Genomic DNA, 126479 nt, shown 5'->3' on the forward strand with positions numbered 1-126479 from the left:
CCTGTGGCATTCAGGTTTTCTCCCCGTGAAATAACGGTGCAGCCTCCCAGGTCTTTAAGGTCGTGTCCTGTCACTCCTCTGCTCAAAAGCCTTCAGTGGCCTCCCTCTTCCAGATCAGGCCCAAACTCCTTGGGCCCCCAGCTTCCAAACTGTGCTTATCCCAACCCCGCACCTCCTTCTAGGCCTTTTCTTACAACCCGCCCCATTGCCACCCTCCTCCGAGCACCCAGCCTTCTTACTGGGGCCACAAACAGTCTGCACCCACGCCTGCTGTCCCCCTCCGCTCCTGCCCCTCTGCCTGCAGCGGTGCCCTCCCTTCAAAGCCCTGCTCCACTTCCGCCGCCTGGATCACGGAGCCCTTCCTACCCTCCTCTGAAACGCTAGAACGTCTACACAGACAACTCACCAAGCCCTTAGGAGTCACCACCTGGGCATCCTGTGGGATGAGCCGCTGCGGGCACGTAAGGAATCCCCCACGTGGTCGATGCGCTCTTCGTCCGCGAACATCTGACGTGGCAAAGGCTGGCCAGGGTACAAAAAACAGTTGTCACCTGCATGGTACTTGACAGGTTACAAAGGATTTCACACCCATCACCTCAGTTAACCCTCAAGCCCCTGTGAGAGGCAGCCGTGAGCAGGGGGACGCTCAGTGATCTGCGTAAGGCCAATCTGTGTGTGCTCACCTGTGGCAGCACCAGGTCCTGGCTCTCCTGCCCCCAGGGCACTCTGCTCCCTCTCAGAACCTGGCTGGGCGAGGGGAGAAAGGCCCGCACATTAAGAAAGACCAAGCTGAGCAGAGCCATCACCACCACCCAAAAGAAGGGATTGGACACTTGCCTCTTATTGTTGCCCTCAGTTTGTATTGGGCTGATTGCATCCCTGTGGGTCCCCTTTACACACGCGTCCATCCCCTGTATTTCTTGGGAGTTGGTAATTGAAACTACAGCATCTATAGACTCAAGTTTGATTTTTTTTGCAAGGTGGAGCATATGATTCTACCAAGAGTTACAGAAAAGTAAGACTTTTCTTATTTGCTTGTTTCTTATTACCAAATGAATATTCAACCTAAGCACTAAAAATAATTACAAAGAAGAAAAAAATTCAATAGCATATGTCCTTCCAGATAGTTGGCTGTCTATATTTGTTGTATTTTTATCTTGTATTTTTTCCATAAAATGGGATCATACTACACATTTTAAAAAAAACAACATGACTGGAGTTCAGCCCCTGTTGGAGATGGTCTCTGCCCTGCTCCCCTGCAGTTTCCTCATCTGAAAAATGGGGCTTCCCTCGTGGACGTGTGAGAGTTCCACGAGCCAGCGTCCCATGTGCTCGGGGTCTGTGGGAGCCAGAGCAGCATCCCTCATGGAGAGCAGCGAGCGCAGGGGCAGGACAAGCTCCTGAGTTCGAGTGAGGAAACCTCGTTCTATCCCGGAAGGAAGGGAGTGGCAGAAGGGCCAGTAAGCCAAGGCCGCAGAGCAGCAAAGCCAGACCAGACCCAGGGCCACTCTCCTCCCTCCCACCTAAACCAGGGCCAGGCACGCTTGCAGAGAGGAGCAGCAGATGGCCACCTCATGTGGCTGTCCCAGGCCACCCAGCCATCTCTCAGGGCGTTTGCCCACCGCTGTTGATTTCTACCCCGAGGACAACGTGCGTAGTATTTTTAGTTCCCAAGGAATGTCAATCAGCCCCCGGATACTGGGCTGCCCTGAGGTGGGGCTGCTGGTTTAAAACAAACACAGGCTGCCTATATAATGACCAGACAGCCACCAGGCACCACCTCCACCAGGAATCCCAGGTAGGCACTCTGGCCACACTCTTCTGTGTGGGAGGGTCTGTTTATGGGTTAATTCACCTCCACTGCCGGGCATCCGCAGGCCCATCTGAACTCGGGGAGGTGGCATGACCTGGGGCAGCCTGGTTGCTCAGAGCTGGGCTTGGGAGCCGCCCCAGGACCCCCATGTCTCCTGGGACCTTGCCAGTTCAGCTTCCTCAAACATCCTCGAGAAACTTGGCACAAGGTCCTCGGGGCCTGGGATAAAGAACATGGGGAGTCCCACTGCCAAACATTCTGCCCCCAGATGAACAGTCTTGGAAAAGAGCACCCACATCCTTCCATCGGTCCTACCTGGGGGAGGCGGGCAGAGAGGGCGCTAAGAGCCGCTCTACTCAGCAATCATGGCCCCAGGTCCAGGTCAGAGCCCTTCAGCCTGTCTGCTGGGCTCAGAGGCACAGGGAGGGAAGCGGGGGGAAAAGAGGGGATGGAATGGGGGCGCATGCTGCCCAGAGATGCTCTCTCCGCCAGGCCCATCTGTCCCCAGCCGGCCGAGGCCATGCCCTCCCCAGGGGCCGTCTGCAGCCTGCTGCTCTTCAGTGTGCTCTGGGTGGACTTGGCCATGGCGGGCTCCAGCTTCCTGAGCCCCGAACACCAGAAAGTGCAGGTGAGACGTCCCCCCACGAGGCCTGCGCTCTGACTGGGGAATCTCACTGCAGCCCTGCCGTGAGCTGCGTGAGTTGGGCAGTGGCTCACCCTCTCTGCGCTTCAGCCTTCTTCTCCCAGAGCACAAAGGAGGACTCTGGGTCTGACCGTGGGCCCACACCTCACTCTGCTTCTGGAAGGACAGGGGGGCTTAGGGCCCTAAGGAGAACACCTCCTCTTTCCAGCAGAGAAAGGAATCCAAGAAGCCGTCAGCCAAACCGAAGCCCCGGGCCCTGGAAGGCTGGCTTGACGCAGACGTCAGAAGTCAGGCGGAAGGCGCAGGGGACGAGCTGGAAATCCAGGTGGGTCCCTCTGCAGCTTTATGCTTTCAGCAGTGGAGGGGATGGGGCGGGGGAGGGCGTGGAGAGGCAGCCATCCACAGGGACTCACTTACCAGCCACTCAAGGAACATTAAACAGCACAAAAACAGTGGACTCTGCACCACTGGGCTCTGTTGAGATGGGCTTTGCCGATCAACAGGCAAACATCTAAGCAACTTTGCTGTATTAGGATGAGCCTCAAGCAGAGCGGAGAAGGGGCGCCAGCAGATGCCAGGTGATCTCAGAGGGGAGCCAGCAAATAGACACTCAGGAAGGAAGAGCTGGTCACAGACTGGAGGCGTTTCCTGCAGAAAACTTTCTGATCGACTCAGGGGCCCCTCGGACCTTACCTTACCCAATCTTACCAGGCGGCGGCCTGGACAGTGAGCGGTGAGCCCAGCTCTCACCAAACCCCACCTGTAGACGAGGATGGGGCTCATCAGGCTTGCTTGAGCTTTGATGAATAGTTCACAGGGCAGGGGAGCCATTTAGAGAGAAACGGAGGACTAGGAGAGAGAAGGCGTGAAGGCGTTTTATAGTTACCCCTGCCGGGCAGCCGCGGTCCGGGGAATGGTTCTGACAGGAGTTTAGGTGAGGACAGATCCCCGCACGCAGGGAAACCAGAATCCCCGGGTGGTGCCTAGTAACTACTGCTAGTAACTGCGGTCTCACTCTCCGGCTGCTTTAGCCTCCTGCTTCGCACTTAACCTCGACAACCACCTGTGAAGTCAGTGGGGCTGGTTTCTGCGCCCTCATTTAGAGATGAGGAACCGAGGTTCAGCCGGGGGAGCTCACTGGGCTGAGGGCCCACAGCCCTGCATGGGGAAGAAGTGGGACCCACAGTCTGGGGGACTCCAGTCCCCAAGCCCTGTGTCCCCATCACCGGTCTGGCAGAGAGCGAGCAGGTGGCCCAGGAAGTCTCCTCTGCCCTGCCTTGGCCTCCCTCCACCTACCCCCAGCCTCTCCTCCCCTCAGGGGTCAAATCCCCAACCCTCGCCCTCTGACCCTCGCCAGGCGCCTCCTCCACCACGTGTGGGACCCCACCCGCCACGTTCCCACTCATCAGCCTGCAAATCCTTAGACTAAAACCAGGGAACTTTCCCGGTGAGACTGCCAGGTCCAGTGGGGCCAGAGACGCCCTAAGTTAGCCCAGGCGGGGAAGAGGTTCCAGTGGCTGATGACTCACGGCTGGACGTTTCCAGTTTCCACAGAGCAAACGGCAGGCCCTGCCTCCGCTAGAACCAGGAGTCTGAAATGTCGGAGGTGGTGAGACGCCAGAGGCAGGTGGGAGGCCTGTGACACAGGTCGCAGAGCTCTGGCTGTGCCCACCGAACCCCTCCAGGGCCGGGGTCCCACCTCACTCATCCCAGGCCCCTACAGCCCCTCCAAAAGTTTTCCTGAAATCAGTCAAGTTTCAGAGCTGGAAGCTTTTGAGGCCAAGTTCCACCCATCCCCCACTGATCACATGAGACACTAAGGCACCTTTTCAAGTCGCTCAAAGCCGCACCCCTATCCAACAGCTGCTGCGCCTCCCGTCAGTTGCCCGTCGCCGGTTCCAGGGTGCAAACCAGCCCAGCAGGTCCCCAGCTTGGTGCTCGTGGTGCTGCAAAGTCCGCTGGGGTCATCCAACCACCCGCATGAGCCACAGGGGTGGAGGCGAAATGAGCATTTACTGAAGGGAGGGAACAGAGGGGCCTCAGTTCCCCCAAAATCACTCATATCATCTCCACTTGCTCCACCTTCACGGTGGAGACAAGAGGTGGAGGTAAATTTTAAAAAGGGGACCAACAGGTATCTGTTGTTTTAATAACATCTCTGAGCATCTCTGCTCATCTGTGAAATGGGAGCAACAGTGGCTCCTGCCCAGAGGGAAAGGGGCTCAGCCTGGGCCTGACCAGGGCAAGGGCTGCACGCAGGGCAGGGCAGGGGCTCTGGGGCTCAAAGAGGCTCCAGAGCTGGTGGACTCGGGCCTGCAGTCTGGCCCTTGCCTCCACCTCCCTCTGTGGCCCCAGGCAAGTCGCGGCCTCAGCTCCTTCATCTGAAAAATGTGACTGACGTGTCCTGTCTGGAGGGCAAGGAGGCAGGAGGACCAAGGACCGAGGGCTCCCTTTCAGACCCAAGATCCCTGCGTCAACTCATCCAGAATCTCAGTGACCAACAGGGCCAGGCTCCCAGGCAGTTACTGGATGAACGGAGCTAGATAGTCTCCGCTCCCCAGGTGAGAAACGATGATGTGGCCGAAAACAGAGCTCCTCCCTATTCACCCAAAACTGAGCTCCAGTAAATCATCTCATAGGCTGCCAAGAAAGCAGGGGAAATGGGGTGCTCTCCCTGTAGAAGGAATGAGACGGAGGCACAGAAGGAAGAACAAACTTGGCTCAGAGCATCGTTCTAGGGAAAGGTCAGCTTCCTGTCCAACTTCCCACAGAACAAGGAGAGGCCTGTGCAAATGAGAGGAAGACCACCTGGGAAGGGAGGAAGGTGGGGGGCAGAGACCATCCCCCAGGCTAGTGCTGTGTACACCAGGGAGAACCCTGCTCCCCAGATCACCCTGCCAGGGCCTGAAGCTCTACCACTGGCCATTCAACCTTATGTCTTCCTAAGCTGCAAGGAGCAGGGAACCTTGATCTAGGGGACTTCACAGCTTTTATCAGTAACCTTCTCAGAGGTAAGGAAAGAGGGTACAAGGTAAGCCTCCTAAAGATGGTGCGGATGGTAAGACTAGGCCTGGGCAGGAGGGTAACCTGGCTGAGCTGTCCCCTCAGTGGTGCCTGCTGGACCCCAGGCCCCCTCTCTCCCTCTCCTGAGAGCCCAGGGCCTCCACTGGGATGGGGCGGGGGGGGGGGGGGGGGCGGGGCACGCACGGGAGGGTGTGACCTCTGACAATTCCTGGGTCCTCCTAGTTCAGCGCCCCCTTTGACGTTGGGATCAAGCTGTCAGGGGCTCAGTCCCACCAGCACGGCCAGACCCTGGGGAAGTTTCTTCAGGACGTCCTTTGGGAAGACGCCAGCGGTAAGTCCTTTCTCCAGTTTCCTCGGAGTCCCAATGTGAGTCCGCCTATGGGTGACAAAACAGAAGTTTTCTTCCCCATCCCTGCCTCTCAAAAGAGCTCCTAATTCCTCTTTCCCAAACACAGTCATCCCTCAGTACCTGCGGGGGATTGGTTCCAGGGCCCCCAGCTTTTAGAGGATGTGCCCAAATCACACGGTCCATATTCTGAGGCCAGCGCTCCCCCCATTACAACACACCACCTCCGTCACCTTGTGGAAGAAAAGCCAACTTTGACGGCACTGGCAGAATGGCGGACACAGCACTATTTTTTTGGTGGTTTTTTTTTTGGCTGTACTGCATGGTATGCGGGATCTTAGTTCCCTAAGCAGGGATCGAACCCGTGCCCCCCGCAGTGGAAGCACGGAGTCTTAACCGCTGGACCCCCAAGGAAGTCCCAGACACAGCACTTTGACTTGACCTCTTGCTTTTCAGAAACCCCAGCCCACAAGTGACCGGCCCTGAGTCCAGCCACCTCTCCGTTTTCCCACCCTCAGAAGCATTCACCTGGCTTCCAGAACGCTTCCGAGACCACCCCCAGCTCTGAGGGGTAACAGTCTAGGAGGTGAATAAATGCTCAAACTGGATGGTGAAGGTTCAAAATGTTTATTTCAGGAAAGAAGAAAATTTCACATTTCACTGAAAAACACCCCCTGCCCCATTCTTGGTCTATGGTTAAAGGGAAGAGAAAAGAAGAACATGTAGCAACGAGGTGTCAATGCTTAGAAAACCAAATTAGACCCATTTCTACAAGCAGATAAGGCTACTGGGGGAATGGAGGTGGGGGAGAGAAGGTGGACAGAAAGGGGGAAGGAGGGGCGAGACAGAGGAGAAAAAGGAGAAGACAAAGTTCCTTTAAGTATCAGAGCTTCCCGATGCAAAGCTGCACAGAAAGCTTATTAACAACCAGCAAGGCCTGTGTGGACAGGAAAACTTCAGGTGACACTATCAGAGCCAATAGCCGTTGCACTGACATCCATGGGCAGAAAAGGATGCTGAGAATGTGAGAGCCTGAGTTTGAAGTTAGATTGAGTGGGCCGCTAACAATGGCTAGAGCCACTGCTGGACACGGCTGACCTAACTCCTCCTCCTTCCTCCTCGTCCACTGAAAAGACCTGGCACAGCAGACGCCACCTCACGTGGCCAAGGCTGGCCATTACCTTGGTTCCTTCACTGATTTGGAACACCAGGTTGATGTCCAAAACCACTTCCAACTCCAGCTCACACCTGAAGTGAGCCTTGGTCCTTAAGTTCCACAACTGAATTCCAGTGAAGACCCAGTCTTCCTGGGAGGAATGTCACTTATCAGTCACTTGCTCTTTGGTATAAACACGTGAACTGACTTGAGAGCTATTGACGATGGATGCGTCACGAGGGGAGGAGCACCGCCCATCCCGACAGGTGCGCACCCATCGGAAACACGCAGGATGCCCCTCTGCAAAGCTGGGGTAACATCCATATTCTGGAGAAACCTCTGTAACAAAGGGCTCCCTCTAGGAGCCAAGTATCTTCTCGAGTGAAATTCTGGCCATCTGGCACTCAAGGCACAGCCCTACAGCACTAACCACTGATCACACTAAGTGGGCACCCCGAAACTCCACCACCATGCCTCACACCATGTGTGAGGAGCCACACATGGTCCACGGAATGTCACATGATCAGAGACCCTCTTAGAAATGCAGAGTCTCAGGCCCCGCCCCCGCCCTAGTAGGTCAGGATCTGCATTTTAACAAGACCCCCAGGCGCATATATAAAGTGGCTTAGAGGCCACGGGGTCCTATTCAGGCAGCAGAGCCAGGTCGGCCCACCTGGCTTAGAGCGGGTGTGGACTCTTACATAACTTAGGAAAATGCAGACTTGGCCAGGGTGCCCTCAACAAAGCTGAGAGCGCATGAAAAAGCTGTCCTGTTCCCTCTTTCACTTATCTCCCCGCCCAACTCTCTAAGCCCCAGCTCTGCTGTCAACTCCATGCCCATGCATTGGGCACACAACACACACACACACACTCTTCCATCTCTCAGGGAACCACACACTGGCCGCGCAGTGACGTAGCTCACCAAGCCCTTCCTTCTGAGAGCATCTGCCTCTAAGTGGTAATCACATTTTGAAAGGATTATCCCCACTAGAGGAATCTAAGGTATTGGAGAGCAGGTGAACTACTTGGGTGGAGGGAGAGAGGAAGCAGAAGTCCGCCTCCATGAGCCAGCCACTCGCTCTGATGCAGAGACCCACACGCGCGCCTGGAGCTGAGGCACGTCCCAGCTCTAAAGCTTAGTAGGGGTGCAACCCTGATCATCACTAGCCAGGCCCACCGCCCTCTTCTCAACACCCAGCGGAGGCACCAAGACTCAAACATGGTCAAAGGGCCCAAGAAACCAGCTCCCAACCTGCTGGAGAAGCAGCCAGACGGGGCTCCGGGGAGGATGGGGGCCGGGCCCTGGGGGGAATGCTGGTCACCTGATGCTCGCCCACAAAGACAAGGCCTTACTCCTTTCTCAAGGGACACACAAGCCTTCTCTCCCACTTGCCTAGGTCATTCACTCCAGAAACAGAGGTTAAGCGCCCACTCTGGTCGGGCTCTCTCACCTGCCCCAGGCAGCATGGTGGGGTGGAAAGCTGAGGGCTTCAGGCTCAGACCTGAATCTGAACACCTGCTGTCTGGTCCAGCCCACGACACTGAACTTCTCAGGCTCCTCCCATGTAAAACACCCACCTCCCCAGGTCACTATCAAGATTGAACACGGTATGTCCCACCAGGACACCTGCACATAGGAGACATTCAATTATCCTGATAGCCACCATTTACAGCATTCTTGCTGTGCACCAGTACTGTTCTAAATACTTCTTACATGAACTTAATGTAATTTCAGTGAATTTTCACAACAGACACACTTCAGAGGGGGAAAACTGAAGTTCAGAGGAATTTAGTGACTTCCCAAGGTTACATATCAAACACGTTTCCGACTCACCCAGAGCTGTGGGCTCAGGCCCCCACTCCCCCACGTTCGGCTGCTTCTCTACCAATGTCACCCTCTTGCCCTGCTGCTTGGGGTCCTAGGGATTCCTTCTGTTTCTGTTTTTCATTTTCTTTCATAATACACGGGGTCAACTTGGAGTGGGCTGAGGACAATTTCAAGTCAACAACCAGCAGAAATAAAAGTGATCACAGGAAACAGGCAACACACTTGAGAAAACGTAGCATTTCAAACCTGGTCCCACATCGGCCTTCTCGGACCTGTTCCTGCACGTGTCACTTCCCGACACCACTAACTTCCGGTTCTCTGAAGCAGCTGTATATACCCCTGGGCTGAGCAAGATATTTGCTGCAGAAATAAAAAACCCTCCTTATAAAAAACTTTATTTTATAATATACCCAGTACATTAGTATAACAGCTCATGTATTTAACTTTTGTTTAATTAATTTATGTTTTAATTTTTGGCTGTGTTGGGTCTTCGTTGCTGTGCGTGGGCTTTCTCTAGTTGTGGCGAGCGGGGTCTACTCTTCGTTGCTGTGCGAGGGCTTCTCATTGTCGTGGCTTCTCTTGTTGCAGAGCACGGGCTCTAGGCACACAGGCTTCAGCAGTTGTGGCACTCAGGCTCCATAGTTGTGGCTCGCAGGCTGATTAGTTGTGGAGCGCGGGCTTAGTTGCTCCGTGGCATGTGGTATCTTCCCAGGCCAGGGATCAAACCCATGTCCCCTGCATTGGCAGGCGGATTCTTAACCACTGTGCCACCAGGGAAGCCCGTGTTTAACATCTTACACACTTACAGAGGGGTAAGAAATTCTCTTACGACGGTGTACAGACAGAAGAATAGAGATCCACGCTTGGCTACCTTCCTTTAGTCTGAATCCACTTCCAAACATTGTTGACAAATGAGCATTTTCAGGGAGCACAGGGCTGCCTGGCCACTGACTGACAGTTCTGCTGCCATCCTGGACACTTTATTCAAGCACCGTACACTTCAGTGGCCCTTTGCTCTGATCTTACAGAAATGCCTGAGGCAAAAATGAAAGTGTTCGCGGTAAATGATTACTATTGGTCCCAAACTTAATACAGAGAGATGTAAAACACCAGAAAAGCCAAGAGCAGATTTCCAGCCACAAAGAGACTATCACTGTGTCCAGTGGACATAGCTGCCATATGTCCAGCTGGGACAGAGCTGAGACAGTGAGTAATGTGCTGGAAATACGCAAACCAACGACTGTGCATCTGACATGAGGCATCAACAGATTCCAAATTTCTTTACCATTCTTGGAACAGAGCCTCCCTTTTGACGGGTTTACTTTGGGCTTGAGCACTTACTTGTGTTCAAGGATACCTTAGGACAAAACTGGAAGACTGACTGCAAGCAGTGAAACAGAATTTCCTCCAAAGTTTACCCAGCAGCATCAGAGTTCACAGTCCAAAGCCCACAGTACAACCGAGTCATCAACAACACCCTCGTGTACTCAATTTTTCTTCCTCCTACTGCGTTGCTCTGGAACAAAGAAGGTGTCTATGTATTTTTCACTGCTAAGAAGCAGCAGTGTATCTGGGTGTTTCCAGGCAGTAAAATGAGAGTTAATGCTCAAAGGCAGAACTTTTAAGAAGGTACCACGGATTCTTCTTTTCAGTTGAATTTTAATTCTTTTTAGCAAATCTTTTTTTTTTTTTAATTTATTTTTGGCCACACTGGGTCTTCGTTGCTGCGCACAGGCTTTCTCTAGTTGCAGCGAGCGGGGGCTACTCTTCGTTGCGGTGCACAGGCTTCTCATTGTGGTGGCTTCTCTTGTTGCAGAGCAGGGCTCTAGGTGCACGGGCTTCAGTAGTTGTGGCACACGGGCTCAGCAGTTGTGGCTTGCAGGCTCTAGAGCAAAGGCTTCAGTAGTTGTGGTGCACGGGCTTAGTTGCTCTGTGGCATGTGGGATCTTCCCAGACCAGGGTTCAAACCCGTGTCTCCTGCATTGGCAGGCGGATTCTTAACCACTGCGCCACCAGGGAAGCCCTTTCCAGTTGAATTTTGCTGAGGCACAAGTACATTTTTGAAAGTCTCCAGACCTTTGGATTCTTAGGTTACAAAGCTAGTCAACAACTAAACCATCGTTAACACTCTGAGAAATATAAACGAACATGGAGACCATGGGAGTTGGCTGAAGATCCATCACTTTATTTTCAGAAAGAGATGGTCAAAGGGAGCGAGGGGGCAGAGATACAGAGGCATTCCGGCAACACAGCAAAAACAATCAAGTCAGCCATCCAAAAACAATGCCAACCAGCTTTCACTCCCACACAGGTAATGTTTCACTGTGTAACAGAAATGATAATCCTAAATCCTGGAGATAAAAGTATATAGCACCTTGTGCTTTACTTTGGCAGGGAGACTGCAATGGCTCAGAGACATCCACTGAGTTATCACTCTTAGTCCTTGAACACAGGCCCGGTTGGTTTCCTTCGGAGGCAGTTGTGATGTACAGGCCTTGCTGTGAAAGAGATGGATAAGGGACAGTTCATTGGGTGACAACAAAGCACTGTGAAATCCTTAGTCCTCCAAATCTTCCAAGCAGGAGAACAAGGCCCCGGATTTGCCAAATCTGCGGCACAGATGACACACAGCTGATCCACGGAAGGTCGACACTGAATTAAGGCCTACTTCCCAGGCCAGCAACTTGGGTACCGGGGCAAGAGGGAAATACCACATATGAAATGCAAAGTCCATTCCCTTGCAGGTTACGAGGTTCAAAAGCACCTTCCACAAACACCTAGAGGCATCCAACATAAGCACTGGATCTTACGATTTCAGCTATTGGCCTCCAAGAAACAGACAAGGGACTCAGAGTGGCCTGTCGCACTGAGGAAGGTTGGAATAAAGGATCCTTCTGTCCCAAATGCAGAGCATCCTCACTCTTAACTCTTGACCGTCATAACCTTCCAGGGCCTGTAATGAACACACCTTTACAAGGCACCAGCAGGGAGCAGAGCACAGCTCAGAACTTGAGATGACCTGGCTGTTCAAAGTCCAAGGAGTGGCTCTCACTTTCACCACGGAGAAAGGACGCATCAGAGGCCAAGGCAAGGGAGAGCCCCAGGACAGGGAACGGGAGATCCATGGACACCAGGCCTCTTGTTCTGCATAGGCAATAGAACAGGGCTGGGCAGTGCCAGCAGAGCTTTGGAAAATTAAATTGGTTTACCTCTCGACCTGGATGGGGCACACAAGGGGCTGTTACATGAGATGAAACAGAAGTATTTTTGGTCCAGTGCTCCAGGAGAAGGGGGCAGAGTGGAGCACAGGGCAGCTGGAACCCCCTGACAGCAGACTAGCAGACAGCATCTGCTGCAGACTAGACCCTGTCAGTTTAACACAACTGAGCTGCAGCCCTGGGGACCTCGGTAAGTGGGATCACCTTCCTCGGGGTCGTCTTCCTCAAGCAGGCTTCCTCCTCCTCAAGTCCCCCAGTCTGTCCAGATGTTCCTCGGCCAGGACTTTCCCTGGACCATGAGCACCCCTTTGGCCCCTCCATACTGATGGCAGTGGAACCAGTGAGACCAGCAGCCAAGGTCCTTCCACCAGGGCCAACTCAGAGCTGACGCAGCAACAGTGAGAGCCAGACTGAAGAGTCACGCAGGGAAGGGAGGGGCTGCCTTCTCTGGCCGCAGGAGCATCAGCCTCTAACACAGGTCTCTGGCAAATGTCCCCCAGAGGAGATCTCCCACTGGGGGTTCGTGTTGACAGTGGAGAACCAGGAACCAAGCTACATGCCTACGTGCACTTAGCTGAGGAGCAGTGTGACTTTATTCACAGACTGCTCGCACCACAAGCTGCGGAGGCAGGCACTGGGCGGGCAAGCTCGCTGTGCCCTCACATCAGCCTCCTCTTCTTCCCAGGCTGCCCTGGAGCACTGCAGCCGGGAGGCCAGCCCGAACCCCTCGCCAGCCCCCCGCACGCCGGCCCCACCCCCAACCAGCCTGAAGCGGAAGCCTCCGACGAGGTCTCAGGAAACGTCCTGTCCGGGTGTCCTCCATCCCAGCGGGCTCTCAAACATCCTCGAGCAGGGACACACAGGCAGAGCTCACACGGCCTTTCTCCTGTCAGGCCGCTGGTCATCCTGGAGGGTGGGGAAGAGAAAAGGATGAAGGTTACACCTGAGTTCACTCAAGACAGACCAGGTTCATTGCTCACCCTATGTCTACATGCTCTACATTTAAAAAATATAGCCAAAGTCATTTTTGTCCTGGTTTTTAAAAACTATGTAATGTGATTTTTATCACCTTTTCTGGGAGACTCCTGACGGCACCCTCTCTGCTTAAAGACTGTAGAGGCGGCAGGTGTTCTCACGCAGGGTGGCCAAGGTGCGGGCGAGTGGCAGGTCTTTGACCCTGGCAATCTCTCGAACCGTGTGCAAGGCCAGGCCTGGGTGGGCGTACTGGCAAAGGCTCTTGGGAACCTGGAAGACACCAAGCATTCTGGATATCGTTGTGCCTTCTGTGCAGAGTTGTCACGCACAACTCCCTCCCCGGCCCTTCCCCAGCAGGGCCTCTTTGGAGCTGTGTAGAGACCCCTTTACCTGCAGGTGCAGGGAGAGTCCCAGTCAGGGGGGCTCTGGGTGAGCAGGGTCCCATGCTTCCTTGGACTACCCTCTACAGGGTAGGGCTTTGCACTGCCTGGAAGAGAGTGGTTACCCTTCAGCTTCTCAGCCCCCTAGACTTTGGTTCTGCAAAGCAACAGAGAGGAGACATCTACACAGCCAAGGGTGGGACCTAGAAAGGTACTGTGGCTCTGTTCCTGCCAACCTTGCAAGGGGGACTGCACACCTCCCACCCTCTCTCCTCAGTGCCTCAACTCGGCTTGAAGACACCCTTACCTGTCGAGGCAGGAAATAGGGAGCATCAGTTTCCACGATGATCCTCTCCAGCGGGATCTGTTTCAGAGAGTCACGGGCCTCCCAGGCAGAGGAGTACGTCAGGACCGCTGTGAAGCCCACGGACATGTTGGGAAAGTACTTCAACAGGGGCTCAATGACTGGGTAGCTCCCGGTGAAGCAATGCCTGCAAGGAAGAGAATTCCAGATCAGGGTTCTCATAATCCCCTCTGCAGAAGCTCCCAACTCCCTCTGGACATTTCACCTCTTTTAAGTTATTTTTGGTGGGTAAGTTCTCAGAAATGCAAAGACTGCATCCAAGGGAAGGACTCACAGCCAACAGAGTCAGGAGCAGAATTAAAAACTGCAGCCCATCTGGATGACAACTAGGTAAAAACTACGTCCATGTAATCAAATGAACCAGAAGGAAACAAAAACTAAAAACACTGGGGAGTGGCCTACAGGTGAATTTTCTTCTCTTAACCTTGTGTCTGTTCATGTTCTTAGTACAGCACACGTTAGTCCAGAAGGGCTGGGTGACTGTGCCTCATCTCGTCTCTGGTGGCGGCTCCACTCAGAGGCATCACTCTCTCTGCCTGGGCGCCTGGAAGGCAATGCTCTAGAGGCCTAACAACCTGACCCCTTCGGCCACCTGGCACCACCTGGCTCGCGTTCTAGACTCCCTGTTTTTTCCAGTTAACCCATCTTACCCATCATGAAAGTGCCAGTGGGCATCACCTCCTGACCTCTTTGTAGCCAGACGCAGCTAAGGGCCTCTCCTCTGGTTCCCAGGGCACCCTGTGCCCACCTCAGCCCCACGCCCTCTGCAGAGCCGCCAGCTGACTGTCTCCCACTGCTCCCCAGGGCCCCCCAAGCCAAGCCCATGCCCAGGACAGACACACCAGGGCAGGCTGGTGAGTTTACCAAACTGGAGAACCCCTAGATACCATTTAGAGAAAATACATCTTGGACTTTAACTGCGGGTGGGGGAAGTGGGGAGGGATGAGCTTTCAAATTCGAAGTAGGAGAGAAAATTTCTTTTCAGGTGCCCTGGAATGTTCTCTGTGTGCTCAGTCACTGGACCCACAGCAGCCTCTCCCAAGACCAACAGCTCTCAGTTCTGCGAACCGAGCCTCCACTACAGCCTGCTTCATGCAATGGGGGTCACAGTGATTTAGGGTATTAGCTCAAACCATATGAAGTTGCCGTTTTTTAGGTTAAAAAATGGTCAAATATCAGAAATTTCACATGGGTCAACCTGATAGTTAATCTTGAGAAAAGATTCTATGTAAAGACGTAACATCATCAATCCACTCCTCACTGAATTTGTTTTCCCACGAACGTCCTAGACAGAGAAACATGTTCACTTCATCTGCCCACTGAAGTCCTCGACTCTCACCTGTGAACCTTGTAGTCCGGAGGCACAAATTTTTTCATGATTTTCAGCAGATCGTCATCAGCTTCTCTGCAATGGATCACCAAGGGTTTCCTGAGAGACACGGCCAGCTGCAGCTGCCTCTCAAACACCTGGGAGGAGACAGAGTGGCAACACCTGTGGGTTAGGGCCACTCTGGATGTCTGTTACCCCCAGAACAGCCGGTCCACTGCACAACCCCCACTGTCTTCTTCAATTTTCTTTACTTTTAAACTCTATAATGCATAATAAAAGCTAACACTTACCGAGTGTTTACTAGGTAGTATTATTATTTAGGTGTATTGTAACATGTAAGCCTCACAAGCACCCTAAGATAGGTACTGCTGTTAGCCCATCATGCAGTCAAAGAAACTGAGGCTCCAAATGAGGTCAAGTAACTTGCAGCTGGTAAACCGTAGCACCACAATGCAAATCTGAACCCAGGCTGTCCACACAGCCACCACTAGGCAATGCTCACGTGGGGCTGCAGGGCTGGGCTCAAGAGCACCACTACAAGTGTCCTCCCCTTCACTGCCCCCGCCTCCACTCCCACTCCCAAGAGGTAATCCATCACCTTGCACACCTTTTCCTATGCAAAAAGTTGCCATGTATACGTCTGTAAAATGCCTGACTCTCAGAAGGTGCTCAAGTATTTGTGGAAAGAATAAGTACTATACATATTTCCTGCAGCTTGCTTTCTTTACTTAACCAAAATCAGATCTCCTTCTAGGTGAATATCTACAGATATACTATTTTTTTTTTTAAACTCTAGCTACTTTAAAAGTCTTCAGTAGTAAAATATACCAGTTGCTAATAATTTTAAAGAAAAAAGTAGAGCTAGAACTTATTCTTTCCTCTTATTCTTTCCTTATTCTTATTCTTTCTAAGTTCAGGTTTAGAAAAAAAGAACAAAAATACTAATTCATTATAAAGAAATTACCTTAACTTAAACTTTATGATTTCACGAGTAGTTTTTTCAATTGTGCAATATCATTTGTGTTTGAATTTTTAACATCAAATAAGAAGACGCTTTTGGTAATTTGAGTCAGGTGGTATTCACTTGAGAATGACATTTTCAAGTCCAACACTTACACTGCCTCTTCTCAAAATAGTGGCACTGCACCAATACCAGTTCTGATATAACTCATTTTTAACCAGTGTTTTCAACTAAAGCAAAGTGACCCTTGGAACCAACAGCATAGAATGCTTGCCAAGGACTTTAAAGATGAGCTAGTTCCAGTACTTACAGCCAGCGGTATCCCTCCCCAACACATCAACCCTCCTTGAACTCCTCCAGAGGCAAGAGGTTGAAAGGGATTCTGATTCCAACATTTAATTTTTGCTTCTAAAAAATTCTTCTTTGAGTACTCAACACTATTATACTCAAACTATTGAATACTCAAACTATTATAGCCTTGAGTACGCAAGTACTCAAACTATTATACTCAAACTATTGAGTACTCAAACTATTATAGCCTTGGGATGGAATACAACATAGCTGTTAAAAAGCCTATTTTTCAAAGCACGTTCAATGAAGCAGGAACATTTTTACAGTGGAAAAAACATTCAAATCTGTAACTTTCTCTTTTTAACTTTCCTAAATTCATTTTTAAAAAGCACACGCATACAACACACATTTCCTTGATTCCATGACAGGTGCTTGTAAGACATACCACCAATTGTCCCTTGCAATTCTCCAAGGGACAGCAACATTAAAAATATGAATTTCGGGCTTCCCTGGTTGGCGCAGTGGTCGAGGGTCCGCCTGCCCATGGAGGGGACGCGGGTTCGTACCCCGGTCCGCGAGGATCCCACATGCCGCGGAGCGGCTAGACCCGTGAGCCATGGCCGCTGAGCCTGCGGTCCACAACGGGAGAGGCCACAACAGTGAGAGGCCCGCAAACAGCAAAAAAAAAAAAAAAAAAAAATAGAAGTTCAAAACACATCTGAATTTCAAAAACGTTAAGAAGAACTGTTAGGGGACAGGAACTGTGCCTGGGTTGGAGCATCTGTCCTCCCTGGGAAGCCAGGTGAAGCACAAGAGTAAATGCAGCCCGCTGGGAGGGAAAAGTCTTATGATGGTAATGGTCACTGTCTCTGATGGAATGGGAAATGATCTTCTTTACACATTTGTGTATTTTTCAAATATTCTGAAATGGGCACACTAACTTTAAAATTAGAATAAAAATATATTGTTTAATTAAACAAACAAAACGTGTTGCTTCCCAAGAAGGGACAGAAGTTTTGACATCTGTATCATTAGCTGTAAAAGTCACTCAGCACCTAAGCCCCTCCTCTTGCTTAATGAAGCTGAAAGGTAAGAAACAGTTTGTGAAGCATTTGACCAATGACATCTACAGGGTCTGGCTAAGAGCAATCACATTTTTAGAGACTCTAAACTCTTTAGTTCCAAAAGCAGAGCAACCCTTGTGTTTCAACAACTAAAAGAGGAACTAAATAAATAATAGATTGTCAGCAAACTAAGGACGACATTACCTTGTGCTGCTCCGGGACAGGCGTGGTGCACTTGTGAGAGTAATCCAAGCCCATCTCCCCAAATGCCACGGCCTTGGGGTGCCTTAAGGCCTGCAGAAGATTTCTTTCTTGACTCTCATTGTAGTAACGTGCAAAATGGGGGTGACAGCCAAAGGCCCCCCACACCAGATCCTCTTTCAACAGATCCTCCCAGAGGCCATCTGTCAGTGTGCGAGGATCGCAGAAGTCGGAGATGCAGCCCTGAAACTCCTTAGGGAAGGAGCTGCTGTAAATTTTCCTGAACTTTGTGAAGCTCCCTTTGAACGACAGCTTGGAATAGAGCATGTCCAAGTGACAATGGGTGTCGATGAAACCCTCCAACCTGGGCTCCCGACGGCTCCTGGGCAGGGAGCTAGATGCGGGTCCTCCACACGGACGTGGTGGCATGTCCTCCCGGAATGTTCTTTTCTCCTTCACCTCTTCTTCTTCCGAGCTTCTGGAGAAACGAGATGAACGCGACTTGCGGGATCTGCCTTCCTCAGCGGCCTGGGGCTCTCTGGAGTTGTGCTGGGGGCTCACCGTTGAGTGGGGGGAAGAGCCCTGGCCGCTCCTCTCCACCTGCACCGTGTCGCTGCCGCCACTGCCCACGGAGTGGTAGCCGGGGGTCTTGGGACCGCTGGTCCAATAGCTGGCGTAATCACACCAGGGACTGCTGTACAAGTGAGCCGGGTACATGACGTAATCCGTGGGGAAGGGAGAAGGCTCTGGAACCGCTGAGGGTTTCAGGGATATGGGCTCCTCCTGAGAGAATCTGACTGTGGAAATCTCGTCCACGTCGGACCAGTCACTTCCTGAAGAGGTGCGCTCCATCACCACCTCCCGGTCTTTAGGCTGCAGAAAAGAAAAGAAACAGGTTAGCCTTCTTCCTATGTGAAGACAGCCTCCTGTGCTCAGTCACCTCCAGAACAGAAGTCCTGGCTGCTTTTCTGGCCGTGATGATGGCTTTGCATTGGCTCCTTTGCTCACTCTGTCACCTGTCTTCCTTATTATTCCCAGAAAGCGAGCCAGCTTACAACTAGGAACAGTCCTGTCAGCTTCAGGGAATAAACTTGTGCCCATGGTCTCATATGCCATCTCTGAAAGGGAAGCTGTGCCTACATTCCCTTTCTGAAGACCCCTCTTGGGAAAAACTGCTCTCTAGAACACACAGTGTATTGGGGGTTTTAAAGAAAAGAAGCACCCAGCATCTCATCCTTAACAACAGGTCTCTCACACATTCAAAATGCACAACCACACAGTTGTAGCAGTTTCAAGATGTGTTTGCAAATTCTTTGATATTACTCTCCACTGTAAGATGGCGTTTGTGACCCCTCTCCTTGAACCTGGGCTAACTTGTATTGTAACTGATGAAACCAAAAGGGACACTGCAGCTTCCAGGGCTACGTCAGAGCAGCCTTGCTATTTCCCCTGGTTCTCTCTGCTTGCTCCTCTGGGAGAGGCCAACCACCACATGATGTCTGAGTACCCACGACCACATGCTAGAGAAGTCACACACAGGTGCCAGCACCAAGTGCCTGACGTGTTCACATGTGAGCACACGTGAACAAATAAAATGTCTATCGCATACACTAACACATAATTAACATGTTTGCAATCTAGCTCTTCAAAATATAACTCACCCTTTTTTTCAAAAACAAAAGTTAATCTGATTAAAATTACAAAAAATGCCCACATGGAAGGTAAGGGTTTCTCCCCAAAATGATGCTCCCTTTTCTGAGGGGTCTGTTTTATATTCAAGTCCCCACAAAGTCTCTTCTATTACAAGATGTACTCTTCTATTTGAAAAAGAAAAATGACCCCAAACAAATCTCAATCAAGCTAATTTGAGATGTTTAAAGAGGTTCTCTAAGCTCATTCTTTTAAAAAGATGGGGAGATGGGAAGCAAAAAAAGGTAACAGAGTTAATAATTATTCCTGCGGGTATGACCTCACAGTTCTGTGTTGGACATCATTTTCAACAAAGCTTTTCAAGATTGTTTTTACTTTTTTAAAAGACAACTTTTTAAAAAGCAGTATGGTAAGTGGTTATGCATAAAATTACACTGGAAAAACACTTATGTATAAAGTGGTATCCAGGTGAAGGAGTAGGGCAACACAGGGCCAGCTAGAAAGCTATTTTTCACTAAAAACATTTTTATTTTTAAACAATGTAAATATATTTCCTAAAAAAGTAACCTAAAACATAATTAGACATAGTTACACTGTTGGGCTCCCAAAAATATACCTCCAAAAACTGAACAACACAAACTGAATGCAATGGGAACAGCTACTTGCAAGGTGGGATAGAATTTCCACAGGCAGACCAATACAGATTCAAAAAGTGCTACACTGCATCAGTAAGATCTCATGTGCAGGAAATTCTGCAACTCAAATGACACCTTTCATTTATTTTAACAACAAATAAATAACAACGCCAGGTTGGGGAGGGGAGAGGAGGAGGAATCTACAGAGACTACGAGATTTAACACATTTAGAAATTGACACACATGACTCTTACATCCTGTTTCAAAAAAACTGAAACAATCATGAGACAGGGAAATTTAATCACTGACTGGATAGTTGATGCTATTAAGGACTGTGGGGAGGGACTTCCCTGGTGGTCCAGTGGTTAAGACTCCATGCTTCCACTGCAGGGGGCATGGGTTAGATCCCTGGTCAGGGAACTAAGATCCCAAATCCCGCATGGTGCGGCCAAAAAAAAAAAAAGGATTGGAGGAGAGATAGGGCAGAGGGAGAGCTCAGAACTGTAGTTATGCCTGTTTTTTTCCCTAAAGATCCTGTATCTAATTTTAGAGATACACACTGAAATATTTATGGATGAAATGATACGGTAGGTGGGATTTGCTTCAAAATAATTTGTGGAGAGAAAAGGGATACAGAGATAAAACAAGACTGGCAGTGAGTTAATACTTATTGAAGATGAGTGATGGGTATGGGGGTAATTTTCATAAATGTTTTAAATATCCCATAATAAGAAGTTTAAATAGAAATAATAACAGTTAAAATTCCAACTCAGATGGAAGAGTAGAGATGTCCTCTGACTGCTTCACAAACTTCTCTATCATCCGAGAGTATCTGTTAAAAAATACCAATTCCCCAGTCCCATCTCAGACCTCCTGAGTCAGATTCTTTCATTCTTATCATCAGGGAAGTTCAGGAAATCATATTACATAACACAAAAAGTAACTCCAGTGACAACAAAGACCATGTCAGAGAAACATGTGAAAAGGTTTAACAAAATTATTTAATGAAATGTGAGGCTGGAGGAAAAATGGCAGAGTGGGGAAAAAAGTGACTTCAAAAATGCACATCCACCTAGAAATATATATGATAAACAGACTTATGATGACGTCATCTAAGACCCTGAAAGGCTTTAGATAGTCAAGTTGGCCAGGAAAATGTTTTCGGATTTCCTTTTTGGGAAAACCGGAGATTACCTATACTCAAGACTGCCTAAGGTTCAAGCCCATATGGTAAAATTTAAATCTACATTTATTGAGAGTCTACTATACTCGAGGCACTGAGCAAAGGATTTTCATGAATTAATTCGGGGTTCAGCAAGCTGTGACCCACAAGCCAAATCCAATGCACTGCCTGTTGGTGTAAATAAAGTTTTACTGGAATATAGTCAGGCCCATTCACTTAAATATTATCTATGGCTGCTTTCATACTACTACAGCACAGTTTAATAGTTGCAACAGAGGCCTTAAAAGCTCAAAAAGCCTAAAATATTTACTATCTGGCCCCTTACAGAGTTTGCTGATCCCTGTATGAGTCTGTGATAACATTTAAAGAACCATACCTTTTATACAGAGGAAGAAACTGGGGCTCCAAGAGGTTAAGTGACTTTCTCAAGACTGCAGTTTAGGGGGACAGAGCCAGGATTTGAACCCAGATGTCTGATCCCAACACTCATCTGTTGACCTACCGTATCATGCTGCCCCAAATAGATACCCAACAGATAATCTAAATGTCCAGTTTGACAAACAGAAGTTTGGGTATATAAGTTTGGAAAGTTCATCCATACCATGGAAATTCCAGGCAGCCAAACAATGATCTATGTTAGACAGGAAACACAAACATTGTATATTTGGTGGGAAAAGTAGTTACAAAACCTACTGTTCTTGGAATTTCCAATTAAATACAGCACATGTGGGTTTTGTCCTCCCCGCCCATAAACCCTTAAAATTACAGGAAATGGACTTGAAAAAGCATAAACCTACAAAGAGAAAGCATACAGAATAAACAGCAAAGCAAATTAAATAAAAATTTGATGCTAGAAAGCAGAAAAATGAACAGTTACTGGATAAGCAGATCGCAGATGGCCAAAACCTAGGCCCGCAATGAGAAAAACCCAGAAACATGCTGAATCACACTACAGGACCCCAGAAGACTAAGGAATTGGAGGTACCAGACCTCTCAAAATGAAGGTGAAGCTGGAAATGAAACTAAGAGAACTTGTGAAGCTAGATCCCCAGATCCCTGCTCCCATCCTGTACAGATGGGTCTGCCCCTTCCCCACCCAGCAAAAGATAAGGTTCACACTTGGAAAACTTAAACCACGGAGACTGTGGAGTAATCAGGGACAACAGACACATAGCGGAGGGTAAGAGACCACCACACGCTGGACAGTGAGAACCCAGGCACCTCCCTCAATCTGACCCCTAAAACACTAGCAGCCAGAGGTGTGCTCCTGGTCAGAGCACTGGAAGATTTGTCCCAGGGACCCCTAGCAGCCCCTGAGGATAAAGCTACAGACCCAACTGGGAGTCCACAGGTTATCACCTATGCTCAAGGCAGCAGTTAGCAAGCCGTTCCAGGCACTGAGAACTTCCAATTGGCTTTTTAAAGCTTCATTTTAAAAATATGAACAGATACCCAAAACATCTGAGGAAAGTCCTATCACAAAAGATGGAAACCAAAATATTTAGGAAAAAAAAATCAGAAGGAAACTCAGGAGTGCAGAAAGAAAACTTCAAAACAAACCTTTATTCATATTCTCAGAGACACAAGAGAAGGGATTTAACCTCAAAACAAGAACCGGATGTTCTAAAAAAGGAATACTCAGAAGACTAAGCCAGTGTTCTTAGATATTAAGTATGTCAAAAATTTTAAGAGTATATATTATCATTATATACACTCTCCTTAATTATTCATAAAGAAAGCAGAGATGAAAAGAGACAGAGGAAAAAAGGAATCTTAAGGAAACAATTAAAAGGGCTATACCTTGGGGAAAAAAAGGTGAAGAAGAGATTACTTATTTTGACAACATTGAGAACAATTTTACGGTACTAGCAATTTGGAGACGAAATAGTCATAGTCACAGGAACAGAGAACCTAAAGGAAAAAACAAGGTAAGGTGAACTCCAAGGAAAATCAACTTTTGTAAGAAAGGAAATGTAATCAGAGTACACTAAGTAACTCAGCTATGAATATGGCGATAATAAATCAAATAGATTTGGCTAAAAATGGTATTATGATACAGGGAGCTGCAGGAAGGGAGAGAGGATACATTTACAGGCGTGGGTACTGTCGAAGTGTAGAGAACTAAATTCTCATTTCCTGAGTAGGAAGTCCACAGGTGTCTACATTTTCAAAAAATAAACAATGAAAAATTACTTAGAAATATGGAGGTAAGTACTAGAAGCGAGAGTTAAAAGAGACGAAAGGGGCTACCTCCAAGCAGCGGTAGTGAAGGATGGGCAGAGATGCGTACAACAGAGGAGTGCTTTTCTCCTCCGAATTATAAGCAGTGTTAATAACCGTTAGTTTCCCTCCAATATCATTCAGTATCACTCTCTCCTTCCTCTACAGCAAGAAAAGTTTATCTGAATGTAAAGCTTCCCAGATGGAAATTAGTCTGGAATCTTCCAGACTCTCTTGCAGGTGTTGGCCAGGTTTCTAGATTCTTGTCAACAGATATGAGCAGATAGAATGGGGACCGCTTCTGAGCCCAACTCTTAAAAGGGAGGTAATGTACTATGCTCTTCTCCTGTTCCTCCCGGCTGGAATGTCAACGTAATGTGCTGAGCCTGGTCACAGTAGCTCAGACCGCAAGATAGAAACTGCTGAGGGGCAGCAGAGAATCGAGCAGAAGACACCCCAGTCCCCCACACTGTGGAGCCATCCTCCTTAAAGCAAACTTCTGTTTTCTCTAAGCCACTGTTATTTTGGCCTTTGTTACACAGGCAAATCTATGTCTTAACAAACATATAAATCCTAAAACAAAAACAGCACTGAATTGAGGTTTCTTAATAACTCTGAAAGCTATGTTAGAGAACCAACAATTTGCTCCCTGGAGCCCTGGGTAAGTCAAGTACAGTGTTGAATGAGAAACACTCAGGATCAAACTAAAAAGACCAAATACATTTAACAGAACTCAAAACCCCACGCTTGGCATGAGCTTGACTCACTTTCTGGCCGTTTACGTGCGAGTCAGAGTCATCCAAAAACTCCAGGACTGGACAGCGCTTGTCAATGACCGTCCTTCGGCCACCCAGGGGCTCCTCGCTGGGTTTCTCCTGAGGGTCTATCACCACTCTCCTGTCCCAGAAGCTGCTCTTCTCCGGCACAGCCTTCTCCTCCTCCGCTCTGACCTCTGGGGCAGACTTTTTCTCTTTCTGAGGAGCACACGTGGTGACACTCCTGGCTGGCCCCTCTCCGTGGCTGGCGCGCTCTGCCGTGTTGGGTTTTGCCTTCATGGCAGCCTCTCCCTTCCTTTTTGGCATCGACTTTCCCAGGATGCCCTGGATGGCCTTTAGGTAGATCATGGTAGAGCCTTGGTCTCGAAGTCTATCCCTCTGCCTTTTCTGGACCTTGTTTGGTTCCTCAATTATGTCATTTTGAACCTCAGCTTCAGCTGCAAATTCAGAATCCATGGGGTTACGAGAACTATCTTTGGAATCAACCTGGAAGAAAAATGACACATTATGAAAGGTGATTTCCTATATGAAGCACTGGGCAAATGAGACATCAGTGGAGATGTCATGCCAGCCCTCAGCACTGTCAGCCACTGTTAACAATTTCAGGGGCTCCCAGCCTGCTCCCTCCCTCCATCCTTTCTCTACAGGTGCCACAAGGAGTTCTACAATCTGGCAACGTCACACCTCTGCTTAAAACCCTTCATTGGCTCTGCATCTGCCTGCAGGATACATCCCAGACTCCTGAGTGTGACCCCGGAAGCCTTCCTCCCCAGGCTGGCCCCCAACCTTCCTTCCAGCATCACCTCCCACCTTTCTCCATACACCCAGGTGTTCTGGGAATGAGGAAAACGCTGGAGAAGGGGGAAAGGAGGGCCCCAGGAAAAAGCAGTGCCCCAAGCGTCACACCAGCATTTCCTGACACTTTTTGGACATACGTTGTTCCTGTTGCCTGAAAGTCCTTTTTTCTGCCTTGGCCATCAACAGAACTCAAATGACACCTCTTCTGTGAGGACCTTCCCGATGGTTAGTCACTCAGTCCTCTGATGCCTCGTACTTCAAATATCCCTGTTACAACACTCCACACACTGCACTGTGATGAACTGCCTTATTCTCTGCACCTCCAGCCCCAGCACAGCCTTGCTCCCAAGCACTGGACATCCGCTGAGTAAAGATGCAGGAGACAGGACCACCCGTGAAAGCTTCATCCCTCAAGAGCCAAAACGCACAATGCTCTCTTGTGTCTGGGCTGCGTGACCCTGCAGAGGGCTCCTCAAGGGAAGGATCCTGCCCTCTCCATCTCCCCACCCCTCACACCTAACACTGGGTCAGGAGGAGCACATGCTCACAGAGGGCAGCAGCAGAAAGAACACTGGCTTTGAAGTCAGACTCATCTGAGATTATACCACAGCTCTGCCCCATACAAGCTGTGTGGCCTTGGTCAAGTCATTTAACTTTTCTGAGTCTCATCTTCCCAGGGCCTACACAGAGCAGGTGCTCAAATATGTGTTGACTGATATCTAAGTACTTGTTAACTAATACGTAAAGGTAACAGTGCCATCAACTATACTTCTATAAAAAAACAAAAAAAAAAAAGAGTAAAATCTCAAGGGTTTAGCATAACCATGATTTTACTTCTCAACAAAAAAAAAGATAACAAGGCCCACCTCACAAGACTGAGGATTATGTGAGCATCTAGAGGTCAAATATTGAGACTCATATTTGACAAGCTCCAGCACATCATAAAGCTTAAATTTTCCCTTCTACTCTTCCTTCCCTAAATTGAATTAAAAATTTGGGTATGTCATACTAAAAACTAAAATTAAGGTAAGTGAAGATGCTCATGACAGACACATTTAACCTTCTCTATAAAGTAAACAAAGATCATCAGCTACCATCAGAATCTGAGAAAACCTCACAATTATCCTGGAGGTAATAAGGCACAAACAAGGAGAGGCTGGCCAGAAGGAATCTCTATTGATTCCAAAATGCCCAGTCTAGCTATGGTCTGAATGTGTTCCCCACAAAACTCTTATGTTGAAATCTGACCCCCAAGGTGATGGTATTAGGTGTGTCCTTTGGGAAGTGATTAGGTCATCAAAGTGGAGCCCTTACCGATGGGATTAGTGCCCTAGTCAAGGGGCCCCAAGACAGCTTCCTTGCCTCCTCCTCCCATGTGAGGACACAAAGAGAAGACTGTGACCCAGAAGAGAGTCCTCACCTGACCAAGCTGGCACCCTGATCTCAGACTTCCAGCCTTTAGAATTATAAGAAATAAATTTCTGTGGTTTATAAGCTACTCAGTCTGAGGCATTTTGTTACAGCAGCCAGAATGAACTAACACAAACATCTTCCCCTCAGAATATTCCATGACCTAGCACAGAGACTTCTGCGTTGAGGGGGACACATGAAGGTAAGTGTGTACCCCTCAATGTTTACAGAGCAAATGCAGAAGCGCAGGCGGATGGGTGGGTAGACGGTAGGCGAGTGGTGAGGGGACCTTGGGAGGACCCAAGGGGAGAACAGGCCGTTTCTGTGCATGCCCTTCAGCAGTGCTTGCTGACAGGACTTTGTACTTATTAGATAAACAAGTGTGCAAATGACTGCAGAAAAAGGGGGGAAGAGGTGCAGAGAGAGGGGAAGGTCAGAGAAGCATTTTCAAATTTATCAAGATGAGTGTAGGGAGGGAGGGGACATGGGGATATTTGTATACGTTTAGCTGAGTCACTTTGTTATACAGCAGGAACTAACACATTGTAAAGCAATTATACTCCAATAAGGATGTTTAATTAATTAATTAGTTCCTTTTTTTAAAATATGAGTAAAGTCCTGTATCTTGTTTTCAAACTAACAAACACTCTCTAAGGAGAGCCCTTAGCAGTACTAGAGTAGGACAACTGGGATCGATCCCATCAACATCCTCATATTCTATCCAACATGAGTGATCTTCCAAAAGCGCAAATCTGCCTTCCCCCGTATAGAGCTCCCTAATGGCTTAGAATAAAATCTAAACTCCCTTGGCTCATAACACCGTACAGCAAGCTGCCCCCAACCTAGCTCCCCAGCCTCCATTCCGGAATCTCTGCTGCACCAAACCACCTGGTGAGGCAGTCTTGTGACTTCTGCAGCCCTCCCTCCGGACCCGACGCTCCTTACAAGCCACCTCATGGCTCCACCATCCAACAGAATGCCCGGCACACGATCCTCACTCAAGCGCTTATGACTGAGCGCAAGGCATCATCAGAACCCAAGACTTCTGAGACAGGACCAGACTACTCACCGCTCCATGGTTAACCATTAAATTGGGGCAAAACAAGGCCCATTAGCCCTAAATTAGAGAAAAGTGCGTCTGTGATTGGATTAGACCACCCTGGAAGAGAGGCCACACCCTCAACTCTCCAGTTCCGGCCCCACACGACAGCTGAGCAGCGGATGCAGCACACCTGAGACACTAAGCTAGATTCCTCCTTGCCTCCTCATCTTGTTATTGCCATTACTTTTAATCAACTGACAGTTTCACCCTGTACCCAGAACCACTGAAGCTGCAGCAAGAATTAATGACAAGATCAAATTAGCCTCATATTTACCTCATTTACATTTGAGTCATATTCAGTATTCTTATGTCAAAGACAAAGCTTTTCAGCTCACCATTAAATTTTTTTAAAAAACTCAGCGTGGGTCTTCCCTGGTGGCGCAGTGGCTGAGAGTCCGCCTGCCGATGCAGGGGACACGGGTTCGTGCCCTGGTCCGGGAAGATGCCACATGCCGCGGAGCGGCTGGGCCCAAGAGTCGTGGCCGCTGAGCCTGTGCGTCCAGAGCCTGTGCTCCGCGACGGGAGAGGCCGCAACAGTGACAGGCCCGCGTACCGCAAAAAGAACAAAAAAACAAACTCAGTGTGCCCACAAGAGTTCTGACTGTGAGGGCCACACTGCAAACACCTGGAGCACTTCGCCTAAAAACAACAGCCTGCCAGAGAGGATACAGAGCTAAATACAGCCTCACTTCTCAGTTCCACGTAAGAAACCACTGAGCAAAGGCTTAAGGACAAACTACTTTCCTTCCAGCTGCGTTTGGGTTTTTTTTATGATAACTTTGTCTAGGGGCAGCCCATCTCACCCAAGTAAGACTTTTCCTCCGTTCCTTCACACACAGAACTCCTCCCCACCTCTGAAGGCCCAGACCTCCAAAACCTAGAAAGCAAATCCCAGGCAACTACAAACACTGCCTGGCACAAACCAGGCCCTAGATAAATATCTGTTCAAGACCTGATTAAAGAGACGGATGACGCTCACACAGTAGCCAGTAACATAAACTAGGGCGCCTCTCCTCCCTCTAACCTGGAAGCAGCAGACTGACTGCAAGAGACTGAACCTTTCCAAACTCACGATCAACTTTGTCACACATACATACACACACACATACTCGCACGCGCGAGAAAACTTAATCTTTTTTTTTTTTTTTAAAAGTTAACATAAAATTGGGCTTCCCTGGTGGCGCAGTGGTTAAGAATTCGCCTGCCAATGCAAGGGAGATGGGTTCAATCCCGGGTCCGGGAAGATCCCACATGCTGCGGAGCAACTAAGCCCGTGAGCCACAACTACTGAGCCCGCGCACCTAGAGCCCCGAGCTCCACAACAGAAGCCAGCACAATGAGAAGCACGTGCACCACAACCAAGGGTAGCCCTCGCTCCCGCAACTAGAGAAAGCCCGCGCGCAACAAGGAAGACCCAACGCAGCCAAAAATAAACAAATAAATTTATTTTTAAAAATTAAAAAATAAGAGTTAACATAAAACAAATGAGTGGATGAACTGCACCTCCTCCATGAAGCACTCCTCAGTCTGCCCCCCAGTATTATGAAATCCTCCTGTGTGTTCCCACCGGGGAACTAAACGCTGAACCTCCAAAATAAACCCTGCCCCACCACGCAAAACCCCAACGTGCTGTAAACCATAACCTTGGTGAAAAGCCACACCAAGAACCAAATTCTTTTTCTTGGTTCTGTGCTTCTAAGTACAGGGCACAATTCCCTAAATTTACAACCGAAATAACATACATCTGTGTCTCCGGGGCACGCCATCTACCTCCCAGCGCAGCGAGCCTCCATCTGGGCTGACTGTGGGTTACAAGCACCTGAGGAATATTTATATATACCTGGCAGCTCCGCCCACACCCCAGCATAACCTCATCAGGGTGGCAGGAAGGCGCAAGGATTTTAAAGTAGTTCCAAAATGCTGCCAAGTTTGCAAACTACCTCTCCACCGACCTTCAGGCCATCCTCTGACGTCTTCCACTTTGCTCTCCCCTGGGGAAACCCCAGAGATCTTAAGAGACCTGGTCTTTTTTTTTTTAGTTTCCTTTCACCAAAATTCCCATCTCCAACATCTCCAGCCAAGTGGAAAGGGCTTCACCGTTTGCAAGGAGTCGGGGCCACTTACCTTAAGGCTGCAGGCTTCCTCCTGGAGAGAAGCCATTTCTTCTAGAGAAGGTCTGGCAGGGCACAGAGGGGATCCCCCTGACGAAAGGAACTCTCCTGAGCTCTGATTCAGGCCTCCTTTGGAGACAGCCCCACCCACACCTGGGCCAGAGGAATGGGAGGAGGAGGAGGAACTTCTGCGGCGGGATGAGCCCCAGGACACACCATGCTCCTTCTGGGTTTTCATGCGCTTGGGGCTGCTGGCCCCTCCTGAACGCGACACAGAGCTGTGAGCTGGCCGGCTGGAGGGGGCCACATCACTGGGCTCCCGGAGGCAGCTGCGCTTGCGGGAACTCCGCTCCGAAGGGCTGCTCCACTGGTACTTGACCTTGCGCCTCTCCGACGCCATGGGCACCTGCAAGGTGAAGAGGGGGCCGGGAATCCACCACCACTCCTGCTATAGCTGCCCCTCCTCAGCCTCCCGCTATCCCGGGACTCCCCGAGGGAGGGCAGGCCAGTAGGTCAGAGCCAGGGGCTGGCTTCACTGACCTTTCCCCCTTCTTTCCACTGCCCATCACAGTGCTCAAGGTTTCAGAGATGTCAAAGCGCTTCGAATGTCTGCGATTCCAAAGCGCTTCGGAGAAGTCCAGAAGGTCCCAGGATTTACCAAAGGCTTCGTTCGATTTGGTTTCCGAGCCCACAACGTGCTTCCGCGATTACCAAGCGCTTCAGTTTGCACAGCGCTACTTCGGGGATGTCAAAGCGCTTCCGGGACTACGACGCGCTCTGACTGAGTTTACAATACAAAGCCCTTCGCAGATGTCAGCGCTTAAGAAGGCTACAGGGCGCTGTTAGGTCCACACCTGGAGGCCAGACCCGCAGTCCCTGGGCGGACGCGCGGCCCGGAGGGGCCCGGAGGCCCGAAACGCCGAGCGCGGGCCGCAGAGCAGGGCCAGACCCGGCACGCAGCCCGCCCTGCCCCCGCGGCCCCGCCGACCAGCCCCGGGCCGGAAGGGGGCGAGCCGCCCCTCAGAAGCCGGTGGCGCCCCAGTCCGCCTCCTCCCGGGTCCGCCCCGCCCCGCCTTCCGTTCCTGCTCCCGCGGCCCGAACGTCGGCCCCGCAGTCTGCACCGGCCTGACGCCCTGCCCTGGCCGCCCGCTCGCCGCCCGCCCCAGTCCTGCGGCACCGGCCCTGCCTCCGCCCGAGTTCTGACCACACCGGCCGCCGCTGCGCCCGCCTACCGGAATGAGCAGTGAGGTCTGCAGCCGGGCGGGCGGAGGAGGCGGGTCCTGCGCTGAAGGGAGGGCGCTTATTGGTCAAATCGGCAAGGGACGGGACTCCAAGCAAGACGGAGCTTTCCTTTTGGCCAGGAGGTCTGGAGGCGGGACCCTACGCCTTAAGAAGCTCGTCCATTGGTCGGAAGCTAGCCGGGGCGGAGCCACTCACGTTGGCTCGAAGAGCGCGAAGCTAAGGCCGGGCCGCAGTTCCTCAGGCCTGCCGTTGGTGTGGGTAGGGGACAAGGGGAGCCGGGTTCCCTAGGGCTGCTCCCTGCCACTCAGCGCTGTCCCCCTTAGCAGGACGCCTTCAGATCCAGATACGCTCATCGAACCCACACCAGCATCATCACTCCATTTACAGAGACCAAGTGACAAAACACAGAAAATGACAGAATTGGAATTAGAAATTAGAAACCACGGGGGAAAAAATAAAAAAGACTACAAAAAATGTAAAATATCCTTCTGGCAAAAAATATAAAAGTTAAAAACAAGGTACAAACTTGGAAAAACATTTGGAACACGTGGCAAAGGGCTGATGTCCCTACTATGTAAAAACTCTGGCAATAAGGTATTTCAGTGGGCAAAGGAAATGAACTGATGAACGAAGCAAATCACGAAATTCGTTAGATTTCATTTTAACATATGAAAAAATGGGTCCATTTCAGTCATTTAGAGTACAAATAAAATTATGTTTTCACCCATTAGGTTAGCAAAGATCAAATAGCGTGATAACATGCTTCGTAGTTGAGGATGTGGGGAAACGCACTTCCATACATCACCGTATTGGTGAAACCTCCTTGGAAGGCAGCACCATTGGGAGCAGGAAGAATGGAAACAATCTCAGTACCCAGCAAGTGAAGCTAGTTGCGTAAATTACAGAAGGACCATACAATGGAATACCCGGCAAAAAGAATGAAGTGCTCCAGAAGTACTGTTGAGGAAGAATGGCCAAGAAAGATGTGAGAAAACACAGGTTCCAGATTGAATGAAAATACCCTGTGTACAGCAAAAAAATAATAAATGAGAGACGAGTGGAGCCTCGAGATAAAATGTTTTTAAATGCCTGAGAGTAACCACTCTGTATTTGTGTGTTTCTAACTGCTTTATTGAGATATAATTTACATACCATAAAGTTCAACGATATATAATTCTATGATTTTTTTAGTACATTTAGAGTTGTGCAACTATCACCATAATCTAATTTTAGAACTTTTCATCACCCTAAAATCTTGTGATCATTACCACTTCCCCCCCAAACCACTCCCCCTCCACATACACACACACACACACACACACACACACACACACACACACACACACACATCTAATTTCTGTCTCTATGGATTTGCCTGTTCTGGACATTTCACAAAAACGGAATCATACAATATATGATTGGCTTCTTTTACTTAGCATTATCTTTTCAAGTTTGCCCATGTTGTAGCATGTATCAGTACTTCATTTTTTATGGCTGAATAATAGTACATTGTATGGATATACGACATTCTGTTTTCATCTTTTGATGGACATTTGGGTTGTTTCTACCTTTTGGCTATTATGAATATTGCTGCTATGAACACTGGTGTGTAAGTTTTTGTATGAATATGTTTTCATTTCTCTTAGGTAGATACCTAGAGTGGAATTGCTGGGTCATATGGAAACTATGTTTAACTTTTCCAACTTTTCCAAAGTGGCTGGCCATTTTACAACCCCACCAACAATGTATAAGGGTTCCAATTTCTCTACAACCCTGCCAGCGCTTGTTTTTTTGTTTGTTTGTTTGTTTGTTTTTTTGGTACACGGGCCTCTCACTGTTGTGGCCTCTCCCGTTGCGGAGCACAGGCTCCGGACGCGCAGGCTCAGCGGCCATAGCTCACGGGCCCAGCCACTCCATGGCATGTGGGATCTTCCCAGACCGGGGCATGAACCCGTGTCCCCTGCATCGGCAGGCAGACTCTCAACCACTGCGCCACCAGGGAAGCCCCAGCGCTTGTTTTTGTCTGTCTTTTCTATTCCAGCCATCCAAGCAGGTGTGAGTGGTTATTTCATTGTGGTTTCGATTTTTTCTAATACCTAATAAAATTTATTTTAGATACCTGATAGAAATGACAAAACAGATGACAAATGTTTAATTTTTAACATACATGATAAAGTCACTGGAATGCTCTTAGTAGTACCCACATTCAGAGAAATGTTGTTAATATTGCAATATTTGTCAAAATAAATCCATCTCATTTTAATTGGAATTTCCGGTCATTCTCAGAAATCTCTTTAGAAGATATTTTTCCCCCAGGGGTGTCTCTCTGTATGGTGGTTTTGATTTTCATTTCCCTAATAACTAATGAAGTTGAGCACAAAGATTTTTTAAAAACATTTTTTTTATCATCTCTGGAAGAATCCCCAAACTAGTAACAGCTGTTGCCTCTGAGAAGAAGAAATGAGGGAACTAAGATCCCAGTGGGGAATCCCCCATGTAATCTTTTGTACTGTTTGGGTTTTTTGTTTGTTGCTGTGTGCATCTATTAACTTAAAAACAGTCAGGCGTTCCCTCTAGGAATTCATGGAAAGACACCTTGGTGCTCATGAACCCCTGGAATTCATATACAGAATTGTGTATGTATGAATTTACAGCTTGCTGGAGGAAGAAGGTCCAAAGCTTTCATAGATTCTCAAAGTGGTTCTCTGACCTCTTCGGAAATTTGTGAAGCCCTGGTCTAGAAATGCAAATCTGTCTGGGTAATATTACCCAATTGGCAACTGTCCTGTATTGCTCAAAACACTTTGGAAACATACTGCTCATAATTTTAAGGTGATTACCACACGCCAGGTCATATTCAGGGCACATAACACGGACTCTGGTTGAATCCTCACAGCCACCAGAGTTTAAGACAAGGGTGGGACTTCCCTGGTGGCACAGTGGTTAAGAATCCACCTGCCAATGCAGGGGACACGGGTTTGATCCGTGGTCCAGAAAGATCCCACATGCCGTGGAGCAACTAAGCCCATGCGCCACACTACTAAGCCTGCAAGTCACAACTACTGAGCCCAAGCGCCACAACTACTGAAGCCTGTGTGCAGCAACGAAGACCCAACGCAACCAAAAATAAATAAATAAATAAAAATAAGGGCTTCCCTGGTGGCTCAGTGGTTAAGAATCCACCTGCCAATGCAGGGGATATGGGTTCGAGCCCTGGTCCGGGAAGATCCCACATGCCGCAGAGCAACTAAGCCCGCGAGCCACAACTACTGAAGCCCGCGCGCCTAGAGCCCGTGCTCCGCAACAAGAAAAGCCACCGCAATGAGAAGCCCGCGCACCTCAACGAAGAGTAGCCGCCACTCACCGCAACTAGAGAAAGCCCACACGCAGCAACGAAGACCCAACACAGCCAAAAATCAATAAATAAAATAAATTTATTAAAAAATAAAAATAAAATAGGACACGCTGAATTTAAAAAGACTTGCAACGTGACTTTTCAGAAATATACCCACTGCAATAAATGTTAGGTACATGACAAAAATAAACACTTAATGTCTTTTCAAAAATTTATTTAACAAAACAGGACAAGTGCATTTTCAAAGTATTTCTGTAGCCATGTCTCACCCATTCCTCCCCAACAGCCCAGGGAGGGAGGATGAATGCATGTTACTTACAAGGAAACTGAGGTTCCAGAAATTAAATTAGCAGCAGAATCAAACATGAACCTAGTTCTCCTGGTTCTTTATCTACCGCCATAAATAATACATACTCTCTAAATAAAAACTCTATTTAAAATATTAGCATTAGTGGAATGGGAGGATAAAGGTGCAGAGTGGGCATTAAATAAATATCTGTGGGCTGCAATATTTCTGAAAGAGAAAGCAGAAAACCTCCAGAGCCTTCTGCCAGCTGTCTGGCATTTGTAAAACTTGAGACCTTGACGAGGGAGTGAAGAACCGAAATGGGACACAAGTTGAAAGTCTTTCATGTAAAGGTCATGGAAGTTTGCAGGCGGTTGGTAGCAAATATTACCCAGAGATCTTAGCTTTGGAAAGTTCCATCAGCGCTCAGAATGCTCAATCGGTTTGTCAAGGGTGAGAGCCAGGCAATGGCATCTATAGGGGTGGTTATCGTCACATGCTCCGCGGAACCACAAAATCGCCCACATCCTGGGCTCGTGTATCAGGGTTTCCCCTTCAGTCTCCTGATAACCCAGAGCTCTGATTGACGAATCTCAGAAAGGAAGAGGACATCATGGATTTCTGTGTCTCTGAAAGCTGAGGTCCCGTCTCCCCTAACTCACTCTGGTAAAATGGAAGTGTCTCTGCCGCCACCCAAGGGAAGCTGATGTTTGGTGTTTCCTGGGAGATCTTGATTCTTCCTTAGACCTTTTTCTCGATTGACGTTCATTTTTCCGATGGAGGACGAGGGTCCTCAGCTATGTTCGAGTCATCAAGGGCCAAAAAGCTCAATGCTATCCAGTTTCTCTTCTTTGTAGAGCCGGATATTCTCCATCAGTTTCTTTTTGGCCTCATTGATCTCAATTTTCCACGAAGTCTCTGTAGCTGACATTCAATGGAAAGTAAAGAACTTGAACAAAAGGTATTTGGAAACAGTTGTTATAATTCTTAGAAAGTCAGACTTGGTCAGAGTTTTTCACTTAAATCAGACTTCTGAATCAGGCCCTGAGTGGAATGAGCATTGTCATTGCTTCTGCCTTTTCAGGGAAGGCCTGTCACCTGCCGCCACCTTTCAGAGAGGAAGGGCTTCCCTGCTTCTCCCCTGGGGGTGGGGGGCAATGTTAGAATGAAGCTTACACTCTCTCTCTCTTCTTCCACTCACCTCCATGTGGGAGGAGGAACAACAGGAAAGGTCAGAGCCTGAGACATTCACAGAGCCACGTTTACCAGGGGATGAGGACACTGAATTGTAAAGGCCTTCCGAATTTTTATTTCAGAAGGAAACCTGGTGTGTTTGGACCCCAGGGTCAGAAATAGAAGCTATCTTTGGAAGCAGCTGGCAAGGTGTGAAGTGAGGATAGAGAGGCGGCCGGTGACAGACCACAAGGGGCTTTGCTGGTCCCAAGGGAGAGTTTTTACTTGGTCTCTAAGTGCAATGGGGAACCACAGAAGGGCTTTAAATGAGGAGTGACATGAGTTGTTTTTAAAAACCACTCTGGCTGGCCCCTGGATGAAGAACTGGTGAGGGGCTAGAGCAGATCAGGGAGGCCACAGGGAGGCTGTGCGCTCATCCAGCAAGAGGAGAGTAGCTTAGATGAGGGGTAGGGGGACGGGGACGGGCAATGCAGGGAAGCAAATGGAGCGGAGGGATATTTAGGTCAGTGGACAGGACTGAGTGAGGGACTTGACATCGGGGGCCGGGGGAGAAGGAGGATGACTCTCTTGGCGCGGCCAGCTGGCAAGTGAACAGCTGGATAAGCAAATGAACGCGTGAATGCGTGAGAGAAGGAATAAATGATAGACGGAATTGGGGACATAAATGAGAGTGTATAAGGACTCAGATCCCACGCTTACCATCCTGGGGAGGTTCTGCACTGGCGCAGGCCTCAGAGGAGGAGTCAGCTTCCACTGCCCCACCAGCCGGCAGCTCGCTTTCTCCATCCGCTGGGCGGGGAGGCGAGTAGGCAGCCCCAGCCCAGGGTGCCTCCCTCATGCAGCAGGAGGCTTCGAAGCTGGAATTGTCCACGTCGTCCGTTTCTTCTGGGGTATTGGAGGAAGAGCCTGTGCACTCGGAAAGACCACTCCAAGGGAGCGACGTCTCCTGACCTCTCAGCTGCTCTTCCACAGCAGCCACAGAGCCACACACCTTGGGGAAGAGAGAGAACGCGCCACAGGCACAGAGATACAGATATTTGTACTTTTGCTGGTTGAGACCCTGGGTCTAGCTGCCCCAGCAATACCTATGCTGCCTGCAGTTTGGTTAAATGAGCAATAAATCACTCATCCTCTCATTCATAGGCTCCCTGCTTCCTTCTCTGTTACGTGGTTACGTGTGTGTCTGTGGGTCGAATCTAGTAATTCGAGTTGAGTTTCTATCACTTTCAGCTAGAAATGCCCTAAGTAATATAGATATTGCCCTTGAGGGCTTTTCTGGTTAGAGAGGTTAGTAAAATTAGAGGCAGGCAGGGAAGGAATATTTCTTCTTTACACACACACACACACACACACATAAACGGCACACAAACCTACCCTTAGTAAAAATAACAAATTTCATTTGCTCAGTGCCTTGCAGTTTACAAAGCACATTTGACACATAATGTAAATGACTTTTTAGAAATAAAAAATTAAAAGATCAGAGAGGTTAAGTTCCCTGCCTAAGGTCACCCAGTCAGTGAGTGGCAGAGCTGACCACTAAACCCAAGTCTGCTTCTCTTCAAGGCCATGACCCTACTGACCTCTCAACTTCCTAGCTTGGTTGTGAAATACTGCGGACAATGACCATTTTCATTCCTCTTTGTATATGAAAGTACCCTATCCCCTTTATTCTACATAGCAAATGCTTCCTCATGCTTCAAGGCCCAGTTCAAATGTCACCTTTTGAGATAAATCTCCACAATATATGCCCAATAAATACTTGCCAAGCTAAAAACTACAAAACTACATAACTAGGTTCTGGCCTAGGTTCTGGCCTATGGGAGAAGAAGTGATATGTGCATTTCCAGGTCACACCCTTACGAGGAAGGGTATATGTTCTCCTTTTTAACCCCCTTTCAGTGGCTGGAATGCAGATGTGATGGCCTGAGCCAGAGCAGCCCTTTTGGATTCCGAAGTGGAAGTCACATGATAAGGGTAGCAGAGCAACAATACAGGAGCCCAAACCCCCAATACTGCGGCACTGCGACATCAGCTCTGGACTGCCTACATTCAAACTGTTGAGCTAAACAGAACAAACTTTTATCTCACTTGGAGTCTCCTCATTATAGCAGCTTCTTTGAATGTACTTTAAGTGATGCACTGAACAAAAGAGTAAAATGAATGAAGGAATGAAAGAATAAGTGGTTGAGGGAGAGAGATCTTTTTAAAACATAAGTCTGATTATGTCCTGCCCCTACTTAATACCCCCAGTGACTTCCTCAAAATCCTGACTGTGGCTGCAAAGCCCTCTGTTGTCGGGCTCCTCCTTCCCCAGCAGCCTCATCACAAGCCACTCTGCCCCAGGTACTCTGTGTTCTAGCCACTCTGACCTTATTCCAGGCCCTTGACCTTCTAAGCTCTCTCTCAACTCAGGCTATTTGCATGAATTGTTCCTTCTGCTTCGGTTGCTCTTCATCTGCTTACACATCACTTCCTTGGGAAAGTCCTGGGTGGGGACCCCGTAATATGCTACACCAGCGCTCACCAGATGGTTACTGCACAATGTCTGTGAACTCCAGGAAAGTGGAACTGGGCCTGCCTTGTTCCCCGATATATCCCCGGGGCCCAGCACACCACTGCTGAATGAGTGACTGAACACTGTGGCACACGGGCAGCTGGAGCACAGCCTACACTGAGAGCGGTGACTTGGTCTCTAGCTCCTGCCATGTCCTGGTGCAAGAGGGTAGAGCTGGGGCTGAGCCAGGAGTCCAGAGGGCTCTGACAGAAACTCCCTCTGGCCTCATCTCTCCTTCTCTTGGCCTCAACATCTCCATCTGTAAAAGGGGAGGGTTGGGCTATAGCAGTGGTGGTTTTTTTTGTTGTTATTGTTGTTTTGCAGTACGCAGGCCTCTCACTGCTGTGGCCTCTCCTGTTGCGGAGCACAGGCTCCGGACGCGCAGGCTCAGCAGCCATGGCTCACGGGCCCAGCCGCTCCGCGGCACGTGGGATCTTCCTGAACCGGGGCACGAACCCGTGTCCCCTGCATCGGCAGGCGGACTCTCAACCACTGGGCCACCAGGGAAGCCCTAACAGTGGTGTTTGAAGATTTTTTTTTTTTCAGCTACCAAACCCTTTCCTCAGATAAAATACTGAGAACCCAATACAATTATGAGAAGTGACAGTGGATGTCTGGTTGGAGTCAAGGGTGGGGCCTGCAGCCATCCACAGCCCTCTTCCTGCCTCTTCCCAAGGAGCCCCTCTCTGTCAGACACCCCTTGAATCACTCCGTGGGATGATCTCTATGAGCCCTCTCAGGCAGTTATTTTGTACTTAGAAAGGCCTAGTAAAGTTGGTGCCCAAATTTACACCTGTTACCATGGAAACCCCCTCTGCATATCCTGTCCATAGGAAAATGTTTTATCCTCTGTGGTGGTTGATGTCTGCCTAGTCCATGGGTTAAAGAATGATCCCTTTCTCTGGAACCTGGCCCTTCCACCTTCCAGGCTTGACCCCCTGGCCACCGGGTTTATATACTGGACCCCCACCTTACCTGATAGGCCAACAGGTAGACACCTGACCCTAGCTAAGCCAATCAGTTTCTCTCACTAAGAGGTTGGAATTGGGCCGCTCGGTGAAGACAGAACCATGACATGTAAATGAATAATACGGCTGTATCCCCTGACCAAGAGGATGGAGGGAATGAGAAGGGGCCTACAGAGAGGAGGAGAAATAAAGCCCGTTCAGAGAAAGCAGGCGGACTTCTGTTATATCCGAGGGTGTGGTCCTGGGCACCCTCAGGACCACACTCCAGCTTGGCTGCCGGGAGCTCCAGCAGATACTGCTGTTTGCAAACAAATATGGCCCTGGTGTCTGAAATCACTTCTCGGTAAAGGCATCGGTAAAGGGGTCGTGACAGAGCCCCTGGTAAAGCAGACTCATGCAGCCGGGGAACCGAGGCCCTGCTGACGCAGGACAGGGCTCATCGCTGCGGGAAGGCTGAACGTGAGGCTCACCTCCGCCAGGCTGGCGTTGCGCCTCCGCAGGCAGAGGCAGGTGGCCATGGCCAAGGCCTCGGCGCAGGCCTCTGGCAGCCTCCCTGCTCTCTTCTCCAGGTAATTCTGGCAGATCTCCTTGGCCATCACTTTCTCCACATCTGTCTTACTGGAGCAGAGCCGTGTGGTGCTGCTGGGAATTTCACTGAGGAGTAAATCCTTCTGTGGGAAGAAGAGTGGAAACACCCCCCGTGTGAGCTGCAGGGGTGTGGAGTCTAACCACACGTGCCCCACCCGCCTCCAGGATTGCACGAGAGCGGCAAACACTCAGAAAACCAACAGTGTTTTTAAAACTAACTGCAAGGATCCCAGGACCGAGTAAAACGGCAGAACTGGAGAACTGCTAAATTCCCCACATGTACAGGGCATTCCATACCACACTCATAAGCCCCGTCAGGCAGGGGGGTCTTGGGTTGCTTCATCAGGAAAATGGGGATAATAGGACTAACACAAAAATTAAATGACAAGGGCATCTAAAGCATAAAGTGTGATAAAGTGTGATACTTGACACAATCAACATTCAATAGTCTATTAGTGATAATTAATAGTAATAACAGCTACCATTTATATAGTACTTACTACGTGATGAGCACTTTACTTACACCAATAATTCATCTTATTAATAACATTTACAGGAAAAATCTCTCATGATACAAAATAAACATTTTAGGATGTAGGATTCTGACCCATGTATATTTAATAGGAGATGTACTATATATAATATTATGTATATTTTTATATTTTAAATTCTGTATTTACATGTTACAATATTTTATGCTACTTAGAAAGCAGAAATCTGAACTATTCCTAAAACAGAAGATATGCTGTATAAATAATAATAAATATATTACTATATAAGTACATTTGTATAGTACAAATTATATATTACATTGCACATGTATATATTTACTTATTTGCAACTTATATAAATATAAACCTACTTACATAAATAGGTTACAAATATATTACTTGTACTGATTAAATATATTAAATATAGGAAATTAATATGTAATATAATTATGTATAATATTGATTGATATAGTATATAGTGCATTAATCTATCATACATTAACATATGAGATGTTAAAAAAATGAAACATTTATATGTATTTTTTAATATTTGTGGTATATTTATTTATGTAAACACTATAATATTTATATATAAATTTTCCATGTATATTCTACATATATACATATTTATATATAAAATATTGTATACTTTAAACAATATGTTTTAGATATATGTATTTGTAATGATATTTCATAGATATACAGTATTTTATATGGTTACACATATAACTACATAAAACATTTTATATAACTATATATAACATACAATATATAATATATATTTATATATAATATATAATACTTTAAATAACTATATAAAATATTTATACAGAAATATTTCAATGCACTTTATATGTTATATGCTACATGCATTATATAAAAATATTGTGTAATATTTCATGCTATATAAAATGCAAAAATTGAAAATCCATGTTATAAATAATATAAAATATAAATATATATTTAAATATAAATAATATAAACTGTGTGTATATATACATATATAGAATAAATACCAGGGGGCAGGGTGTAAAATATTAACGGTAGTCATCTCCAAGAATGATTTCTATTTTGTTTTCTATATTTTCCTATATTTACTAAATGTTCTACAAGCCTGTTTTGCAGTTATATTTGGAAAAATAAAAGGGTTTTTTTGTGTGTGTGTGTTTTAATAAATTTACTTATTTTATTTATTTATTTTTGGCTGCGCTGGGTCTTCGTTGCTGTGCGCGGGCTTTCTCTAGTTGTGGCGAGCGGGGACTTCTATTCCTTGCGTTGCGCAGGCTTTTCATTGTGGTGGCTTCTCTTGTTGCAGAGCACGGGCTCTAGGCGCACGGGTTTCAGTAGTTGGGCTCGCAGGCTGTACAGTGCGGGCTCAGTAGTTGTGGCTCACGGGCTTACTTGCTCCGCGGCATATGAGATCTTCCGGAACCAGGGCTCGAACCCGTGTCCCCTGCATTGGCAGGCGGATTCTTAACCACTGCGCCACCAGGGAAGCCCTGTGTGTTTGTTTTTAACACCAACAGTTCCTGACCTCCTATAATACGTCCCCATCTGTTAACTATGCCCTTCAGAAACCCCAGATTTTGTGACAATCTGGCCCCTGCAGACCTATCCCATCTCCTCTCCTCCCTCTGTCCTTCTAGCTCACTGTACTCAGCCACTCTGTCTCCTCCTTCTATCTTGGAAGCCCCTAAACTCATCCTGCCTCAGGGCCTTTGCACTTATTCTTCTCTCTGTCTACAATGCCCCTCCCTTGAGCTTTATCATGTCCTGGTCCCTCCCTTCATTTGGGTCTCTGCTCTGATGTTACCTACACCAAGAAGCTTTCCCTGACCTAAAACAGCCCTCCTCCAACTCTTTCACTCTGTCCCCTAACATTACTTCACATTTCTTCATAGCACTTACCACTGGCCTGGAACGACACATACTTTCATTTACTTAAATATCCTTTGTTCTCCTCCCCTAGAATGAAAGCTCCAGGAGCATTAATAACTTTAACTTTGTATCCCCAACACCAAGAACAGTACCTGGCAGATAGTAAGTTCCTTACAAATGTTTTCACATATTGTACAAGCTAATTTATTTTCTGGTTAAGTTTCTTCCTTTTTGTGTAATTTTATTATTTTTAATAGAAGTGATTCATTAAATGTAAAACTAAATTTTTATTGCTTCATACAGCTTTGTATACAAATAGTTATAATTCAGAGTAAAATATTATCAGAGATTATCAGACATGGGTTGTGATATTTGCTTCAAGACCAAAACAAAATAGTCCCCACTCTGCCTCAGTTTCCCAATTGAGAAAATGGGCTTTCTAAGGATCCGAAAAATACCTAGACACCTGACACCATCAATAACTCAGTACCTGTAGACTGAAAACCTAAAACTGGCAAGGGGTTCATTTTTAAATGCCCTTTTGCACGATTCTTTCATGTGAGCTCTGTCTTTTTAAATGTTTATATTTTTAAAAAGTGTAATGGTGGGACACCCCTGGTGGCACAGTGGTTAAGAACCCGCCTGCCAATGCAGGGGACACGGGTTCGAGCCCTGGTCCGGGAAGATCCCACACGCCGCGGAGCAACTAAGCCCGTGCGCCACAACTACTGAGCCTGCACTCTAGAGCCCGTGAGCCACAGCTACTGAGCCCACGCGCAACAACTACTGAAGCCCGCACGCCTAGAGCCCGCACTCTGCAACAAGAGAAGCCACCGCAATGAGAAGCCCGGGCACCTCAACTAAGAGGAGCCACTGCTCGCTGCAACTAGAGAAAACCCACATGCAGCAACGAAGACCCAACGCAGCCAAAATTAAATAAATAAAATTTATTTTTAAAAAAAGTGTAATGGTATTTAAAGTTGACAAATCTGTAAATAAGAATAGAAGCGTATTATTTACGGATATGGAGGTTACCACCACCTGCAACAAATGAGAAACTGTGCATAGTGATTGCCCTGAAAGAACGGTGTAAGAAGATGCTCCCCACTTGACTACCGCCCATGAAATCCTGGGTCTTACTCAGTAACTGCCATCACAAGATGCCATCCTCCATCAAGAACACTCGGAGGCAGAGTGACGGGGAACTTAGTAATGGAGGGACTCAGCAACTCCACCTGAACCCTGATGAATCTTAGTACTGAAAGGAGGGCAGTCTGCCGCACTCCTCAGGCTGTGATGCAAAAGGAAGTACACAGAACCACCTACACCATGATTCTAATCAAGTCTCAAGGGCTGACAACCAGGGCACAGGAAACAGGGGGAACAGAGAAACAAGTTAAGGATGCAACAAGATGCAATAAGGAAAATCCAGCACGTGAGTCTACCACAGAAGCGACCCACTTTATGCAAAAATGCAATGCCAGGCAGAAAGAAGGGGGGAGGGGCGCAGTGAGAGAACCGAAGTCTTCAGAAACATGTCACCTTGCTTGCATCTGGTTTCAAACGAACCAACTTTAAAAAGTAATTTTTGAGACAATTTGGGACATGTAAATATGAAATGGGTATTAAATGATAATAAGTAATTAAGAAAACTAAATTCTATGGGTGAAATAACAATATCTGGGATTTGCTTGAAAATACACAGACAAAAATGGTTTGGGGGTTGCAAAAGAAATAAGAAAAGCATGATGTTGATAACTGATGGGATGGACGAATGGAGATTCCTTATATTCTTTTCTTGACTTTTGTGTATGTTTGAAATTGTCCATAATAAAAATGACTATTTTTTTTCGGTACGCGGGCCTCTCACTGTTGTGGCCTCTCCCATTGCGGAGCACAGGCTCCGCAGCCATGGCTCACAGGCCCAGCCGCTCCGCGGCATGTGGGATCTTCCCGGACCGGGGCATGAACCCGCGTCCCCTGCATCGGCAGGCAGACTCTCAACCACTGCGCCACCAGGGAAGCCCCATAAAAAGGACTTTTTAAGGAAGTGGGCGTCCCTGAGGGCAGGCCAGGGAAAGAGGCCTGGAGTAGTTGCTAGGTACTGCTACGTCTTCTAAGCCAAGTATGCAGATTACTTGAATTAAACATTTTAATTAAAAAGAAATTAGTCAAAATCAACAGTATTATTAAAAACATTTTTTTGTTGTTGTTAAAAACTAAAATAGAAGCAGTTGAAGTTTTAGGGCAAAAGTTAACCCCTCCCCTTATTTCAACTCTCCAAAGGCAACCCCTGCTAATAGGCTGGATTATATTTTTCTAGAGTTTCTGCTATAAAAGTCCACAGTTATAATCACTTTAGTTATATACAATAATAATGGCAAGCAATCTCCTAAGAGCTATTAAAATAAGCATAGTAGTAATAATAGCTACCACACAGAGGGCTTACTATGTTCTAGTCACTGTTTTAGGCACTTCACATAGTATTTAATCTTCACTAAACCCTATCAGGCAGGTACTATATTTGCCCCAGATAAATAAGAAAATATAAGATACAATTTGTAAATTCATTCATCTATTTAGTACCAAAGACGGGACCACACTATATATACTGTTTGGAACTTGCTTTTTTCTCACTTGCAGATATCTCCCTGTCAGAACATATACGTCTCTCTTGTTTTGCTTTTTCTAAAATAAGAATGTTTATGTCAGCTTTATTCAGAATTGCCAAAACCGGGAAACAACCCAGATGTCTAGCAACTGGTCAATGGATAAACAAATGGTCGGACATCCATACAACGGAGTATTCCCCAGCAGTACGAGGAATCAACCACTGATACATACAACATGGATGAATCTCAAAGGCAGCACGCTAAGTGGAAGGAACCCGAAACGAACAGGCACACGCTCTGTGATTCCACTTACATGACGCTCCAGAACAGATGGAACGACACAGACAGAAACTAGATCAGGAGTTGCCAGGGCCTGGAAGGGGGGAAAGGGGATTGACTATAAAGGGAGGTGAGGGAATTTTCTGTAATGAAATAAATATTCCATATCTTGATTGTGGTGGTGGTCTCCCGACCAACTACATTTGGTCAAAACTCATACCATTTTTTATACCTCAAAAGTGTGAATTACACCTTGACAGAAATAAGTGCATACGTCCACACTGAGATCCCCACACAAAGGTACCAGCAGCTTTATATGTACTGGTCAAACGCTGGAAACACCCTACATGTCGTCAACAGGTGAATGGACAAATGGGGGCACATCCACACACTAGAGCATCATTTGGCATCTAAAGAAATGAACTCCAACACACAAACAGAGCATGGGTGCATCCCACAAAAACTATGCTGAGTGGGAAAGGCCAGACAACAAAAGGGCACACACACTCTCTACGGTTTCCTTTACAGGAAACTCCAGAAAAGAGAAACTTTGGTACAGTTGTACAGTGACAGAAAGCAGACCAATGGCTGCGGGGGACGGCAGGGTGGGGAGGGGTGAGAGGAGGGTGACAACTGAGAAGAGGTAACTTCTGGGGTAGTGGGCATGCTCATTATCTTGATTTGGTGACGATTTCACAGATAAACACAAATGTCAACATTTATCATATTATACACTTTATCCTCATTATAAGTATTTACAAACATACTCATAAAGCTTTTTTTATAAATAACTTCATGGTGTTCCATGGTGTGTATGATCATATCGTCATTTTTTTAACCGCCTCCCAATTGATAGATATTTCACTTGTTAGCAATGCTTCACTACCATAACTAGTGCTACAACGAACATCCTTGTCCCTCTGTCTTTCTTACTTGTATGCGTTTCCCTAGCGTACAAGTGAAATTGCTGCATCAGAGGGTACACACATTTTAAATTTTGATGGAAGCCACCCAATGACCTCCAGAAACACTGCAGCCATGAACACTCCCGAGTGTGGAGGAGAGGCCAGCTCCTCCCACCCTGGACCCACTTGGCCACAGCTTTCATCTCTGACTTGAATTTTAATTTTTTGCACAATGAATTATAAGTACCACAACAAGGGATGATGGGAGACCCTATTTGGGTCCAGAAGAAGAGAAAGAAACTAGATTAAAAAAAAATTATTTCCTCCATGTTTTTAGAAACCATTTACCAAAAAAGGCCTTCTGGAAAGTTTCACCTAAGTGTCTCCAAAGGCTCCTTCCCCTGTGACATTCAATCCCTGGGTGAATGTGCTGGGTAATACATCTGAAGAAAACTGTTGGAATATGAGAAATTGTCCCAAACTGCCCTGAACCACATCTGAGCTGACCAAACCGACCTCTCTGCAGTACCGGGGGCCTGGTGCCCAAAAGGGGCAGAGCTCTGGGAATTCAGCAAAGGGACAGGTCGTGACTGACCGCGTATAGGGGAGGTCTTCAGCTTCCCACCCCAGGGTGAAGGGGATGCTTTTGGAGCCTAGTCACAAAAAAGCCAGCTGCTCCAATGGCCTCCACATCAAGTCAGAAAAGTGCTCCCCTCTCAAATGAGTGAAGAGGATTAGGGCTTGCACAGGGGTCAGAGCTCTGCAGAAGACATGGGTTCAAATCCCAGCTCCGCCATCTCGCTGGCGGTCATAAGATACGTCTCTTCACCTTGGCCTTAGTTTTCTCATATGTAAAATGGGGACGGTAATAATAACGATGATGAATCCGTATGATTGGACTGTCATGAGAATTAAACAGTCAGGAGAGCGCTGGGGTTAAGAACTCAGGATCTGGGCTTCCCTGGTGGCGCAGTGGTTGAGAGTCCGCCTGCCAATGCAGAGGACGCGGGTTGGTGCCCCGGTCCGGGAGGATCTCACATGCTGCGGAGCGGCTGGGCCCGTGAGCCGTGGCCACTGGGCCTGCGCATCCGGAGCCTGTGCTCCGCAACGGGAGAGGCCACAGCAGTGAGAGGCCTGCGTACCGCAAAAAAAAAAAAAAAAAAAAAAAAAGAACTCAGGATCTGCAGTCCAGCAGATGTGACTCAGAATCTCGACTCTGATACTTAGTAAAGCTGAGATCTCAAGCAAACCTCAGAGCCTGCTCACCTCATCTGTAGGTGAACATAATGACTTTATCAATCTCATGGGGATTCAGATGACCTAGAAAGGTAATATATGTAAAGTGCCAAACACAGAGTTGGGCCGTGTTGTTATATTTTTGAAATGACACTATACACACGCACACGTATATTTGAATGACAGTTCTTATGAACCTACAAAATGGAAATTATTGTTTTTATTATCGAAACCTAAAAGGGCTGAAATTAACTTTCACCAATTTAAAGACAAACCCTAGGACTTCCCTGGAGGTCCAGCGGTTAAGACTCTGGGCTTCTGCTGTAGGGGGCGTGGGTTCGATCCCCCATTGGGGAACTAAGATCCCACATGCTGCATGACGCGGCCAAAAAATTTAAAAAATAAAGAAATAAAGACAAACTCTATATGATTGCCTGACATGCAGAGAGAAGACATGGATTTCCGCTAAACATTCTAAACTTTCTTACCATGAAAACGTAATTGTTGCCTGGTTGGTGCAGGGGGAAGGTTACAGCTACTTTGCACAAGTACAAATCAAACCCTGGACTGAGGCCTCGTTAGCATCTGTAAAATGGGTACAGTGGAGGTCCCTGGCCTCCCCACCCCTTGACCCCTCATAGCTGTGAGAAAGAAGTGACTGGTTCCCTTACCAAGTAAACCGGGCTCCGGTTGTCGTCCATCGCGGGGATGCCAGTGAGGACCTCAGCTAACACCTGTGAGAACACGGAGTTAGCACGGTTCACACACACATGCACAAGTTCACCCAGGAGCTTCTGGCCAAGAAAGAAGTTCTTCTCAGGAACAAATTCTGAGCTCCAGGCCTGGCTCTGCCATCTGCCAGCACAGACACTTGCCCAAAATCTGGAACGTGGGATTATCACTAAACACCTCCTCCAGCTAAACACACCACCCAGCTACTAGGAGAAGGTTTAAGTTAATTGATAGCAAGGTAGGGAGGATGAAAACCAAATGTGTGTGTATTACCATCAGATAGATAGACAAGATACACACACACACACACACCTCTCTCTATATATATATACATATATACATCTATCTGTATACACACATACATATACATACACACACTATATATACGAAAGATATTTTCATTTAAAACCCATCAGGAACGGTAAGCAGGCACTGCTATGTTAATCTCAAGAAAAGGAGGAATCCATGTGCAGACACCTATTCTAGACAGAAAATCTCGGCAGGATCTATAGCACGTTTCATCCACAGGCCTTTATTTACATTATTTGTTCATTAATACATCCATTTAAGAAAGGAGCACAGCCCTGAACCAGTGTAAGCCACCACAAAATTGACAAACTGTGATCTGTGTCTTAATAAATGGGAAACCTGCTTTGAACAGAACTTCAGCAGAGATAACAGCACACTGGCTAAGGGGTCCCTAGTCAGACAGACCTGGGTTCAAATTCTGACTCTGTTCCTTACATGCTTTGGTGATCTTTGGGCAAGAAACTAAAATCTGGGGACTTCCCTGGCGGTCCAGTGGTTTAGACTCAGCGCTTCCACTGCAGGGGGCTGTGGGTTCAATCCATGGTCAGGGAACTAAGATCCCACACGCCGCATCTGAGCCTGTACCCTTATGTGGTACGTGGTGATCTAGTGGTTGTAAATATGAGGCAGTGGGTACTCCATCTTAGTGTCAAATCTCCCTCCCACAACTTCTCTCAAAGTCAGAATAAGGTCACATCACTGCCAAGAACTCCTCCACCCAGAAAGGGCCTGCAGGGTTACTAACAGACTGGCACTGGCCAGGAGGGGGCAGCAGAGGGCACCCCTGCAGCTGGCGGAGGAGCCCATGGAAAAGGGACTCCGGCTGGGGTCCTGCCAAGGCAGGAGGGAAGAATAAGAGGAAATAAATAGACAGACATTTCCTCTGCCTCTTCCACATGGCAGGCCCTGTGCCAGGCCTTTTACAGAGGTTACTTAGCGCTCATCAAAAAGAACACTGACCTACTACGGTATAGCACGGAGAACTATATTCAATATTCTGGGATAAACCACAATGGAAAAGAATATAAAAAAGAATGTATATATGTGTATAACTGAGTCACTGTGCTGTACAGCAGAAATGACCATAATGCTGTAAATCAACTATACGTCAATAAAAAAATAAATCAAGAAAAAAAACACACAGAGAAATGCAGTGTTCCCCACAACAAGAACCAAAGTTCAAAATCGTACCATCCATCAGTGGCAGGGCTGAGAAAAAGACTGAAGGGAGCCAGTAGGCACTCGCTGAATGAATGAATGAGTGAATAGGAAAGTCAATTGTTGCATCAGGAGCTGAGTTAAAAAGTCAAGAGTAAACAGAAATCAAGAGTGAGGGTGTGGGGCTTCCCTGGTGGCGCAGTGGTTGGGAGTCCGCCTGCCCATGCAGGGGACGCGGGTTCGTGCCCTGGTCCGGGAAGATCCCACATGCCGCGGAGCAGCTGGGCCCGTGAGCCATGGCCGCTGAGCCTGCGCGTCCGGAGCCTGTGCTCCGCAACGGGAGAGGCCACAGCAGTGAGAGGCCCGCGTACCGCAAAAAAAAAAAAAAAAAAAAAAAGAGTGAGGGTGTGAAGGTAGGAAGAATAACGGTAACCACAATAATAATAATCATGTTGATCTATGCAACATACTCTGCTAACCAGTTTATATATGTTACCTTATTAATCTCCATATGTATGAATACCCCCATTTTCCAGAGGACAAAACTGAGGCCCAGAGTTATAGGTGACACCCTAGGTCACACAGCTGAAAGTAACTGAGCTGGGACTCAAACCCATGCTCTTAAGCTCTACCTTATAAGTGCCTGGCAGCCTTGGGCTTCAGTTCCACTGGTTCTTAAAGGAGCAGGAGCTTGGGCTGGCCCTGCTGAGCTTCACTGAGCCCCTCGCAGTGGGGCTAATGGGGGCGAGGAGGGGGAGGCGGGAGGGAATTGGGGGACAAGTAAACCAGAAGGGTCGATGGGCTGGGAGACAGAGGGAAGCAGAATCTGGTATGTGGAGGCTGGGCTGAGGGCAGAAAGTGGCTCAGAGGAAGGGCATTAGTGGGAGAGGTAGATGGACAGACTGTGGTCAAAGAGAGGAAGTATAGAGTTTAAGGCTGGAGAGGAAGAGAGAAGGCAAGGTCCAAGGTGCAGCTGTTGGCTCCTGGCAGAGGTCAGCCAGCGACTGTCACTTTTCTCAGCCAGCATTTCCCAGACCAAGATCCACAGGTGTCTGATGCTTAGAGATACTAAGAAAACAAGGCTCCATAGTCAAGGGAATTTGGGAAACATTTTGGGAAGAGGTTGCCATGGAGACCCTTTCAGAAAACAGCTTAGGAGTGAGCAGTGCCAGCAAGTTAGGGTCACTGAAGACCCTCAACAAGTTTATAAGCCAGTCCTGATGGGGGGTGGAGATTGGGAGCCCACCTCCATACCATTGCTGGGTGGTGGTGAATTCACAATTACCAGATTAAAGGCTATTTACCATATGAAAGGCTCTTGTTAATTTTGTGGTAACTTTTTTTTTTCCTGCTTAACCTTGCTCAACCCAGCATTTCTCAAACCTACTTAAACACATCAAAACCCTTTAAACACATCAAACCTATTGAGATCTCAGGGAATTGGTATTCTTTGGAGACTGCTACACTCAGACCATGAACTCCTGGGGGAGGGATTGTGTTTTAGTTACATTTACATTCCAAGTGCCTGACACACAGTACTGAAGGACAGCAGTGGTGACAAGGACAGAGGTTGGATGGGTAGATAGATACTGAATGGATGGGTGGCTGTTGCCGATGAATGGTTGGATAACAACTGGACTGATGGACGGATGGACAGATGGACAAAACAGATGGACGAACAAACAAGAACAAACAGACAACTGGATAGATAATTAGATGGCTGGCTGGATGCGAATCAGGGAAGTCAGGAGGTACCTTTAGCCTATTGGAATCTGGACACTCATGGGGCAGGGGGCCTTTACTTCAAGGGTTGGCAAACTTTTTCTGTAACAGGCTAGATCGTAAATATTTTCGGTTTTGTGAGCCACAAACAATCTCTGTCACATCTTCCTTTATTATGATTGTTGTTGTTGCTGTTATTATTCAATCTTTTATAAATGTAAAAACTAGTCTTAATTATAGGCCGTAGAAAATAGGCCATTGGACTGGTTCTGACCTGTGTGCCATAGTTTGCCAACCCCTGCTGTACTTGGTGGAACATTTCTAAGAGCCTCTATTATGTGCTTACAAAGGAGCCATGGGAAGGACAAATGTGTACGGGCCCAGATCTGAGCAGAGAGGGAAGCTCTTACTATTCCACAGCCGAATATGTCCACTCGCTTTGTCAGCTGCCCCACCCTGATGAAATCTTCTGGAAGGTATGCAGTGGAGGCCTGGAAAAGGCGGGTCTTCATCGTCGTGTATTTTGACTTTTTGTTGACAGGACACCAGTGAGCCATCGCATGAGCCAGCTTGGGGGTGAAGTTTTGGTCTAGCAAGACATTGGAGCTGTGGGAAAGAAGGCAGAGAGAACCCTCTTGTTTTGAGGTAGACAAGAAGAGGTTGCCATGGAAACCCTTTTGGAAAACAGCTTAGGAGTGAGCAGTGCCAGCAAGTTAGGGTCACTGAAGACCCTCAACAAGTTTATAAGCCAGTCTTGACGGGGGGTGGGGATTGGGAGCCCACCTCCACCAGCAAATGGGGATGGAGCTAAGATTAGTCCTGCTGTCCCAGAAATGGCATTTGGTGACCAGACAGGTGCAGCCATCCTGATCCCCATGGATGTCAGCCCGGATCAACCTCAGCCTGCCAAGCCCAGAGGCTGTGCCGCCTCCATCTCTTCAGAAGCTGCTCCAACCCCCAGCTCTGGCCCAGCTGACTCACGTCTAAATGCCAGCATCCTTTGGGACTGAACCTGCCCAGATCACGGGGAATAAGAAGAGCAAGAAAAATATTCTTGGAGGGCTTCCCTGGTGGCGCAGCGGTTGAGAGTCCGCCTGCTGATGTAGGGGACGCGGGTTCGTGCCCCGGTCCGGGAAGATCCCACATGCCGCGGAGCAGCTGGGCCCGTGAGCCATGGCCGCTGAGCCTGCGCGTCCGGAGCCTGTGAGGAGAGGCCCGCGTACAGAGAAAAGAAAAAAAAAATTCTTGGACCGTGGGAATGAACACTCTCAGAAAGTACTCCAGAGGAAAAATTAAAAATTTTTAAAAGCTAAGTTTCAAGTATAGAAATATTCAAACTAACCCCAAATGGTTTTTAAAAAGTAGACACAGAGAGCAGTTCTCCTAGGTTCCCTTACCCTGCTGCTCTCCGCTCAAGCGCCCCCTTTCAATAAAGCCTTTGGTTTTGTCATAAAAAGTAGACGCCAATTCCAATATCCACTATTAGGAGTTTTTATGTAAATTATGGGCAAATACCTTCAATGGAAGACTAAGAAGTCATGAAAAATGATGACAGGCAATGTGGGGAAATGTTTACCATGTTTAACTCATGGGGAAAAAGAGAATATGAATTGGTAAACGGGTAACGGTGCTATCTTAGGGCTGAGATGTCTGTGTGGGCAGGGGTGGGAAAAAACGCAGAAAAGTGGCGGCCAGCTGGTGAGTGAGGGCAGCAGGGCCAGGATGACCACCTGCCCTTTCATTTCCTTTCTTGCTATTACAATTGTTTGTGCAATCAAATAAAAATCAGGGGGGAGAAAAGAGGAAAGGGCTTCCACTTGCCAAATGGGGAGAGAACTCTGAGGAAGTATGAATTCTATGGTTTCGAGTTCAGTTTTGCCAGCTCTTCTGGTATCTTCTGGAATCCCTCTCCATGCTTCCAGTCTTGGGAGCACGTTACTGATATGCTGGGGTACACACCTAACTTGCATCACAGTATCTGTGACAACAGATGCACAAGCAAGAACGGGTCTCCAGGACTTCCCTGGTGGCGCGGTGGTTAAGAATCCGCCTGCCAATGCAGGGGACACGGGTTCGAGCCCCGATCCGGGAAGATCCCACATGCCGCGGAGCAACTAAGCCCGTGAGCCACAACTACCGAGCCTGCGCTCTAGAGCCCGCGAGCGACAACTACTGAGCCCACGAGCCACAACTGCTGAGCCTGCATGCCACAACTACTGAGCCCCTGTGCCACAACTACTGAAGCCCTCGCTCCTAGAGCCCGTGCTCCGCAACAAGATGAAGCCACCACAACGAGAAGCCCGCGCACCACAATGAAGGGTAGCCCCCGCTCGCCGCAACTAGAGAAAGCCTGCGTGCAGCAACGAAGACCCAACGCAGCCAAAAATTAATTAATTAATTAAAAAAAAAAAGGACGGGTCTCCGCAAAGAGCCTGAGCAAGGAGCTCCGAAGCCCAGGGAGCCTGGCAGACACGGCCCACAGCTCAAGGGCCTGATCCAGACCAGCTGCTGCAGGGCGAGTGAAGTACAGCAGCCGAGTGGAGGGCTTGTTGGGGAAATGCCAACAAGCTTCTGGGGGAAATACCTGTTAGGGGAAGACAAACGTGGAGACAGGCAGTTCATGCTGACAGCAATCAGGGACAGAGTACAACCCAGAAACACTGATGTTCGAGGGTATAACAAAGAAAGAAGAGCCCCAAGAGAGGCAAGGAAGGGAGAGAAAGTGAAAGAGAAGAGAGACAGAGGGAGAGGAATGGGACCCAGGAGTGTGCGACATCACATCCCTGTAGCCCAGCCCTGGGCGGGGCCAGCCCACCTCTCTCACCTCTTGACGTTGCCATGGATGATCTCCAGGCCATGCAGATGCTCCACGGCGTGAAGCAGCCCTGAGCAGATGACGACACGCTGGGGCCAGAGGAGCGGGTCCGAGCCACCCTAAGAGAAAGAGAAGGAGGAGAAAACAGTCACACATATGCCTTTGTAAAGTCCCAGTGGCAGGGTCCTGGGCTCCTGTCTCTCCTCCAGCCCTCATGTCCTCTGCAACAGGGCTCGGCCAGCATGGTTTACTGGCAGGGTACCGGTTTTGACATCAGACACATCTAGGTATAAGTCCCAGCTCAGACATGCACTAGCTGTGTGACTTTGGAAAAGACACTCAACGTCTCTGAGCCTCTGCTTCATCAGATATAAAATAGAAATGTTAATCCCTATGCTTTAGGGTTGTTGTAAGGATTCAAAAGAGTGAATGGTATGCCCCTAGCACAGTGCCTGTTACACAGTGGGTGCTCAAAAAACAGAAGTTATTTTTACCATGACTATCATGTGGCAGCTCTGGAATTCTTCTCTAGGAGGGGCTGGTTGGGAGAGGAGCTAGGGAGCTTGTGTTGGCACACCAAGCACATGGGCTGATTTTATAAGTATTTGGGGAGATCTCACAAGAGCTGATGGGGATTATCGGTGGTCTAAAGCCCCCTACCTTCCCCTACCTGCCACTGAATGTCCAAGCAAAATCACCTCTTATGTTTTAGGTCGTCTCTTAGGTCCCACAGCCTCTAAGAACTGGCCTTGCTAATGGATTTCTTCTAAAAAACTCTGGAGTCTGGAGCCACACAAACCCAGTTTAAACTCTAGCCCTGATACGTGTCAGCTGTGTCCCTTTGGGTAAGTCACTTTGCCTCTCTGTGCCAGAGACTCCTCTTTTTGAAAATGGGGGAAACCTCCAGGGCTGTGGCAAGGTCCGAAGGAGATGTGTAAAGCCATTACCAAGGTGTCTTGCACACAGTGAGAGTTCAGCAAAGCTACCAATCATTATTACACCATGAATAACTGCTTCGTCTGGTCCCTGACAAGGGAAGCAATAATTCTGTTGCAGAATGACTTTTTACCCTCTGTTTGAGAATTTTATGGGAAGGAGGCTTGTCTTAAAAATGGTAATTTTAATAGATTCAGCACTCACATAGTATGACCTGCAAAAGGTCAAAAGGGTGTGGAGTAAAGTTTCTCTTCCAACCTATGCTCCATCTACATAGTTCTCCCCAGAGGCAGTCAAGGCACCAGTTTCTTGTATCTTTTCTGAAATATTCCATAAATTCACGAGCAAATAGGAATTAACTAGAATAGCATTTTTTAATAAAAATTTCCCTCCAATTTCCATACTCAGTTAATTCTTCTTCTTGTCCTATTGCATTGGCTAGCACCTTCAGAACAATGTTGAATAATATAGCACTATGGGGTACCTTTGTCTTGCTCTTGACTTAAGTGCCTCTTGTCAAAAAACATTTTAAATAGGTTTTTACCTGAAGATGTTTAGCCAGATCTTATCTATCTTGGCCCACCTCCTCTTCTCGAAGGGTCTCTCGAAGGCCCCTTTCCCCTCTGGACTCCTAAAAGTCCTTAACCGTGATTCTCCAACTGGGTACTGCCTAATCCTGTTCTTTGACCATGACCGAGCCCCTTACCTGACCCTGGAGTCTGTCCTGTAAAGAACCATTTGCCATGTACGGGTAGATCAAGCTGTAAAACTGTTCTCCAGTGCAGAGGCCCAGCAGAGGTAAGACATTGGGGTGGCAGCATCTGAAATCAGACATCAGTACAGGGATGAGGAGTCAGACAGAAAGAATAATCAAAGACTGCTCCATTTCCTACCTCCTAAACCTCTTCTGCCCTCTCCACCCCCTGAGGCCACGAGTAACCTCCCAGGTACTGAATGCTCTAAACCCTGAGAGCCCAGCAACAGGGTAGAGATGACAACTGCATGCCCTCAAGGAGCTTAAAATCAAGTAACTCAAAGTACATGACACCCTAACCACCCGTCTTCCAGAAACAGAGGCTTAGAGGTTAAGGAACTTGCCCAAGGTCGCAACTAGCAAACACTGAAGCCAGGACCAGATAGCAGGTCTGTTTGACTCCCAGGATTCGGGTTCTTCCCCGAAATCCTCTTCTGGTGGGTTCCGAGTCACTGTTCCCTCTTGACCCTCTTCCCACCTCTCTGACTGCTCTTTCTTGGCCTTTTCCACTAAGACCCTCCTCCTTTGCCTTCCCCTGAAACTTGAATCTCCCTGGCTGGGCTCATCATCTTGTTTTATAAGCTTCTCCACCAGGAATCTCTCACCTCTTTGAGGAACACCCCCAAATCTCTCATCTCCAGGCACATCCCACACACCAGAACTGACTGTCAAATTGCATCCCAATGTTCCAGGTGAACAACCTAGACTCAACAAGTTCCAAACCTGCTTCTCTGCCCACAGTTATTTTCTCAACCAAGGGCACCACCATCCATCCAGTTTCCTAGAAACCTCCTTACCTCCCCCATCTGATTAGTCACTGTTCACTGTCATACATAGCTTTCAATACACCCCCTTCATTCTCCCCTCCTCTGCCTTGGGTCCGACCCCAATGAACCCTCCCCAGCACTGTTGCAACGGCCTCCTGCCTGATCCCTTGGCCCCCCTCCACTCCCCCCAGGCCATCCTACTGCACAATTTTCACACTCAGTAGAGTTATTTACACTTCACTCTCCCCACTGGACTCCCCACTGGCTGTGTATTCTTCATGTCTGCACTCCCTAGAACAAAGAAAGGCCCTGACTGACGACTCACATTTGCCAAATCAATGAATGAAGAAGTGACTACCGACTCCAGGAAGGCACTATGCCAAGGTGGAAAGGGAATCAGATTTCCCATTTCCATTAAGTGTGTCTGTGTGTGGATAAGTGTGTGTGTATATATGTGTGCATGCGCACGCGTGCGTGTGTGTGTAGTCATGCATATGTATGAAGAGAGAAAGGATTAAAGAAAATATATCAAAATCTGAATACCGTAGTAGTTACTTATAGGTGCTATGGAAAATTGGTGATTTCTATTTTCCTCTTTATAATTTTCTTTATTTCTTAAAATACTCCACAATCATCACACACTGCCCAAGGCTACACACTGGCAGAGGAACTCAGACAGTGACTTGCCAGGTTGAATGACAGCTGGTGTCCAGCACACTGCAGGGGTCCAGTATGTGCGTGTTCAATCCATCAGGCAATGACGGCAGAGCCAAGGTAAGTGTCCAGGTATCCAAATGTCCTCCCCCTCTCTTTCCCAGTCCCCCCCACCAAGCTCTGTGACGGGGAGGCTCACTTTACTTCAACCAACCACATTCCAGCTCTGCCACTTACTAGCTGTGCGATCTTGGACAAGACACTTAACGTCTCTGTGCCTCAATTTGCCCATGTGTAAAATAATGTGAAAACAGTAGCCATGTTACAGGGGTCTTGTGAGGATTAAATGAGCTTACATAAAGAGAATGCTTAAAACGTGCCTGCCACATAGGAAGCACTATATACAGGTTAGCGGTCATCACTATCAAAGTATTTTCCAAATGGGAGGCTTACCTACGACAAATTTGTACCTCTACCTGGAAGAATTTTTCCATTGATCCTGGACCTGAACAGGGCACCTGTGGGAAAAGACACTGAAACATGAAAATCTAGCCTCACCATGTAGTCTCCACTCCTTACTGGAAACCAATAAGTGCCCACCTCTCTGAGCTTCTTGAAGATGAATGGAGTGCCGAGCCTTTGCCCTCTGTAGATGTCAGCAAAGGTCCCCTCACTGATTTTGTGGTTTGGGTTGAAGTTATCAGTTGCCTGGACCACGTCCACCTCACTCCAGAAAAGGCTGTCATCAGCCAGGCTCAAAAGTGTCTCCTGCTTAGGAATGGAGGTGCTGAAATCCTGGGAATTCAGAGAGAAGAGACTGAGATTAATATGGAATTAATATGGAAAATACTGTTTTCCCTACTACCTCAGGGACTCTTAGAACAGCAGAGCTGAGGGGTGAAGGGGATCATCTCATCCAGTGAGGAGGGATGGCAAAAAGGACAGATCCCAGCTCTCCTTCTAACTTGCTCCGTGACCTTGGACAAGTTGCTTAACCTCTCTGAGCCTTCATTTCCTCATCAGCAAAAATAAAGATAACCATAATACCCTGGAGGGTAATTTTGAAGATTAACTAAAATGTGAGTATTCCCGGCCCATGGTGGAGGTTTCCTTTTTTTTTTTTTTCCCCAGTTTACAAAGGTGAGCACCAAGGGGGTCAAAGAACTGAAGTGAGTTTACACGGCGGGTCAATGGCTGGGCTTGTGTCCCCGGTCCTGCACACGGTATACATGCCGGGAAGCAGGACACAGGTTCACATAACCTGTGTAAGCCTAAGAAAAGCAGCTCGGCATCAATCCCTTTTCTTCTTAAAAATAGGTGTACATAAACTTCCATTTTTTTTTAAGTTATATGTGCTCTTATAAACAGTTTTAGATCATTAGAGGGGAGCTAATTATACATGATCTCATTATCCACTCAACTGCTATTAAAGTTTAGTGTAATTCTTGTCAGTTAGATACACGAGAATGTCTTTTTAAAAATTGGGACCATGCCGCACCCACCGTTTTGATTTCCAGTGTTTTCTCTAAACGTTATACCATGATCATTCTTCCAATTACTAAATCATCTTTGAAAATGATTAATTATTAAAAAATAAATAAGCCTGCTTAAGTGACAGTCTCTTTTATGCAAGAGCTCCACTAACCAGACCCATGTAGCACTGGCTTCCCTGCCAGGCACTCTGCCCAGGACACCTTTAGGGGCCCACGAAAACATCTTAACGTAATTTCTTTCGAAGTCTGATGAACAAAAATGAACTTTTCAAGTTGAAGAAAATGTTTTAATTTTTAATCCAACTTGGATTATGTTCATCTTTATACCGTTGCAGTCGTAAAGTATAATTTTAAGTAATATTTTTAAATGAAAGAAAGGGCCTAGAAAGGCAAAAATGCTTAAGATTCACAGAAGTCACTTGTGACCCTGGACCCAAATCATTAAAAATTCAGGATAACTCCAATATATTTTGTGTTGAAAAAAGGTTGAAGGGGAGGCATTTTGACTACTGCAACCAAGATATTTTGGGAGGAGGAAGATGCCAATTATCAGCTCTCATTTAAATACAAATAACGGAAAAGCTCATTAAAAACTAGAGGGCACCCTCTCCCCGCCCCTGATTTACTGAGGGCCAGCACTGAGAGTCTTAGAAGCTCAGAGCAATTCAATGGGCCTCGTTTCTCCCCTTCACCCTGACCCCTAACCCCCAAACTGTTCCCGAGGAATAAACACGTTGCATTTCTGAGAGAGGGTCACAGCTGGGAGCTACTGCTGGGGGGCAGAGGCTTTACCTTTGAATCGGATGAGGCTGGCAGGTCGGTGTTTACGGAAGGAGAGGCATCTTCAGCAGGGCCCCAGGGGCTGGCTCTGGCTGGAGCAGGCCCTGGAAAGGAGGGACAGTGGGTCAGGCCACAGCCACTGGAGGAAGGAGGGATGGGTCCCTGCCTGGTCCCCAGACCCAGTCAGTCTCTCATTCACTCCACAAACATTTTACTGTCAGTGATGACAGCTGCCATTTCCTGACACCACAGGCGCCAGCCTACCCGCTGCTCGAGCGTTACCCCGTGGAAGCCTTATGACAGCCCTGTGGGTTGGTCCTATACAAAGTCCCCGTGTGACAGGTGGAGAAAGGGAAGCACTGGAGGCGGCCACTTGCCCAGGGCCACGCTGACAGTAAGTGGCAGAGTCGGCCTTCAAATGGAGATCCTTGGGCCTTCTAACCCCTACACTGTCCCACCTCCCACAAAAGCAGCAGAGAAGGACACAGGTGCATTAGCTACAGAGCCTGCCCTCCAGAAACCTCCACGGCAGCAGGAATGGCAATAACCAGCCTCCCGGGGCAGAGGCAGGAGAAGCCTGCCTTAGTGGGTTGGGAGATCAAGGAGGCCTTCACAGAGGAAGGAACACTTGACCGAGCTTCAAAAAGGGGAAAACATTTGCAACAAGTAGCTATGACGTAGGGAGGGCACCGAGGCCGTGGAACCGGCCCACGAGGAGGTGTGGCAGCAGGAAAGCCCAGGCGAGCAGTAAACATTCCGGGCACGCTTAGTTAGCAAACACTGACAGCATTCCCAATGCTTCCCTAAGCTAACTCATTTCACGCTCATAATAGCCCCAGGAGAGAGATGCCAGTATCATCTATTTTTTACAGGTGGTGAAACTGAGACACGGAGGGGTGACCCAACCTTTCCAAGGGCACCCAGTCAGTGGCTCCAGAGCCTGTGCTCTTAATCCCTTAGTGAATGTAGAAGATTCACAAGAGAGGTGCGGCTTGAAGAGTAGCTCAGGGTCAGGGAAAAGTCAGGTTAAAGAGGCTGACGTGTCCTCACCAGGCACCACGTGAAGATTAATCTGAAGGCTAATGGGGCAGTCTGGGGTCTGCAGGTCAGAGCAGGTGCAGGCCGGGAACAAGACAGGCCACGTAGCTGACCCACATGAAAGTGGACCTGACCAGCAGCCTGAAGCTTCAGATGTCACCGTTGGAAACACCCAAGTGGCCCTACTGCAGGGCTGGCCTCTGAGTAACAGGGGGCCGGCCCTTCCAAGGGAAACTGACTTTGACCCAAGGGTTGCTGGCCAAATCCACCTGTTTCAAGTATTTCTGGCTTACCTCATCAAGAAAGGAGTGATTAATGTGGACCTTTGACCATAGAAAACATTAACTCAGAATACTGAAAACAGCACCATGGTGAAGCTAGAATCAGCCTTCCAAAACTACTAACCGAGGCAGCTGAGAAAACAAAACTCACCTGACAGAAAGCCTGAGGCTCTTTCATCCTCTCAGAGGAGGGGGGCCCCCCTAAGCCTCTCTCCCTGCATTGTCTGCTGCTTCTAGAGTCTTTTGTTTGTTTGTTTGTTTTCTTTTTTTCACATTTTCCAGCATTGGCGATATTTGAAAGGACTACACTTGAGAAGGTACCGTGCTGGTACACCCACACTGCACCAGCAACCCCCAGAATGGGGTACTAACAACAAACACCCCTCCCCAAAATACACAGGTGCGCACACACATTCACACACACCCTCTTTGTCTCTCACTGCACTACAACTTAAACTGACCTTTGGACTTCCCCGGTGGCGCAGTGGTTAAGAATCCGCCTGTCAATGCAGAGGGACACGGGTTCGATCCCTGATGGGTTCGATCCCTGATCCGGGAAGATCCCATATACCACGTAGCAACTAAACCCGTGCGCCACAACTACTGAGCCCACATGCCGCAACTACTGAAGCCCGCGTGCCTAGAGCCCAGAGCTCCGCAACAAGAGAAGCCACCGCAATGAGAAGCCCGTGCACCTCAACGAAGAGTAGCCCCCGCTGGCGCAATTAGAGAAAAGCCTGCGCACAGCAACAAAGACCCAACGCAGCCAAAAACATTTTTTAAATATATAAACTGAGCTTCAGGATAAGAGCTATAGCTCAGACACGGGAATTAAACCTTTGGCAAAAAAAGGAAAAAATAAAACCAGAATAAATGGATAAAGAAGATGTGGCATATTTATACAGCAGAATATTACTCAGCCATAAAAAAAAATTGACATAATGCCATTTGCAGCAACACGAATGGACCTAGAGATTATCATACTAAGTGAAGTAAGCCAGGCAGACAAATAGCATATATCACTTACATGTAGAATCTAAAAAAAGTGATACAAATGAACTTACATACAAAACAGCAATAGACCCAGAGACATAGAAAACAAACTTATGGTTACCAAAGGGGAAAGGGTGAGGGAGAGATAAATTAGGAGTTTGGGATTAACAGATACACCCTACTATATATAAAATAGATAACCAACAAGGATCTACTGTAGAGCCCAGGGAACTATACTCAATATTTTGTAATAACCTGTAGGGAAAAGAATCTGTAAAAGAATATATATATATATATATATATATATATATATATAAAACTGAATCACTTTGCTGTATACCTAAAACCAACACAACATTGTAAATCAGCTGTACTCTAATTAAAAAAATTAAAAGGTAAAATAAAAAACAAAATAACTAAAACCAGCAACGTGCTACAGACCAGCTGGCAGCCCTGTAACCGACCAGAGCCCAGCTGTTCACTTAAATCCATCCGCGCGTCCACATGCACCCAGGCCGTGCTTCCCGAGGCTGCTTCCACCCCGACTCCCCACCCCTGGTGACTGGGTGCGGAGGGGAGACTGCCTTGCAGTAAGGCTCCTGGCCACTGCTGCTCCAGAGGTGGAGACCTCTGCCCTTGCCCTGCCTGTCTTCTCTTGGGCTCAGCTCAATACCCTTGGCCTGAGTCACCCAAACTGTGGTCACAGTCATCCATCTCCTAGGTGTGGGCCGTGTGTCTGTGCTGCTTCACAGTGAGTTACTTGATGTTTTCTTTCAATCCACTCCAGTTCACGTATTACATATTCAGCCTTGAAATCCCTAGGTTTTGTGCATGTGATATATTCTCTGCCTAAAACCCGTGTTCCATGTACCACTGGGGACAGACACTCTACACTCTGGGAACTGCTGTTCCAGGCCAACTTGACTTCCCTCTCGCCTCTTTCCTGGAGTTCTGCTCTATCTGCTCTCCCCGCCCCAGGGCTGACCTCAGAGCAGGCTGCACACACGGTCCCTCAACCTCTCCCTCTGCCCAGCGAGGCCAGGGTCAGCACTAGCCTCACACAGCCATGATTCTCTGGTCTGACTGATGCCTGGGGTTTTTGCTCTGGGGGCTGCACCAGGCCTCTCAGTGGGGGGGGATCGCTGAGGTCTGCTCTTGTGACACAGGAGGGCTACTAGGGGTGGTTGAGTCTATTTATCCCTGTGGTTTGCGGAGGGGCAGCGGGGGGGAGGGAGTGGAATTGGAACCAATACCGCAAGGCTGAGAAATCAGATAAGAACTAGCCCTTGCTTCCACTCATGGAAGGCCTGGGCCAGGGAAGACAGTGGTCTACACAAATGTCATTTCCAAAACACTAAGAGTTAACCCTTCCCGGTGCCATTTCCCACAGAAATCTTTCCAGAACGTTTGCTTTCTCAAGCAGAATACACCAACTCTTGCCCTGCTGAGTTGCGTCACTGCAGGCAGGAACAAAGAGCACGCAATGTTTCTGCATCTCATTCGGGGTTTTCTGGATCCTGCCCTGTGGCTGGCAGTGGGTCGGCCTCTACAGCTTCCCCATCTCTTTCTTGGTAGCAGACAGAACTGAGCTCAAGTCCTGGCTCTGTCATTACTAAAGATTTGACCTTGGGTGGGTTGTGCTTCCTTTCTTTAGCTTTCTCACATGTAGAAAAAACCCCAAAAAACACAGAAATAGTCCATTCTTTGTAGAGTTCTTGTCCAGATTAAAAGACATGACATAAAGCACAAAGATCAGTCTCTGGTATATGTGGGGTACCAAGGCTGGTAAAACTATGTGTAGATTAAATCAATTCTGATGGACAGACGATGGCCTCTCCCATAGGTAAGGCTTTGCAACAGTTATTTCAGCCACTCAGAGCCCTTTTATCTGTTTTTGTTTTTGTTTTTGCGGTACGCGGGCCTCTCACTGCTGTGGCCTCTTCCGTTGCGGAGCACAGACTCCGGACGCGCAGGCTCAGCGGCCACGGCTCACGGGTCCAGCCGCTCCGCGGCATGTGGGATCTTCCCAGGCCGGGGCACAAAACCGTGTCCCCTGCATCGGCAGGCGGACTCCCAACCACTGTGCCACCAGGGAAGCCCCAGAGCCCTTTTATCTGAAATCTAGCTTTGAGAATCTGTTTAAGGAGGTGCTTAGAACCTGTCCATGGCTCATCTGCTCGTGTATTTTCCTTCTCCATGTCTCTCCCCACTACAGAGGTTAGGATGTGGGCTCTGGAACAATTCACCTGAGCTGAATCCCAGTCCCACCGCTTGCTCAGCCATGGAGCTCTGGCAGGCTATGTCTCCTTCCCCAGCTATCAAGAGCCCCCTCCCTGGGTGGTCAGGCTGATTCAGTGACAGGCGGCACCATTCCTCCCTGTGTGTGCCCTCCTCCCCAGCCACCTCTGCCTCCACGTTCTCCACTCCTACGAGATACTCAGCTGGAACTCTGGGCCCAATGGAACCTTGGGTTTTCCCAAGAAAAGACTGGCTTTGAGTTATCTGATGAAATTAATGATGATGCCCTTATTTTTAGTTTGGGCAAAGATAGACAGTCAACTTCCTGTCTCTGTCTACAGATTCTATTTATTGTCCTGACCTGTCTGGGCACATGTCCTCCCAAGTGCCATTCAAGAAAGCGGAGGGTGCAAAGTCTGGCGGAGACATAATGATGCTTGTTTTCACGGCAGCCTAAATAAGGAACCTCTGAAGAAGCTGCTATACCAGTAACCTCCTCCAGCTCCACCAGCACTCCCCTAGAATTTCCCTATTTTATTATTATCTTTCCCGTTGGCCGTCGATCAGTATCATATTAGCTTTAGGACCATTTCCCCTTATCTTTAATTGCTGATCAAAGTTCTGCTCTTTTTTTTTTTTTTTTAAAACTCTTTAGCCACAGGAAATAATTTAGACTCCTTGGTCTAGGATTAACTTTCCAGACTCAACATATCTGGGGTGCCTGGAATGTTCCTAATATCGGCTAACGTTTAATGAGCACCTACGTGGTGGCAACACCAAGGTGTATGATTCCTAACCACACACGATGATGTAGGCGGTTAGGAATTATTCTTCTATTATTATGCGCATTTTATAGATGAAGAAAATGAGGTACAGAGAGGCTAAGTCATTCTCCTGCTGGAAGGGCAGAGCTGGAATTCAAATATGGGTCCGCCTGATGCAAAAGCCCGTGCACGCGCCTCTCACCGACGCTGACCCTGGCTTTGGGAGCCACGTCAACGGATTTGGGAGGTTTCATGGATTTGGGGTCTCCAGCTTTCCACTCATGAGGCTGCAGGAGAGCAGAAGGCGGGCGGGGCTCCGGGGGAGAGGTGGGGAGGACGGCATGAGGAGCGGGTACCCCTCGGGAAGTTACCCGCTGGCTGAGTCCTTCCATCATTTGGCAAACTGTCCCCCAGCCCTTCCCTGGGCACAAGGGGATGGAGACAAAGCTGAAGTGGGCCGAGAGGCTGTGGGGTAGGGGTGTGTGCAGCGGTTGAGGATATAAGCGTTCAAATCACATGGCTCAGATGCCTGTGCTGGGGGCTTGCGGAACCACAGGTAAAATACCTGGGCTCCGGAGCATATGACCTCGGCAGGCTGTTTAACCTCTCTGTGCTTCGTTTTCCTCATCTGTCAAACGGGGAGAAAAACAATACCGAACTCATACGGTTAGTTGAGGGTTAAATAGCTCAACTTCTTGAAGGGCTTAGAACAGTGTCTGACACATAGAAAGCCCCCAGTTACTGAGTTTGTTGTTTTCTTTTTACAAAAATGGGAAACTTCCCTGGCGGTCCAGTGGTTAAGACTCCGCGCTTCCAATGCAGGGGTCACGGGTTCAACCCCTGGTTGGGGAACTAAGATTCCCACCAGCAGTGCAGCACAGCCAAAAAAAGAAAAATTAATAATAACAATTAAAATACACCTCGCTGGGAATTCCCTTGTGGTCCAGTGGTTAGGAATCCACGTTTCCACAGCAGGGGTCACGGGTTCAATCCCTGGTCGGGTAACTAAGATCCCACATGCCGTGCAGAGCAACCAAAAAAAAAAAAAAGAGGTAATAGACGGTATATATCCTTTTGTCATCTGACATTTTAACTTTTTAAACTCAGTATATCGTGAGCATATTTCCATGTATGTATACAGACCTACATCATTGCCAGCAGGATTTTATTGTCACCACCATCTGTGGTTAATTTTGCCATCCACATTTGTTGTTTCCTATTTTTTGCTATTATATGCTGAACTAAATGTCTTTATAGATAAAACATTTCCTTAAATAAATCTTCTTTAAATTAAAAAATTAAGTTAAATTAAAATTACCCGGGCCTGGAAAGGTGGCTGGCCTCATGGGCTGCTCCGTTTCGTGTTCATCATCAGCGTTTCTTACAGAAGCTGCCAAAGGCTTTCCTGGCTTCACCGTATCCAAGAAGTCTGGGATGGAAGACTTGATTTCAGGAACTGATTTCCCTGAAACGAGGTGGGAAGAAAGAAAGCTATTATCATTCAATGAAGGGGGCTAGCCATCGACAGGCTGGGTCCAGAAATCAGAGACCTTGATCAGAGTCTTGCCTCAGCCTCAAGTTCACGATGTGCCCCCCGAGAGTTGTTTTTCCCTCTGGGCCTCGGCCTCCCCATGTGTAAGGTGTAGCTCTTGGACCCGACAATGGTCCAGCTGAGACACTCTGTCAGACACACCTGCTTCCAGTCCTACCTGCTGTGTGACCTTAGACAAGTCACTTTCCTTCTCTGAGCCTGTTTCCTCACCTATGAAACAGAGAGATGATCATCATGATAACATGATAACATCTGCTTGCCTCCCTCACAGGGCTGTTGGGAGCGGGGAATGAGAGTGCAGACATGCAAGGCCTCTGCAGACCACACGGTTCCCTGAACACGTGGGGAAGTCAAAGATCCCCACCCGGCTGAGTCCCTAAGTCGAGCCCCTAAATATAAAAGTACTGGCAGTCCTCCAGCTTCCCCTTCCAAGAGCAGTGGGGACATGTGCATCCTTCCCTGTTTCAGAGACGGGAAGCCTGAAAATAGCAGCCACGTCAACCGCCAGCCGACACTGCACAATGCCCGGCCAGGCCCAGCTCCGCGCGCAAGCAATCCTCCCCAGGTCCCTCACGGCAGCCTGGTGGAGATGAGGACCCTGAGGCCTGAGCAGGTTAAGTGGCTTGTCTGAGATCACACAGCCTGGTCAGGCAGGACCGGCTGAAAGAGCCTGGGTGGAGGTCACCTGTTTTTCCAGAGTAATTGCTTCTTTGCATTGAATTGGGAAACCCCAAAGGTGCCAGAGGGTGTGTCTCCGCCAGCTTCCACAGAGCCTGTTACGAGTGAACCTGCTTCCTCTCCCTTCCCCCCACCACTGCCATCCTCTCTCCAGGATGGTCCCGGCCTGCAGCTCCAGTGGCCTCCAGAGCCCTCCCCAGGCTGCATCTTGCTAAAACACAGACCTGGCCTCACCACCTCCCTGCTTAAAGCCTTTACGACTCCCCACTGGCAGGATAAGGCACACACTCTTCACGTGAGCCCTCCTATCTCCCCACTGCCTCCCAGACCAAATCCAAATTCTACAGCCCTGCATTCAAGGCCCTTCACCCTCTGGTGGTCAGAGGTGGACCCATGTTTGCGAACCGAAAACACAGAGGGCACTGAAGCCCAGGGAGGGCCGGCCCACTCGCTCACTCTCACGTGGGCACCAGGTGGGGCTGCGACAAAACACACGCTTCCAGCCTTTGAGTCTCCAGGAGCATTTATTCCAACAGGTAAACAGTGTCTCTCTCTCTCAACAAAACCGATCGTCACCACGGGACCAAGCACGGGACCAAGCTTCTCAAACCCAAGCTTTGGGACTAGAACAATATTAGCAACGCCTCAGCGAATGGCACTCCAGTGTGCACGGCACGACACAGATTTATTTGATTTTCCTGACAACCTCTGATGGTTGACAGAATTCTCTGCATTTTATTTTTGAGCATATTGAGGCTCAGACGGGTAAAATGGTTTGTCCCGAGTCAAACAGCTGATGGGATTCAAACCTGGGGCTGGTTTCCCTGTCATCCGGTCCGGCAGAACCACTCACATGGCCACTGTCCTCAGCATCCCTACTCCCCTCTGCAGGGGGGCCCCCGACTGAGGAACAGCAGGACAAAGGGTACGAGCAAGTGAGGAAAGGCCAGAGGGAATGCACAAAAGTAACCAGAAGGCCGAATGGGGGACAGTGGGTGACTTTTTCCTTGTTTCCTTTACTGACATACTGTTCTTTTAAATGGAACTATCTTCTAAAAGAAGTAGCAGAGCTTAGCGGTTCAGAGTCCAGGCTCTGACCTGACACCAGCTCCCTCGCCTCCCAGCTGTGTTTGCTTTGGATAACTTCCATGAGACTAAGGGAGCTAGCACATGTTAACCAATGAGCTCAAAAGATGGGAACTTCATGGGTGGTGTTGTGATCATATTTTTAAAATACTGGGTCACCTCTTAAACAGCCCAGAGCGGGTGTAAGGGGCGTAGTTCAGGAGTCTTTCCGTTTTCATTTAACACAACTCCGCACCATGTACACTTTTTTGTTGTTCTACCGTATTTGGTTTTCTTCATTGCGGTAAAATACACTTAACGTGAAATGTATCATCTTAATCATTTTAAAGTCTACAGTTCAGTGGCATTGCACGCATTCACGCCGCTGTCCAGCCACCACCGCCATCCATCTCCAGAACTTTTTCACCTTCCCAAACTGAAACTCTGCCCTCATTAAACACCAACTCCCCCTCCCCGCTCCTCCAGCCCCTGGCAACCACCATTCTACTTCTGTCTCTTTAAATGAATTTATTCATTTAAATATTTTGACTAGTGTGAGGTTTTTTTTTCACTTTAATAGTAACTAAAAAGATGTATGTGGATATCCATGATATGGAGAGGTGTTAATATATTTTTTAATTGAGATATAATTGGCATAGAACATTACATTAGTTTCAGGTATATATCATAATGATTTGATATTTGTATGTACTGTGAAATGATCACCACAGTAAGTCTAGTTAACGTCCATCACCACACAGTTACGAATTTTTTCTTGTGATGAGAACCTTTAAGGTCTACCCTCTTAGCAACTTACAACTATGCGAAGTACAGTATTGTTAACTCCAGTCACCACGCCGCACATTACATCCCCTGTACTTATTTATCTTGTAACTGGAAGTTCTCCCTTTTGACCCTCTTCACCCATTTTGGGCCCGCGCTCCACCTCTGGCAACCAATATATTGTTGACTGACAGTGAAAGAGGATATATAATGTGCTACCCAGGTTCTTTTTCTTTGTAAAATATGTGTAAAAGAACCCGCAGAATATACAGGAAATGCTAACTGTGAACACTTCTGGATGGTGTGATTATCAAGGACCGTATAATTGTGGGTTGGGGGGTTATTTGCATTTGGCAGAATCCTTCAACAATGATCATGTATGTATCAGTTGCACAGTAAATTGTTTCTTAAGAGAAAAGTCAGTAAGCAAGCTTGCTCGAACAGGGACGAGAACGGAGCCTTCCGATGAGGGTGAGTAGCCCGAAAGCAGGTGAGCAGCAGATGCAGGGCCCGCTCGCTCCTGGATTTTGCCACTGATGGTCTAGGACGTGCCCTTGACACCTTCACTGTGTGTGTCCTCACCCCAACCCTAGGGGTAGCAAAGAGGGAAACGGAAGCTCAGGGAGGCGGGGTCCGCTGCCAGAACCAATGGCTGAGCAGGATTTACGGCCCCTGTGGGGACCCCGGAGAACACACACTTCGTTTCTCCCCACCTGGGGTCCTCAGGCACCACGCGCCCCCAACGCAATCGCCTCAGGGAGAGGCCCTTCTGGCCCAAACTGGGATCCCAGAAGCTAGGCTCCTACCCAAGGGCAGCCCTACCGGCAGGACTCACAGACTCCCACGTCTCTGCTCACGTAATGCACTGCTCTCCACAGGCACAGGGTGACACCGTCCCTCGTGCAAAGTGACAACTTTGCCGGTGAGAGTCACTGGCAGTGAAGGCTGACTCGTGAGAAGATCCAGGGCAGAAGCAAAGACCCCAGGAGGAAGGGGTCCCAATGCCACTCTGAGCGCTCTTCCCCCCTGCCCTCCCCTCTCTGGCCCAGGGAGACGGCCCCTTGACGCACCCTCCCTCCACCAACTGCCTCAGTTGGGGTCCTACCCGTGTACCTCAAAGGGCCATGTCCACGCCATCCTCATGATGACATCTGTGTATGAGACACAAGGGCAGATGTGACTCCTCTGTGGCCCCAGCTCCCCTCGCGTCAGGCAGGCCGGGCCTGCTGGTGAAGGGGACCCCAGACAGCCCACCACAGTAGGAGGTGTTCCTGGCTGCATCAGCTTCTAAAGGTGCCACCTGCACCCCAACCGCCTGCGTCCCCAGAATAAGCGGCACTTCCCCCCGTCCAAGGCCCGGCTGAGCCTGTTTCGTCATCAGACAAATGGAAGTGAAGGTGACGGTCCCGGCCTGACCTAACTTCAGTGTCCTATTCCTTATTTCTTTCCCTTTCTGCACAGATCTTTGCCTCTCCGTCAAGACCTATGTGGCAGGAATACCGAAGCCACCCACCCATTTGTGGCTGACCTCCCTGGCCTCCACCAACAGGGGACAGAAAAGGCTTCATTAAGTTCTCAACCTAAGGTGAGTCTGCAGTGACAGGCAGGGGCCTACAGCTGGCACCGTGGTCCATGCAAACATGTGGGACTGGGGCACATGCCCGCCCGAGGAGGGAACAGCCCTGAGGCATGGGCACCAGCACCGGCGGGTGCCAGCCTGAGACAGAGCTTGCCAGCGCATTTCTGCTGCAGCGCCCCCTCCCACCTAGTCACACACGAGGGCCCCACCCAGCCACAGAGGCCAACGTCAGGCCTGCAGTAACAATCAGATGACAAGCTTCAGTTTCCTGTGAAACCCCCGTTGCAGCCCTCTGTGGGTGTTCAGATGCAGACAATAAATAAGAGGCATAAACAGGACACATCTTCATTTTGACGCTTAGGTTGCCAGGGCCCGAGCTTAGCTGGAAGGCGCAGGGCAGGCCTTTGCTTGCCTCTTTTCCCACCAGCAAACCCAGAAGAGGGATAAACTGTGGCTTTTCTGCCCTTAATGCCTGGAAGCTTACCCCTGATAGCTGAGCGGATACAACACCCACTCCTTTGGGCCGGTGCATAAACCAGAGTGCCGTTGAAATAAAAATAGAACATCGAGGGCAGGATGGAGCAAAGGAGGACAAAATGTTCATGAAAAAGGGTCATGACGAGCTTTAAATCTCACGAGTTTCCTGTGAGTTTCCTGTCTGCCAAGGCCAGGACCAAAAAGCAAGCTGGTTACGTCATCTATTCCTATGACTGATGTACGGGAACAGCCTCGCGCTTCCAGGACAGCACTCTTTCTTTCTTCCGCTGGAATCTCACAAAGATTCCATGCATAAAGTTAATTCTGCAGGATCATGAGATCCAAAAATAGGAATTGTGATCATAGAGTAGAAGCGAGAGCAAGTGTGGGGAAGTTTCCAGAGCCAGGCTTTCTAATCCTAGCTGTACACGCAAGGACAGATTTCTTAACCCTCTGCGCTTCATTTGCATCTTCTGCGGAGTCAGAATAATTATAACCCCTCTGTCCCAGAACAGTCCCAGGACTCAGTGGGACCAGATACAAAAAGCAGCTGGGCCAAGGCCAAGGCCAGGACACAAACTGTGACATAGTCATCCTCTGTCCTCTGTCCTCTCTCCCTACCCAAAAGAACCTCTGATCCCAACTTAGGGTCTCTGAAGGAAGCAAATTGGGGGGGGGGGGTGGCTGTATCCAACAGTTTAAACCCTCTAATGGGGACTTCCCTGGTGGTGCAGTGGTTAAGAATCCACCTGCCAAGGCAGGGGACACGGGTTCGATCCCTGGTCCGGGAAGATCCCACATGCCGCGGAGCAACTAAACCCGTGTACCACAACTACTGAGCCTGAGCTCTAGAGCATGCGAGCCACAACTACTGAGCCCACGCGCCACAACTACTGAAGCCCACGAGCCTAGAGCCCACGCTCCGCAACAAGAGAAGCCACTGCAACGAGAAGTGCGCACACCACAACAAAGAGTAGCCCCCGCTGGCTGCAACTAGAGAAAGCCCGCGCGCGCCAAAATGAAGACCCAACGCAGCCAAAAAAAACAAAAAAGAAAAAAAACCCCTCTAAAAAAACCCCCCATGACTCTCCGTGGGCAGTGGCAGGGCCTTGAAGGTGCAGTGGCCGTGGGGATGAGTAATACAGAAGCCCAGCTAGACCTGCTTCCGCCCACTGTGTCGTTGGCAGCCCCTGGTCACACACAGGAGGACAGGCAGCTTGGAGTTCTCCCTGCCAGTGCCCCTAGGGACGGGAGGGGATGCCAGTGATCGAAATAACAGCTTCAGTGTCTGTGGGCACCAAGGGGTTGATGCATTGGTTCTCAGATCAATTAAATCAGAGTCTGGATGCTTTCGAAAGTTCCCTAGGTGAGGCTGAGAACGACTGGCTTAACCCGGAGTGATGAGGGTTGAGTTTCTGGCACCAGGGGCCACAGAAAGGGGGCAAAAGCATTTCTCTGTGCTCTCTCCACAGTTCCCAGGGGACGATGGGCCTGATTCCCTTTTCTCTCTGCTTTGTATTTTCAGGATGTCCCACTCTCTCTAATGAGCACAAGAGCCCAAAGATGAACTCAGGGCTTCCAGCCCGCCATGCACACCGCAGCCAGGCTCACGGGCAAGGGAAATGCTCCAAATCTCATCCGACAAGTGGGATGAGGAACTGTACCCTACACCCCCAGAGATGATGAGATAAGTAAGTGCTCAACAGTTATAAGCTACCATTGTAATTTACTATCATGAGGATCATCACCCCTGAGTCTAGGTCAGGCTTTCTTTTTTTGTCCTAAGTGCTTTCCCATAGGTGTGGCCTACTGAATTCAGAGGACACCTCTGGGGAGAAAGCCCAGTTGCTCTCTCCAGTTTATACTTGCGTAAAGTGAAACCTGAAACAGTTCTCTTATTTACATGCTTACATTACATGTTTATTGAGGTCCCGCTTCCTTTGGTCAAAAGGCTTAGGTGTGCTGGGCCCTTGGCAGAGGGGCCTGGGTTCTCCTCGCCAGCTGGCAGCCTGGGAACATTTAACACTGTGGCAAATCCGGGAGCCACATGCTTGAGCAGAGGGGACTCCAGCTGCCGGCAAGGTCTTTCCCCAGTGAGCACAGTCTGGAATTGCCCGCACTCTTCTCAGCCCTCAAAGTAAACAGTGAGGTAATATTTATAAATTTGTTTTTATTCTTTGTATTTATTCTGACTCATGTGGCTGAAACAGATCCCTTCTAGAGCAAATGAAAGTGATTCATCCCTAACTAAAGAACCTAGGTGCCAGCTGGCCGTATCAAGACAAAAAGAGCTTTCTGGACCCTCTCTTTTCCTTTTCCTTTCCCTCCCAATCCCTGGGCTCAACCTTCCTGGGCATCCAAAGTCCACGTACACAAACCACTCAAAACTCCCAACTCAAGCCAGACAGGAAGTTAGGCAAATAAGAGGGCATAACCTTGTCTTAAGACCTAATCGCCCTATCACGGCTCCTCCACTGGACCTGCTCACCGGCTGCTAAAATGACTCATCCATCCTTATTCATTTATTCACTGTGTTAGGGACTGGGGGCTCTGACTTATCAAAACTCACATGACAGTTAAAAGATACCTAATTTTAAACCGGGAGGAGTTCTATGCTGACAACAAACTGAAGGAAGGGAGGGGGGCACCTGACACTTACTTACACGGGGTGCCCGGGGCAGACTTCTGTGGGCAGATGCCATTTAAGCAGAGACCCAGAAGATGAGAGGGATGAGCCAGGGGAAGAATGCAGGGGAGCTGGGGAGGGGCCAGCATTCTAAGGGGAAGGAATAGCACATGCGAAAATCCTGAGGAAGAAAACACTTCGGTGCAGCTCCTCAAATGAAGGATGACCCTAGTGGCTGAGCTGAATGAATGCGGTGGAAAGTAGCCAAGATGAGGTGAGAGAACTGGGCAAGGGTTAGTCCATGTGAGATCTCGTAGGCCATGGTTAGGCAGAACCTTAAAATAAACCCCCTTGAACTGAGGTACCCAGTAGCTGAGACAGGGCTTACCAAATAGTCATCTGCTCCCTCGCAGACTCCAGCCTCCCTTGCAGTTAGGCTGGGGCCACGTAACCGGTTCTGGCCAATGGATTTTAAGTGGAAATGCTACTGTCACTTCCTGGACAAAGCAATTAAGAGCTGGCGAGCCTCGTCCATCTGTCTCTCCCCCTCCACAGTGACCCTGGAAGCCGTGCACTCCCAATGGCCTGCCGAGTGCAAGAAGGCAGGAGCCAGCACTGCACTTGGAGAAATTGATTCTTTGCTGTGTTGAACAGCTGAGATTTCTGGGTTTATCTGTGACCTCAACATAACGTAGCCCATCCTGATTAATGGGTAACCTCGACACGTGTCCAAAGCTCATAACCCAGAGGAGCTGCTTACGACCGCATTGCACAGAGTGGGAGCTCAGTAAACCGCAGCTCCTCTCCCTCCAGCTCGTACCCGTCCTCTCTGAAAAACTGGGGGCTGGTTTAGAGGCACCACACACAAGCCCCTCTGTCCATGCTCACATTGACTCCCAAGAAACCCGCAGTGATTAAAGCCTCGCTCTTTTCCAGTGGAATAACTAACACACAGAAGGACAGTCAGAAGACCATCCTGAGCCCCTCAGCAAGGATGTGCGAAGAGCCTCGCATCGCTCATGTTCTGAAGCGCCCCCACTTACGAGAAAAGCAGAAGGGCAACGTCTACGCCTATTTTTCAGAGACTTGATGCCATCTAGTGACCTCCCCCAGCAGGGGTTAAGGTCACGCAGACCTGCATCCCTTTCCAGCTGGTTGCTTACTTGCTGTGTGGCTTTGGGCAAGTTACTTATCCCTGCACCTCAGTTTCCTCATCTGTAAAATGGGAATAGCGAGATTTGTGAGATAAGATGCTTGCCTGGCACATATTAGGTGCTAAATACAAGTTATGACTAGCATTCAGATGACAGTGACTCCTGGCCAGGACTTTGGCGCGGGGGGCGGGGGGGTGGTCTTGGCCCTGTGCAGTGCCACGCCCAGAGGCAAGTCTCCAGGGGGCCCAGGGGGCCCAGGGGCCCCAGGGTCTGAGTCCTTCCCACACTTTTTTGTCCCCTAGTGGTAGGAAAGGGGCGGATGTTGGGAAAACTTCCAGGAGAACACACACGAGCCCTGTCTGGCCCTTGCAACAGCTCAGCCTCTTTGGGAGAGAAAGGGTGTGTTCTCTTCCATTTCACTTTAGGCAGCAGATAGAAATTCCCCACACAGTGAAAGCCCAGCTCCAGGAAGGAAATGACTTTGGCTGAGCTGCCAAACCAAAAGTTAGAAACTGTGAAAGCTGCACAACCAAGAAGAGACTGCGTGAAAACTGGGAAACTTGAAAGAAACTCCCAGGAAGATGGTAGCAGCAGATGGGAAGATGAAACCTTGGTCACGTCCCTTGGAGTCCCTTCAGGTTCCAGAAGCTTCTTGCTTTCCTACTCAGTTGACACCTGGAACCTCACAGGCCCCTGTTCCCCACTGTGGCCAGAGCAATGGGGGTACTCCCAGGTAGAAGCCCTCGAAAACCTTCCCTACACTCCTGATGAAAGTAGACCTGACCACACCCAAGCATTGCTCCTTCCCACCACCGGGCCTTTGCACGTGCTGTTCCCTCTGCCTGGATACGCCTGTGTGGTCGGCCCGCCAGTCCTTTGAATGGAGGCTCAAGTTTCAGCTCCTTGGGGAAGCTTCCCCAGATGAGATCAAACCTTCTCCTCTCCTGCCCTCCTACCTACCTACCCACCCGACCTACACTTCTCCTTTGAGCACTCCTGCTGTGGTTGGGTACACGTCTCTATGCCATCATCCTGTTCATGCCCGTCTCCCACACTAAACTGTAAGCTCCTTGAGGTCGGAGCCCTTGTCTGTATTTCCACTGCTGCGCCCCTGGTACCTAGCACACAGCAGGCACTTGATAATATGTCTCAGTTCACTACTGACTCTCTTGTCCAGATTTTGTGTATCTAACTCTCTATGGGGAGGAACGAGGGAGAGTGTCACCGCACGAATCAGGCACACCTGGTTTTGAGCCTCCATGCTCAGAGTTACAGCCATCGGACCCCCGCCATCGGCAGGCTCAGGTCCCCTGCCTGCCTCAGTGCCGTTTAATCAGGTCCCCTGCCTGCCGCAGTGGCCGTGATGACAGCCGACCTGCCTCTGGCTGGAAGTCACAGCTCTGATACATCGGCCTCTGCCTTGATTCCGGCTCCTGAGACCCGCAGATGCCAGCACCTAGACCCTGGAGCCTGGCTCACAGCCCTCTCTCTTAATAAGCCTGGTGGTCGGGAAAAGTCCCCCTCAGGAGCAGGACTCTCACGTTTTAAGCCCCAGGGTGATGGCTGGCCCTAGCCTCCAGGGTCAGACTCTCCTGACGTTGAATGCTGACCTGGCCGTGCAAATGCTGCCCCTGGTCCCCCAGACTCTCTATAAAGAGGCTCCCCTGGGATGCCCAGCAATTGCACCATGGCCACCATTGTACCAGAGCAGTGATTCCCACAGTGTACTGGTTCCATGGGAATATTAATAAGTATCAAATGAAAAGGGGGCTCTGTGGTCAAATGTAAATGGAAAACACTGACCTAAATAGATTTCTTTGCTATAGAACTTATCAGAGCCTTAAAACGTTGGGTGTGCATTGTGACTCCCCAAAGGTAGGGGGCACTGATAAAGCATACAGATATCCCAAGGTTAGTGATTCATGAAGCCTCTAGCTGCACGGCGTAACTGGCTGGAGCACACATCTGGGGCATGTGATTGGGGAAATGCTACTCTGCACCATGACTCGCCTTGCGGACGTCCTATGCACACAGTACTTTCCCCATCACAGAAAGACATTTTTCAATCAGGACGCAAAGGTGGCATTCCTCTTCCTGTCCTGACCCAGAGACTGGGGCTTCATCCAAGACCCAGCTCTTCCCTGTGGGCTCAGAAGAGCCTGGAGATGTGAAGACATCCATGGAAGACCACTTTATGACGGGTCTTTGCCAGAAGTCGGGAGGTGAAAGTGGAGAGGGGAGGGTAAGAAAGGGCGAGTAAACGACGCTTCACCTCACAAAGTGACGCATCAAGAGGCGCTGCCTAGAGCTCATGGAAAAATAATTACATGTGTAATGATATGCGTTAAAGGTTAGAAAAACGACCTACAGACCCACAGAGGAGCCAAAGGGGGAGAGGAGGTAGGTACAGCCAAATCCTGGTCTAGGAAGTGAATGGATAATATAGAAATTGATATATATGAAAAGAACAGGAGAAGCACATTATTTAGAGATGGTACAAATGTGGTAGAGAATAGCCATTCCCCTTGTCTTCCTATATTCTAGAAGTTTTAGCTAGACATACGGCTGCTAAAAACCACCTTTTTTAGCTACTGCCAGACTCCCTTTGCAGCTAATTGTGGTCACGTGACTAGGTTCTAGCTAATAGAACTTTGTGAAGTGATAAAGCGCATCTTTCAGATTGTACCCTTAGAAGGAAAGAAAATCCCCTCCCCTTCCTGCTGCCTGGAATGTGGAAAAGAGAGGAACAGCCGGAGCGAGTACCTCAAACCACAAGGTGGAAGCCACATGCGCAGGGCAGCAGAATAAGGTAGAAAAAACGCTTGAATCCCTGACACTGTGGACCCACCCTACCAGCTTTGGGTTGCCGACACACACGCCGCTAGTGGAAAGAAACCCTCTTTTAGTTTAACCTGTTGTTGTTTTGGCCTTTCTTACCGGAGCTAAATCAATATAATAATGCTCCAGGTGGCAAGGACCCGGACATTGCAGACTGGAAAGCTGATTACTGTGCTTACACCAAAGCAAAACCATCACCCGTGACCCTCGGAAGGCAGGCCACGTGCTACGAGCACCCATAACTCTAAGGGGAGAAGCTGAAAATGCTCTGAATGTTGGTACACGTTGCTTCTCTTTTAGGGACCTCCAACAGAGGGAGAAGAACTCCACTGGAGCCAGACCGTGTTCAAGCAGAGATGAAAAGGACGACTCTTGGCCTGTAGTAGACAATCCAAGTTGACCAAGAACCCCCCTGTCAGGGGCCCTGAAGGGTCAGCCCCAGCAGGAGGAGATACCATGGCCCCAACCATTCTAATCCCCACTCCACCTTTCTCAGTCCACTGACGAACTGCAGGAGGGGCTCTCTGCCAGACACAGAGTCCAGAAACAAGAGTCAAGATAAGAGTGCTTCCGCCCCATCTAAGCTATTGTTTCAGTGGCCCCAGGGGAGGCTCCAGGCGTGCACCTTCCATTAGGAGGAGAGGGGGGCAGGCCGAGCTCACAGGCCACCAAGCGAAAGAACCAACCTTTCAGGGTTAAGAATGAAGCTACCTAGGCTAGAGCATCAGCTGTGGCTGTCACACAGAGAACTGATGAGAAGCCAAGAGACCAGAAGCGTCCAGCATTTTGAGAGACCTGTACCGCCAAAGAAGCCACCGTCCTGGTGTGACAAAAGCCGGCCATTATTTGACGCCACAGCTCCTCCCAGGTGCCCAAACCCCTCCCCCAGCAGGAAGTGGGCTGTGAAAGACGTGTAGCCCCACCCATAAGGGCAGCCTCTCCAGTGCCCACTTCCACTGAGGCCGCAGGCATGCTCCCCCAATGTCTACCCCACCCCCCAAGACAGAGCCAGTAGTCAGAGAACCAGGTGCTGGGTCAGCGGTTCTTAAACTTTTATCTGCACCTGAATATCCTGGAGGGAGACTCAGGACTACACCCCTGGCGTTTCTGAATCGGCAGCTGAGGTCAGGCCTGAGAACCTGCATTTCTAACAAGCTCCCAGGGGATGCTGATGCTCAGAAGTCCAGGGAACACACTTTGAGGATCACTGGTCAACTGAGAAGAACAAGGGGCTGCCAGATGGACCAAACAAAGGACCCACTCCCCTTGCCAGAAGACACTCCCCTGGGGAAAGGGTGAGCACGTTTTGCTCGTGGGAGGAAGGGTGCATGTGGATACTTGGGTGGCCCAAAGCAGAGGGCTGTAGGAAGACAGCTGGCCCTCCAGTATGTATCCCCTCCTCTGCTAGAGTAACAGACGCTTTAGTTGTGCACACAGGCTCCCAGCTACAGATTACATTTCCCAGCCTCCCCTGCAACTAGGCGTGGTCATGTGACCAGTCCTGGCCAACGGCCTGGGAAGGGAGGTTATGTTGCAGCTTCCAGGGGACCGTGCCCTTCTTGTAGGCTGGAAGGCACGTGTGGAGGCACAGAGTAGCCGTCTCAGGTAGGAGCTGGGAGCCGGCTGTCCCAGACGGCAGAGCAATGAAAACGAAAGAAACTGGTCCTTGACACTGGGCAGCTGCCCTATGAGCCCTGGGCAGCTTGGACGGTCACAGGAGAGAGGAATAAACGTCTGTCTCATTTAAGTCACTACAGCCTACCCTTAGTAACAGCAATGAACCTGGGATGCTAATACAGGAAGCCACCAAGAAACAGCTAAAAGAGCAAAATGGTTGACACTGGCGAGCAGATTTGCCAAAAGAAGGAATGGTAAGCCTTCTGCACTCATTTATTCTAATTCTTATAACATTTAGTGTTTGACAATTGAACAATAATGGTCTTGGCAATTAAGGCTGAGAAGATACCAAGGAACAGAGACCCACACACCTAGCTCTCTGTACAATGGCACTAGCAGCCCCAGAGCACGTGATTTCAAGACACTGGACACACATGTGGCCCCCTGGGAACCCCACACTCCACCTTCCGGTTCACATACAACCTATGGAAGGCCTCTGCTACATGCAAATACTTACGACCTGGAGTCGTAAGTCTCTGAGGACAACACTTTGTCTCTGGGACTTTTGGTGTCTGGTTTTCAAGCTCTGTTTTATTCAAACTTATTCTTAAAGCTCTCTAAGAAGTGGTGGGCAGAAGTCAGGTTCTCAAACTGCTGTGGGCAACCGAGCAAGTTCATAAACAATCTTCAGCAAGTAAATGCAAACTAAGGTTTAACTAATGTTACAATTAGGGAAGGGAAAACTGACCGGTTGGAATAACAGAAACTTAATATGCTTCACACATGCCCTCTATATTCACTTCCAAAAAGTGACCAAGATTTATGGCACTTTTTCTCCCTAATGAAAAACAAACAAAAAAAAAATCCAAGATACAGAAAGGGGAAGTGTCTTGCCTGAGGACTGAAGGCAATAGTGACAACACAACCGAACTCCCGAAACAAAAGTGGATGCAGAGACAGGCTTGAACCTCTCTTCCTCAGGCAATTTTAATCAGCAAGGCTAAGCAGCAGAGAAAAGAGGATTGGGGAACACAGGTGGACTCTCACAGCCCTGAGAGGTTAGAGGAGGTTGGAACCGGAAAACAGGGAACTGAGTAAAGTTCTAAGAAGAAAGGATGACAGACAAATATCACTGTTTCCTGGAAGCCCAAACACCGAGTGCAGTGAAGTTCCCGTGAGAAAAGCTAAGAAGGAGGGCTCTGATCCAAATGCACCTGGGTGTGACCGGACCTGTGCCCTTCGGGGAGGCTCTGAGCCATTCCTGACCTCCGTGTCCTCAGGGGGAGAAGGGGCTCCTTAGATCGCCCACCTCGAGGGGCTGCTGGGAGGAGCCACGCTCAGCGCCTGGTGCCTCGAAAGTGCCCAGTCAGTGTCAGCTTCAGAGTGTCACGCTGCAATGAGTATGTTTCTCTGAATCTGGCACTATGTTGTGTGCTGACCTCAAATCGTTAAGAATATTTCGAGATTAGTCAACAGCCAGGTTCTGACGTCAGTGGCAAGCTGGTGTGTCCAGTGAGAGGCCTGTGTCTCAATCCCCAGTACGTCTCTGCCCACAGGCCTCGGGGACACCCCTGCAGCATCCCAGTGCCCTGCAGAGACAAAACCGGCGTCCCCCTCCCCAAAGTGGCCTGAGCAGGAGGCCTGGTCCCTCCATTCTGACTGTACCTGACCCAGCGGCTTTCCCGCTCCCCCTCTGCAGCACCCCCTCTCCACACCTACCTCTCTCCCTCTCTCCTTCTCTCCCTCTCTCCCTCTCTCCCTCTCTCTCTGGCATCCTTGGGTGGGCATGAATTTCCTCACCTCTTTTTGAACCCATTAAGAGTTTATCACTGGACTTCCCTGGTGGCGCAGTGGTTAAGAATCCACCTGCCAATGCAGGGGACATGGGTTTGAGCCCTGGTCCGGGAAGATCCCACATGTCGCGGAGCAACTAAGCCTGTGCGCCACAACTACTGAGCCTGTGCTCTAGAGCCCATGCGCCACAACTACTGAGCCCGTGCACCACAACTACTAAAACCCACGCACCTAGAACCTGGGCTCCGCAACAAGAGAAGCCACCGCAACGAGAAGCCTGCGCACCACAACGAAGAGTAGCCCCCGCTCACCACAACCAGAGAAAGCCTGCACGTGGCAACGAAGACCCAACGCAGCCAAAAATAAAATAAATTAAAAATAAATTTAAAAAAAAAGAGTTTACCACTAATTCTCTCAAAACATGAAAAGTATGTGAAGGCACATCTACTCCATAATCAGTTCTACCACGTGCCAGGTTCTGGGGATGCAGACAAGCCAGACAGGGGTCTGCAAGCAGCTACACAGGATAGGCATTGGTCACACCAACCAACCAATGTGGCATGGGTCTGAGCAGGTCTCCACCTGTAAGGCCACCCTGGTGTCTCCTGACTTATCTCTGAGGGTGGAGGTCTCTAAGCCCCCACTCCTCCTCCTGGAAGCCCTCCCTGATTTAGTCAGGCAGGTGCTGAACTGAGGTCTGTTGGTTCAGCCAGGTTATTCCCAGCTCAGGAACCCCCCCAGGACAGCTCCAGGGCCTACAGGGTCTTCCACAGGCCTCTGGGGCTCTGAATGCCCTGCTCTCTACCTCCCACACCAGCTCTATGCTACTTCCTGCAACACCCCAGGCCTTTGCACAAGGGCCTTTGTCCCCTCTCCCCTGGGCTTTCTTACTCCAGCTCTTCACATGGCTGTCTTCTTTCCATTCCTCCAACTTCACCTCCTCAGACTGGCCTTCCATGACGACCGTGTTCTAGAAGGCTCCCCTACCTTGTCACTCCATCCCCTTATTTTTACTTGTTTTCCTGTCTACTGACTGTCTCCTCATGACTATGCTCTCCACGAGGGCAGAGGACCTATCGCTTTGCCCACCTGTATTCCAGGACCTCGGACAGCACCAGGCACTGGCCAGTGGCTCAGTGAGTACCTGTGAGAAGTCTGGCTCACTGTCCCACACTGAAGGGGTCTCTTTGGGGACATGGCGGGGGGGGCCAGGTGGAGATAATCCGACCCCTCATCCCCCTGCCTCTGCTGAGCACTGGCTGAACACCAGGCCCTTGACGTGTTCTATTTCTTCAATTGCACAGACACCCTGCAAGGTAGGGAGGTATTATTTATTACCTGCTAAATACATTCCCACCATGGTTGTATTCTCCTGTAGGAGGACAATTTGGTAATACTGGTATTGATATCAATCAAAACTTAAAATACACAAACCTTCAACCCAGCCATTCCAATATTGGAAAGTCACCCCATGCGAGATTCACATGTGTGCAAACGGGGTGCACATCCCAACACTGTACACAGGAGGCAACTGCTAGAAGCAACCTGAACACCTATCAATAAATCATGGTACATCTGTCAAAGAAATACAATGTGGCTGTTGAAAGAATGTCTCAGTATGAAACAATCTGCAAGATCGACTGCTAGGTGAAAATAAAGGGGACAGCCGAGTGCATGGTGTTCTCTTACTATCTGTATAAAAAAGTGTTGTAGACACATATATACATTTGCCTAGAAAATCTCTAGGAAGGTGGATAAGAAATTGTGACTACTGGTTACTTCTTGGGAGGCCAAATTGGGAAACAGGATGAGGACGTAAATAATTTTTACTGTAGACTTTCTTGAATTTTTATGCTACAGCTAGTTTTAAATTTCTATTTATTTATTTTTGGAACAGAGAACAAAAATTTAAAAGGTGTAAAAAGACTGACAATAAAGTCTCTCTCCAACACCTGGTTCCCTGGCCACCCGATTCCTCTCCCCAGGGGTGACCACCATTACTAATTTCTTAGTTGGATGGTAAACTCTTTCATTCAAATTTTTTTAAGATTAAGAAAGGTTTTCTGGGGCTTCCCTGGTGGCGCAGTGGTTGAGAGTCCGCCTGCCGATGCAGGGGACACGGGTTCGTGCCCCGGTCCGGGAAGATCCCACATGCCGCAGAGCGGCTGGGTGAGCCATGGCCGCTGAGCCTGTGCGTCCGGAACCTGTGCTCCGCAACGGGAGAGGCTACAACAGTGAGAGGCCCGCGTACCGCAAAAATAAATAAATAAATAAAAATAAAGGTTTTCTAATTTTATTTATTTTTACATTTTGGCCATGCCGAGCAGCATGCAGGATCTTAGTTCCCCAACCAGGGATCAAACCCATGCCCCCTGCAGTGGAAGCGCGGAGTCTTAACCACTGGACCGCCAGGGAAACTCCAAGAAAGATTTTAAGGTGAGAGGGCATAGCTCACGCTGGCTGCTAGGGGGCCTTGGTAACTCACAGTTGAGGATGATCTGGGCGGCGCGGTAGAGCTCTAGATGGCACAGGAGGTCCAGCAGCTGCTGGACGGTGGCCTGCCGCATGCTCCACCACCACAGCAGCTCGCGCGTGATGCTCACGCCCTGCGCCCGCTCCATAGACTTGATCTTCCGCAGCTGGGTCAGGTCTGTGATCACATAGGAGGCTGGAAGGCAAGCAAAAAGGGATGCTTAGAGCCAGAAGGGCAGCCCCTCCACCAGAGGGTCACCATGCTGGCCCAGCTCTGTCTACCACAAAGCCGCCTGGCCCCATCCTACCTGAAACTCCACCAGGAGCTGGGGTCCACAGGCAGCCCAAGTCATTCAGTGCCCGCGGGGACCAGCACACTCACACTTTAATGTAAATGTCAACTTGGTTGCCACACAAGACTTAGGAGAAAGACCAATGGACGAGAGGGCCAGGGGCCTTGAGGTTTAGCTGCTTATTTGCTATGTGCAAGTCACTTCCCCAGTGGGATGGGAGGCTCGGTTTCCTCAACTGTAATAGAGAACTTGCCTTCCAAACAGAAGCTCCGTGTAGGCAGAGAGTTTTCTCTGTTCCGTTCACTGTTAGATCCTCAGAACAGGGAAGCGTGCCTGGCACAGAGTGGGGGCAGGGCCAGGACCAAAGTGAGGCAGGGGAGGCACCCAAGGCGCAAATTTGAAGGAGGTGCTCATTCTCAGGGCTGGTCCTGCACCTGTAGCAGCAGCCAGAGAGTAGATGCCTCCTATAATTTTGCCTTGGGGGGCTTCCCTGGTGGCGCAGTGGTTGAGAGTCTGCCTGCCGATGCAGGGGACGCAGGTTCGTGCCCCGGTCCGGGAAGATCCCACATGCCGCGGAGCGGCTCGGCCCGTGAGCCATGGCTGCTGAGCCTGCACGTCCAGAACCTGTGCTCCGCAACGGGAGAGGCCACAACAGTGAGAGGCCAGCGTACCACAAAAAATAAATAAATAAAAAATAAAATTTTGCCTTGGGCATCTCATTCTCCTCAGCTCTAAGTCCCAGCCCTGGCAGGGGGAACTGAATGAATGAATGAATGAGTGAATGAACGAATCCACAGCCCACCATCCTCACAGAACTGCTATTAGGAGCAAGAGAGCTATGGATCTAAAAGCACTTTGCCAAGTCTGAAGCACTGTGCAATTTGCAGGGGGCTACTGTCCACAATACTAAAACTAATGCATTCCTTCTTTTCATTTTCTATTATAAAATGGTTGCTCATTAAAGAAAACTTGGAAAAACGCAGGGGAAAGAAGCTAATAAATTACACAGCATCCCACGAGGGTACTTTCCCTTCCGAAAGTCTCCCCACCACACGCACAGGGGTGCTTCTGGATCCAGTTAGAGCCAGGCTGTAAGTAAGACTGTGCATCCAGGCCTTATTTACTAACATTATACCATAAGCATTTTCCAAATTGGTACAAGCTCTTCATACATGGAATTTTTGAACGGTCACATAGTATTCTGCTGAGTTTCCTGAAGTGAGGGAGGCATTTTTTATTCCCCTAAACTAGGACTAAAATAATCGGACTTCAGTTCCAGGATTTCAGAAATCGTGGAGCAGGTATCTACGTGAACATCAAGTCATACATTCATTCAACAAAATATTATTGAGCTCCAGGCCTCTGAGAAGCTCTAGAGATACAGGGGTGAGTCAACCAGAAGCCCACGGAGCTTTTCTGTTTGAAAAATACAAACGTAAGTGAACTGAGTGGGGAAGAGGAAGACAAGAGACCACGCCTATGTAATGAAGGGGCTTGAAGGCCAGGCTACAGTTTGAACCTGATCCTAAGAGCCACGGACACCAGGACACCATGGAAGACCTCAGAGCCAGGGAGGGACGCGATCATATTGTACAGTCCCTGTCCCTCTGGAGGAATGGGGAAGGTTGTGACAGCCTCCCACAGAGAGAAAGCCTCTGGGAGAAGTGCCCTGTTAGGGATGGGAAGTTCTTGAGTTGTAACTTTAGTCACTGGAAAGCCCAGGCCAGATTCCTGGTCCATGGGAAGTGATGTCAGCAGGGTCAGGGGCTGCCTCCAGCAGCAGAGAGAAAAGAGTAAAGGGAAGAGGAAGGAACCCCTTCCCCCCAGCCCTCCCTGCACACGAGCTCTGTTCGTGGGCTCACCTCCCACGCTCCGAGGCAGCGTGATGTCATGGGAAGAACAGAAGCCCAGGGCCGCCCCTGGGGCTCCACTGCGGCAGCAGAAGCCAAGCCCAGCCCTCACATCTGTGGGCTGCACTTTTCCTCACAGGCAATGCAGGAGGAAGAGGAATTAAACCCAGAGGTGCCTTGCAATGTGGACGTTGTAGCTCCGTGAAAGTGGCATCTCTTATGGTGTTGACCTGCCAGCATTTAACATGACCCTTAAAACAGGGTCAAGACAAGATAGAGGTCTCAGGGGGATGAGTCACTGCCAAGCGCCCTGCTGAGTCCATGGCTCTTTGCCCAACACACACCAGTAATACCTGGTCGTTACGGAACATTTGGAAAACGGGAGAAAATCAAAGCCCCCGTGATCATCCCACTTGGAAGACCCCAAGAAAAGCACTGTTTATACTCTTGCTTCTAATCTTCCAGGTTTTTCTATTAGATATAAAAGTACATGCTTATGCCAGCAGGATGGTACAGTGGTGGGTTCAGGGCCCAGACTCTGGATTCTGAGGCCTGGGTTCAAATCTTCTCTCTGCTACTTACTTCCCACGTGCTTGGGGAACGCCCTTCACTTCTCGCCGTGCCTCAGTTTCCTCATTTGCAAAAGAGGAAAACAACAGCACCTGCCTCAGAGGTTGTTGTGAGGATTAGATTAGTTATATGTATAGAATAATATGTGATATAAATGTTCACTGCAATTGTCAAGCCATCTACACTCTATGAAAACCTGCTTTTATCCCCAATGGTTAACACTATGTGGCAACCATCCCTCCTGGTCTGACTTCCTGAATCTTGCAGGACACAGTCGACAACCTTGCCCATCTTCAAAGCCCTCTGGAGCAGAGACGCACAGCTTCCTGAAGTGATCCGCCCTCGCCCTCGGGTGAAACGCCCTTTGTCCAGACTAAAAAGACTCTTTCCTGGTTGAGGGAAGGGGAAAGCGTCTTGTCCCTTAAGCCTCTCAGCAACTCATCCCCATTTTACAAATGAGGAAACTAAAAGCTCAGAGAGAGGCAGTCACTCGCCTGAAGCACACAGCTGGGCAGGGACAAAGCAGGCCTGTGCACAAAGGCTGGCACACGCATGAGACAGCAAGATGGAGAGCCGTCCAACAGAGGAAGCCCTGCCCCAGGATCCCTGGGAATACACCTTGGGTGAGTGAAGCTGTGAGAAGCCTGGTTTCCCCCAAGGGCAAAAATGAACGCAGCCACAATCATAGGGGAATGAGCAGGAGGGAGCCACGTTATCTGCCAGAACTGTCAAATCCAAAGAGCGTGCGTATTTGTGTCTGTGTGCTTTTCTGAATCACTTTATGGATGTTTCCACCTCCACTCCCCGGTATCACAATCAGCCCCAAGGGATGATCTCTTCTAAAACGATGCACATTATCTGTAATAGTCAAAGACTAGAATGTCATTTTAAAAAAAAGAATAAATTGTGGAATATGGAGTAGGATTTCTCAACCTAAAAAAAAAAAAAAAAGACTCGCAGAAACCGAGACTCTTTAGGACTGGAAGGACAATCACAGTCGCTCACTGTGCTGAACAGAAAACCATGGAATGCTGTGACTTGCCAAGGAGCTGCTACCTGGGGGGCACGGCTGGCTCCCAGCCCAGTGACCTCTGACCCAGCACGGAGAGGGGGCCAAGCATGGGCTCCAAGCCATCCCGTGTCCCCACCGTTCCCACATCCTTCAGCCCATCATTCATTCCAGTGGCACTGAGTGTCTGCCCACTGGCCGGGCACTGCCTCAGACACTGGGAATACAGGAGCAAACTAGATGCGTGATGCCCCTGCCCTCATGGCGCCGACATTCTACAGGGAGAGACAGACATAAACCAATAAGGAACAAGGTCAAAGCATGTTAAGAGGAATGAAGAAAATAAAACACGTTGATAAGAAAAAGAGGAAAGGGGGACAGGGTCAGCCTCTCAAACAAGGTGACATATGAACTGAGAAATGAAAGACTATAGCCCCCCAAAGACGTCAGTGTCCTAAACCCCGAAACCTGTGCATATGGTACCTTACGTGACAAAAGGGACTTTGCAGATGGCATTAAGTTAAGGATTTTGAGATGAGATTACCCTGGATTATCTGACTGAGCCCAGGGGTCCTTATCAGAGGAAGGCAGGAGTGTCCGATTCAGAGAAGATCATGACAGAAGCAGAGGTCAGAGGAAGAGATTTGAAGATGCTACCCCATTGTCTTTGAAAGTGGAGGAGGGGCCACAGGCCAAGGGACGCAGGCAGCCTCTAGAAGCCAGTGAAGGCAGGGAAATGGATTCTCCCCTAGAGCCTCCAGAAGGACAGCTGCCCTGCCAACACCTTGATTTTAGGACTTCTGACCTCCAGAACTGTAACACAATAATGGCTGTTTTTAAACTATTAAATTTGTGGTAATTTGTTACAGCAGCAAGAGGAAACTAACAGAGACTAGAAAGCTAGCCACGTGGAGGACAGGGCGAAGAATGTCCCAGACAGAGGAAACAGCAAGTACAAAGGCCCTGAGTCTGGACCAAGGAGGCCAGTGTGGCTGGAGCAGGGTGGGCATGAGAGGGTGTTGGAGGAGAGGAGGTCAAAAGTCAATGGCATAAAGCAGAAACTAACACACCATTGTAAAGCAATTATACCCCAATAAAGATGTTAAAAAAAAAAAAAAAAGTCAATGGCGCTCAGACTGTGCCAGACCCGGCAGGCCTGGTGAGGGATTTGGATTATAACCTAAATCACAATGGGCAGCTCCTGAGGACCTTGAACAATACTGGTGTCTCCAAGCCCTAAGGAGTCAGAGGTATTCTCCTCAGAGGATGTACAAATGCACATGAAGAGACGGCCAACATCATTAGGCATTACAGAAATGCTAATCAAAACCAGAGCAAGAGGCACTTCCCTGGTGGTCCAGTGGTAAAGAATCCGCCTTCCAATGCAGGGGACACAGGTTTGATCCCTGGTTGGGGAACTAAGATCCCACATGCCGCGGGGCAGCTAAGCCCGCGTGACACAACTACTGAGCCCACACGCCCTGCAGCCTGTGCGCCACAACTGGAGAGAGAAAACCTGCACAGCACAACTAGAGAGAAGCCCGAGTGCCACAGCAAAGAGCCCGCACGCCACAATAAAAAGATCCCGCGTGCCTCAACAAAGAACCTGTGTGCCTGCATCTAAGACCCGACGCAACCAAAATAAATAAATAAATAAACAAACACAGCGAGAAACCACTTCTCACCTGCTCAGATGGCTACAAACTCAGAAAGACAGACGATAACAAGTGTTGGGGGGAGGGGACGTGGAGAAATTGGGACCCTCACACATTGCCCGTGGGAATGTAAAATGGTACTCGCACTTCCAAAAACAGTCTGACACTTCCTCAAAATGTTAAACGCAGAGTTACCCTATGACTCAGTAATTCCCCTCCTAGGTATCTACGCAAGGGAAATGAAAACGTAAAGGCACAGAGAGACATACACAAATGTACACAGGAGCGTTATTCATAATAGCCAAAAAGTGGAAAGAACCCAAATGCCCATCAAATGACAGAAGAATAAATAAAATGCAGTATGTCCACACGATGGAATGTTATTCAGGAATAAATAAAAAGAAATTGGGACTTTCCTGGTGGTCCAGTGGGAAAGAATCCACCTTGCAATGCAGGGGACGCAGGTTCGATCCCTGGTCAGGGAATTAAGGTTCCCACCTGCATTGGGGCAACTAAGCCAGTGCACCACAACTACTGAGCTCACGTGTCTCAACTAGAGAGCCTGTTTGCCACAAAACTACACAGCCCACGCGCCCTGCAGCCTGCGCGCCACAACTAGAGACGAGAAAACCCCGCACACCACAGCTAGAGAGAAGCCCGCGTGCCACAACGAAAGATCCCACGTGCCACAACTGAGACCCGATGTAGCCCAGAAATAAATAAAATAAATAATAAATAAATCTTAAAAAAAAAAGAAATTAAGCACTGATACTTGCTATGACATGGATTAACCTTGGAAACATGCTAAATAAGTCAGTCACAAAGGACTACATATTGTATGATTTATTCCATTTATATGAAATGTCCAGAATAGGCAATGCCTAAAGCTGGGGGGAAATGGGAGATGTGTGTGAGAGTGCTGAGGGAGACAGCTGAGGGGTACAGGGCTTCTTTCTGGGGTAATGAAAATGTTCTAAGATTGATTTGGCGACGGACGCACAACTCTGCATATACTAGATGCCACTGAATTGTACACTTTAAATGGGTGAATTGCGTGGTAGGTGAATTATACCTTAATCAAGCTGTTTTTTAAAAAAAGTCATACACAGAGAACAGACTAGTGCTTGCCAAGGGGGAGGGGGTGTGGGGGAGGGATGGATTGGGAGTTTGGGATTAGCAGATTCGAACTAATATACATACTGACAGAATGGATAAACAACAAGGTCCTACTGTATAGCACAGGGAACTATATTCAATAGTTCCTGTGATAAACCATAATGGAAAAGAATTTTTAAAAAGAATGTGTGTGTGTGTGTGTATATATATATATATATATATAAAAAACTGAATCATTTTGCTGTACAGCAGAAATTAACACAACATTGTAAATCAACTATACTTTAATTTTTAAAATTTTAGTAAAATAAAAATAAAAAGAAAGCCATAGGTGTGCCTTCTAAAATAGCCACAACATCCTAGAAACAGAAGTTGCTGTGGCCTTCACAATTGAGGCCAACATGGAAAACACTAGAGAGAGTCTCTTCCACAAAGTGTTTGCCCACTGCTCAGGAAACAGTCGAAGTAGTTAAATCACAGATCATCTGAGCAAAGGGACACAGTGCAGTCTAGGAAATCAGATGGTGACAGACATTCTCAGAGGTGCCCTGACTTGTTACCAGGGACAGCCTCTGTGGGGAGGCTGAGGGGCAGGGAGGGGAAAGATATTTACTTTCCCCTCTGTCCCAGGGGCGTGATTTACACCATTTAACCTAGTACATCTGTTATTTTTTTCCACAAAAAAGTTAATAAAAATACACACTGAAAGTAAAAGCCTAAATCCATGTTGCTAAAGAATATTGCTTGGCAAGAAAAAATAATTGTGATATAGTTTAAGTGAAAAAAAGCAGGCTAGTAGAGTGTACAAAATGATACGATTTTTGGAAAACGTATATACATAAATAAATATGGTTAGTAAAAAAGACTAGAAGGCATAAGACACCCAGCACCCTGCTGGCACATAGTCAGAAGCCAATACATGTTAGCAGCTGCTGTTGTTATTATTACTATTGGCAACCAAATGGTAAGAATGGTATCCCTTATGGGGATATATATACACATATAGCTGACTCACTTTCTTGTACAGCAGAAACTAACACAACATTGTAAAGCATTTATACTCCAATAAAGATGTGGGGAAAAAAAGAATGGTATCCTTGGGCTTCCCTGGTGGCACAGTGGTTAAGAATCTGCCTACCAATGCAAGGCACACAGGTTCGAGCCCTGGCCTGGGAAGATCCTACATGCCACGTAGTAACTAAGCCTGTGCGCCACAACTACTGAGCCTGAGCTCTAGAGCCCGCAAACCACAACTACTGAGCCCACGTCCCACAACTACGGAAGCCCGCGCACCTACAGCCCACGCTCCACAACGAGAAGCCTCCGCAATGAGAAGCCCGCGCACCACAACGAAGAGTAGCCCCCGCTCACCGCAACTAGAGAAAGACCGCGCGCAGCAACAAAGACCCAACATAGCCAAAAATAAATTCATTAATTAATTTTAAAAAAAATACTCCCTCCAAATTAAAAAAAAAAAATGGTATCCCTGAGTGGTGGAGTTTGAGCTACTCTTTATTTCCCGCAGTACTTTGCAATAAGAGTGTATTATTTTTGTGACTGGTTTAAAACAGGATTTCTGAACCTCAGCACTACTGACACTTTAGGCTGGATAGTTCTTTGTGGAGGGGGCGGTTCTGTGCATTGCAGGACGTTTAGCAGCATCCCTGGCCTCTACTCACTACATCCCCCAAGTTACGACAACCAAAAATGTCTCCAGACATCGGCAAATGTTCCCTAAGGGGGCAACATCACCCCTGGTTGAGAACTACTAGGTTAAAATATATATTATTTCCTCAAACTGGATGGATAAAAACATACATGTTCTTTTTATTATTATTCTTTCCACTGTACATAAATATTATATTCCCTTTGTACGAATGGTATATATCATAATCTCAATTTTAAAGAAAATATAGATATTACTTTAAAAATAAAGTGGCACCAGTCACATTGACTTAAAACATGAACCTGAGAATAACTGTTAACACTTCCTTAATACTTACAAGAACCTCTGACACATAGGTGTCAAGTGCTTTTTATACAATTTTCATTCCTCATAACCACCGCCAGTTTACAGATTAAGAAGCTGAGACTCAAACAGTTTAAGCAACTTGCCCAAAGTCACCAGCTGGATGTGGTGGAGCCTGGAAGGCGCCTGAGGACCACACGCGCAGCCTCCCCCAGGATGCCAAGCCCTCAGCCAATCACCAGGCACAAACAAACAAAATACACCAAGAAGTTACGATGTCCTGGCGGGGCCAGCCTCCGGGGTTCAGAGCCCAGTACGCCACTTAGCAACGCCATACCCTGGCCCCCCAAAGTAACTCTACCTTTAAAGCCGTTTCGTCGTCTGTTAGATGGGGTAAGAGAAATAGGCACTTTACAGGCTGTCGTGGGAATTAAATGAGATAATCGGTGTCAGGTGCTTACATCAGGGCCGGGCACACAGTAAGCACTAGTCACTGCTGAGAGCGATCATTTTCGGCTTTACTGTAAACAGCGAAGTCGAGCCAGTCATTACTTAGCGACAGACTAACAGCAGAAATCCTCCGAAATCACCTAACACCTTCCAAATGACCACAGAGAGGGGGCAGCGCCTGCCCGAGGGCACACAGTGAGGCCCGGGTCCAGAATGGCAGCACAGAGAGACCCTAGAATCAGGACCCGCGTAAACAGGCGGGGAGGGGGTTTAGCGGGGTCGCAGGGGTGCCCACTCACCGAACTGCATCCAGTCCCACTCGCTCAGCGCGTCCATGTTGCGGCACAGGTCGTCCAGCACCCAGGCGGGCAGCTGGTAGATGTAGCAGGACATGGCCGGGCTCCGAGGGCCGGCGGGCCGGCAACGCACACAACTGAGTCCTACGCGGCAGGACTCTGCTTCTCTACCGGCTGGCTGGTGGGCCCACCCAGTGCAGGCCGCCGGGGAAGTGGGCGGGGCTGGGCTTGGGCTCTACTGCCCCCCAGCGGTCACCGGGGTCGCGACGCCTCCCGGCCGGCTGGACCAGTGGCTGCGAAACCAAGAGGGTCAGAGCCGCCAGGAGGGGAAACAGGCCCAGAGGAGCAAGGGAATACGGGCAAGTCCACACGGGAATTCAGCGGCAGTCCCAAGAGACCTTCTGAGTCCACCTCCAGGTCTTTTGGCCCTCTGCCACATACGATTCCTTCAAGAGCTAGTCTATTAATTACCTGCTATATGTGGGGCAATGTTCGAGGTGCTGGAGATGCATAAGTGGAGAAAACTTACCAAAGTCCATGTTTTCATGGGACTTACAATCTAGGCGGGGGTGGGAATGGGGGAGGAAACTAGCAACAAATAATAACAGCATTGAATAGGTAAGTTACATGAAATGCTAAAAGGTCAAAGTGCTGTGGCAGGGGGTGGGGGAAGGAAAGAAAAAGAGGAATGAGGTGTTCAGAGCGAGCAGGGGGAGGACTGTATTAAATAGGGTAGTCAGGAAAGACTGCTTTTTTTTTATAAATTTTATTTATTTATTTATTTATTTGGCTGCATTGGGTCTTCGTTGCTGCACGCGGGCTTTCTCTAGCTGCTACGAGCAGGGGCTACTGTTCATTGCAGTGAGTGGGCTTCTCACTGGGGTGGCTTCTCTTGGTGCAGAGCACGGGCTCTAGGCCAGCGGGCTCAGTAGTTGTAGCTCACGGGCTTAGTTGCTCCACAGCATGTGGGATCTTCCCGGACCAGGGCTCGAATCCATGTCCCCTGCATTGGCGGGCGGATTCTTAACCACTGAGCCACCAGGGAAGTCCCTAGACTCTGATTTTAAGGGCTAATATTTATTGAGCAGCTACTATGTGCCAGGGACTGTTCTAGGTGCTGGGGTTCCCTCTGAAGAAAAAAAGGACAAAATCCCTGCCCTGGAGGAAGACACACAATAAGCAGTAAAAATGCTAAATAAGTAAATAATTTAGCACTGTAGAAGGTGATAGGTAATGTTAGGGAATAAAAATAGGTTATAGTAAAAGAGAGTAGAAGTAGCTAATTGCATTATTCATTGTCTTAGAAGGTGATAAATATTATTGGGGCAAAACAGAATATGGTAAGAGGAACTGGGGGGCAAAGTGAATTATTGAATAGGGTAGAAGGAGAACATAATCACTAGTATTTATTAAGCATTTATGATGGGCAAACTTCACCAAGGTTGTTTTACTTACTCCTCACAATGACCTTATGTGTTACCCCCACTCTACAGATGAGGAAACTGAGGTACCGAGAAGTCAAATAACTTGCCTAAAATCATACAGGTACAAAGTGGCAGAGCTGGGATTTGAACCCAATCCGTCTGACCACTAGCTACAAGCTGCCTCGTTATTGCAATAACTACCGTTTATCTATACCTACAATGTGCTTTGCATAAATCATTTTATGTAACTCTCATAAGCCTATGCTTTTACACAGAAGTAAACGGGTTCCAAGAAGTGAGGCAGTATCGTCTAAGGCACATAAGCAACGAGAGCACCACTTTGCAGCTGCAAACATCAGCTATGGAAAGAAGAAGGAAACTAAAAGGAAAGTGGGCAGCCCTGAGAACAAGCCCCATCTCTGCTACCAACAGGTTTTGCGACCCTGGACAACTCATGTCACTTCTCGAGCCTCGCTTTCCACATCCTTAAAGTGGGACTAATCATTCCTCCTGCTTAGAGCTGTGAGCGAAGGAAACGGATTAAATCAATTTACACAATTATAAACAGATTAGTTTATAAACAATCGCTCATATATTGATTAAATCAATTTAGACAGGGTCTTCCTTGCACAGAGAATGCGATCCAAAAATGGTAGTCGCCATTGATAATATTGAAAAAGTGCCCACTGGCCTTGGGGTCCTATTGGGATTTGGGTCCTAGTTCAGTCACTGTCTCTGGCTCTTCATCCTTGAGCCAGTTTGCAGTTTTTTCTTCTGTAAATTGGGTATCCTGCTCCACCCACTTCGAAGGATTTCTGTGAAGTTTAAACAGACCCCAAAATGCTCGGGGTAAACTGTAAAGTGCTGAGCCCCACAAGGAATCACTATTATGTGAGTGCACCTCCTTGGTGTTTGACATGGGGTGCATTCCAGCGCTCCAAGACTGCTTTTCAGGGCAAGTCTCATGTTGCAGCAGTGGTTGAAGGAGGAATTTGAGGTAGAAGAGCTCCAGGAATGGTCTGACGGAGACTGAGTGGATAAAGCACCTACATCCCAGGTGCAAGGGGCAAAGGAGGATAAGGGTCCTTCTTTTTCTCTCCTCTATTTGTAGAGTCCCGGCCTGCTTTCCCCTCTGCTGCAAGCACAGAGCCGCTGTCCCTTGTAGTGCTTCTCCCCTAGGGCCAGGGGACCTCTTCCCCTTGGTGAGGCTTTATAACCACAGAAGGTTCGCAACAGCCTTGGCCCGTCCAGGAGACAGGTAGGCCAGGCAGCCCCTCTCTCTCTGCTGCCTCCTCCGGCCCCTGGTTGCAGTGTTCCTTCTTGCCCAGCTCCAGGGCTTGCGACCTGAGTCCTAGGATTCTTTCCTGCAAAGACGATTGAGTAGTTCTGGGCCTAAGCAGGCCATCTTAGGCACACGTCTTTGTCCCCATTCTTTAGAATATGTTCTTCAAAGTAAGGTCTTTGCTATCACTAATTAACAGAGTTGCCACTCACCTATCAAGTACCAGGCATTTAACGCATATTATCTGGGATCCCCACAACGACCCTACAGGGCAGGTTTATCATTCCCATTCTACAGATGGGGAAACTGAGGCTCAAGTCAATTGTAACTTGTCCAAGCCAAACTGGCCAAGTGACAAGATTCAACCCAAGTCTGATTCCAAAGGGAGGGCTCTTTGTGCCCTATTATATCACCTCACCCTGAAAAATTTCCTGTGATCCTGCACACATGTCTTCTCCTAATTCGCTTTTCCGTGACCAACACCCTCCACACCAGGATGTTAGAAACAGTTATTGAGGCCGAATGTGATTAGTGATATAGTGTGCCATTTTGACCTGTTCATGTTTAATTCCCTTGAAGTTACAATCAGAGGTTTGCAATCCCCGCTACACCTTAGAATCAATCATCTGGGAGCTTTAAAAAGACTCTACAGGCCCAGTCCTACCTCCAACCAGAGATCCAGGCACGATTGTTCTGGGCTGGGACTCAGGCGCTAGCATTTCAAAAAGCTTCTCGGGTAGTTCTACTTATGTGCCAGCAGAGTTGAGGACCCATGTGACATCAGGAAGATGGGCATGAAGGAAGGCTGATGAAAAGGAAACAACCACAGTAAGGCTTTTCTGTGTACTTTGCACATATTTTTTCTTTTCTAATAAAAATAACGTTATTGGTTTTTCTGATAGTACGTGATCACTGTCTGAAAAAAGGAGTGAATTAAGAAAAAACCCAGGGACTTCCCTGGTGGTCCAGTGGTTGGGACTTGGCCTTCCAAAGCAGGGGCTGCGGGTTCGATCCCTGGTCGGAGAGCTGAGATCTCACATGCCTCGTGGCTAAAAAAACAAGACATAGAGCAGAGGCAGCATTGTGGCAAATTCAGTAGAGACTCGGAGGATGGTCCACATCAAAAAGAGAAAAAACCCAGTCCTAGCCTTTCTTTCTCCTGTAGAGGGGGAAAGCCAGTTCCCCCTTCTGTGTTTCTGCTTACCTTTGTAAGCCAGCAGGACCCTATGGGGCCTTCCCAGAACAGACAACCCGCACCCCTGCCACCCCCAGCATCCTGTGCCTCTCTTTTGTCTGTAGAAAACCTTTAGGCCCCTAGGCCTTCCTCGAGTTCCAGAGAGTGAATTTAATCAGCAATGTGAGAAAATGCAGAAAGAAAGGGGAACAGTCAAGCATGACAAAGCAATAACAGTTTAGCCATTAAACAAAGTTGAGGACTTTTAGCTCCTCCTCAAGGGCTATAGGTAATATTCTGAGCCAAATTCTTTGAACGGTTTTGCAGATACTAAAACCCCCACCGGGTGGAAGAAGTTAACCTTACACTGCCCACAAGCACGTAGACCCCAGACCAGTTGGGACCAGAAGGTTGATGTTGTTGACTCCCAATTATCTCATCCCCAACCAATCAGAAGAGTGTCCACTAGCTGACCACAAACCCCACAACACCCCCTCCCTCACACTGTCTTTAAAAACCTTTTCCCAAAAGCCTTCGAGGAGTTCAGGGTTTTTGAGCACTAGCCACCTGGACTCCTTGCTTGGCGCCCTGCAATAAACGCTGCACTCCCCTTCACCACAACCGGGCGTCAGTAGATTGGCTTTACCGCACGGGGCAAGCAGACCCAAGTTTCGTTCGCCGACAGTATTACACACAACACGTCACTTCTGACACTCTGGTCACCAAATGGAGGAGAGGGGGTAGTTTCCCCACAACAAGCAATTCTCTGTGATACCAGCTGGGTGTCCTACAATTAAACTTAATTCTAACACTATCTATCTGGAGATAAGTGTCAGATCCCACAGGTTAAGGGCTCAGTTCTGCAAGACTGCCCTCAACCCCCCTTCAGATGCCAGTCCCAAGTAGTAGGTCCCCAGGTTACCTATAACTTCCGTCCAACTTGGCTACAAATCAGAGGTTCCCGGGACCCCTCCTCAAGTTCAATTAAGTTGCTAAAGTGGCTCACAGAACTCATGGAAACACACTTACCAGTTCATTAAAGGCTATGACAAAGGACTCAGATGAACCGTCAGATGAAGAGACACACAGGGTGAGGTCTGGGAGCATGCCGGGCACAGGACCTTCTGTCCCGGTGGAGTTGGGGTGCATCACCCTCCCAGCGTGGGTGCATTTGTCCCCCTGGAAGGTCTCTGAACCCCCTACTTTGGGAGTTTACGGAGGCTCCGTCAAGTAGGCATGATCATTTTCAGCCCCTCTCCCCTCTCTGGAGAAGGCTGGGGTGGGCTGAAAATTCCAAGCTTCTAATGATGGCTTGGCTTTTCTGGTGACCAGACCCCATCCCAGAGTCATCCAGGAGCCCACCAGAGTCCTCTCGTTAGAACAAAAAGGTGCCGCTAGTGATCTTATCACTTAGGAATTTACAAGGGCTTTAGGAGCTCTGTGCCAGGAACTGGGGCAGAGACATAGCTATATCTATATCTATATGTCTACGTCTATATATCTATATCTATTCCATTATCTCAATTATCTCAGAGAGAGAGACACAGAGAAAGAGAATGAACACCTTCCCATAATTTCATCCTGGATGGGCCACCATTATTAATACTTTGCTGTATATACTTTCACATATTTTTAGACCTCTATAAAATTAACTTTTAATATAAAAAATTTTAAAACAATTTTCTGTAAACGTTTTTCAATTAATAATAGTCTTTCATGTCCTTAAATAAGCATCTACCTTTTCCTTTTTAATAGTTTATTTAGGAGCACCATACTTTATTTGGCCAACTTCCTATTAATGTACATTTATTTCCAGTATTGGGGTCTGTTCCAGAGGGGTCTGCTTTCTCATCTACAGGAAGGGTAGGGAAGTCCTAAAGTCTATCAAGGAAAACCATAAACCAATAGTTGGAAAACTGCTACCCTGAGGACACACCAGACCCCCCTCCAAATTCCCCCCACTCTCTGCAGTTGCTCCAGGACAGGGTAATCCAGAACTGCTAGAATAACCCTCCCCTTTAGTTCCCACCTGATGCTTCTGAGCACTGGATAACTGCAGCATGAGTTCTCAATATTCCCGCATTGGACCGGGGTATCTGATCACCCTCCTCCAGGTGAAGAATGTCATCTCATGTCCTCCCTAGCAAACTGCTGCTAGGCTATCCTTTGCCCAATTAACTCTCCTTCAATTTATCTGAGGATAAAATGGTTCGCTATGGTTTCCTCTGGGTTTTTCAGAAGCATTTGCAGGGCCAGCCCAGTCCTCAAGAACTCAACTTCTCCCAACTGGAACAAAACAATCTTCTGTGTTTTCTACCTGAATACGGAGAGAGCGTATTGCTATTTAGTGTAAGTTAAGCCAACTCGTACTCTCCTGAGGTTTCATGTTCCAAACTCTGAAACTAGTTTTGTGGGTTTCTCTCTCATTTACCTATCCAGTATTATTGCCCCTTTTGGTTATCACCACAAGTATATTTCATTCTTCTGTGATCTGCCAGTGGATTACTGGGTATGTGTGGTGATGGGGGAAAGTCCCCAGGAAAATGTTCTGTTGGGGCAGGGAGCTTAGGTGTGCTGACAGAATGGGGAAACGGTGAAAGGGTATCAGGCAGCTCAGTGACTAGCATAGAGTAGGGCTGAGGTGCCAAGAACGGGATACAGAAACCTAGCATGAAAGTATCTGAAAAGTTCACTGGTGTTCCTATTTCAAGAATGCAAAACACTGGTATCTATTTCACGGCCTTAGTGAGCTGAGTACCCTGTTGTTGTTGTTTTTATCACATTCTCAATACAAGTCCTGGTGAGATATTAACCACTTGTTTTTTAATAGACTATTTTCTAGAGCAGTTTTATGTTCACAGCATAATTGAAAGGAAGGTACAGGATTTCCTATATACCTCCTGCCCCCCCCCAAAAAAGTCTCCTTTCCATTATTAACACCTGTCCCTGCCAGGGTGGTACCCTTGTTACAATTGATGGACCTACACTGATACATCATTATCACCCCAAGTCTACCGTTTACCTTAGGGTTCACTTTTGGTGTTGTACATTCTGTGGTTTTGGACGAATTTATAATGATATATATCCACTATTATAACATCAGACAGAATAGATTCACTGCTCTAAAAAATTCTGTGTTCCACCTATTCATCCCCCCCTCTCCCCCTACCCCTTATTATTATTTTTTTGTGTGTGGTACGCGGGCCTCTCACTGTTGTGGCCTCTCCCGTTGCGGAGCACAGGATCCGGACGCGCAGGCTCAGCGGCCATGGCCCACGGTCCCAGCCGCTCCTCGGCATGTGGGATTTTCCCGGACCGGGGCACGAACCCACGTCCCCTGCATCAGCAGGCGGACTCTCAACCTCTGCGCCACCAGGGAAGCCCACCCTTACCCCTTTTAATTTATCATTTATTTTTAACAAAGATGACAGTATTTTTTTTTAATTTTTATTTATTTATTTTTGGCTACGTTGGGTCTTCGTTGCTGTGCGCGGGCTTTCTCTAGTTGCGGTGAGCAGGGGCTACTCTTTGTTGCGGTGCATGGGCTTCTCATTGCGGTGGCTTCTCTTCATTGTGGAGCAGGGGCTCTAGGTACATGGGCTTCAGTAACTGTAGCACGTGGACTCAGGAGTTGCGGCTCGTGGGCTCTAGAGTGCAGGCTCAGTAGTTGTGGTGCATGGACTTAGCTGCTCCGCGGCATTGGGATCTTCCTGGACCAAGGATCAAACCCGTGTCCCCTGCATTGGCAGGCTGTCTACTTTCACTTACTAATATGCATTTAAATTTCCTCCGTGTCTTTTCACGGTTAACAGCTCACTTCATCTTAATGCTGAGTAATATTCCATTGTATTAGAGTTATTCCATTATATCACAGTTTATGTGTTCATTCACCTACTGAAGGACACCTTGGTTGCTTCCAAGATTTGGCAATTATGAACAAAGCTGCTGTAAACATCCATGTGCAAGTTTTTGGACATAAGTTTTCAACTCCTTTGAGTAAATACTAAGGAGCACAATTACTGGATGGTACGATAAGAATATGTTTTGTAAGAAACCACCAAACGGTCTTCCAAAGTGGCTGTACCATTTTGCATTCCCATTAGCAATGAATGAGAGTTCCCGTTGCTCCACATCCTCACCGGCATTTAGTATTGTCAGTGCTCTGGATTTTGGCCATTCTTTTTTTTTTTGGCCATTCTACTAGGTGTGTAGTAGTATCTCACTGTTGTTTTAATTTGCAGTTCCCTGATGATATATAACGTGGAGCATCTTTTCATATACTTAGTTGCCACCTGTATGAGGTGTCTGTTACGGTTGGTTCTATTTTCATGAAAAAAAAACAAAAACAAACCACCTGTGTTCCAACTGTGAATGCTTTTTTTCTTAATACTTTTCTGTAGAGCTTAAATTTTTTACAGTGATATTTCATTTTTACGAGAAAAATAAAGCTAAAAGAAACAAAGTTTTAAACAAAATCCAGTGCTGGAAAGAGAAGGGACTGAGAATGAAAGCAGGTTTCTTGCCTTTGTCCATCCACCTCCCCCGCCGCCCTGCCCCCCTTAAGCCTTTAAGCAAACATGGCCTTCACACCTCTCCAAGAAAGAAGAGCCTGGCAAATGACACCACCACACCTTACCTATTTCTTTTACTTAGCACCATTTAATGTATCCAAAAAAGCTTTTTTTTAAGTCAAAATAGATAAGATCACAGTTTCTTAAAATTAATACATTTAATACATTCTTAAGATTTCAAATGAGTACATACATGCTATAGGTTTTCAATCTTCCTTGGACAACACAAAAAACACAGTACTCAAATTGCAAGTTTTGACAGGAACGTGAAATCTCATTTTGACACAAAGACAGGTTTAAAAAATAATAAAACCAACAGTGAACTAATTGAGCACCAGCAGGCTTCCTTAAATCTCCCATCCTATCCCACTTTCAAAATCATATGGCTGCCTCTGTACCAGCATTTCTTCTTCCCTACCCAACAATTCGACAAAAAAATTAGATAAAAAATTACAGGTGTGTCACTGAATGAGTACCACAACAGGCTAAAGAAAAAAAAAAAGCCCATTTACTTGCTGAATGTTGAAAGAGGAGAATAAGATTAGGTGGGAAAACTGTACGGCTTTGATTCATTCGCTTCACTCTGATATCAGAGCATAGGAACTGTGCTCAAAGGGACTAATAAAGATGCCAAGAAATAGCCCAACGTTATTTATAAAAGGAAGGCTGCACTCATGTCTATGAAGAGCTTATAATACCATGGAAAAATATTTAAGTTATAAAGTTAAATGAGAAAGTAGAATACAAAACTTTATATTCAGTATGATCTCAACTACTACGTAAAACCAAGCCAAAAAAAGGCTAAAAGTTCAAAATGTTAAGTTAGTGGTTGTATTTAAGTAGTGTACCTAATTGGATCTTTTCTCTTCCTTTACTTTTCTGTCTCTTCCAACACTTTCTCTACTGGAGAGTTTTGTTTTTAGTTTTTTGTTTTTTTTAACAATTAGCTACCAAAAAAGGAGGCCTGATAGAAGTATTGAATTTAATGAATTTAAGTCCAGCCTATCGGAAAGGATCTGTACGTGTATAAAACTAGAAAACATTCCAGGCTACCCGCTGAATCCACAGTGTGTTAGCAGTAACTTCCAAGAGGCTGGAGGGCTTTGTCCTCTCCTCCAGACAGGTGCAAAGTGTCACCAGATCCTACCTGATGAAAAATTGCTGAATCGAACAAAAATGTCATGGATTTACAAAAAGGAACAGAAGTACCCACATTTGGCAAAAACCTATTTATAGTACAGGAGTAGCTCTTTTTTTTTTTTGCGGTACACGGGCCTCTCACTGTTGTGGCCTCTCCCCGTTGTGGAGCACAGGCTCCGGACGCGCAGGCTCAGCGGCCACGGCTCACGGGCCCAGCTGCTCCGCGGCATGTGGGATCTTCCTGGACTGGGGCACGAACCCGTGTCCCCTGCATCGGCAGGAGGACTCTCAACCACTGTGCCACCAGGGAAGCCCCCTCCCTTTTTTTTTTAGGAGTAGCTCTTTAATACTATGATTAAACAAGTATCTCCTATCTTCTGTGCACATAGCAAGTTTCAAAAAAAGCTATCATCAATAAGAACTGTAGAAAGCTAATCCTGGCTTTGAAACAGAAATAAAACAGCTCTGCGACAACAGTGGGCAGAGAAAAGCCACAACTTAGAAAATTATAAAAACTGCTTTCTATAAAATTGATGCCCTTTAAAACATTTGTTTACTGTATATACTTTAAGGTCCCCATTACCACCCGCCCTCAAAAAAAAGGGTGAAAACCTCTAACACTTTCTACCAAAGTAGCCACTGGTTTGTTCATTCAATAAACACTGAGGGAAGGCTCATAACGTGCGAGGCGCTGGAGTCTCAAAGAGCAGACCGCTATGCCCCTGCCCCAATGACATCTTGGTCTCTCAGTGCGGGACGCGGGGACATCACCAACCACAATACAGGAATGAAAAGCAGATGTCACTGCTTTCCTACAACTCAAGAATAAGCTACAATTCTCACTCAATTACTTACACAAAAGTCCTTACACAGAAACTTTCCTGACTCACTAGGAGGCAAAAATGCAACTACTTTACCTTCATAAATACTTCTAGAAGGGACAGGCATTAAATTACATTTTGTGATATTTGCCCTTAAACATCACAGCGCCCAGTAGTGAGGTCAGTTAACTTTCTTTTAAGCAATGGAGCTTTTTGACTCCAACAATGAGACACTTTGAAGCCGAGAAAAAGTGACCAGTCCTAGGTCTAGATCAAGACTCGTCAGGACTGTCAAAAGCCGAGACCCAGGAGTGTAAATTTCAATTAAAATCTTCAGTCTCCTCTGCCATCCGCTGATTTTCAATATGCTCCTGGGTCAACCGCTCCAGGTCCTTCCACACATTTGGGTGGTCCTCCAAATCTTCGTAGAGGGATCTCGCGATGTCCAGTCTCCTGTAATCCTCAGGCTTGACTAGGCTTCGCACAACCTGGAGGCAGCGCTCTTTCAGGGTGTACACTGTAAGGGCAGAAAACCGACTCTCAGCAGCAGACTCAGGCCTGAGGACAAGGGCTGAGTGAGAGGCTTTGCCAACCGTGGCAACTACATTTGCAACAGCTGGACCTCGCTCTGGACAAAAAAAGTGAGTACATGGGTTGTGGCAGAGTGTAATGTGATGGCCGCAACAGACATCTCACAGTATTCATGACCCTGTGTAGGAAATTTCCTCGAGAGTGGGCTGGGCCTGGGATGTGCTTTAACTAACTGAATGTGGGCACAGTGACGCTGTGGCGATTCTGGGTCTCAGCCTTAAGAAGCCCTGGCAACGTTCGCTTTTACACTCTCAGGAGCCCTGAGCTACCCAGCAGGAGAGACCATACAAAGAGGGCCAGGCCCTGAGATGACCCGGGAGAGAGGCCCAGGCCCCAGCCAACCTGCCAGCAGAAGGCAGTGATCACCAGTGAGCAGAATAACCACCGAGCTGAGCTCTGCCCCGGCTGCAGAATTATAAACAAATAAAATGGTTGTTGTTAGGTTGGGGGTAGCTGTCACACAGCAGCAGATAACCAAAGAAGTGTGTAACTGGATTTTGGGGGAACTCAAATCCTATTTTAAACTTACTGGGGAACTTACTCTTTAAAGGTCTCCTTTAAGGCAAAATTTCCTACACTTAACTTACCAGTGCTCACTTCTGTATACCCACTGCCTTAAAGCAGGATCTAAATACACAAACTAGTTTGAACCCTACATACACATACTCGTTTGAAGCTGCAGGTATTTGGGTTTTTTTAACCCAACAGATCATCAGCTTCTAAGGGTTCAACCTAATAAAATCACTTGAGTTTTAAACAAGTGGTAAGCTGTGAAGCTAATGTTCAATGTGGTGATTCTTCTTACAACCCCTGATTGACACAGTGACCTTGACTGGGTTAAATTACACTGAAAGATACAACACTAGAAGTCAATAAATAAGCCATGATATCTCATTCTCTACACCTTTTTTTCTCCTGAGACTCCAGGGCGTAATTCTGCTCCACGGGGAGTGAAACAAAACGCATTCATAATTCTACAATCAAGTATTTTAATTTAGCCCACCCTCGACCAGCCCAAAGAGCTTCTGAGATACCACGACATCTTTGTCCAACATACAGCATACAAGTAAATTACTTCCACTTTATTCATGGTGGAGAATAGGACACAGAAAGGTTGGATACCTTGCTCAGCATCAGGCAAAAATCACTAATGACTGGGCTCCTTCAAGTGGCCTATCCTCTACTTAGGATACAATAGCCTATCTTTTTAAAAAGTAAGATGGAACATCAGTACCTGGCAGTGTGATGTTTGCAAAAATAGGCTGTCCATCAACATTGAGAGACGGCACAAACAGCTCAGTCTGGTTAACTAGGAGCCCATCAGATGTCCCAGCATCTCGGAAGAGCCAAAGATGACCTGTTCAGACAAGCAAAGGTTAAGGAGCCACACACCTATTTCCTTCATCTCCTCACTCTGACACCGAAAATATCTGCCTCTCATTCTGCTTAAATACCATACAAAGCCATTCCAATAATGTTATTTTATTTAGTCCTCACAAAAGATCCAGGTAAAGATGAGAAAAAAAGGTCTGAAAATGCCAAGTGACTTGCTCAAGGCAACAGGGACAGTAAGGAGAAGGGCAAGTATTCCAGCGAGGCTCCAAAACCCAGGCCCTTTCTGCTATCTTGGTGCAAAAGCAAAGTACGGGAACTGCAAATCACACCAAAGGCTGCAAACTAAAAGGAGAGAAAAGGTCACCAGCTCCTCAGAACTGTGCTTCTCAAAAGCAAGAAGATACAAAAACATCACGTTGAAAGAAAAAAGCCAGACAGAAAAGGGTACTTTCTGTAGAAAGAGATAAAATTAGTCAATGGTGTGAAAAATCAGAAGAGTGAAAGGGGTAGGAGAGAATTTTCTGGGGTAATGAAAATATTCTAATCTGTAACTTGATCTAGGTGTTGTCAAAACCCATCAAACCCTAAGACATTTGTATTTTACTCTATGTAAATTATACCTGAATTTAAGAAATAAACACATCTTATGCAAAAAAAAAAAAAATAAGAGACAGAGAGAGAGAGAGAGAGGGGCACTTGGAAGGAGACAAAATTCCAGGGCTAAGATTCTGTTTAAGGAGGGAGGAGGCTGCCTCAGAATAAAAAACAGCATGTGTTCCTGGGGCATAAATCTACTTGAAGATTTGGTGGGAAAATTTAAGAAATGTAAAGTAGGAAGTAATTTTTTTTTTCTTGTAGTAACATATACATAACATAAAATTGACTATTAACCATTTTTAAGTGTACAGTTTAGTATCGATAACGTTAAGTACATTCACGTGGTAATTTTTTTTTAATGTTTATATTAAATCAGGCACAGATAAATTTTGGAGAAGAATACAAAATTCACACAATTTCCTAGATAAAATAGGAGACTACAGAAATGTTAATGCCTGGAAGAATTGCGTTGTTCCTCATTTAATATTAGCAGAACTTCGGTGTAAAAGTTTGAAGAGCATTATTGAGTATGCAACCCTCAAGGAAAAAAGATCCATTAGGATCCTCCGAGGAAGAGAGTGAAAATTTAGCAAGCATTAACTTCTCTTCTTGAAAACCAAGGGAAGATTACTGCCACTTTATGCAGTAAGGCCTAGATAGCCCCAACCTGCGTTATTACAACAGTTTCCTAACTGCTACCAGTACTCTTCCCCCTCCAAACCACTTTGCAACCTGGGTAAGCTTTTCAGTATTAAATCAGGCAATGTCATTTCCCTGCTTAAAAACTTTCAATGGCCCCCATTTCCCTAAGGGTAAGATCACCTTTCAGACTTCCTCTCCCACCATTCCATACCCTCTCCCCTTTCCCAGGCTCCAGGTGTTAGCCCATGCTGTTCACTCTGCCTACAACTCTCCACTCCAGTCTTGGGTTAGTAAGATCCCATTCATCATGCAGGATTCCCTTTCTTCTCTGCGAAGTTCCAACTCAAAGCACACACCCCTCCCTTTCACTGAGCAGGTGCCCTGCTGTGCTCCGTTCCTATGGCAGCAATTATGACACTGGCTTGTTCTTAACTACTTATGCATTTGTCTCGTCTCCCCCACTTGACCGCGATCTCCATGAAGGCAGGGACCCTACGCGGCGTGGCCCGCTGGGCACATCGGAGAATGTGGGATTCTCCCATTCACGGGCTGAACAAATGGGCGTGAGGGATGGAATACACGTGGGGTCGATCATCAAATGCAAATTATGCACTCTTAAAAGAAGAATGCTCTGTCACTAGCTGCGTCTACTTGGATCTGTCACAACCTCTCTGGGGCGTCAGTTTCTCGAGTGTAAAATGGGAATAATAATGACAACAGCATCTGCCTCCCCGGATGGGGCGGGAATTCGGTGAGATCGAGCCACCGTTATCGTTGCTATCAGGCCTAGAGCGCTGGGCAGCGCGCTGGGCACAGCTCAGCACCGGGCTCGTTGAGGCCAGGACAAGGGGGCGGCGCGGCCGGGCGCGACTGGGCGACCGCGGCCCGCCTACCTCGGTAGCTATGGATGCGGCGGCCCGTGCCGGGGGGCAGCGTCGGGTAGGGCTGCGGCTCGCCGTCGAAGTTGAGCCACACGGGCAGCACCACGCGCGGGCTGCGGTTGCAGAAGATGACCTGGGACGGCTCGCGAGTGTTCACTGAGCGCAGCATCGGCCGCGGCCGCCCAGCCTCCATCTCCCGCTGGGAGCCCGGCTCCTCCGTGTGGGACTTTTCGGAACCGCACTCCTCCGCGTCCGCCTCCTCCGCGTCCGCCTCCTCCGCGCCGGTCTCTGCCTCTTCCGCGTTCCCCGCCCTCCCGAGCATTACCTCCCGGAGCCAGAACTACCCGGGCCTAGCCGCCTTGGGATTCGTTGGCCGCGCGGGGCGGGGCGGGGCGGGGCGTGCGTGCGCGTCCCCGGCAGGCGTGCGTGCAGTTTTCGCGCGCTCTCGGTGGGGGATGGAATACAGCCTGGAAGATGGCCGGCTTGAGGCCGTGCGCATGCGCAGATGGATCCCCTGAGGATTGAGGGTCCCGCTTTCACGGAAGCGGGCGGTGGCGTTAAGCCGTCCTGTGTCAGGATTTCCCCTGTAAATTGGATTCTCGTACCTCTCGTACGTTTCTTACACAGCGTTTCTTTAGTTTCATTCATTGTCTTAAGACCTTCATGGTTTTTGCCATATTCTCCCTACCTTCTGCACTATTATTTATTTACTAATTTTCTCATTGATCAAGTTTGTTTTGTCTCCATTTTGGGTCACGAAATTTGAGTTTTGTACAGAAAAGTAGGATAAAGTGAAATTTTCCCAGTCCCCCCAGCCACCTAGAGAGAGTCCCTGGAGGCAACAGGTAACATGTTTTTTTGTCCTTCCTTTCAAAATTATTCTATGCATACGCAAGCAATTAAACACATTTGAGAAGAAATTTTATATCACTACCATCAATGGAAATTCTTTATCATTTGCCATAGAAGAATACAGTGGAACGAATTTAAAGAAAGCAAAACAACAGTTACTAAACTTCGTTCTCTGTAAAGGCTCTGAGCCTGCGTGCGTTCTGTTGGTTCAAAAGTCAGCCAAGTGTTAAATGTTAGATGCCGAGTGTTAGTTGTCAAACCAACTTCCTTCCCCCTGGACATAATCAGAAAGATTTCCTTTAGGAAACTGAAGAGAGAATAAACTTTAACAATTCAGTCTGTGTGCCCTCTGAAATTCACAGCCACCTGGGTTGTCATTCCAGGTTTAGCTTCAGATATGAGATATCTCTGAGCCTTTAATTGCCCATCTTTGAAACTGGCATTTTTAAGAAGTACTTATGTCATAGGAGTGTGGATTAAGTGGAAAAGTGTTCAGTGCCTAGCACATAGCAAGCACTCTGCAAATAGCAGCAGTTACTATTTATAAAGATGAGTTAAAAACACTGTCTCTACCCTCAAAATGCTACTGGGCTACTGGGAAAGCACAGGACATGTAGACTGATTTGTTTTCTTTATTGTGGTTGATGTAGGACATGTAGTTTTATTATTGGTTATACCAGTAAAAGAGCAAGTGGAAGGTGACTAGCTGATCTGAAAAGAATCAGATAAATCTTCATTAACCCCAGGAGGGGTTAACGTCTGAGATGAACTTTGAATAAAGCCTAAGAGTTCTCCCTTCCCAACTCCCATCATACAAATATCTAGCCTGGGTGTCAGATCAGGCATCATGCCCATCGGGGGACTAGGCAGACCCCGCAGCAGGCACTGATTCCCCTACCCAGTTTGCTTCTCATTGACTAAACTCACTGCCTCCAAGCCCAGGACTCCTCAGTCCTACCACTTACTGAAAACTCACCTGGCGGCCCAGGCCAATAAGGAACACATACTTGTGCCCACAGACCAGCACTATGGCCCTAACATTTAAAATAAACAGCAGGGAGAAGGGAGCAAATAGGCTTTTTTGTTTTTGGCTGCACTCCTAGACAGCTGTTCTCAGTCAAATCCACAAGTAAAGGGGTTTAGGTTTATGATTTTCACCCATCTGAGCAACCTCTTTTTCAGTTTCTTTGGTTGCCTGACATGAAAGCAAACTCTTCTCCACAAACTACATTGAAGAATGGCAACACCATTAAAAATAGGGAAAACTTACTGAGGAAAATGAAATAAAAGGGGGAAAGAGCTATCAAATTATATGCATAGTGTGATGACATTTATGTAAAATGTGTCATTATTTCCTCAGCCAACCCCATTTTCTAGAATATAGTTTTATTACCTTTATAATGAAAACAACTAAATCAATCCTCCCCCAGCTTTTATTGAGATATAATAGACCTAAATCAATTCTTAAGAGCCATGAAGAGGAAAAAATAACCAGACCTACTATGTGCAAAGCGCTATGGTAAAAATTTGAGAAATGAGATGTTTATTTATGAAAGATTAAAACTATAAAGTTTAAACACTCATTTCTTCCTTCATTCTGAGAATATCTGAGGGCCTACTAGGTGCCAGGTGCTGTGCTAAGTGTTGAGAATATTGCAGATAAGTCATGCCTTCACAGCACTTCAATGAGTGTCCCATAATCATCACACAAATAAAAACAAAGTTGCAGTTACCACTAGTGCAACAAAGGAGAGACACATGGTGCTAGGTAAACCTGAAGAAAGATGGTACATGAGTCCCTGTAATTAAATTTCAGTGACCTGAAATAGACTCTACTTGGAGAAGCTCAGAAATAGAGTTCAGAGGGTTTCATTTTAGTCAAAGATGAACTTCAAGGAGAAAGAATCAATCTATCAAATGCAAGGCACTCTACTAAGCATTCCACATTCATGAAAGCCATGTCATTATCTCCACTTTACAGCTAAGGAAACTGAAAAGGTTATAAAGGTATAAGGGGGGTGGTCAGAGGAGAGTGCTGGATTAGAGGGGCTCATCATCTGGTGCCTTTGAGAAAATGATGGTATGAGTGAATCTAAGGAGTCTGAGAAATCTACAAAGGAACTAACACCCTGAACCTAGGTAATTCTCCTCTGGGCTGTCCTTGACAGCACATTATACAAAGAGACGGCACATCCTGATGGCCTCCAGCAGGATCAAGTGACCAGCAGTGACACAGACCGCCAGGTTTCTCGAACATTAATGTGGAAATATTTGTGGAGGGAAACCTGAGAAAGACAGGATTTTCTGTTAATCAAATCCCAATGGCTCAGAGCCATCATAATTCTCAGGATTCATGCAAACATTCCCTTACTCCCAGGATAGTGAGGTGAAACATATCAGTTTAATATGACAGAAATGTCTACATCCCTAAAATGAAATCAGTTGTGGAGATAAACACAGGTCTTAACAGTGACATTGTATCACTGCAAATGTTTACAAAGATCATTTAAGGGGAAGGAAAACATATTTAGGGTACTCTAAGTAAAAGTAAAGCTACAGGCTATATTGTTCTTAGAGTACATTTTCCACTATTGAAAACCAAACAAGTAGAGAAAAAGAAGAAAATGTACCCAAGTATTTTAAAACAACTGGTGACTTTTTTTTCCCCTTCTACTTTGCTGCCTTTTCAAAATTTTCTTTTAGGGGACTTCCCTGGTGGCGCAGTGGTTAAGAATCCACCTGCCAATGCAGGCGACAAGGGTTCCATCCCTGGTCGGGGAAGATCCCACATGCCGCGGAGCAACTAAGCCTATAAACCGCAACTACTGAGCCTGCGCTCTAGAGCCCGCGAGCCACAACTACTGAAGCCCATGTGCCTAGAGCCCATACTCCGCAACAAGACACCACAATGAGAAGCACGTGCACCACAACAAAGAGTAGCCCATGCTCGCCACAACTAGAGAAAGCCCATGCGCAGTAACGAAGACGCAATGCAGCCAATAAATACATTTATATAAAAAAAGTTTTCTTTTAGGATATATTTCGCCTTGTTTATACTTTGACCAATCAAAAAATACAAAGATGTACAATAATAAAGCAAACACTGATAATCTTACCATATAAAGTAAAAAACACATTGTCACTTATTTACTTTTTAAAGTTAAGACAACATAAATGATGAGGCTAAAATACCCTTTGACTTCCACCTTGGTCCCATTTTCCTCCTTCCTCCTCAGAGGCAGTAACTACCATGAGTTAGATGTGTATCTAACCAGGCTATTTTTTTTTTCTAAATTTATTTTAAATTTCTAGAGTTCACTCTTTTTGGTGGATAGAGGTGTATTTTGACAACATGCATAGTCATGGAACGATCACAACAATCAAAATACAGAACAATCCACCCTCTCCCACCCCCCAAAGAGAATGTGATGAAACCCTACCCCCAGGCTTAAGTCTTGACACCCACTGACCCATCAGTCCTCCGTCCCTATAGTTCTGCCTTTTCCATGATGTCACATAATGGGACCACACAGCATGTAGCGTTTTGAGTCTGGCTTTTCACTTAGCATGGTGCATTTGAGATTCATCCATGTTGTAGAATGTATCAAGTTTATTTCTTTCCATCACCAAGTGGTAGGCCACTGCACTCACCAGTTACGCAACATTGAGCAATCACGAATAAAACTCCTATAAGCATCTGCATACAGGTTTTGTGTGTGTGTGTGTCTGTAAGTTTTCACTTCTCTTAGGTGAGACTCATCTAGGGATGAGATCGCTGAGACATACAGTAAGTGCATGTTTAACTTCGTGAGAAATTGCTAAATTGTCTTCCCAGAGTAGTCATATCATTTTGCATTCCTACCAGCAATGTATGAGTGTTCCAGTCACTCCACATCCTTGCCTGCACTTATTATCAGGATTTTCTTCTTTTTGAAAAATTTTCCCCATTCTAATAGATTGCGTATGGTATTTCGATGAGGTTTTTATTTTTATTTCCTAATGACTAATAATGTTGAACGTCTTTTCATGAGCTTGTTTGCCATCCTTTTGTCTCTGAAGTATCAGTTCAAATCTTTTGTCCATTTCTTTATTAGCTTGTTTTCTTACTTTTGATAGTTCTTTTATCCAGGACAATTTTTATTCATGATGGTGAGGCGACTGAGAACAATCTGCATTCAGAAAAGCTGGGGATAGTATTTAACCTCTCTGAACTCCTAGTCTCCTATGGTTCAAATCAAAACAGCTATCCTGGCAACATCTTAATTTTATCATAAAAGGATAAAACATGCTTAAATTTTAAAAACTGAACGATTTAGTAAACAGATTAAAATGTAAAGTATAACTTTATCATCATCGGTGAGGGTGAAATGTTAGTATAACAGAACTCTAAGTACATAAGTTGAAGTGACACACTGGGGACAAAATAAATGGTGGTTTAGCATAACACTGTTTATGGACCGAAATGACCTATGAGCAAAGACATGTATAACTTGAGAATAAAATCCCAGTTTCTGGAGCCTGACCAAATAAGGTCTTTCAAAAGAGGGAAACCGAGAGACAGCTAGGGAAAGTGCCAGAGTTGATTAAATTCTTTAGGCAAGACTTCCAGAAAATATAACACACAATTCAGTCTTCAGAGAAAGGAAGCTGGAAGAAGTGAAACTTGACAACATAGACATCAATGCAAACAGTGTTTGCCAGACACAGCCAGGAAAACCCCTGAAGCCTTCTTTACCAAAGGAAGGATGGGGAAGAGGCAGGTAAGACTAACGTGAGTATGTAACAGCTTAAAAATTATCTAATGGGGCTTCCCTGGTGGCGCAGTGGTTAAGAATTCGCCTGCCAACCTACCTAAGGAGACAAAAGATCTGTATGCAGAAAATTATAAGACACTGGTGAAAGAAATTAAAGATGATACAAATAGTTGGAGACATATACCATGTTCTTGGATTGGAAGAATCAACATTGTGAAAATGACTCTACTACCCAAAGCAATCTACAGATTCAATGCAATCCCTATCAAACTACCACTGGCATTTTTCACAGAACTAGAACAAAAAATTGCACAATTTGTATGGAAACACAAAAGACCCCGAATAGCCAAAGCAATCTTGGGAAAGAAAAACGGAGCTGGAGGAAGCAGGCTCCCTGACTTCAGACTATACTACAAAGCTACAGTAATCAAGACAGTATGGTACTGACACAAAAAACAGAAATATAGATCAATGGAACAGGACAGAAAGCGCAGAGATAAACCCATGCACATATGGTCACCTTATCTTTGATAAAGGAAGCAAGAATATACAATGGAGAAAAGACAGCCTCTTCAATAAGTGGTGCTGGGAAAACTGGACAGCTACATGTAAAAGAATGAAATTAGAACACTCCCTGACACCATACATAAAAATAAACTCAATTAATTAAGGATTAATTAATTGAGTTAATTAATTAATCCTCAATTAATTAAGGATTAAAGACCTAAATGTAAGGCCAGACACTATCAAACTCTCAGAGGAAAACATAGGCAGAACACTCTATGACATCAATCACAGCAAGATCCTTTTTGACCCACCTCCTAGAGAAATGGAAAGAACAGCAAAAATAAACAAATGGGACCTAATGAAACTTAAAAGCTTTTGCACAGCAAATGAACCCAAAAACAAGACGAAAAGACAACCCTCAGAATGGGAGAAAATATTTGCAAATGAAGCAATGATAAAGGATTAATCTCCAAAATTTACAAGCAGCTCACGTAGCTCAATATCAAAAAAACAAACAACCCAATCCAAACATGGGCAGAAGACCTAAATAGACATTTCTCCAAAGAAGATATACAGATTGCCAACAAACACATGAAAGGATGCTCAACATCACTAATCATGAGAGAAATGCAAATCAAAACAACAATGAGGTATCACCTCACACCAGTCAGAATGGCCATCATCAAAAAATCTACAAACAAATGCTGGAGAGGGTGTGGAGAAAAGGGAACCCTGTTGCACTCTTGGTGGGAATGTAAATTGATACAGCCACTATGGAGAACAGTATGGAAGGTCCTTAGAAAACTAAAAGTAGAATTACCATATGACCCAGCAATCCCACTCCTGGGCATATACCCTGAGAAAACCATAATTCAAAAAGAGTCATGTACCACAATGTTCACTGCAGCTCTATTTACAATAGCCAGGACATGGAAGCAACCTAAGTGTCCATTGACAGATGAATGGATAAAGATGTGGCACATATATACAATGGAATATTACTCAGCCATAAAAAGAAACGAAATTGAGTTATTTGTAGTGAGGTGGATGGACCTAGAGTCTGTCATACAGAGTGAAGTAAGAAAGAGAAAAACAAGTACCGTATGCTAACACATATATATGGAATGTAAAAAAAAAAAAAGGTCATGAAGAACCTAGGGGCAAGACGGGAATAAAGACGCAGACCTACTAGAGAATGGACTTGAGGACACAGGGAGGGGGAAGGGTAAGCTGGGACGAAGTGAGAAAGTGTAATGGACATATATACACTACCAAATGTAAAACACAGCCAGTGGGAAGCAGCCACATAGCACGGGGAGATCAGCTTGGTGCTTTGTGACCACGTAGAGGGGTGAGATAGGGAGGGTGGGAGGGAGGGAGACGCAAGAGGGAAGAGATATGGGGATATATGTATATGTATAGCTGATTCACTTTGTTACAAAGCAGAAACTAACACACCATTGTAAAGCAATTATACTCCAATAAAGATGTTAAAAGAAAAAAAAAAGAGGGCTTCCCTGGTGGCGCAGTGGTTGAGGGTCCGCCTGCCGATGCAGGAGACACGGGTTCGTGCCCCGGTTCCGGAGGATCCCACGTGCCGCGGAGCGGCTGGGCCCATGAGCCATGGCCGCTGGGCCTGCGCCTCCGGAGCCTGTGCTCCGCAATGGGACAGGCCACGGCAGTGAGAGGCCCGCATACCGCAAAAAAAAAAAAAAAAAAAGAATCCGCCTGCCAATGCAGGGGACACGGGTTCAAGCCCTGGTCCCGGAAGATCCCACAGGCTGCGGAGCAACTAAGCCCATGCGCCACGACTACTGAGCATGGGCTCTAAAGCCTGCGAGCCACAACTACTGAGTCCACGTGCTGCAACTACTGAAGCCCACACACCTAGAGTCCATGCTCCACAGCAAGAGAAGCCACCGCAATGAGAAGCCTGCGCACCGCAACGAAGAGTAGGCCCTGCTCGCCGCAACTAGAGAAAGCCCGCGTGCAGCAACGAAGACCTAACACTGCCAAAAATAAAATATATAAAATAAGTTTATATTAAAAAAAAATTATCTAATAGCACTGAAGTAGGAACGAGAAAGGAAGTTTTAGATGTGGTTATACCACACTTGGGAGTGAAACGGTTAGAGCAGTCTGAGGCAGGCAGGTCTAGGTTCAAGGTCCAGCACCTTTCCTTACTTTGTACGACTCTGGACAAGTTTCAGCCTCTCTAAAGAACTGCATGGAGGTAAGAACGCCTACTTCTTAGGGCTGGAGGACTAAATGAAACAGAGTACACGGACTTCCCTGGTGGCGCCGTGGTTGAGAGTCTGCCTGCCGATGCAGGGGACGCGGGTTCGTGCTCCGGTCCGGGAAGATCCCACATGCCGCGGAGCGGCTGGGCCCGTGAGCCATGGCCGCTGAGCCTGCGCGTCCGGAGCCTGTGCTCCGCGACGTGAGAGGCCACAACGGTGAAAGGCCCGTGTACCACACACACACACAAAAAAAAGAGTACACAAAGCACTTAGCATATCTAGCACGTGGTAACACTCAATAAGTTACAGACAATACTAGTTACATATCCGTGAGCGAGCCGAGGCTCATTTTATAAAGGGGGTATTGACAGTTACACAGGAAAGCACTCTGACACCTCAAAGTGCCAGGTAAGCAGGATGAGTTACCTCTACTGGAGGAGGTCAAGCTCACTGGTTCCCACTGGTTCCCACGCCAGTTGCTCTCCTTACAAGCAGCAGCTTACCATTAGCAACATGGTATTTAGGGCACTAACTTTTTTAGAAAGATTACTTTGATATCAACAAATTAACAGAATGTCTATAGGACCATAAAAAAATTTATCATTTTCATGTCATCTAAGGAAGGGTTTTTCTGGCTTCTATAGATTAGCATCACTTTTGCCTCTATTACTATCTTGTTATAGTCCTTGCACATAGTAGGAACTTAGTATCTGTTAAACTGACTGCAGAGCACCGGATAATCTAAAACTTGAACTTTACAAGTACTTATTTATCTCAGAAAGGATAGAGAAGATATTATGAATAATGAACTCAAGCGATTGTTAGATCACCTCAGATGAGCTCAATAATGTTGAAAAACAGCACTTACCAAAGTAAAGGAGGTCAGTATTGCCTCCATTGTTAATACCACATTTTTAAGTGAAGGTACTACTTAAAATGGTCTTCCAAAGGTCTAAGCACGGATCTAAGCTCAGATGTGACAATGCAAAGCAGCTTGAGCTCTGCCAAGTCACTTCAATTGCTATTTACTGACTACCTGCCTTTTGCAAGGTACCCAGCTGAGCAACACAGGCAAAGGCACTGATGTATACTGTACGATGCAGACACCAAGGCAGAGAACAAGATCAAACCCAGGGCTGAAGCGCTGTATTAGCATGGCAGGATGGGAGGGACTGAGAAAAGGAACAGGGCAGCACTGAATGAAAAGTAACGTCAGGAAAACTTTATGGAGGAGGTTCGGCTTAAGCTAGACCTTGAGTGGCAAGTAAGATTTGAATAGGGAGAAATGACTTCTACATGACTAAAATGAGAATTCTACATGGCGGTTAAGCCGTTAGGAGTGGGTTGGCACAAGTTTATAGCAGGCTTTGATGCTAGAATGAAAAGTTTTAGACTCTTCTGCTTAAATGATTTGCTTTTCAAAAAGAAGTAGACATTTATCTTGTACTTTATAAAACTAATAGTCTTCCCTGGATTGCAGTTAAATTGTGTAGATGCTGGTATTTCAACAGACTGCAAGCATCACGCCTGATTCAACACTGCATATTTTATTGGAGCATAAAGTGCCTACATACTAAGTACTCGGTAAATGTCCACTGAACGACCAAACGATTCTCAGGATGGATTAGCACAAAGTCCAAATATGGGGGCTCCAGCTGGCAAGCCACCTAGGGTTTGATCAAACAGCTACATCTGCAAGTTTGCTGTTAGAGTAAGAATCCCACACATCAGATTTCTGTGGAATACGTGAGCCCCATCTCTAGCTCCTCTCCCCACCACAATCACAGCAGTCAGATAAAGTTGAGGAGTTTATTAGGGAAATATGAGAGATAAAGACACCCCAATTGAGAGAAAGAAAACTCTGAAAATGTCCCTTTTCAAGCCAAGTGGGGGCCTGGGCTTGACCTCCCCAAAAGGACAAGAAACTGGTGGGTTAGCAACAACATTCTCTGGCAGCCACCTCGCCAGGGCACCACAGCCAGGACTGCTTCTGACCCCCGGCCAAAGGTGGGGAGGAGGCAAAGACCGTTTATAGAATCAATGCAGAGGCAATGAGAACTGCAAGGAAAGGCTGAGAGAGAGACAGAGAGAGAGAGAGAGAGGTGGGGAGGACCTTGACAGAGTCCCACCTTCTGGCTCTTAGCGCCTCAAATATGTTGACAAGTAGTTCTACAAAGTGTCACTGAAGAAGTAAAATGCCTAATGTTGTTTCTGAGAGTTCCCCTGGCTCCTCCCCACACGCCACATCACACTGCTGGGTGTACATGGCAGAGCCCAAAGGCCACATTTTTGAAAAAAAGGAAAACAAGAATAAGCCCTGTTGCTCTTTAAGGAGAGAGGAAGGAGCTGAAGGCTGCTGGGGCCTTTCCCACGAGGGTCTGCGTTCTGTAAAAGCAACTTCCCAGCAGCAGCATGGCACAGTTCTAGGTGAGAGTCTCACCTTTTGTCACCTGTCAAAGGAAAATTGACAATCAGATAAATTCAAAAGCATTAGAGGGGTCCAAAAAAAAAAAGGCTTATTTTCTATCCTAGGTTGTTGGGAGTGGTAGAAAAGATGACAGCTTCAGAGTCCCAGAAAGCTGGTTTAAATTCAGGCAAGGGAGTTAACTTCTCTAAGCCTGTTTCTGCTTCCAGGTTTTTTCAGCAACAAGTGGAAATGTGCATTCTCTCTTGTACAGCCATGCCTGCCTCATGAGGAAGGCCCTTGCCCATCATACTCACCCTTGCTTCAATGTACTCTATTCTCCGCTCAAGAGCTGTCAATTTCTCGTTTAGTGTTGCGAGTCTTGAACGACAAGACATATCTGGTAAAAGAAGACTGACGTTCAGGATTAATGCCATTCCAGACACAAACACACACACAGCCCCTAAGATGAAGAGGAGGAATGATATATCATGCAGAGCACAGATGATAAGAAGAACGAGTGGGCAAAACAAGGCAGTGGGAGGATAAGGTGAGAAGTATCTTAGGAGCACAGCTGCTTAGAGAGGATCTGCCTAACTTCCTACCAAACGTGGCAGGCAGAGAATAATGCCGCCCCGCCCCACCCACACCCCCCACCCCCTGCAAGATGGCTACGCTTTAATCCCCAGAACCTGTGAATATGTATCCTACAGGCAAAGGGACTATGCACATGTGATTAAAGTTAAGGACCTTGAGATCTTGGATTATCCAGATGGGCGCCATCTAATCACAAATCCATAAATGGAGAAGAGAAAGGCAGAAGAAAAGTGGAAGAAGAGATTCAAAGTGTGAGAGGGACTCAACCTGCCACTGTTGGCTTTGAAGATGGAGGGAGGTAGCCATAAACCAAGGGATGCAAGTGACCTTTAGAAGCTGGGCGTGGTCCTTAGCTGCCAGCCAGCAAGGAAACAGGGACCTTAGTCTGACAGCTGCAAGAAACAGAATTCTGCCAACAACCTACGGGCAGGAAGCAGCTCCTCTTCTAGAGCCTCCAGCCCTGCTGACACTGTGATTTCAGCCCAGTGAACCAGTGTTGGACTTCTGACCTACACAACTGTATGATAATAAATGCATGTGGTTTAAGCCGCTATATTTGTAGTAATCTGTTATGGCAGCAATAGAAAAGAGAAAACTAATACAGCAAGGCTGTACAGATGGCCATTTGCTAATAGGCAAACCAAGAGTTTCAAGAGAGGGGAAATGACAAGAGGATGAAAATAATCTCAATAGGGAAGAAAAGCAGAGGCCAAGGAAGCAGCAGACCCTGAGGAGGAGGGAAGGTGCGGTGTTTCTGAGCTCATGGAAGCCAGCTCACTGCTGCTGCTCTAAGGGCGCTTGATGTCCCATCAGCACCTGCACAGGCCTTTCAGAACAAGAGAAAACTTGGAGAACATCAACTACCCTGTGGATCCCACCTTTCATCTGCAAAAAATTCCTTTTCTTCCCCTATCCTTTCCAATCTCTTTAACACCTCACCCAAAAGGAAACCTAGACTTGCCCTAAAATACCTTTCCCCCTGCAAACTTCTCTGACACCAATCACTTGGCGACTCTTCCTCCAACTGTTCTCAACATCCGGGAGAAAAAGGTTTCCAGGCATGCTAATTACTCCCATACGCCTCCCCAAACTGTTCTTCAGTCATCTCTCAATAATCCTCACTTCTGAAGTTTAAAATATCTGCTCTCCGAGACACTCTCCCACCCAGTGATCTCATACTTAGCTCACACCCCTCCTTTTCGTGCTATGAAAAGGATGCTATGCAAAAGCGCTTCAGCACCCAATTTAACAAATCTTGCACACCCTGATCTTGCCTTGACTTTCATTTCGTCAAGTCCAAATCTTACTCATCTTGCCCTTTTAAACATTCTCCTTCAAGTCAGTTCAAAGTGGACCTCTGAGAGGCCTTTGCTGAATGGATATACTTCTCCCTCTTCTGTAAGGATCTGCCTATTCTGGACATTGTTCACTCTTCTTTTTCATCTTGTTTTTTTGTGTTTTTTTTTTAAATCTGCTAGTGCTGCTGCTTCTAATTCCCAGGCCCAGCTTGAGCAGAAGCACCTCAGCACCCTCCTTTTCCCGGATACACCGCCACTGCTAGGACTGCCCAACAGGACCTAATCTCTTTTCAGCCTGGTTTTTAGAAGCTCAGAGGCACATCGCGTATGCTTTTCAGTAAGAGCATGAATGTTATCACCGACAACCTGTCTTTTCCCATAAAAACGTCTGCCAAAATGAAGGCGCAGGGTGGTGAGAGGGAGGGTTCCTTCCTGGATGGCTGTTCTGTTCTAGCTCTGTCAATCTGGTGATGAATCAGAATCCAAGAACAGCACTATGTTACTGGCCTGCATGGATAAGCACTGTTGAAAATGTAAAATGTTGAACTCTAGAAACTTCAGTCATATTTCAGATCCCATTAAATACATACCGGTTCAAACAAAATGCTGGGAAACCATGCGGCAGCCGGACAAATTTGAAACCACAATGCATTTATATGTACATTATCACCAGACTGTAATGGAAAAAGCAAGTTGTCCTCATCAGGGGGCTTGATGGCGTGCATACATTACCACCGCTAACAAATGCCAGTTACCAGACAACTTCTCTGAACTCTTACTGCACGTAACCTTAACCTACAAAAATCAGCACTGTCTTTCTCTTAAGGTCTTATTTCTCCAACAAAATTATAAACTTCCTAAGAGTGGCTATGTCCATTTATTCTTATTTATCCCTTTCTCACAGCATCTGACACACAGCTGGAGTTACAAGAGGCAAGCTGTATTTGTTTGCCAAGTATAAGAATTGAGATTTAAAAACAGCCTCATTCTCAGGCTTCCCTGGTGGCGCAGTGGTTGAGAGTCCGCCTGCCGATGCAGGGGACACGAGTTTGTGCCCTGGTCCGGGAAGACCCTACATGCCGCGGAGCGGCTGGGCCCGTGAGCCATGGCCGCTGAGCCTGCGCGTCCGGAGCCTGTGCTCCACAACAGTAGAGGCCACAACAGTGAGAGGCCCACGTACTGCAAAAAACAAACAAACAAACAAACAAAAACCAGCCTCATTCTCTATTTTTTTTTGTTACATTTCTCTGAACATATTAGCTTTAGAGTCAGAAAAAAAGGTGTAAAAATAAAAAGTTATCATCTGTAACAATCTATTTTTAGAAACGTCATCAATTCAAAGTACAGAATAGGCCCAGTGTTAGGATGTTAGTGCTCCATCACGATCTGTGTGTCCTCAGGTTCAGGTGGTCCTCCAATGCTTAAAGGGTAAACCACAAAGAGATCAAAATTCTACTCACACTAGCTGGAATCACAGGGTAAAAGCTGTTCAGAATCATTAGGTATCCTGGAAAAACAGTTCCCTCCCCAAAGCACATGCCCTACACAACCTCTGTGTGGTCAGGGTGAGAATTATAGGTCTGCTGCCATTTTCAAAAAGCTATAGATGCCCCCTCAAAGTAAACGCCTGCTAAATCTTTGCACCACCAAATCACATTATAAACACAATACAAAGCCCCCCCAGATACATGTCAGAATTGAGGAGTCATGCTAAGGGCTTAGACAGGGAAAATACATCCCACACACACTCATCCTGAGTCATCCAATGCCAAGACAACACACTGAAGTCTATCCTTACGATTTACCCAGTTTCTCAGCCTGGTGGTCTTTGTCTAAACTCTTGTATCATGATATCGTCAATCTTCAGGAACTTGCCTCAGGTATACCTAACTGCTAAGACAAATTGCTTTAACCTTTAATCGTGCTTCCTAATTGTTCTTACTTGTAATTAATTGTTCTTTTCTTTAAAAGGACTAAATACACTTTCTAAAATCTTCAAAAACCACCTAGTAATTACTGCAAACATCAGGCCATTATCCTCACCTTAAAGGAGAATAATGGCCTAAGCCAAGGGAAGCCATTTCTCCCAGCTCCTGAAGAACGGAATCCTATGCATCTACTTCCTTGGTCTAGGACTTGCTGGAAATTTTGAAGAAAAAAAAAAAGTCTTTATTCTCTATCTGATCATAAAATGGGACTCACACGCAGTTGCTAAAATCTCACAACAGGTATTTCCTTGCTTATAAAGCAAGAAAAGAGACACTTCTCCTCTGCAATTCTAAGCTCAAACTCTTCAATTTTCGGTTCGTTCCAAGACTCACCCACTAAAACTTCAGTAAAATGTCAAGAAGTTTTATGCCAGAGATAAATGTATGTTTATTATATGCTTATTAATATGATTCCGTGCTCAGAAATGAAGTTATTACATTACCTAGATCCAAACTGGGGGAAGTGAGATGCTAGCTCACTTTTAAATTTTGAACAACAGCACCAGTTTAACTTGTTATTTTAGATGCTTTATTTACTGAACTGACACTCTTAATACTCTGTTTGGATATTCTGTGTCTACATATCAGATACTAACTCCTACCAGATAAATGAAGCCTTTTGCTTTTGGGTTTTTTGGGGGTCTTTTTTTTGCGGTACGCGGGCCTCTCACTGTTGTGGCCTCTCCCGTCGCAGAGCACAGGCTCCGGACGCGCAGGCTCAGCGGCCATGGCTCACGGACCCAGCCGCTCCGCGGCATGTGGGGTCTTCCCGGACCGGGGCACGAACCCGTGTCCCCTGCATCGGCAGGCGGACTCTCAACCACTGCGCCACCAGGGAAGCCCTGCTTCTGGTTTTAAAAGTAAAAACTCTCCACGTCAGTTATCTGTCCAACTACTTTCCACTGCCTCTCCAGACTAAGCCAAAGTGTCAAAGCTGTGACCCTGTCATCACTCCATCCCTCCCGGGGCACGGAACATTTTGTTTTCTCTTACCTGGCTCTGCCTCTGAGGGAACGTTATGAGTAAAGAATGCCCTAAAGCACCCCCAATAATAGTTTAGCTAAGGAAGGAGAGACAATTAGGAAAACTAACATCAAAATAGTTTGCACAGAACTTAAAAAATAATTTCAGGATACATGAGTTCTATGACTTCTTGACTACCATCCCCTACTACAACCTCTATACTAAGTTATTATGTGTGTGAATTTGTATCACTGACATATAATTTATACTATTCTCATCTCTCATTAATACTACCTTCACCCTCATTCCCTGTGTGAGGAAATCCACCACACCAAGTCACATTGTATGTGAATATATTAAGACAAAAGCAATGTTCTGCTTTGTTCTGAAGTTGTCCTTATTTCATCTTCAAGGCTTCTGTGTCCCCCACAGAACCTGAGAGAGAGCCTTGTACTCAGATCTAGTTTCTCTTGCTGATGCTTTCTAACAAGACTCTTGCCCTGTCACCTTTATACTCCTCAGGACTTGTCAGTTCTCTAGCTAGAAAATAATTCCTTTTGAAATCTTTTTTAATACATCGGTGTCCCCTCCTTAATCTTAATCGCTTAATATTGCTGAAAGAGTGGACCAGAAGCACAGCAGTTGGAAAAAGATCACTAGACGTCATCCCCACACCTTGTGATGCCATAGAAAGTCTACCCAGTGTTCAGTTCTCTCAAAGAAACACTTGGAGAACATGAGGTAGGGGGTCTCTGCTAGGCGCCTGCCGTCCAGAAGGATGTGGAACAATGCGAAGAGAATTTAAAACTGTCACGAGCAGGCCTAGGAAAGATTTTGCTAGAAGCAGACAGAACACCCACTGTCGGCTAGAGACTAGCAATGCAGAGATGTCCATGGCCTGACGCGATGTGGACCTTACTCTGCCCTCACCTGCTGCCACTCAGCACAGCGCGCGAGGACACAGAAAGGAACCCACAGGAGGGGCCGGAGGAGCGACTAAGAGGCTCGGAGCTCAAGGGCTTCGACTCGATCCGGAAGGAGATGGGCAACCGTCTAGAGTCTTTACAAGGCAGTAACACAGCCATGCTGCGTCCCGAGAGCCAAGCGGGGACTGGAAGCGAAGCACAGAAGAAGGGAGGCGACTGAAGAGAAGCAAAGAAGCAGACGATGGATGGGGCTGCCTGACGTATCCGGGAAAAGGAAAGACTTGTTAATGGATCCGGGGTGAAGGTTAAGGAAGCCGATGAGCTCAGCGTGGGGCAGGAACACCCCACAGGGACTGCCCAGTGGAGGCCGGGGGTCAGGGCGAGAGGGGGAAGGTGCGGCCTGAAGGAGGAAGCGAAAACCAGCAGGAGCCCAAGGCTCCCCGAGTCCCCTTCAAAGCTTCTCAGCGCCCTCCCTCAGCAGGCCTCCCTCCTCCCAGCCTCCCCCGGCTCGCCCGCTGACCGAACGAGTTGAGAAAGTCTGCGATTTTCTTGATGCTGCTGGTGATGACCTCAATGTACTCCCGGTTCGCCCAGTCCTGGTGAATCTCCCGCTGCACCGGATCCTCTTGCCCCGCCATGGCTGCAGCCTAAGGAAGCGCGATTGCGCAGGCGCCTCGACCCTCCAGGCCGCCAGTGCGCCTGCGCCGCCAGTCCACAGCGGTCCTGGGGCACCCACGAATCCATGGGCCTTGTGGTGCGCCTGCGCATTGTCACGTCTTCGCTGGCCTCTTCGCGCTGCTCCCACGCCCCTGAAGACCGTCGCCTCCAGCCCGTGGAGAAGAATGGAGTGCGCACGCGCCAAAGTCCCCCCCACCCCCACCCCACCCCCCGCGCCACCGCTACCACCACCTCTGTCTCTGGAGGTTACGGTCCTTGGCGGGGGAGCGTGGGCCCGCATCATCCCTTCCCTCGGGTGCTCCAAACTAAGCTTGCGGTCTGTGTCCACAATAAGCTGGGCATAGCCAATTAAACCACATTAAATACAAATCATTTTTAAAATGCCTTTTAACAACACAACATGATGTCCCACCTTACAATTATCAAATGAACAAACGTTATTTTTTTTTTTAACGATAATACTCAGTGTTGAAGAGGCTGAGGGGAAATTGGTAAACTCGTAAATAGCTGGTCACACTGTAAACTGGCACAAACCCTTCGGAAGGAAATTTGTAAATTGTTAGCAAGAGCTGTAAAAATTTTCAAACTTTTTAACCTAGGTATTAACAAAAGTATTGAAAAAGAAAAAACACTTTATGCACAAAGGTGTTCTTTGAGGCATTATGTGTTTTTTAAAAATAAATCTCAACAGTTGGGGAATGGCTAAAAACATTGGTATGGCCACTTAGAGCAATATTATGCAGTCATATAAATGCTAATTATGAAAAACTGTGGCAACATAATGGAGATGATAAATGAAAGGGAAAACAAAATGCATGTGTTGTTTTTTAAATTGCAACTATGCAAAAATTATATCTGCTTGAGGACAAGAAGGATATACAAAAAAAATGTCAATACCTAGTTTGTTAAGGTAGTGGAATTATGCGCAATTTTATTTGTTTCAGGGAATATTTACAATCTGGTTTGTACGGTAAATGCCTTTTAGTTTTTAAAAAGTGATGAACAGTCAGATTTCTTCTAGCAGTAGCTGGGAAGAAAACATTACTAACAGTCCTGTACTCTGGTAGAAGATCTTATAAGCTATAATGCTGCTTTTTTAAAATATAAATTTATTTAATTTATTTATTTTTGGCTGTGTTGGGTCTTCGTTGCTTCACGCAGGCTTTCTCTAGTTGTGGCGAGCGGGGGCTACTCTTCGTTGCGGTGCGTGGGCTTCTCATTGCGGTGGCTTCTTTCATTGCAGAGCATGGGCTCTAGGCATGCAGGCTTCAGTAGTTGCAGCACGCGGGCTCAGTAGTTGTGGCTCACAGGCTCTAGAGTACAGGATCAGTAGTTGTGGCGCACGGGCTTAGTTGCTCCGCTGCATGTGGGATCTTCCCGGACCAGGGCTTGAACCCATAGTCCCCTACCTTGGCAGGCAGATTCTCAACCACTGCTCCACCAGGGAAGCCCCTATAATGATGCTTTAATAGCTGTTACCTCACTGGATCCGCACAAACCCTGTGGAAGGAAGTGAGGAAGAGGTTTCCAATTTTACAGATGAGAAAACTGAAGTCCAGGGTCACAGAGCCAATTAAGTGGTGGACCTTCACCAGCTGATTCTAGACTCCATTATCTTTTCATTGTACCACTCTGAGAACAGGTTAAAGTCCATCTGAGCTCTCCCACATTTTCATGTAAATGGTTTCTAAAATAATAATAAATATCGATCCTAAATATCAAACGCAGGCATCCAGAAGGCTCTCTGCCATTCAGTCCTCTAGTTATGGGTTTGCCAATGTGGTACTTCTTCATTGTAGGAATTGTTCCCAACGCGTGATGCAGGGCTTCACAGGCAAGCTTCAGGAATGCTCTTGGTGCAGCAAGGAGTGCTTCCGGGTGATAGACTGCCTCAGCATAAGGGAGACAGATCCCTATCCTTGAGTCTGTCACACACTTCACAGAACTTGGGGATCTTGTCACTGACTCCAGGTATAACAATCAGCGCGAAATCAAATTCGTGAAGAAATGTTTTGATTGTATTGTGTGGTCATTTGAGTTGCCTTTGCAATCATGTGTACTTGGACCATTATTTGCATGGCTATAGGTATAGTGTGTGCAGTGTGGCAATGTTGCTGGCTACTGTAAAAACATTATATGGGCTCTCAGCAGAGCAAATGCGGCTGTTGTCACAAGAATCCCTGGATGGTGCAACCAGAATGTTGTGTTGCATGATACAGACCAAACTGATGTTGCAGATCATCAATAATATGAAGTTTGGGAGATTCTGGCTTTCTATACATGTATGGTAGCCGTGGAGGTGGAGTATCAGACTTGGAGGTGATGGCAAATGGTACCTCCAGGAATACATCCCTTAATGTTGGGCAGATTAGACAGAGGACTGTGGTGCAGATTGTCATAACAGCATGAAGCCTTCTCTATCCAACAATTCTTAATCATACAATTCTGCTTTGGGGGACTTTCATTTAAA

General features: G+C 47.4%; 5 protein-coding genes across 6 annotated transcripts; 1 reads left to right on the forward strand and 4 right to left on the reverse strand.

Annotated features, from left to right (window-relative positions):
• Positions 1–2333: 2333 nt before the first annotated feature.
• Positions 2334–13117, forward strand: GHRL (ghrelin and obestatin prepropeptide; the record flags this gene model as incomplete). The annotated part of the gene is made up of 5 exons (XM_082847447.1): positions 2334–2441; positions 2665–2781; positions 5703–5862; positions 12801–12941; positions 13110–13117. 5 exons carry the CDS (start codon positions 2334–2336, stop codon positions 13115–13117), a joined length of 534 nt encoding a protein of 177 aa, XP_082703573.1.
• Positions 12797–30426, reverse strand: TATDN2 (TatD DNase domain containing 2). Of its 2 annotated transcripts, none has more exons than XM_082847134.1 (8): positions 30020–30426; positions 29493–29885; positions 24050–24544; positions 17598–18467; positions 15087–15214; positions 13691–13874; positions 13098–13273; positions 12797–12934 (listed from the first exon to the last, which is right to left on the reverse strand). In XM_082847134.1, the coding sequence occupies exons 2-7, from the start codon at positions 29877–29879 to the stop codon at positions 13133–13135; spliced, it is 2205 nt and encodes a 734-aa protein (XP_082703260.1). In that variant the 5' UTR covers positions 29880–29885; positions 30020–30426; the 3' UTR covers positions 12797–12934; positions 13098–13132. The 2 variants fall into 2 exon arrangements, 1 of the variants encoding a protein (XP_082703260.1); XR_014326483.1 differs by lacking the exon at positions 12797–12934 and adding an exon at positions 13394–13490 and having other exon boundaries at positions 13204–13273.
• Positions 30427–34264: 3838 nt separating this feature from the next.
• IRAK2 (interleukin 1 receptor associated kinase 2) lies at positions 34265–92457 on the reverse strand. Its single transcript, XM_082848657.1, has 13 exons — positions 92348–92457; positions 83150–83332; positions 65820–65966; positions 59200–59291; positions 57515–57709; positions 57368–57432; positions 55446–55560; positions 53813–53922; positions 51399–51594; positions 47739–47801; positions 39549–39749; positions 36256–36547; positions 34265–35286 (listed from the first exon to the last, which is right to left on the reverse strand). The coding sequence occupies exons 1-13, from the start codon at positions 92439–92441 to the stop codon at positions 35174–35176; spliced, it is 1866 nt and encodes a 621-aa protein (XP_082704783.1). The 5' UTR covers positions 92442–92457; the 3' UTR covers positions 34265–35173.
• An 8416-nt stretch (positions 92458–100873) lies between these two features.
• VHL (von Hippel-Lindau tumor suppressor) lies at positions 100874–107124 on the reverse strand (the record flags this gene model as incomplete). Its single annotated transcript, XM_082848053.1, has 3 exons — positions 100874–103273; positions 104582–104704; positions 106815–107124. The coding sequence occupies 3 exons, from the start codon at positions 107122–107124 to the stop codon at positions 103077–103079; spliced, it is 630 nt and encodes a 209-aa protein (XP_082704179.1). The 3' UTR covers positions 100874–103076.
• Positions 107125–116686: 9562 nt separating this feature from the next.
• BRK1 (BRICK1 subunit of SCAR/WAVE actin nucleating complex) lies at positions 116687–123975 on the reverse strand. The gene is made up of 3 exons (XM_082848054.1): positions 123852–123975; positions 117877–117959; positions 116687–117605 (listed from the first exon to the last, which is right to left on the reverse strand). The coding sequence occupies exons 1-3, from the start codon at positions 123967–123969 to the stop codon at positions 117579–117581; spliced, it is 228 nt and encodes a 75-aa protein (XP_082704180.1). The 5' UTR covers positions 123970–123975; the 3' UTR covers positions 116687–117578.
• Positions 123976–126479: the final 2504 nt, after the last annotated feature.

Source organism: Leucopleurus acutus (assembly GCF_964270905.1).
Source record: "Leucopleurus acutus genome assembly, chromosome: 10".
In the NCBI taxonomy this organism is placed as follows: domain Eukaryota; kingdom Metazoa; phylum Chordata; class Mammalia; order Artiodactyla; family Delphinidae; genus Leucopleurus; species Leucopleurus acutus.

Excerpts from the sequence above, each read along its gene's own strand:
- BRK1 (XM_082848054.1), bottom strand. The coding sequence starts at position 123,969 with ATGGCGGGGCAAGAGGATCCGGTGCAGCGGGAGATTCACCAGGACTGG. Across the intron at positions 117,960-123,851 it reads AGACTTTCTCAACTCGTTCG|ATATGTCTTGTCGTTCAAGA; the intron begins GTCAGCGGGCGA and ends TTCTTTTACCAG. Across the intron at positions 117,606-117,876 it reads TAGAGTACATTGAAGCAAGG|GTGACAAAAGGTGAGACTCT; the intron begins GTGAGTATGATG and ends TTCCTTTGACAG.
- TATDN2 (XM_082847134.1), bottom strand. The coding sequence starts at position 29,879 with ATGGCGTCGGAGAGGCGCAAGGTCAAGTACCAGTGGAGCAGCCCTTCG. Across the intron at positions 18,468-24,049 it reads CGCACGTAAACGGCCAGAAA|CCTAAAGACCGGGAGGTGGT; the intron begins GTGAGTCAAGCT and ends TCTTTTCTGCAG. Across the intron at positions 13,274-13,690 it reads CCTATTTCCTGCCTCGACAG|GTTCCCAAGAGCCTTTGCCA; the intron begins GTAAGGGTGTCT and ends GGTGTCTTCCAG.
- IRAK2 (XM_082848657.1), bottom strand. The coding sequence starts at position 92,441 with ATGTCCTGCTACATCTACCAGCTGCCCGCCTGGGTGCTGGACGACCTG. Across the intron at positions 57,433-57,514 it reads TCTTCAAGAAGCTCAGAGAG|GTGCCCTGTTCAGGTCCAGG; the intron begins GTGGGCACTTAT and ends CTTTTCCCACAG. Across the intron at positions 51,595-53,812 it reads ATCCATGGCAACGTCAAGAG|CTCCAATGTCTTGCTAGACC; the intron begins GTGAGAGAGGTG and ends TCTTTCCCACAG.